Here is a 144179-nt window from a genome sequence, read left to right on the forward strand (position 1 = left end):
TTGCTCTTGAATTCCACCTCGCATTACTGATACTTGGAATTTGGTGAATGTTAATCAAAGAAAAATGACCATTTTCTTCAAAGAATCTAAACTCTCATGTTAAATGGTACAAAAACTTCATGTCATCTCTCCATCCTGAGTTATCGAGGATATCTGCTGTTCCATTAACAAACTGTGATTTAGTTTTTCATAATTCTTCATTAGTTGAGACACAAATGGATATTCGAAGTTTGGAGAAATGGTGCTAGTGCCAAGTTCTTCGTCCATCACCAAATGGAGAATCCTGTCCAGAATGTGATGCTGACAACCGATAAATTGTGGTTTGTTGACTCTGTTATCCAAGAACCTTTATTATAATCTGACAACTCCACTTTTTTTTTTTTCCAGTGTTAATGTAAGTTGTATCAACAATGATCATTTTTATTGCATACCATAAGTTATATTCATCAATAATTTTTGCAGTTCCTTAAGCAATAGTTTCAGCCTTGCCATTTTCCAAACACAACACATCCGATTTTATTTCCGTTCTTTCGTTTTCATGTAGTATTACTTGGTACTCATTTTCATCAGTCTGCTTTCCGTCAAAATATAAAGACCATGTTTTCAACTGTAATTTTTCAATCATTTCCACCTTCAGTGTACCAGCCTCTTTGTTTATTGCCTGGTAAATTGCTGCTTGATATGGAGCTCCAATGTCAATACCATCAAGTGACAATTGTTTACATATTATAGGAGCCTTACTTGTCGATACTCCAGCTGATGTCACGAAGTTAGTTGCAACTTTACTTCTGTTGTGTTTTCTGGTTGGTTGGTGGATGATTAGTCTCATTTTCATCCTTATATTCGCTGTCATCAGATTCAGTGCAATTACCACTAATATTTAGATTTTCTAGAATGTTCTAAACAATGTTAAACAATACTAGAACGTTACAAACTGTTCTAGAAAGCTCAAAACAGTTCTAAAATCTTCTGTGCAAGTCTATGAAGTTATAAAATTCTAAATAAAGATTACGAAATTGATAAAACTTGCATGTGGTAACGTTAAATATATGGCAATCCCTTTTTTGATTTGGGGCTGACCTTTTTTAAAAACTGAAAGGAATAAGGAATTTTTTCTTTGTTTTTAAACAAAAGGTCATCAGTTTATGATACAGACTACGTTTTATTTGAAAAAAAGTCAAAAAGTTATATATATATATATATATATATATATATATATATATATATATATATATATATATATATATATATATATATATATATATATTTCTTACATCTCCGACTCTGGGCAAAGGCTTCAAGGCCTATCACCAAGTCCCAGTAGTCCTCCTTGGGGCCCAGTAGTCCTACTACACCTCCACATGTCACCACTTCGGAGCTAACACCCACTGCCCATACTGAATACATGCTAGGGTTGTCTCATACAGGACTGGTGTACTGGTATTAGCGGGGGTATTTTTACGACATGTCGACGGGTCTTCTGGGAGATCAAAAAAGTCTACTTTTATGAAATTCAAATCCATAAACTGTTCCCTGTCTCAGCCGGATTAATATATATATATATATATATATATATATATATATATATATATATATATATATATATATATATATATATATATATATACGTCTAATATACTATAGCAGTAGCTGTGTGTCTGTTTGTGCGTGTATCTTGGGCAACCGAAACTACACATTCACGTCACACCAAAATTGGCACAAAAATTGCAAAAAAATCGCTGATGTGAAAAAATCTGGTCCCATCACGATTGAAAAACTTTTACTATATTTAATGAGTGATAAAATTTTGACAAAAAAACGCCGCTCCTGGCGCCCGATCGGTTGCCGTGGCCGAGTGGTTAATATCTCCGATTTTCGTGCAGACAACTTGGGTTCCATTCCCGAAGCTACAAATAACATCATCAATTGGTTAGCTGAAGAAAATCCAATTGACAACGTTAGACTAGAACAGCACACAAACGGACCATAATAGGCATGTCCCCTTGATGACCGATAGTGACAACGTTAGACCAGAAAAGCACATAAACGTGACTTGGATTACCTGAAATGATCACAACACTCGTGCGAATTGCGAGGAAACGAGTGAGAAGCTTGAGGAAACGAGTGCAAAGCTTGAGAAAGCAAGCGCGCAGCGCGAAAGCCCGCAGGAGCAAGTGTGAGAGGGCCCGAATGGCCCATTAGCACTTGTATACATCTATATCTATCTATATACATCTGTATCTATCTATATTCATCTGTATCTATTTATATATATCTATATACATTTATATACTGTACATCTGTATCTATCTATATAATCTGTATCTATTTATATATATCTATATACATTTATATCAATCTATATCTACCTATATACATCTATATCTACCTCTATCTATATACATCTGTATCTATTTCTATATCTATCTATCTATATCTTTATACATCTTCATCTATTTCTATATATCTATCTATATATCTTTATACATCTTTATCTATAGTTACCTATATCTATCTGTATCTATCTGTATACATCTATATCCATCTATAGCTATCAATATCTATCTATAACTATCCATATCTATCTATATACATATACCGTATATTTTTATCTATAAACATCAGTATCTTTTTATATCTATCTATCTATCTATATCTACCTATTTCTGTCTATATCTATATATCTATGTATATCTATCAATCTCTCTCTCTCTCTCTCTCTCTCTCTCTCTCTCTCTCTATATATATATATATATATATATATATATATATATATATATATATATATATATATCATCTCACCTCATCAGCCGCTTGAGTGTCCACTGCAGGACCGGCCTATACCGACCGAAGTGGGGACGATAGAGCCAATGTATCTGTACCAAGTGGCTTAGGCTGTCTGGTAGAGATTGTATATAGGGTGAGCGGTGCTTGTAAGTGTAATTGTAGTGTTGGAGTGGCTTTGGATGTGTGTGTAGTCTGTGAACCAAGTGTAATTGGCCCGCGCAAGCCGACTGGATGCAAGCATACTTTATAGCATGCGACACTGGTTCAACCATAGTGCCCCTTATGTCCGCCAAACAGTACGTGGTCAGAAGAACGCTCCCAAAGTTTTTTACCCTGGCGGGGAGCGAACCCTTGTTCTTCAGTGTACGAAAACGCACACTTTACAACTGTACCACAGAGCTTCTCTCTCTCTCTCTCTCTCTCTCTCTCTCTCTCTCTGTCTCTCTATATATATATATATATATATATATATATATATATATCTCTCTCTCTCTCTCTATATATATATATATATATATATATATATATATATATATATAACTCATCCCTGAGTGGCATTACGTGAGCAGTAAAACCCAAACACCGCTTGGATATAGACCTGCACCAGCTCAATCCGAATGGAACGCCTTCATTACTCATTGAACCCCCAGGCACCATAATTTGGTTATATGGTTAACACCCAGCGTAGTAAATTGTTTCCTCGTGTACAGGAAACCATTTGGCTTGTCAATCAGTGTAGAGTCACCCATAGGCAGAAAGAAGAGGAAAGAATGAAGGAAAGAAAGACAGAAGAGGGAGTGTAATCTCACCTGTAGGCAGAAGGAGGAGGAAAGTATGAAGGAAAGAAAGACAGACGAGGAAGGAAGAGGAGAGGGCAGACACCCAAAGCAGCACTACATCGACTGAGTGGATGGTTAGCGTCCCCCTCACACACACACACACACAAATATGAGCTCTATATAATTGCAGTTGTTGCTTTGATAATAATGTTCTTTACTGTCAACAGGACGATCAACTTAATTGTAGAAAACAATCCTCACCCAACCCATTCACCATCACAACCACTAACACCGTCATTAATCATAGTCCAATTACTTTCAAGATTCTCTTGAACGCTCATGGTCGAGATAACTCCTGTATTGTATGCCAACCAACAACAAACTATTTTACATTATTATGTTTTGTTTATGATTTTCCTAAACTAAGGCATGAGATCATAAGGGTGTTAATGTTGTAACCATTAACCGTTAATAGTTAGAGCAAATCTGATATTTAGCTCCATTCCCTGTTAGATGATTTTGAGATTTTATCACTACTCCGCAACAACCAACCTGTCCTTAGATTCACTTTATTTCTCACTGCCGCCTATAGTTAACTATGGTAAAATTATTCTCGTTGAGAAAATGCCGACCTGTGACGCACAGTATGCTCTTATTAACGTAGGTAACGCTACGCTGTTGCAATCCTTCTTCTAACCAAGTACAGTACAGTTATCTCCACTTCTAACGAGTACAGCGGGTGGTGTGCTTGGTGAATTGTGGCACCACTGTGTTTGTTTACATCATAATAATAGTAAATGAATGGGCAGACCCGGCAGAGCTTCCCCTCCGCTACAGTATCTAGTACTCACAGAAACAATGTTGTGTCAAGTCACACTCTGTCTACAAATACAAGTGTTTACCACGTATCTATAGTGGAAGGTAGAGAGAAAAACAAATAGTAATGCCATTGGCTCCTATTGTTTCTCTGACACATGACTGTGAGACGAGGTGGAACGGAGAAGAGGGAGGACAGATGGTGGGGGCGCATGTATCGAAACTTTGTCGTGTTTCGTTCAGAAAGATGAAGGATGTGATTATACAGATGTTCTGAGATAATCTGTAGCTCCGTATGCAATAACGTGTACTGGATGAATGTTGGAGTCTTAAAGTTCGTCATACAATGTGATGAACAACTGTAGATGAGCATAAATGTTAGACGGTGTGATGTCTGGTGTCTCGAAACGTGGTTCACCTGAGACTAATGAGTGTGCGACTCAACTACTGTAACATTTTTGTGGCTGAACCAGGGTAGCCATAAATGATTCATGATTATGCATGTGATACAACGGTCATGCCTTGTTGTGCATCATCCAGTCTGTTTTATTGTGAAGAAAAACAATAATTATGTTCGCAGACCATGGTATAAGTAGATGTCCTGTTGCTTAGGATTACAGCTACTTTGAGTGTTGGACAGCTATTTGCTTGTGCGAAAATGTTGTGCAATCATCATACTGATGGATCACGCGGAAGTAATGACATACTGTATTTGCATAATGAATGCATATATTTTATATACAATTATTGAAATGAGTGCTACGTGTGTCCAGTCCAGAAATGATGTCGCTTTCTTCGATTAGTCTGGATAGTTGTGACACAACATCCACAAAGATTGATCATCGTATATTATACCCTCCTTAATACATTCATACATTAGTTTTCATACACATATTACACATTCAGGGCCTCCTTAGCTCCAGACGCATTATACTATTTAATCGTCTGTCTACACTCACACACTGCTCATCCAGAGGGAGCACTATTCCCATTACCATGCATGTCTGTCCGTTGTTTGCCATTATAACACAAGGTTTTAGTATGTGGCCACGGCTCCACAAAATATATCGGTGGCGTGGTGTTGCTGGGACGGTGTAAAATTGCGTATATCTACATGTGATTGTGCAGGGAGTCTGGTAATACACTTCACCGACTTATTCACACTCATGGCAAGATAGCAGCCAAAGTCGCGGTTTTGGTGGCTATACTGACTGACCATGAACATTCTTTCACCTCCCAGAGTTTGAATGATGTCCTGTTTTCAATCAATAGAAATATTAATACAGTGAACAATGCAATATCATATGTTAAGGAAGGAGTGTTTATGTACCGTGTCATCATACAGGCATATACAGTATAATACAAACTAAGGATAAGCTGGACCTACGGTAGGATAAAGGTTGAGTGCTGCTGGAGCGTCCAAGTAAACGTAACCAACACTGGTGCACCAGCACTTGGATGGTAAAGCCCAACCACCTCGCTTTAGGAAAAATATCCCTGGGTTCTGAAGCTACAACATGTCATCCAGTAGATTTACACAAGACCATTGATATGGCAGCAATCTCGTCGTAGTGATGCGATATGATAAGGAAGTCAGTATTAGGTCTCGTTACCCATTATTCGAGGAAGGGCCAGAATTTGTGTGTGTGTGTGTGTGTGTGTGTGTGTGTGTGTGTGTGTGTGTGTGTGTGTGTGAGAGAGAGAGAGAGAGAGAGAGAGAGAGAGAGAGAGAGAGAGAGAGAGACAGGTCACTCTCTCTTTCCTTATGCCCGTATATATACACGCAATTTTACACCGTCCCAGCAACACCAAGCCACCGATATATTTTGTGGAGCCGTGGCCACATACTAAAACCTTGTGTTATAATGGCAAACAACGGACAGACATGCTTGGTAAAGGAAATATTGCTTCCTCTGGATGCGCAGTGTGTGAGTATAGAAGCACTATTAAATAGTATAATGCGTCTGGAGCTAAGGAGGGCCTGGATGTGTAATAATTGTATGAAGTCTAATGTGTGAATGTTTTAAAGAGAGTGTAATATACGATGATCAATGTTTGTGAATGTTGGGTCAACTATCCAGACTAATGAAATAGCACCTCGAAGAAAGCGACATCATTTTTGGACTGAACACCTCTAACACCGTTATTTTAATGATTTTAATACAAGATATGCATTCATTATGCACATGCAGCATCTCATTACCTTCGTGTGATCCATCAGTATGATGATTGCACAACATTTTCGCACAAGCAAATAGCTGTCCAACACTCAAAGTAGCTGTAATCCTATGCAACAGGACATCTACTTATACCATGGTCTGCGAACATAATTATTGTTTTTCACCACAATAAAACAGACTGGATGATGCACAACAAGGCATGACCGTTGTATCACATGCATAATCATGAATCATTTATGGCTACCCTGGTTCAGCCACAAAAATGTTACAGTAGTTGAGTCGCACACTCATTAGTCTCAGGTGAACCACGTTTCGAGACACCAGACATCACACCGTCTAACATTTATGCTCATCTACAGTTGTTCATCACATTGTATGACGAACTTTAAGACTCCAACATTCATCAAGTACACGTTATTGCATACGGAGCTACAGATTACCTCAGAACATCTGTATAATCACATCTTTCATCTTTCTGAACGAAACACTACAAAGTTTCGATACATGCGCCCCCACCATCTGTCCTCCCTCTTCTCCGTTCCACCTCGCCTCACAATCATGTGTCAGAGAAACAATGGGAGCCAATGGCATTACTATTTGTTTTTCTCTCTATCTTCCACTATAGATACGTGGTAAACACTTGTATTTGTAGACAGAGTGTGACTTGACACAACATTGTTTCTGTGAGTACTAGATACTGTAGCGGAGGGGAAGCTCTGCCGGGTCTGCCCATTCACTTACTATTATTAGGATGTAAACACAGTGGTGCCACAATTCACCAAGCACACCACACGCTGTACTCGTTAGAAGTGGCGGTAACTGTACATATGCCCCATCTCCCTGCACACCTAACCAAGCACATAACGACCCTTACTCCCCCCCCCCTTCTCTATAACACATATACATTATAACATATAAAGGTGAAAGAGAACAATCATCATCATCATCATCATCACAGTCATCTTCTCACCTACCACCACCACCATTATCGTCACCATCATCCTTAACATCTCAATAAACCATCATCATCATCATCATCATCTCGACTGCCACCACCATCCATAATGATCTCAACGAGCGCTACCACTGCCATCATCATCTCAACTATCACCACCACTATCATCATCATCATCTGCCATCACATTCATCATCATCATCATCATCTCGACCACCACCACCATCCATCATCATCTCATCGAACACTGCCACTACCATCATCATCATCATCATCATCATCATCTCAACTATCACCAACACTATCATCATCATCATCATCATAATCATCATCATAATCATCATCATCATCATCATCATCGTCATCATCATCTCACATATCATCATCATCGTCATCATCATCTCACATATCACCAACACTATGATCATCATCATCATCATCATCTCAGCTATTACCAACACTGTCATCATTATCATCATCATCATCATCATCATCATCAACATCTACCACCACCACCATCATCATCATCATCACCATCGTCCTTACCACCACCAACAACAACCAAACCGCCATCATCATCATAATTGCTATCATCATGATCATGATCATCATCATCATCAACATCATCTTCATCCTCATCATCACATCACTAACATCAACATCACCATCGTTGCAACCCTCCATCTGACCAAGGACATACCCACCCTCCTTGACACCTAACCAAGCGCATAACCGCCCTCAACCCCCTCCCCCCTGCATAAACACAGAAACATTAAAACTTAAAAATTTCTGTAGTTTATCCATGGTAAGCACAACCTGATCGCTCCAGATTCCCTGTGCAGGGTACATTGAAATCTTAGTGAAAAAATTATTTTTATTCTCTACCTGAGAAAGTCAGAGGGTGTTATTATTACTGGAATCAAAAGATGTCTGCCTGTAGAGCTGGGCAACAGGGCGGCTGGTCAGGCACAGAGATTTCATTTCTGGGCCAGAACTCAAAGTATTTACTATAGAGTCATGAAATTTCGCATAGATATGTGTCTTACAGTGGACTGGTGCATTTGTTAGGCAGAATGTTGTCTTGAGCAGGTTTTTTTTTTTTTTTTTTTTTTTTTTTTTAATGAAAATGTAAAAATCTCTGGAGATTTCAATGCGACCTGCACAAGGAATCTCATGCACACAGGCTATGTGTCCTCAAGCCGTTCTCCTTATGCACACAATTAAAATAAAATATTCGGGGTGGGTATGAGAACTGTTATAAGTTTGGTCTGGCATGCAGGGAGGCATATGCTTGGTTAGGTGGAGTGTTGCAGCAGCATAGTGGTGCCCATGTTTTTTTTTTTTTAACTTCATTAATTTAAAAAATTACTTAAGACACAGCATTCTACATATCAAAAGGCACCAGTTCACTATAAGACACATAGCCTAATCATGTGAAAATTTCATGACTCTATAGTCATTACTTTCTGAGTTTTGCTCTGGAAACTAAATCTCTACTCCTGTTTATTTTTTCACCATTAAAAAAATAAAAGAACTATTTAAGACACAGTATTCTGCGTATCAAAAGGCACCTGTTCACTATAAAACATTTAACTACGTGAAATTTCATGACTTTATAGTTAATACATTCTGAGATTTGCTCCAGAAGCAGAATCTCTATGCCTGGCCAGCCACCTTGTCAACCAACTGTACAGACAGACACCAGTGATAAAAATGGCCTCCTCTGACTTTGTAAGGTGGAGTGTACCATAATGTGTGTAAATTTCACACTGATCTTCCATGAGTCACAGATGGTGGGTGAGAGGGAGCATACCATTACTGTAGTGACCACAGCCAGTATAAACATCCTTTATTTGGTGATAACATTACCTCTCTCCTGTTGTTGTGGTAGTCCTACAACACGCCTCCTACCACCACCACTAGATATTAGTTTAGTCCCACCCAGCTTTCATGGTCGTATTATAAGTTGTGTTAGAGAATTCGTTGCAATAGTTTATCAGCAATATATATATATATATATATATATATATATATATATATATATATATATATATATATATATATATATATATATATATATAAATATATATATATATATATATATATATATATATATATATATATATATATATATATATATATATAATTATATATATATACTGTGGAGTCATCGTTCGACGTGAGTTTGCGGCTGTCTTCAGAGTCCTCTGCAGTGGGTACGCCATCACCACGACCCAGCGATGCACCCCTAGGTCGCCTGCCAGTGATACTCTAGGACTCTGACAGTGAATAAACAGCAAGAACTTCTCCACTAGACAACACGGGAATTTTGAGTGTTGTGCAGTGAAAAAAACGGTGTGTTGTGTTAAGGATTCAAAGTTGTGAGAGAAAAGACTCAATAGAAAAGAAATTTAACGTAAATAGACTTGTTTGTTTTGGTTTTGGAAAATTAAAAAAAAATGGGAAAAGTTTAAGTGCAACACTAAGTTACAATGGAGCATTATTTGGACAAAAATGAACACTGTGAAGAGAACGGACTTCTGTGTGTTATTGACTAAGTTCAGTGCAAGACTTCAGGAACAGTGTACTGCAAGTGCTTCAGGAAATCGTTCTTACTGTCAGAGTCCGAGGGGAGGCGGTTATTCATCGAGGTGGCCAGGGACTTGCTGTAAGTAGCCAGAATGTTTCATACTGTACTTTTTTCCCTACTATACTTACCTCATTTCACTCTTTAATATCCTTTATTGGTGTGAATAGGGTGTTAGTACCTATGCATGTGCAGAAGGAATGTGTTTTTCTGAGTTAGGCTAGGTTAGGGTCCATAAGTACCAGAATGTTTATTAATGTATGAACATACTTCTAAACCCTCATTTTATGTTTCTTTTGCATTTATTTCAGTCATTTATGCGCGTTATTGGTGTGATTTGGGTCTTAAATAGGTGCTATGCATGTCCAGAGGGAGTTGTATAGGTGTTTCTCTGAGTTAGGGTCCATAAGTACAGGTCCATAAGCTGGGGCCCAATATCCGGACAAAACCAATAACCAGACCTACCTATGGCTCTATTACGTCGGATATTGGAGTGATTACTGTATATATATATATATATATATATATATATATATATATATATATATATATATATATATATATATATATATATATACATACGAATGTATGTGCTGTATGTATACACACACACACACACACACACATATATCTATCTATCTGTATATATATATATGGAACCTCTGTGGTATAGTGGGAAAGTGTGCATATTCGTACACTGAAGAAAGACGGTTTGTGCCCCGCCAGGGTAAGAAACATTGGGAGCATTCTTCTGGCCGCGGACTGCGTGACAGACATCAGGGGTGCTGTGGTTGAACCAGTGTCGCATACTATAAAGTATGCTTGCACCCAGTCGGCTTGCACGGGCTGATTACACTTGGTTCACAGACTACACACACATCCAAAGCCACTACTACACTACAGTTACACTTACAAGCACTTCTCACCCTATATACAGTACAATCTCTGCCAGACAGCCTAAGCCACTTGGCAGAGATACACAAATGTTCGTGGGCCCTTCGGTCCCCTTGCACTTGCTCCTGCAGAGGGCTCTCTCTCTTATGTGCTGTTCTAGTGTAATGTTGTCATTATCGGCCGTCAAGGCGACATAGAAGTCCCATGATGGTCCCTTTATGTGATGTTCTAATCCAATGTTGTCACTTGGATTTTTTGCAGCTAACCAATTGATCGTGTTATTTGCAGCTTCGGGAATGGAACCCAAGTTGTCCGAACACTAGTCTGAAATACACACACAGACAAACGGCTACTGCTAGGCCTATTCTGTAGTATATCTTAGTCCTACCTATGGGCAAAAAATTCTACGTAGATCCTATGATGTGCTTCGGGAGCAGCGTTTTTTGGTCAAAATGTGATCGCTCATTAAATATGGTTAAAGTTTTTCAATCGTGATTGGACCAAGTTTTTCACATCAGCGATTTTTTTTTGCGATTTTTGTGCCAATTTTGGTGCGATTTGAATGTGTAGTTTTGGCTGCCCAAAATACACACACAAACACACACACACACACACACACACACACACACACACACACACACACACACACACACACACACACACGGCTACTGCTATAGTATATTAGATTGGCTGTATCGTCCTCACTTCGGTCGGGATATGCCGGTCCTGCAGTGGACACTCAAACGGTTGATGAGATGATATATATATATATATATCTATATCTATCTATCTATCTATCTATCTATATATATATATATATATATATATATATATATATATATATATATATATATATATATATATATATATATATATATATATATATATATATATATATATATATATATATATATATATATATATATATATATCTATATCTATCTATCTATCTATATATATACTGTATATATATTCACATTATTATGGAGAGTTATATTTTTATTTTTTAATAATTTTCAAACATAATGAACCTATAGGAGGAGTAGACTGTACCACCAGTCGAGCAAGGCAGTACTCCCGAGGTGGATGGAAAGCTGATGACAGGGAGTGCTGGAGCTCCCGTTTCATCAGCCCTCAGGACAAGTTCCTGACCATCCCCCTTTGCTGAACTTTTTCAGTGTCTCAGTTACACAGAGAGTAGGCCAGCATGCTCTCCAGTACAAATTTCTCAAACTATCTACACCAAACTACATGCACAGTACGCACTACACTTCCTTTTCCAAAATTTAAAAATTATTATGGCGTCTCATCACCAAACCTCGGAGTCCCCGGGGGAGGGGACCATATATGCCCCCACCATCCGCCCCTCTCCTGGTGATGACTCGAGGTGCCTGGAACCACTGTCTGACTCTCTTCTTCTTCATTTCTCCAACATTCGCGGCCTTTCTTCTAGCTTTCGCTCTGTTGAGCACCACATCTCCTCCTCTAAACCTCACCTTCTTTTTCTAACGGAGACTCAGCTGTCTGAGGCAACTGACAGCAAACCCTTTTCTGTATCCTCCTACTTTCTCTATACTCATTTCAAAGCCAAAGGTGGCTGTTGTGTATATATACGCAACGACTTATCTTGCTCTCGTGTTCCTGAACTCGATTCTTCTGAATTCTCTACACTCTGGCTTCAGCTTTCCTGTCATTCTCTGACTAAATATATCTGTGCTGTTTACTTATCCCTTAATTCTACTGACTATCAAAAATTCTTCGACTATCTTACTTCTATGATGGAACACATTCTATCCATTTCTCCTTTCCCTGAAATATCCATTCTAAGAGATTTCAATGTTCACCACCACCTTTGGCTCTCCTTTCCTTTCACTGATCCACCTGGTGAACAAGCCTACATCTTTTCTATCCTTAATGACCTAGAGCTGCTTGTACAGCACCCTACCCGTATCCCTGACTGCCTTGGAGAGAGCTCCAACATTCTTGACCTCGTCCTCACAACTAATCCTTCTGCTTACTCTGTTAATCTTTTCTCTCCTTTGGGCTCCTCCGATCACAACCTTATCACCTTAACCTGTCCTATCACTCCGGTATGGCCTGTGGACTCTCCAGGGAAACGTCGTCTGTGCCATTTTGGAGCCGCGGACTGGGAGGCCCTCAGGCAGTACTTCTTTTATTTTCCCTGGAATGATTATTGCTTCCATGGCCGTGAGCCATCTGAGTGTGCCTTGTGCATTACGGAGGTTATTCTCTCGGGCATGGAAACATACATTCCTTTCTCATATCCTTTAACTAAAGCAAGAAAGCCTTGGTTTAATCACGCTTGTTCTAATGCTGTCCGCAACAAGGAGAGGGCCTACAAAAGGTACTGGAGCCAACCCACCCCTGAATCACATTATCTTTATGTTTCTGCCCGGAATCGTGCTAAGTCTGTTCTTCGCTCTGCTAAAAATAATTTCATCCATACTAAATGCTCTCAACTCTCCAACTCGAATTCTTCCTGCTCCTTCTGGCACCTTGCCAAAAACCTTTCTAACAACTTTACCTCATCATCCTTCCCTCCTCTTTTCTACTCTGATGGTTCTGTAGCTATTTCTTCTACTGATAAAGCAGATCTCTTTGCACAGACTTTCTTCTCCAATTCCACCTTAGACGATTCCGGTGCTGTTCCTTCATCACTTCCCCCCTCTGACTTCCTCATAGCTGACATTAAAATGTCTTCAGCTGATGTATTTTCTGCCATCACTGGCCTCAGTACCAACAAGGCATATGGGCCTGATGGGATCCCTCCTGTTGTTCTCAAGAACTGTGCTTCTGTGCTTACACCCTGCCTAGGCAAACTCTTTCGCCTTTGTCTGTCGACTTGTACCTTTCCTTCTTGCTGGAAGTTTGCTCTCATTCAGCCAGCCCCAAAGAAGAGTGACCACTCCCATCCCTCCAACTATCGTCCAATTGCTTTAACGTCCTGTATTTCAAAAGTTTTCGAGTCAATTCTTAATAGAAAATTATTAAAGCATCTTTCCTGTCACAACCTTCTTTCCGATCGTCAGTACGGGTTCCGTCAGGGACGCTCCACTGGCGATCTTCTCACCTACCTTTCAGACTCCTGGTCATCCTCCTTTCGGGACTTTGGCGAAAGCTTTGCCATTGCACTTGACATCTCAAAGGCTTTCGATCAAGTCTGGCATAAATCTTTATTTTCCAAACTGCCTTCCTACAGTTTCTGTCCTTCTATCTGTGCCTTCATTGCTACCTTCCTTTATGGTCGTTCTATAGCCACTGTTGTAGACGGCCATCGTTCTTCTCCTAGATCTATCAACAGTGGTGTTCCTCAGGGCTCTGTCCTATCACCAACTCTTTTCCTTTTATTCATCAATGATCTTCTAAGCTGTACATCTAATACATCTAACCCTATCCACTCATACGCTGATTACTCCACCCTTCACCTTTCCATTCGGTTCTCGCAACGCCCATCTCAACAGTTACTTCAACAAACAAGGGATGAGGCTATGGCACACCTAATGTCTGACTTGGCTCGTATCTCTGACTAGGGTAAATATAATATGGTTATTTTTAATGCATCTAAGACTCAGTTCTTACACCTATCAACCTGACAAAATCTTCCACAGGTATACCCACTAATGTTTAATAATATTCAGCTTAATCCTGCATCATCCTTGAACATGCTTGGGGTTTCATTTACTCGGGACTTATCTTGGAAACATCATATTACATCTCTTGTAAAATCTGCTTCCAAGAGATTGGGTGTGCTAAGCCGACTCCGTTCTTTCTTTACCCCTGCACAGTTGTTGACTCTATACAGAGGTTTTATCCGCCCCTGTGCTGTGTGGAGTACAACTCTCATGTGTGGGGAGGCTCCCCACATAAAGCTCTTCTCAATAGGGTGGAGTCAAAGGCTTTTCGTCTCATTAACTCTCCTCCTCTTACTGACTCCCTTCAACCTTTGCCTCTTTGCCGCACTGTTGCATCTTTATCTCTTTTCTATCGCTACTTTAATGGTCACTGCTCCTCTAAACTGTCTGCTTGTATTCCTCCACCTCTACGACGGGCGCGTAGCACATGTCTGGCAGCAAACTCTCATCCTTTTTCTGTCCAACTCTCTAATGCAAGAGTTAACCATTACTCCCAGTCTTTCATTTTTGCAACAGGTCAGCTGTGGAACTGTCTCCCTCTGTCTGTATTTCCTGCTGCTTATGATCGCCAGTCTCTCAAACGCAGTGTGTCCAGGCATCTCAAAATGATCGGATCTTGAATTTGGCTCTCTATTGTATTTTGTTTTTCTCTTGGAGGGAACTGTTACTGTGGGCTCATGGCCTTTGGTTCCTTCTTCCTCGCATAAAAAAAAATATATATATATATATATATATATATATATATATATATATATATATATATATATTTACCTAGTACTGATAATGTAACAAAAATTTCGCCACCCTACACCTAAGCCTACATTTACAAATAGCTAAGCCTAACTAATATATTTCTTCTAATAAAAAGAGTACCTCCAGCAACAGAACGTCATTGACTACAGATATGTAATGCCTTTCTACATTACACACCAGCATTCATCACCTGTTGACTGTCAGTCTAGGCACGTAACCTAATATATGAAAGACAAACAGAGAAGTCAGGAACTACTCCATATATGTCAGCTGTCGATCCTAAAGGAAACTGATACAAATGGATGGAAAGCATTTACGTATGTATAAAAGTGAAATACCTAGCCCAAGCGGCTACCAGAACAGGCCGTTCACAGAATGGTCCCCTTACTCAACAATGGGTGAACACAAGGGCCTTTGTTATTAAAATCAGAAGGGACAATTTTAGTGTAATGAACTCATGTTCCAATGATAGCATATGGTTGTAGAGTCTCGTTTTATCAAGAATTGAATTTCAAGCTTAATAAGTCAGTATACCGGTAAGCTAAACCTTTGAATGTTTTGAGACATACTCAAAAATAGAGAATACTTAGGGTAGACTACAGAGTAGGCCCTTTTGTATAGCTTCTTTAGGTGAACATATATTTAGCTAGTACGTAATTATTTCTAAGAAAAGACTATAATTTACTATTTTTGTACTTGTAACGTGGACGTGCAAACTCATGCAACCCTGGCTTCACCACCCTTCAAAATCTTTATTTTTCTTTCTTTTCTTGACTGCCACTTGTTAGCTCCCTCATCTGTGTTATCGCACTCTTTCCTGCCGCTCGCGGCTTCATACTCATTCCTCTTGGTCCCTCAGACGGTCGACGACCCTCCCTTGCAGTGTCTCAGTATATTGCCTTCTTTTCACTGAGGTTATAAATGCTCCCTAACTCCTATGTCTCGCTGTAGTAAAGAAATTCCTGTGTCGTGAACAGAGTACCAGAGTTGTTCAAAATACTATATGGTTAGTGATTTCAGTATTACCACTCACTCAGGCTTCCACCATCCACACTCTGCTGAAAAATAAAATCGTCTGGCTCTTAGATGAAATAAAATACTTGATTTCTCCCGACAAAGAAAGGTTTAAAGGTGAGATCATCCATACTCGCGTCCTATTACTCTCAAGTGAATAAAATATTTTGCTGTTATTTGGGAAAAAATATTATGCTATTTTTTCTCTTTCTCTGCCTTTCGTTATTCTTCAAAATATTACTTTTTTCGTTGCCTGTTGTAATTTCAGTCTCTCTCTCTCTCTCTCTCTCTCTCTCTGCTGAACTATTAGAGAGAGAGAGAGAGAGAGAGAGAGAGAGAGAGAGAGAGAGAGAGAGGAGGAGGAGGAGGAGGGATGAAGGAACGAGAGAGGAGGGTAGGACAGGGGACTCTGCAGTTATCTGTGTTCGATTTCCCGATGATTACTTCACATTTGGGGGAGAGATGGCGATGGGGGGAAGGGGAGGAAAGCGAAGTGGTCATACTTAAGACGATAAACGAAGAACGTGGAGAACTGGAATACACGGGGATCACCGGCGCTGGAGAGCGTAGCCTTCAGTCGCTGCCACTGACATGGTTGGGCAGTTGTTCTGCCTGGTTATTCATATGCTCCTCAACTTCTTCCTTAACCCCTAAGAGAGGGATGGTGCACCGCAGGAGTGGGGCAAATGATCAGTTGTCATTGTAAATATATGCAGTATAATACAGCATTTCTACCGGTGATTATGTCACAGGTCCAACTCGTGACATTTGCCACTCTAAGAAAATTTTACTGTATGAAATTTGGTCTCAGGTTACATACAAACATCTCAGGTCGGTCTCACATGGTTCACATAGAATTTTGTATTTGCATATCTCTAGTGTCAGAAAGAAGTACTCTGTTATCAATCGGTGGATTAAGCATCGACATTTACACAGCTTCATCATCAAGTATTGTACTGGTATATATGAATGTAAAGTAATACTAAAATTGCTGTACATAAAGGTAATGATGCCCTGTTAAGGAACATGGGCGAGGAGTTAAAAAAGAAAAATGCTCACCAAAAAAGTGTATTTGAACGGGTTTGAAGGTAGAAGGAGACGTGGCACATCAATGAGGTGATAATGTTAGGGAACTGATAGGAAATCGATCTGTAGCAAGTAAATGTGGATGGTTATGCCAGTTTGGTGGAATCAAGATTCTGAAGCCTGAACGTTGAATGAAAGAGAGTGTGGCCAGTTTACCTAGGAATCTGTTGAGAGTTCTCCCTCTTTTAATGGTCTTGCTCCCTGGATCCTATCTCACCCCATACTTGCGTGGAAAAGACTTTAGGAAGATGTTGATGATGATGAAGATGATGATGATGACGATGATAATGATGATGACGAACATAACTGATTACGAAAATGAATCAGTAAACTTGGCTAATCCATATAGGTAGACAGATGGATAGATAGACAGAAGAAAAGGTATATATATATATATATATATATATATATATATATATATATATATATATATATATATATATATATATATATATATATATATGCCTGATCACCAGGACATTCAGGCTCTCACACACCCATGAACTGCATTGTCACTCATTCACCAAAGCCGCGCTGGAGCCTCTGATTGCACTATTGTCAGCCACCCAGGAGTTACATTTCTACAGTGCCCGACAACCATGGGATCAGTCCAGCTGCACTAGAGAGAGAGAGAGAGAGAGAGAGAGAGAGAGAGAGAGAGAGAGAGTATAAAGGAATACAAAGGAAAGCATACAGCAACAGATCTGTTTGTCGTCTCATGGCTGTTTGGTACACGGAAGGTTATATATAATTAACAGAGGTACTTTGTCAGCTAAAAACAAGGATAGAGAAGGAGGAAGGCTGCCCCTCATCCACCAAACCCCACAGCCGAAGCCTGCAGGAAATAGTGAGAAAGACCACCATGCTGCATAGAAAAGCTGTCGTGGAAACTTCATAAGGAAGACGGAAAGGAAATTTTATTCTACCCTATCCATCTGAAAGGGAGGGTAGCATTAAGTCAGCAATATTTATCCATGTTCTTCAGCAGCTGTATCTTCCAGGCTGTGAAAAATAAATAACATACACCACTGAAATGTGTTATTCAGGAGTGAACATAGCCTCCTTAGTTGGGGGCCAGATGACAGATACTTATCCATACGATTTTTAAAGGTTAGTACTCTATCACAGTTTACTACATTTAAGGGCAATTTGTTCCATATAATTACGTCTCTATTAAAGAAAAAATGCTTAGCTTCATGTGACTTGAATCGTTTGCCAACAATTTTATGCCCATTACTTCTAGTATTGTTTGAGCAATCAACTGTGAGTGTTTATTGATGGCCATACTATCGTGTCTTTTGAATATTTTGAATATTTAATTAAATCTCCTCGTAACCTCAGTTAAGTTAGGGTTGAGAGATTCAGGGCTTGTAAACGTTCCTCGTATGGTTTATTTCTCAATCTAGGTATCATCTTTGTCACCCTTCACTGTACTCTCACAAGTTTTTCCATATCCTTTTAATAATAGGGTGACCAAAACTAAATGCAATATTCCAAGTGCGGGTATACTAAGGAATTATACAATGTGAGGAGAATAATATTAGATTTATATTCAAATGCTCTACCTATGAATCCAGTCAATCTATTTGCTTTTTAACAGCTCCTGTACATTGTTTGCTTGGTTTTAAATCATTTGTTATTTTAACTCCTAAGTCTTTTTCATGGTTTACCCTGTCAAGTTGGACATCATTCATGTTATAACTGTCTCATACATTTGTACATCCAATGTTTAGCACTTCATATTCATTAATTCATTTGCTCCCAGTGTCCTCTATACAGGGCAGAATTGGGCGATTTCAAAATTGAGAAGGGAACAACGGGGTAGGGACCTATGAGCTTCGCGACTATGAGCTGATAGGCAGAGGGTGGTATGCTTAGAGCCCTCTAGCCGAATCCCTTGAGCAGGATTTCTGGATCCTGATGGGTTAATATTGATATCTATTTTCATTCCTTGGACGCAGTGAAACAGTCAATCAAGATCTCTCTGAATTGCCAGCCTCTGCAAAGCTGTATCTGCTTTGTTACCTATTTTATTATTGTTGGCAAATTTTGAAATCTTATAACAAAATCCCTCATCAATATCATATATGTATATTAACCCCGTAACCACGGGGCATCACTTTCATGACACTGGGGCACAATGGATCATACTGTGGGGTGTCACATTTGTGATTCTGTGTTATTTTGAATTCGCCTAGGCTTTCAAGTGGTGAATTGTATCATCTATCAGTATTGCCAGTGTCCAACAATAGTCAGTGCTGCTTATGTCATCTGTACTCCCATCCATTGTTGAAAATTTAGCCATTTTTCCCCGTTCTTGACTCACGTCCCTGACTCCCCTCCATTACCCTCTCCTCTTGCCTGCCCGCCCATGCCATGCTACACAATTCTTCCCTGGATTTTTCTGTTGATTTCATCCATTGAAAGGAGCCCTATGCCCTATTCTTATACAAAATATTATATATAAAAAAGAAATAAAGTAATTGATAGTGCCATACACCTGGAATTGGCTAATTATCACCTGGCAATACCCCACGTGCACTTGTTCGCTAATTTTCCCTGCTTATTTCCCCTTCAAATATGCCGTATGACCTATTCTCGTAATAGAAGTATATATAAGAAAGGAAGGTAGAAGCCTAAGTGATACTTACATTCACCTGGAACTACCTAATTTATTATGTATTGTCTAGATTTCCTACCAATCATTTCATAGAATATAATTAGCAGCTGTCATCACACTGCCACTGTCAACCCTTGGCTGCCCATATACGCCACATCATTCAGTTCAGTGTCGTCTTTTGAGGTGAAACCATGTTGCACTCGCGCACCTCCATTTCCGCCACTTCTGCACCCATTGCAAAGGGCCCTGTGACCTCTACCCTACTAAACCTCATGTGGGAAGTGGTAAAGGACTAAAAGACTCTGCTGTGGAACATGAACTGGCTGAATCATCGATGATAATGATGGATAGTGAATTTGATCTTTCGGGTGAATCGTGTGATGAGCTTGGAGAGGAAATCGTGACAGAAACTTCCAGTACGAGTGCTTCAGTGTCCCAAGTTCGTCCTGGCTCCAAGGGAAAGGAGCCCTTAGTGCAGCAAGGGAAGGAATTTGGGAAGGGAGTGAAGAGGAGGTGGGTTAGCCCCGGAACAATGGCCTCGTGTGACCCAGCCTGCCATGAGTCCCAAGGTGAATCACCTCCCCACTCTCCCAGCCCCACTTCATTAATATCGTCCACCTCTTCAGCAGAAAATTCTCCTGACTCTTCATCGTCGGAGTCCCTACCAGCACCTACAGTGAAGGCAGGCCATAGAGGATAAGGTAAATCCCTTACTCGTCGTAAAAGTAGACTAGCTTCTAGAGTAAGGGCTGCTAGTGGTACACGGCAACCTAGGGTCAGTCAGAGTGACCTTGAAAAGGTATGTATACACTGCCGAATGTTCCGTAACTTTTGGTTACAGAACACGGTTACAGTAACATGTTATGATATGTTTCGAAACAGTTTCCGTGTTCTGTAACCAGCCACAGCAGCTATCACTGGGTGTGCAATAACGTGTAACATGTTCCATAACCTGGCCCCAGATATCAAATGTCATGGTCGTTATTTATTACGTAAATTATTACAAGCAGGTTGGTTGCCCAGGCTACACGAACTTTTGATCCAGAACTTCACAAAGGTGATGACGTGAGTACCTGTTAACCTGTTCTGCCAGTCCCGAGTGATCTTTTACTATGGAGTGGTCCCAGGAAAGAGTACTCCACCTTATTGAATTACTGCATGGTTAACCTTTAATGTGCGATGCAAGTGACACAAATAACAAAAACAGGATAAAGAAAAGAGATGCACTGATGAAAATTGCAGAAATACTAAATTGTACGAATGACGATGTAGAAAAAAAGATTCATAATCTTAAGGGACAATATCATCGTGAAAGAGCCAAAGTAGAAGCCATAAACAGGAGATCAGGAAATGGAACTGACGGCCAAATATCGTCAAAATGATTTGTCTATGACTTCTTGAAGTTCCTTTCGTCATCTAAATCTCCAAGGGAAACCATGGACACTTCGGGCAAAAAGGAGGATGTAAGTAAAACAATCGTTGCTTATTTTGTATTTATTAGCCCTTACATTCATATAAGTATCACAATATACAAACATGTACATACAAAGTACGTGATATCAATGAAAGTTAATAAAGGAACAATAACAATTTACGAAGTCCAGCATTTTCATTTAAGCATATGGCCATGTACAGTATGTGCTCTGTGTCAGTCTGTCCTGCCAGGGCACCTTTCCAGAATCACTACTGAAGTATGTGGTGAACTCTGCCCTGATGTTCCTTGCCTCATCTGAAATGTTCCTGCCAACCCTGTGCAGATCCTCCAGTGCATCACGTACCCCTTCCCGTCTCCATAACCCTGGCAGTATATCACCTGTCTGTACAAACTCGTGGTCGAACGTTCCCAGAGGACAGTATAGGCATTGTGATTCTTGGTTCCTTCTGCAGTAATTGTAGAGATAAATGCAGGTTAATACCACTTTCATAGCTTTACCAGGCTGTAAAGGTATGGATTTCTGAAACACCCTAAATTTTGCACTCATTAAGCCAAACACATTCTCAACAACACGGCGTGCCCGTGACAATCTGTAATTAAATATGCACTGAGATGTTCCCCTATCAAAACTCCCTGGGTAAGGTTTAATTATATGACTTGTTAACGGAAAAGCGTCATCAGCTACCAGAACCGATGGCACAGATTTTACCCTTCCTGGAAGGGGCTGAGCATCTGGCAAATTAAGGTTTCCCATCACAAGATCCCTATAAAATGATGTGTTCCGGAAGACCCCTCCATTTGCTACTCTTCCTTGGCACCCTACGTCAGCGTATATGAAGTTGTAGTGAGCGTCGGCAACTCCTAAAAGTACGATGCTGTACGATCCTTTATAGTTGTAATACAAACTACCACTATTATTGGATGCCACCAAATTTATGTGTTTGCCATCAGTACTTCCTATGCAGTGGGGATAATTCTATTTTGTATCATACCCATCTTGAATAGCAGTCCATTCCTCTTGTGTGTGTGGTACCTGCAAAAATATGTACGTAGGCTATATTCATGTCAAGTACAATCATACATACATAACATGTCAAAATATAATAAAGCATATTATTATTTAAATTTTGATTTGCTTAAGTCTGAATATATGGAAATGTTGTAGGTTAAATTCAGTAATCGCTACAGCATTGTACTCTTAATACAATGGGTATATATGTTTTTTGAAATATTTTTACCGTTGCTTCCGCCGTAAATGGCTCATTGTCACGCTCTTCAAGGGGGAACTGTTTACTAAACGGTTATATACATTCGACATTAATAAAGGAAACTCATGTAAAACCCTGTCGAAGCACACTGTCATTCATTATTCTTTTTAATATCCTTCAGGAGCCTGTGGTACTTGCGCAAGGACATGAAGCTTCTGCAGGCACAACTGGTGAGGAGGACACCGTACAAAATCTCATATACCGTGATATATCTCCAAAACCAGTAGAGCCAAGGACCCGTAAACGGAATTGTGATGCACGACTAGAGGAAGCATATACCATAATGAAAAACCTTTCTGGAAACATGTCTGATAAAGATGATTTTACAGTGTTTGGTGAAAATGTTGCAGTGAAGTTGAGGAAACTTCCAAACATCATTATCGGCTGTGCAGCACATCATTAACAGTGCTCTGTTTGAGGCAGAATTAGGCATGTATGATGATATGACTCGACCTCAAGGACTGGCGCAATATGTGCTACCCAGTTACAAGCGGACAGGACCACCTCAAACAGACCAGTACAAATGCACCATTCTATGGTTCATTCACATCACTTTACAGTGTCCACCGCATCTCTCCCAGCCATCACCTTCCCCTGACTCCTATCCATCATTTTCTACTGCCTCTTCATCATCAGGCTCATTGGACTCTGAACAAGCACATTATTATCGTGATGCATATGATTTATGCCTCCTACAGCCTAAAGAGACTTAGATCACACGTAAACGTAAACATATTTGCTGGAATTAATATAAATCACTTAGACGGAATTCTTCTAGGGGATATTCATTGGAAAGAAGCACATGCAATGAACTCAGGATGCTGCTGAGTTGTTTAGCCAGAGCCAACATATATGTTCTACTAATAACAATTATTGTATTGTTTTTTTATGGGCAATAGGTAGCCTACACTGTACCTCATAATTAAAATGATTACATAACTTATTTCGTTCATTGACCAAATGGTATTACTGGATTGTCCACTCATATACCGTATATGGTTGTTAAATCTTATGGTTTTGTATCACGTGACATGTGCTATGTCAATTATGTCGGGATTTTTGTGTATTAACTGAATCTTGTAAGGAGTTGATGAAAATTAAATGTGCTTTTCAATAGATTGTATTTTGGATAATAATTTCCTTCATTAACTACTACTGCATCTCATTGCCAATCATTATTCATATGTGCGTTCATTACCTAAGGGTAGTAGTGGATTAATCTTATGTAATACATATATGTACGTACGCCAGTTGTTCGCAGTGATAATTGATTCAAGCATTTACAATATATAGACAAACAGCCATGCTGCTAGCCAGAGAGAGAGAGAGAGAGAGAGAGAGAGAGAGAGAGAGAGAATTTGAACGTAGATTTTTAGATAGATATGATGGCCACACAGTATGTTCACACTATTCTTGACAAAGTGTTAAGTTTTTTAATGCTGATTACACCATATTGGTACTAAAAATGAACACGGAACAAGTAAACCTGTCTACTGCACATGCACTTGATAAGAAAATGTGAAGGAAAGTGTGGATAATCATTAGGCCTACTCTTCATAAGTAAGTGATATTTTAAGGCTTTTAATAACTCATCTTAACATAATCTGGTACCGCCTCAATAATTGCTGTGCATACATCAGCAACTATAAAGATTTTCCGTTTGGAGATTCTGAAGAGGTACAGACGTCGGAATAAGTTCGTTTCCTTTTCCGTGGACTAAAGTGTTTGTAACACTGCTCGATGGAGAGGTATCCCCTCCTCCTCCCCTCCTCATAGTCCCACACTCCCACCCAACCCCCCCACTTGTCTCTCCGACCCCATAACCCCACCCGGTACCCACCATACTCTCGCTCACAGCCAGCTAGGGGTTTCTGTACTTCAAGCACCATCTAAATTACGTGTAGTCCGAACAACTAATAAAGGAATAGTACAGTATATATCATAAACCAAGTTAGGAAAAGGTTTACTACACTGTGTGTGTGTGTGTGTGTGTGTGTGCGTGTGTGTGTGTGTGTGAGAGAGAGAGAGAGAGAGAGAGAGAGAGAGAGAGAGAGAGAGAGCAACAGGCGGAGAGGGAGAGCGAGTGGAAAAATGAGAAATGAGAGGGCAGTTACGGAGAAAATAAAAAGGGGAGAGGCAAGGAGAGAACAACGAGAGTTAAGAGACAGAGAGTAAGAAGAAGAGACAGTGAGAGGTGAAATGAGATACAAGCAGTGTGAAAAGGAAAGAGAAAAGGGAGATGTGAATAGAAAGGCAGGGAGACAGGGAAGTAGAAACAAAAGGGGAGACAGCTGAGAGAAAATGGGAATGGAGCAAACACAGACATAGGGATAACAAAAGGAGAAAGTGGGAAAGACAGCTACGGAACGGAATACTGTGAACGATAATGAGAAAAATTAGATAAGAGACAAGGTAACAGGGAGGAGGAAGAAAGTATGTTATTCTGGCAAGGACACAGGGAAAGAACTAAGCCGGATAAGACGAAAGCATTGAGGCTGAGTAGAACGAATGACATTCAAGTAAAAAGGGAGGGAGAAAAACAGAGAAATTAGAGAAATTTGCGGAGAGAATGTAGAGATTATGGGTGGGAACAAAATAGGTTAATTTTTAGGGCAAGAAAGAGGAGGGGAATGGTAAGAAGGGAAGACAAGGGGAGGGAGAGGGAGGGAGGGAGAGGGAAGGAGGAAGAGAGGGAGAGAGAGGGAAGGAGGAAGAGAGGGAAAGACAGTGGGAAGAGCGGAATGAAAGAAGAGATTTCGGGTGACAGGGAGAGACGGAGAGAGGAGAGAGAAAATGGAGCATGCAGTTATTACTAGGGAAAGAAAGCAGTGAAGGAAATGGATTTAGTACAAGAAACGAAACACGAAGAGAGTAGTGGAAGAAAAAAGGTAAGACATGTGACAGATGAAAAAAAGTAAGACAAAGTTGTGACACAGGGAGGGAGAAAGAAGACTGAGGTAAGGAGGGAGTGACAGAGAGGGAGACAGACGAAGGAAAGGAAAGAGAGAGGGAGGAAGGTAGGGACTGAGCAGATAGCTATAAAGAAAGGGGAAGGAGGGAAAAGGAAACTGGGGATGAGACAAAGGATCCAGAGAGAGGGAGGGAGGGGGAGGGGCAGTACACAGACAGGCACAGACAGATAGGTCGACAAATATTCAGAAAGTGTGCATTTGTGAGTTTGTGTGTGTGTGTGTGTGTGTGTGTGTGTGTGTGTGTGTGTGTGTGTGTGTGTGTGCATTCGTCCCTATGTCATTTCTATAACATTGTTCATTTTTTTCACCTGCGTATTTTCCTCTTCTCTGCTTCAGTTTCTCCTCTCACTCACTTTTTTTTTTTTTTTTCATCAGTAATTCTCCTGATCGTTCTCACCATTCCAAGTCTCTCTCTCTCTCTCTCTCTCTCTCTCTAGGAATAAAGAGATTGTTCTCACAATGTATATCTCCTTAATACGGCCACTTCCTGAGTTGCTGTGGAATTTTGGTCGTTAGAAAAATACATACGTCGACTTAAAAAGGGTTCAGGAGACTAAGGTACCAGGTTCGCCTGAGGGCTGTGGGACTTTTTTAGTAGAAACTCGTAGACTACGAGGTCAGCTCATTAAAGTGTTTAAAATCTGAATGGGTTTCACAGTCATTACATAGAAAGTTGCTTACTCTTAACACGGACTCGGCACACAACCATGGTTGGAAGCTGTAAATGAAGAAAATTACCAGCAGAATTACGTGAAGACATTTTCACGTGCAAGATCTGCTCCGCATGGAACTGACTCAACATGGACGTTGTTAACACTACAGTAGAGAAGTTTAAGGGATTCATCGGCAGGATCTCACACTAGAATAAATGTGAACTATATATGCATTCCCAGGCAAACAAGAGGTATCTCCACGGTATGGGCTGCATAGTTATTAAGATCCTAACTTTTCCTTGTAACTCCACTCTGTGTGTGTGTGTGTGTGTGTGTGTGTGTGTGTGTGTTAATGAGGTAACTACTACCGCAACATTTAATCACAGCAGATTTGTTCTCTCTCTCTCTCTCTCTCTCTCTCTCTCTCTCTCGGCGTTTGTGTGTGTGTATGTGTGTGTGTAAAAGACGTGTCTACTTCCGCAACATTTAATCACAACAGATTTATTGTGTGTGTGTGTGTGTGTGTGTGTGTGTGTGTGTGTGTGTGTGTGTGTGTAAAAGAGGTGTCTACTACCGCAACATTTAATTACAGCAGATTTATTTTCTCTTCCTCTGTGTGTGTGTGTGTGTGTGTGTGTGTGTGTGTGTGTGTGTGTTCTTACCTATTTGTTCTTACCTAATTGTATCTTTACAGGAATGAGTCAAGCCCGTACTGTCCCGTGTCTTAAACCATATTTATCGAACATATCCTTAAATTTGTGAATCGTTTTGGCACACACTATTTCATTCGTTAGTGCATTCCATTGATCAATTGCTCTGTTTGGGAAACTGAATTTCCTTACGTCTTTATCACCTCTCTTCTTATGCAATTTTTTGCAGTGTCCTCTTGCTGATGCTTCTCCATATGTTAAGTAATCATTTATGTCTATTTTCTCCTTTCCTGATATGCATTTATATAGCATTATCATGTCACCTCTTTTCCTTCTCTCCTGTAGTGTTGGTAGATTCAGTTTATTTAGTCTTCCTTCGTAGCTTAGGTCGCTTAAGCTTGGTATCCATCTTGTAGCGGCCCTTTGAACTTTTTCAATCTTGTCTATGTGCTTTTTGAGATGAGGACTCCAGACTACTGATGCATATTCCAGGGTTGGTCTAATGAATGATGTTATTATCCTTCTTAGCATGTCTTCATTTATGTATGTGAATGCTATTCTCATATTTGCAAGCAGTGTATACATGTTCCGTACCTTCTCGCTGATGTGGTCAGCCGGAGATAGTCTGATATTGATAATTCTCCTTTGTATTTTTGCATCATCTGCAAACATATTCAGATAGCTTTCATTTCCAGTGTTACTGTTTATATACACTAAAAACATGATTGGTGCCAGCACTGAACCCTGTGGTACTCCACTAGTCACTTCTTTCCATGATGAGTAGTTTCCTCTTAGTACTGTCCTCATTTCTCTTTTTATGAGAAAGTCTTGCATCCAACAAAACAGTTTGCCTCGAATTCCTCCTTGATGGTACAGTTTCCATAAAAGTCTTTGGTGTGGTACTGTGTCAAAAGCTTTCTTGAAATCTAAATAGATACTGTCCACCCATCCTTCCCTTTCCTGTATTGTGTTTGTTACTCTGTCATAGTAGCTCAACAGATTAGTAACACATGATTTTCCTTTTCTGAAACCAAACTGTCTTTCTGTTATCATACTGTGTTCTTCTAGATGATTTACCCAAGCTTTTCTTATAAGTTTTTCTAATACCTTGCTTACAACACTGGTCAATGATACTGGTCGGTAGTTGAGTGGATTTTGTCTATTTCCTTTCTTGAATAAAGGGACAATATTTGCTTTTTTCCAAATATCAGGTAGTTTACCTTGACTCAAGGATTTCTTGAAAATTAAAAATAATGGTTTACATAACTCCTTTGCACATTCTCGTAATACCCAACATGAAATTTCATCAGGACCACTTGCTTTTCCTCTGTCTAATCTACTTAACTCCTCCTGTATTACTTTTTCTGCTATTTGTATATCTGGTAGTATGTGTGGACATGCGTGTTCCACATAGTCCCTCTCAAAATTTTTTTCTTCTGTAAAAACTAATTGGAAATTCTTATTTAGTGCTTCACAAATATCTTTCTCGTGTGTATAAGTGATTCCCTCGTCCGTAATGGATTGTATTATGTCTTTTACTTTAGTTTTGCTTCTGATATAGCTGTAAAACAGCTTTGGTTGATCACTACTTTTATTTATTATATCCTCCTCAAACTGTTTTTGTGCTTCCCTCCTTATTCTTGTATAGTCGTTTCTTGCCTGTTTGTAATTATTATACGCCCTTTCACTATTGTGTCTTCTGTATCTATTCCACAACAAATCTCTTCTTTCTTTTGATTTTTTACATTCTGTATTGAACCATTTCTGTATTTTCTTATCTGCTTCTTTGTGGCGTGGGATGTACTTCTGGACTCCTATTTCATAAAATTCACAAAAATTTTTATATACAGCATTTAAATCTTGTCCTCTAAGCTCATTTTCCCAGTCAACTTCTAAGAAATACTTCTTTAGGTCTTGATAATTTCCCTTTTTATAGTTTAGGCTCATTTTGTAACTATCATTGCTGTTTACTGTCATATGCTATCCTGAAGTTATAATTTAGTACTGCATGATCGCTTTTGCCGAGTGGAGGGTGATATATTAAACTGTCAATATCATTTTCTTGTCTAGTAAATATTAGATCTAGCACTGAAGGTACATCAAGTCCTCTTTTTCTGGTGGTTTCCCTCACATGTTGCGTTAAGAAAAACTCTTGTACGAGATCCAGGAGCTTTTTGTCCCAACAGCTTTCTTGGCTATTTATATCTAGAGTATTCCAATTTATATTTGTATTGAAGTCCCCAGTTAGTATAATTCTTTCCGATTTCTCTTCCATTTTATGTAGCAATGATCTTACACTCTGAATTGTACTCTCTGCCAGGTCCTCATATTCGTCTCTTTCCCATGTGTTTGACCTGGGTGTCATGTACAAATTGGCTACAATTACTTTACCTTCAGATGTGTCGATCTCTACTGCAATCAGTTCTACTTGTGATGGTATATATAGTTTTATTTCCTTGCCTTTTAGATTTTTCTTAGTTAATATTATAATTCCTCCTTCTTTTTTTAAATATCTGTCTCTTCTCCATATATTGTATTCCTCTAAGTTTAATATGTCATTTGATATCCCAGGTATTAATTTTGTTTCAGTTAGGCATATTATTTGTGGTTCATTTTCTCTGACATAGTCATTCATCTCTAGTAATTTAGATACCATTCCATCCACATTTGAGTACATCACCTTTATCATCTTGTTTATATACTTGTCATGACATGGTTCTACTACCTTCCTCCTTTTTCTTCCATCCTGTTTGTGTACCACTTTCGTACCTGCAATCCTATTACTTTGTAAAAAAAAAATTTCTTCTCTTCTGATCTTCCCTCATTTTTTGTTTTTGCTTCCTCCCTTTTCTCTTTCAGTAATTCCAGTTCCTCCTGTGTTAGGCATCTTTTTATCCATACATTTTTTAACTCTTTTTCCTTAAGATTCTTTGCATTTTTTAGTATCTCTTCCACAGTGTTTACACTCTGGAAAGTCACCTTTAGAGGTCTTGTCTTGCTTTTCTCGTATTTTCTTAACCTTTTGTGTTCCTCTATGTCTTTACTACAGATTTCCTCTGATACTTCTTTCAGTAAGCTCATTACATTTGCCATCTCCTTTTTGTCTCTTGTGATCTTGTTTTTAACTTCTTCCTCTTCTATATCAGTGATTACTATTGATTTGTTTATCTCTACTGAATCTCTGACTAACTTTGGATTGTTTTGGATTATTCTTTTCACCTTCTTTTTAATGCTTTTTTCCTCCACCCTTGTTTCTAAGTCTTTCTTTACTTTCACCATTTCAGCATACGTGGTTTCTACATCATTTTTTTTAGCTGTCTGGGTGTGTGTCTGTGTGTGTAAAAGACGTGTCTTCTACCGCAACATTTAATCACAGCAGATTTATTCTCTCTCTCTCTCTCTCTCTCTCTCTCTCTCTCTCTCTCTCTCTCTCTCTCTCTCTCTCACACACACACACACACACACACACACACACACAGTGTAGTAAACCTTTTCCTAACTTGGTTTATGATATATACTGTACTATTCCTTTATTAGTTGTTCGGACTACACGTAATTTAGATGGTGCTTGAAGTACAGAAACCCCTAGCTGGCTGTAAGCGAGGGTATGGAGGGCACCGGGTGGGGTTATGGGGTCGGAGAGACAAGTGGAGAGGTTGGGTGGGAGTGTGGGACTATGAGGAGAGGAGGAGGAGGGGATACCTCTCCGTCGAGCAGTGTTACAAACACGGAAAAGGAAACGGACTTATTCCGACGTCTGTACATCAGGCTTGTAAACGAATCACCAGTAGCAAGATAATGTAATGTCACCAAAAGTATTTCAGTAGGAGTAATTGCTTGACGAAAATTTGTGTCTTTCTTACAAATTTTACATCCCACCAGCGACAGAATGTTCTCAAAATCTTAACAGCTTAGCCTTGTAAAGTTTTTGAATCCTTCTTGGTCAGTTGACAGATCCCTCATAATTTTAGGTCTACCGCATTCACGTCTCTCGATCAGCATTTTTCTCACCCATGTTTTCCTATTACGCTTTTTCTTCGCCAATATGTTCAGTACCACGTAGCATGCACTGGCTAATACCGCCTTCTCCTTCGACATTTTCACGTTAACTGTTCTGTAACCTCATACACCAGTATGGACTATGGGTTGGTTCCAGTATGTTCCTGACAGGATTCCGTAACCTGCAGTAACCTCGCATAACCTTGTTACTGTAACATGTTTCTGTTACGTACGTTACGTAAATTCAGTATATACGTACCTAAACGGCCCAGTCTGCTTCACAGCCACCGTCATCCACCCTCACCCAGCCTACACCGCCACGATAGGGAACCCTGGACGCTTTCGTGTGGATAGAAGGTTCTGATTTCGTCCCTGAACAACTCCAATTTGACAAGAGTTTCTCAGGGATACAGCCTGCCTTCACTCTTGACGAGGATGCTGAGTGTGTGGACTACCTTTTGGCCTTCCTTGATGACGAAGCCATGCAGCACTTATGTGATGAGACCAACAGGTACGAGTCACAACATGATGCAAGTGGTGCAGGCGCAGCGAAAATGCAACAGTGGACCGTGCTTGGAGTGCAGGAACTGTATGTGTTCTTCGCCCTCATGCTTCTCATGCCCCATTCAAAGAAGCATGAGTTGGAAGATTACTGGTCCATGGACCCCTTACTACCCTCACCCGCCTTCAATAAGTACATGGCCAGAGATCGCTTCCGTAACATCATGGGAAACCTGCACTTCACCAACAATGATGTACCTTCCCAGACTGACCCACTCTGGAATACCCGGGAGATTCTGAACAGAATGAAGATAAATTTATGTCATTCTTCCACCCATTTCAGGAGGTTGTCATAGACGAATCCTTGGTTCTGTTCAGAGGATGTCTGAGGTTCGTACAGTACATTCCAAGCAACGTCATCGGTCTGGAATCAAGTTCTTTGTATTGTGCGACTGTAAGACGGGGTACATCCTTGACTTCGTTATCTATTCAGCCAGCACTGTCGATCTGGACAAAACACCCCCCCTTGGCTTCTCAGGCTGTGTAGTGAAAGTGCTGCTTGAAAGGTATTTTGGTGGGAATCATGTGCTGTATACTGACAACTATAATACAGCACCGAAACTTGCTAAATACCTTTCAGAGAATGGCATTGGCTTCTGCGGCACTGTCAAGAGTAATCCTGCCCACTTCCCCAAATTTCCCGAGGCAGGAAATTCGCAGCGAGGAGACGTGCACCTACGCAAGTCTGAGAAGATGCTGGCAATACTGTGGCACGACAAGAGGGTCGTGCACAAGCTCATCACCGTACACAAAGGGGAACTGAAAGACTGTGGGAAGGTCGACAGTAGGACAGGCGAACCTGTGATGAAACCTGATGCTGTCATCGACTACAATATCAACATGCGGCTGGTGGACAAGTCTGACGTGATGATTGGAGAGATCGATTGTCTCAGGAAGAATACAAGGTGGTACAGGAAAGTGTTTCTGCATCTTATTGACATGACGATGCTGAATGCCTTCATCCTGTACAAGATCTGTACAAGATGAAGGTAAAGCTACTCAACTCCTTCTCCCTGAGGTTGTTCGCCAGGACTTGTGTTCAACAGCTGCTTGAGAGGTATGGTAGGGTGACAGCAACAGCTCCAAGGTGCCATTCTGTTAGACTTCCTGACTGACTTGAGCAGAGGGCGTACATGGATCGGCACAGACTGGTGCAAATACCTGCCACAACGAAGAGGAAGGCTGCGATCTGCAGGTGCCAGGTGTGTGCTCATACCACCAGACACACACCTAAGCACAAACGCACCTCTTGCCAGTGTGCTGAGTGCCAGGTTCCCCTCTGCGTAACCTGCTTCTTTGACTACCACAGTCTGAAGCATTTCTAAAACAGTGCAAGTGGAAATGTAAATAATGTGTAAATAATGCGTAAATAGCAAATGAAAGCAATGGATGTAAATATGACTGAACAGTGTAATATAGCTTTATAAGTTACCGCAAGTGACAGTGCATAACATAGTGCAAATAAATAGAAGTGTAAATAATGTAAATAGAATAGAAAATATAAATAGAAATGTAAATAATCAGTAATATAAGAATATGAGTACAAATACTTGGAGTAATGACAGTGAAAGTGAAAGCTTCGCTCTCTACGTAGAGTACTGGACGAGAAAGTGAATGCCTGGAGTGAAAATAAATTACTATTACTGAAGGAAACTTATGGATAAATACTGTAGATATATATAAGTGTAATAAAGTTCTAGGAATTAAAAGTGTGAGTGTGTTTATGAATAATCAATGACAGAAGCTGGTACGATCTCGTAATTTACATTGCTTTCACGGTGTTTTTTTTTTTGGAGTATGGATTCCAAACTACTTGAAAATCATAGAATAGTGTTTCTAGTGATAATATTACGCTGTGGTAATCATATTATGGGGTGTCGGGAAGTGTAAAGTGGAGACTTTGTTACCCAATTTAAGAAGTCTCCACAAGTCCTACGGTAGTCGACGAAGGCTCAACAAACATCCCAAGAGAAAGCTGAAGGTATGTGCCATAGCCATGTTTAATTATAATATTCTAGGACTAATAACTGATTTTTGGCAAATATTTTTTAGAAGTCAGTTGGAGCACGATTATCTCCGCGGGACGTGCAAGGACCGTCTCCGACATACCCGCGGTTAAGGGGTTAATAGTATTAAACACTAGTGGGTATACCTGTGGAAGATTTTGTCGGGTTCATAGGTGTAAAAACTGAGACTTTGATGCATTACAAACAACCAGATTCTTTTCAACCCAGTCAGAGATACGAGCTTTCGGACATTAGGTGTGCCATAGCCTCATCCCTTGTTTGCTGAAGTAACTGCTGAAATGGACGTTGCGGGAACTGAATGGAAAGATGAAAGGGTGGAGTCATCAGCATAATAGTGGATAGGGTTAGATGTACAGCTTAGAAGGTCATTGATGAATAAAAGGAAGAGAGTTGGTGATAGGACAGAGCTCAGAGGAGCACCGCTTTGATAGATCTAGGACAAGGATTGATAGCCGTCTACAACAGCAGCTATAGAACGACCAGAAAGGAAGCTAGAGATGAAGACACAGATAGAAGGATAGAAACCATAAGAGGGCAGTTTGGAAATTAAAGATTTATGCCAGACTCGATCGAAAGCCTTTGAGATGTCAAGTGCAATCCCAAAGCTTTCGCCAAAGTCCCGAAAGGAGGATGACCAGGAGTCTGAAAGATGAGAAGATCGCCAGTGGAGCGTCCCTGTCGGAACCCATACTGACGATCAGAAAGAAGGTTGTGACAGGAAAGATGCTTTAATAATTTTCTATTAAGAATTGACTCGAAAACTTTTGAGATACAGGATGTTAAAGCAATTGGCCGATAGTTAGAGGGTTGGAAATGGTCATCCTTCTTTGGGACGGGCTGAATGAGAGCAAACTTCCAGCAAGAAGGAAAGGTACAAGTTGATAGACAAAGACGAAAGAGTTTGCCTAGGCAGGGTGTAAGCACAGAAGCACAGTTCTTGAGAACAACAGGAGGGACTCCATCAGGCCCATATGCCTTATTAGTATTGAGGTCAGCAATGGCAGAAAATACTTCAGTTACAGAAATTTTAATGTCAGCCATGAGGAAGTCAGAGGGGGGCAGTGATGGAGGAACAGAATCGGAATTGTCTAGGGTGGAATTGGAGGAGAAAGTCTGAGTGAGGAGATCTGTTTTATCAGTAGAAGAAATAGCTACAGAGCCATCAGAGTAGAAAAGAGGAGGGAAGGATGATGAGGTAAAGTTGTTAGAAAGGTTTTTGGCGAGGTGCCAGAAGGAACGGGAAGAATTCGAGTTGGAGAGTTGAGAGCATTTAGTATGGATGAAATTATTTTTAGCAGAGCAAAGAACAGACTTAGCACGATTCCAGGCAGGAACGTATAAAAGATGTGATTCAGGGATGGGTTGGCTCCGGTACCTTTTATAGGCCCTCTCCATGTTGCGGACAGCATTAGAACAAGCGTGATTAAACCATGGCTTTCTTGCATTAGTCAGAGGATATGAGAAAGGAATGTATGCTTCCATGCCCGAGGGAATAACTTCTGTAATGTGCAAGGCACATTCAGATGGCTCCAGGCCATGGAAGCAATAATCGTTCCAGGGAAAATCAAAGAAGTGCTGCCTGAGTGCCTCCCAATCCGTAGCACCAAAGTGCCACAGATGACGTTTCTTTGGAGGGTCACACAGGCCGTATCGGAGTGATAGTACAGGTTAAGGTGATCAGGTTGTGATCGGTGGAGCCCAGCGAAGAGAAAAGATTAACAGTGTAAGCAGAAGGATTAGTAGTAAGGAAGAGGTTAATTATGTTGGAGCTCTCTTCAAGGCTGTCAGGGATACGGGTAGGGTGCTGTACAAGCTGCTCTAGGTCATTAAGCTTAATCCTGCATCTTCCTTGAACATGCTTGGGGTTTCATTTACTCGGGACTTATCTTGGAAACATCATATTACATCTCTTGTAAAATCTGCTTCCAAGAGATTGGGTGTGCTAAGCCGACTCCGTTCCTTCTTTACCCCTGCACAGTTGTTGACTCTATACAGGGGTTTTATCCACACCTGTATGGAGTACAACTCTCATGTGTGGGGAGGCTCCCCACATACATCTCTTCTCAATAGAGTGGAGTCAAAGGCTTTTCTTCTCATTAACTCCCCTCCTCTTACTGACTCCCTTCATCCTCTGTCTCTTCATTGCACTGTTGCATTTTTATCTCTTTTTCTATCGGTACTTCAATGGTCACTGCTCCTCTGAACTGTCTCCATGCATTCCTCCACCTCTACGACGGGCGAGTAGCACCCGTCTAGCAGCAAACTCTCATCCCTCTTCTGTCCAACTCTCTAATGCAAGAGTTAACCGTTACTCCCGATCCTTCATTTATGCAACAGGTAAACTCTGGAACTGTCTCCCTCTGTCTTTCAAACCCAGTGTGTCCAGGCATCTCGAAATGATCGGATCTTGAATTTGGCTCTCTCTTGTATTTTGTTTTTCTCTTGGAAGGAATAACAATTGCGGGCTCACGGTCTTTGGTTCCTTCTTCCTCACATTAAAAAAAAATATAGACTACCCCTGACGGGAGGGGGGACGTACTTCAGGAGGGGACAATGATATATATATATATATATATATATATATATATATATATATATATATATATATATATATATGTGTGTGTGTGTGTGTGTGTGTGTGTGTGTGTGTTAAGTACATGTAATTTTACGGTATTGTAGATCTTTACTGCGGTCAAATTCTAGTCAGGATGGAACTGTCAAAGCACCTGCCTCCTTCGGGGTAGAGTGACGGCTCTTTTAGGTTCTCTCAGAAGCCTTTATGCACGGTCATGGGTTTTAACCGAAGCACACAAAATTTTGCATACTGATAGACGTTCACCCCGGCCACGATTTAGGCAGGGTAGGAATCTCAATGGTTGGAGAGCCCCCAAGGTGGACAACGCCAAAATATTTGTTTGGGCACACGAAATTTTGCAAACTAGTAGACACTCATGTGGACCAATGTTTTTGGAGGGTGAGATTCTCTGATTTCTCCCCTCCAAATAATTAATGCTTTTACCTTACAGTACTGCAGCAGTGGGTGCAGCATTGTTTTATTAAATACAAATTTTCCGTACCATTCAAAGCCCTCGCCGTTAACGGTGATATTTAAGATCATTGACCTACTGAGAATGTGGTATCTCTCCCACACCTAAAATTCATACCAGTAAGTAATTAACACAACGAAATACATGGAAAAGGGACAAAGGAAACAAATATCTGAAAAAGGAACACTCAGAATGCAACACTAAGGGCTGTAGTGTTAAACTATGGGCAAACGTTTACCTTGCCCTACCCGTATATTTTAATAATAACGCACGACACGGAGAGCACATAGAAGAGGATTACCGCAGCTTAGTAGTGGAATCCACATGGAGTCTCATAGCACCCCTTTGCACGCCCCTTCATCACATTATTAATATTATTTCTATTAATTAAAGAAAATATGAAGTAAAAACAAATGAATAAAAAAGTAATCCATACACCAGATAACTGGCGTCCACCATTCATAAAAAATCTGTAACAGTTGGCCTTGAACAGCTGTAGGTAGAAGTTGGGGGGGGGGGGAACTCTGCGGAAGCGAGTTCCAAAGAGATGCAGTTCAGGGAATAAAGGAATTAAGATAGGCACAAGTTCTGCAATATGGTCGTGAAACATTCCAGTTATGAGAGCTACCAGATGCCTGTGTAGCACGAGAGAAGGCATGGAGAGGTGACACAATGGACACAACTTTGAGCCTTTGCCATAAAAGTATCTCTAAAATAATGCAAGGGAGGCAACATTCCTTCATACTTGAAGGGGAGTAGTTCATTTGTAATAGCAGGTTATTATTAATTCCAACAACTTTGTCTTGAATTACGTCTAGTTGTTTTAGTGCAACATCTCCTCATCCTTTCCACAAGGGTGAGCAATATTCTACCTGAGAGAACACATGCCTTATAAATTATAGCTAACTGCTCGCCAGTGAAGAAGTTACGGACTTCAAGTTTCTTTGAGGCGATTTTAACATGTGATCTGACATGAGAGGTCCAGCTGAGGGCATTGTTAAGGGAGACACCAAGAATTTCAATACTTTTGGAGATAGGAATATTAGTAGCATTGAAGGTAATATTCGAATCTGGAAATATCTGTCTATTAGTAAATTGCACTTATTTGGTTTTACTAGCTTTAAATGAGACAAGGGTATTTTGTCTCCATTCAGTGATCTTTTGATGAATCTTGATTTATGGAGATGGCTGACTGAGTTGAGAGTTCACGATATTAAACTTTGTGAATGGGTGTTTGGGTGTGAATGAACTATGAAGTGTTGAGTCACCTGCATATGAATGGATGGGATGGTGGGTGACAGATAAGAGATCATTCATATATATTAGGAATAGGATTGGCACCAGAATTGATCCTTTTGACATGCCGGCTTAGTGAACTGAGTGGAAATTGGAAAATATATATAACATACTTTTTTTTTTCTTTTTCTGTCGCCGAGATAAGAGAAAAGCAGAGGAACAAAAAATTTTAGTCCATAATAATGGAGTTTGGATAGCAGGGAATGGTGCCACACTCTCTCGAAAGCTTCAGAAATATCAAGACCTACTGCGTGAGTTTCTCCATATTGGTCAATTGACTGATGAATGGTATGAGTCAGGAGATTGAGTATATCAATGGTGGATCTTTCGTGGCGAATGCCATATTGTCTTTCACTAATTAAGTTATTGGATTCAAGGTGTTTAACTATGTGATTATTAATTATAATTTCAAAAACTTTACCAAGAGAAGACATGATAGCTATTGGTCTGTAATGATAAAGGTCAGAGGAACTTCCTTTCTTTGGAATTCGGTGGATATTGGCTTCTTTCCATGATTAGGAATGAAAAAGTACGTATGCATAGTCTGAATAATTTAGCTAGAATAGAAGCCAGTTCTTGGGAGGCCTTTCCAAAACAATTGGAGGACTTCCGTCTGGGCTTGGAGCTTTGTTGGTTGGTAAAATGTGTAGGATGGGTTTTTCATATGTGGTCTGTATTTTAAGTGGAACAATTTTGGAAGTGTCAAGTTCAAGTACAGGGATGTTTTGGCTGGCATCTTCTAAGGTAAAATTTGTGGCAAATGTACTGGCAAGGATATTCACTTTACCACGCGGGTCATTTGCAATGTTACCGTCTAAAGATTTTACTGGGGGAAATGGTGATGACTTGTTAAAGCTATTATTGAAAGAATTGAGAGATGAAAAAAATATTCTATTGTCTTTAGGGATGTTAAGTAGTTTTGATGCTTTTGCTTTGAAGAAAGTTTGCTTTAGCTAGATTTATTACTAGACTTTTTAAAGCTATTATTGAAAGAATTGAGAGATGACAAAAATATTCTATTGTCATTAGGGATGTTAAGTAGTTTTGATGCTTTGCTTTGAAGAAAGTTTGCTTTAGCCAGATTTATTACTGCACTTGCATGATTTCTAGCAATTTTGAACTGACAGTGATCCAGGTGTTTCTGACTTTAAAGAGTAATATGCTAATGACTTTTGGACCGTCGCTCTGGAACAGTTGCTATCAAACCGTTTTGGAGAGTCCGATCTTTTACTGAACTGCTGACTTGGTATGAATTAATCGATACCGACTAGTATTAAGTCATTAATGTGGGACTGGATAGAACTGACATCACTAGAGAAGAAAGAGTGTCGTGGAATGTCAGCAAGATAATTTCTAAATCCATCCCTGTTTGCCCTCTCAAAGTACCATCTGGTCACCCCGACAGATTCAGAACAGGGAGGTTTGGGGGAGGCGATTAATGAGGCATTGATGAGATTGTGGTTGGAGGATCCAAGTTGTGACAGCTTTTCTATCCTGGACTGATCTGGATTATTTGTCAGGAATAGATCCAAGAGATGGGCGTTATGGTCAAGATTATCTGGTATTCTGGTTGGTTGCTTTACCAACTGCGTGAAATTAAACGATTCTGCAAACAGCTCGCACTCTAGGCCAGTATTGTCAGTCCTGGCAGAGTGCAGTAAGTGTTCTACATTAGGTACGTTAGAATCGTCCATAATGGCAATTTCAATGCTAAGGGTAAGGTTAAGGTTACTCAACTGTGTGGATATTACAGTAAGTCAAGTACACTGGGTTCTGATGAAGCATTGGGGGAGTGATAGCCTACACAGTTGCATTTGGTAATATTTATATAATTTAATTTATACGGTGAAAACTCAAAATTAGTTGAAGATTAAAACTGCGTCAACTGGAAATTCAGATTTGATATAACAACAAGTGATTCCCTTGTTACGGAAGTTTGTGAATAGATGGTTATCAGGAAAACAAAATGGGGATATTTCGGTAGAGGGAGAACTTTGGGGTTCTCTGAGGAACAGGGCTAGAGGGGATACGGATTATACGAAAATATGAAGTGAATTAAAAATGGTATTGAGACCATGGATATTGGTGAAGAATAAGGCCTGATCTGCACTTCCCCACTGACGAGCATGAACTGAATTTGCAGCAGTCGCTGCCAGCACATTCGTTTGATTGTGACCGGGAGGACCATGCGTTGCCAGCACTGCCGGTGTTGACAATCCGAGATACCACCACTTTACCATTTTTGCTGATATTAACGCAATGGCCATTGCTATGAGGGAATGGAAATAGGAGGTGTGATATCTTACGTGCATGCAGTGTGGTGTAGACAGTTGAAGGTAGGGATATTAAGCGAGTATTCTGGCCTACTTTCTGTGTAGCCTCGTGCAAAGAAAACTATTTGAAATTTGAAGGATCATATGGTGTGTGTGATGGGAATTTTAATAAAAAACATTGTGCAGGGAAAGAAAAAAATGGTTTACTATTTTCATCGTTTTAAAACACTTCTCTGCTTCTCTTGACATGGATAATTTACAATGAGACGAAAACAAAAGATGAGATACTGTATCCACTTCCATTATATTTTTCAATATTTCTACCGAGCTGTTATCAGATACGGTGCATGATATTTTTACATCTAGTTTGATTGGTTCATGAAATGATTCCTACAGACGAATCGTGCACAACCAATTAGTGTGAATTAAGAAGCCTTATGTTTGCATTCGGTAAACTTTTACAAGTTTGCACTATTTCGTTTGGCTTGGCAATATTTTGTGTGTGTGTGTGTGTGTGTGTGTGTGTGTGTGTGTGTGTATTTTGGTGTGATTTGAACGAATTTTACCTTTATTTTCGGTGTTGGTGATTGGTTTTCAAAATCCTCCCCCCCCCCAGTGTCTTAGGGGACTTCTGGGATTTCGGGATTCTGGGTGGAAAAAATGACAAAAACAAGCATATGGGGTACAAATATTGTCAAAATCGGTTTGACCAGCCAAGATGTATTCGTAGAGTTATTTCTGATTACATGAACCCCTTTGAAACTATGTCTGACACCGAATTTTTCCTACAGTACAGGTGCAGATTGACTCAGTCGGATACGTTTGTATGAAACTGCAGAATGTGGTGAATGTTTTTGGTATATCTGGTAGAGCCAGGATTCCGTGGGCTCGAATGATGAGTGAATGGAAGTGTGGCCTATTTGATTTTGGCAAGTTTGTGCTGTCTGGACATTGCTACTCCTCACCCTGCCCTTGGGTGGGAAAGGAGGTCATGATTATGATGATGATGATGATACAGATTCTTCAAAGCCAGTATGCATACTCTTATGCAGAATATACAAGAACAAATACCAGTCTTTAACCCCAGAGTTCCTGTGCGAGGGATTTTGATGGAAGGATGCTAGGCGTACCGCCCTCCTCCTGTTGGCTCATAGTCGCGAAGCTCACAGGTCTCTGCCTCAGGGTTCCCTGCTTTATTTGATTTTGAAACTGCGCAGTTCCGTCCAATATTGGGGACATGGGTCGCAAAGGGGTTAATAATAAAAGAGGTAAGAATTCCTAACATTATGAGAATATATTGCATGTGAATCTTAAAAACTGCCATAAGATTTTTTTTTAATTATCATTTTAAGATATTAAAGTTTGAAATTAATCAGGGCTACCAACTGTTTGCCGTGCCTGCCCACACGAAGGGCTGCACATTCTCATTTTCAAGATTACCACTTATAGTACATTGAAGGTGTGAGCTTCCACTTTGAGCGGGGTGTGGGCAGGGTAACTCCTGCCCTCAGTTTCATGAAACCGACATAAAGCTCTGCAGTTGGTCTAAGGACCAAACATCTGAATTTGGCCCGTGTCCTTGACTTCTGACAGAGTTTCTAGAATTGAATTAATTCATCCTTGCTTAACTCTCAGTCTTTCTACCAAGTTTGATCCAAATCGCATCAGAGCTGCTTGAGGCGACTTTGCTCTGTGACCTTGACCTTTGACCTACTGTTGCCAAAACTGAACCACGTCCTTTTCCACTGACCCTCAATATCCCTTCAACTTATAGGGTCTTACCGTTTACCTTGTCCTGTGACCTCCACTTTTACTTGATTGTTATTACAATCTAACTGCCACTTCCTCGCCTTATCCTGAGCTCCTCTAGTGAATTATGTTTACATCGAATCTGGCTTTGTAAGTTGACAATGCCGTGTGACAACCATTTTACTGTTGTTCTAAAAATAAGAGGATTCCCCCTTGGATTATCCTTTCTCCTTTTACAAAGCTGGGTAAAAGGGGATTAAAATTGGATTATTCGGTTCAGAAGCAGAAAGACAGTAAGATGCACTTAATCAATCCTACAGAAAGACATCCTCCCACACATATATGCATGTTAAGCAAAACTGTCGCAGTTATTTTTAAAAAATAAGGATGAAAAGAAAACAGTGAATGTAATAAAAAGTAGTTAAATTTTGACACATCCTGACTCGGTTAATACAGTATATGAACGAACCGGCCACCTTTGCCGAAAGCATAGCTAGTTTGTCACTGCCTTGTCATAAAAAAAGAACTTTGTAGTTACTCGTAGAGAAGTTATATACATTGGACTTGTGGACGAGCGGTTGTTATACTTGAGTTGTTTAGTAAGTAGATAATCTTGGTTCCCATTTGTCATGCAATGACAGGAGAGGTAAAGAATAGTATGGGACTATTTTTATTTGTCTTGGAAATATTAACAAAGTCTCACACACGAGTGAAGTTAAGTAGAGTCCCGCTAGCTACCTCCTGTATCGCTCTCTCTCTCTCTCTCTCTCTTCTTGCCAATGTTGCTAAGCCCTTCTCCCTACGACCTGCCTGTTCTATGGCTAGCCTCCATCTGAGCTCTCTTTCCTAAATTCTGGTGAAACAGGAGTCGTGTCACGTGTGTTCCCTGTGGTTGGAACGTTCTAGAAGCCTGTGTGTGAGTATGTGTGTATGTGTGTGTATGATCACTAAGCTTTGTTCACCTGGTGTATCGCTGACAAACTAACTGCATCATCTCCTGACTGGCTACTTCGTAATCTGTCGTCAGCTTTTCCTCAGTGTAACTTGCAAGATCATTTCCCATTCCCAGGCTTGCATAGAGCTGTCTATCTGTCTGTTTATCTATCTATCTATTATGATTTGTAAATATAATATGGAGTCCTAACATATGCTCGGTACACGCCACTGGAGGTCCTCCAACAACAATTATCATTGACATATGCTAATCTATTAGTACATAATATTGATTATAATATTGTATACATATAATATTTATAGTAAATAGTGATTATTCAGCAATATTACATTTTAAACAAGTTGTATACATATATGAATAAATGCAATGGTTGTTGTATAACATTTTGTTTGTGCAATGGTAATACTGCTAGGTTATACATTACATATTGAGTTATCCCTTTAGTAATGTCTAATATTGCACCTAACTTGTATGATGATACTGGTAATACAGAATTGTGGTATAGTTGTATGACTTATAACATTGTAGTAGCATTGTGGTAATACATAATTGTAACATTTTATGAATTGTTACAATATATTGTGGTAATGTATAATTGTGTTGGCCTTATAATTGTAGTTACATTTTGTTAATGCAACTGTTACATAAGTGTCTTGGCCTTATAATTGTAGTTAAAGTTACATAAAAGTTACATCTTGTTAATGCAACTGTTACATAATTGTTACATATTGTTTGTAGTTACATAATTGTAGTTAAAGTTACATAAAAGTTACATCTTGTTAATGAAACTGTTACATAATTGGCAAAGTGTAACATAATGCAATCGTTTGTCGTTACATAATTTTTACATATCGTTTGTAGTTACATAATTGTAGTTAAAGTTACATTAAAGTTACATCCTGTTAATGCAACTGTTACATAAATGGTACATATTGTTTGTAGTTACATAATTGTAGCAAGTGTAACATAATGCAATCGTTTGTCGTTACATAATTGTTACATATCGTTTGTAGTTACATAATTGTAGCAAGTGTAACATAATGCAATCGTTTGTTGTTACATAATTATAATATGGAGTTACATAATTGTTACATATCGTTTGTAGTTACATAATTGTAGCAAGTGTAACATAATGCAATCGTTTGTTGTTACATAATTATAATATGGAGTTACATAATTGTTACATATCGTTTGTAGTTACATAATTGTAGCAAGTGTAACATAATGCAATCGTTTGTCGTTACATAATTGTAATAATTGCAGTCCTGACATATGAATCCGGTCATGCTGCGGTCGATGATAGTGATGATGTGCCATGCCACTTGCTTGTGGAGACAACAATTTGCTTTTTTGTTTGTAGTTTATGTGGTATTTTGGCATATGTAGTAACACTTACACTTATTTTCATTTGTTTGTTATGTGATCTTATTCTATTTCTCTCTTTTTTCTTTCTTACATTTTCTTTCTTTCTTTCTTTCTTTTTTTTTTTTTTGGTATGTATTGATTTTCTATAGTTTGTTTTTCTTCGCTTGTGTACGTTTTTTCGGTATTGCTCGAGGTTGCATAATTGCTGGCTAATTTCCTTGGGACCCTTTTTTAAGGTTTAGTTTATATTGCACAGATATTACTGAAAATGATATTTTATAGTCCCCTATTTTATTTTATAAAAAAAAATATATATATATACACTCTATACAGTATTAACTATATACCCTGACTTGTTCTTCATTTGTACATATCGTGGCCAATATATGTGTCAGCACTGTGTGGAAATCATTGTCTTCACGATTGTGTTGAAGATGTTCACTCTTGCTAACGTCATTTGTGTTGGCCATTTTTTTTTTCCTCTAGTTTATCTTGTAACTTAATTTATATGTTTCCACTAGGTAGCTTTAATTAATAAATGTTTAATACAGTTCTGTTAATCGCTCACTGAGTAACTGTGATGGTATATTTTCTTTATCACTTTGTAGATATAATAATGTATAGCTGTATGTATGAAACACGTATTTTATGTAGGTATAAATGGTAACACTCGTTGGTAGTAAATAAATGTTATAATAAATGAATGAATATATACAGTGTAGAATATTTATTGTTGGTGCAAGTATTTAATGATTGAATTATGAAGATAACTGAAGTACGAATATGTATTTAAGTTGTAACTATACAACACGTTTTATATGTTTGTGCAGAAGCTTATTGTCTATCACTGTGTATTGTATAAATGAAGTAACTATGTAACTCACTAATTTTTACCGTGGTGGGAATGGTGTTAGTGATGGTGCAGGTGGTGAGTTGATTGACGTGGCGTCTTTTCAGCAAGCACGCATGATGACGTCGACTTCCCACACTGGTAGCTGGGGTGAGTAAACGAGTAGCGATGAGTAACTTGAGTGAAGATGAGTTGTGAATATGGACTTGGTATTTGCTTCGTCGTCTTGACCTCTTCACTCCTGCGTCAGCGGTGGAGGTTGGGGGACGGTAGTAGAGAGAAGAGGGTGAGGTCTGGTAGTTGTGAGTTATGAGTGGTGTCTCATTCTTCGTTGTTTGTTTTGTTTTTCTTTGTCGATGTTTTCTCGGTCCTTTTCTCTTGTGATTTACTCGTTGTGGGATGAAGACTGCCGCTACTTGTAGGTGCGTGTAGAAGATTATACAGACGACTTGTAGAGTTGTTACTTGTAGTTGATTGTAGATGGTTGTAGTTCGTTGGTTCGTCGTAGAAATTTCAAGATTGTTTGTATCAGTACTTTGTTAAACTACTTGCAAGGCGTCCTGTGACCTCTTCACCTCTACATCAGCGTGATGATCGGGGAGACGGAGGGGGCTAGTAGGAGAGAATACTGTCAAGAGCTGGTTGAGTTGTTGGTTGTGAGAGGTATTTTTTTGTTTTCAATCTTGATATTTTTTAGGAATTCACTGTTGATTCGTAGACGAGGTTCGTATACGTTCGCTGCTACATAGCCATCAGTCATATTTTATTTGCTGATGTAACTTTTGCTGCAGTTATGTTACTGCTCATTCATCAAGGAAACTTTCCTTAGACATTGTGTCTTTCTCACCCTGTGACACTTAACTTCCTACAACTCACTCTCAGTTAAATAATATTATCTGGCGTTAGCTGGACAAGGACACTAGACTTGGCTCAGCCATGAGACGGTTGACATTAACATTCAGGCTCCGTGATTTAATCCTAGCTGAATAACATCGTCTGGTGCTGGAATATTGTTGGATACTAAAATTGTCCCAACGAGGAGAAAGTTGATAAGGACAGAATTAACACTTAGGCTCCTATGGCACATTCTCAGTTGAAGAAAATCGTCTGGCGTCAGCTGGAATTGAATATTGTATTGATGATGCTCTTTCCAAGAGAGGATTGAGAAGGTTCAAACTAACACTCGTCTGTCTCTCTGTCTATTGCCAGATGCCATAATCCCGTAAGGGGTGGCCATTTGACTCTGAGTTATTTGTTTTACTGGGAGGGGCACTAACCCTACACCAACCCACTTGACACGTAGGGAGCACGTATGGTTTGGTTATATGGTTACCACCCAGCGTTGTAAATAGTTTCTTGGCTTACAGGAAACAATTTGGCATGTCACTCAATGTAAAGCCACCTATAAAGGAAAGAAAAGCAATAAGAAGTGACTGGAAAGATGGGAAAAATAGGAAGAGAGGAGTGCAGGCACAGAAAAAGAATAGTAAAGGCTAAAGAAGAAGTAGGCAGCACTATATCGAGTGAATGGATGATGGTCGCCATCACCTACCTACTTCAACTAAATTATCGAGACACAAATCAGATACTTCAATAAGTCTTTGTGTTTTACTCCTACTTGTGAACGGTTCGGTATTAGTGCAACTTGGTATTTTTTTTTTTTCAACATTTAACCCACAAACCTACGTCCACCATCAGAATTACTTATTCTTCTCCAAAGTATGTTTATATTTTAACCTATGACTACTAGATTTCTCAAATGGACAAAATCTTTTCATGCCAGCCTGAATACAATACCCAATTTGCACAAACCATAGCGGATGGTTTAATCGCAGTCCCTTTTCTGCCATACTACCCCGTGTACTTGTGTATTTTTCCCTCTACTAATAAACTTCTTACCTGCATCACAAGGCCGCATTGTTGCTGTGACCTTAGGCTCAGGTAGACATGAACACGTTGGATGGTAGGCTGGCGTTATCTTTCTATCGCAGACCATCACCCGTCTTTCGGAAGTGTGGGAGGAAGTTCACAGACGCTTGTATAGCCGAACTGCAGAGTTGCACAGCTATAAAGTCACTACTACATGAAGGTGGCCACCTCCAGCACCGCATGGCAAGGTGAATGTGCCAAGCATGAGCTTATAATGTTGTTGTTGTTGTTGGATCAAATTCTAAAAATAATCTTCCATTACTTTCAGCCAATAATCCTAAAGCACCAGTTTTCCACAGGGTATACTTTCTTGGCCCCTCCTTAACCCCAACACAGTTTATGCTCATCCCACCCATTTCTTTGTCCCTCACGTCCATTTCTGTACCCCTCTCCAACCTTATTCTGTTCCAGGCAAGACGATTGTATTTAGTTGGGCGAGTATGGGAGCCTGACGGTGTTTCAACTGATACAGTTGACCATCTCGTGGTGGGAACAGCTCTCGTAGGCTTTTTCCAGCTAATCTCAAACAGTATTTTTCAGCCGAGTTAGTCAATGGAGCCTGAGAGTTAAACCATCCTACATTCCACGTCTTCTACCTGCCCTGCGACATCCTTCTTCTCCGATTTATATAGTCAGCACCCCCCTCCATCTCTAATGATCTGGGGCCGGCTAGACTCTTGGACGAAGTTAGTGTCCCTTTTGTCCCTGTTCACCCAGCTGTACAAATGAAGCCTGAAAATAAATTTCACTGTTGCTTGTCATATTTTTGGGGAACATTAGGACATACCAGAATATTGTATTTGTCTTAATAACCCGACCGCATTTGAGTGGAATTAATTATTTTTTTGTTTACTTGAATTTCATTTTTGGTGTTGTTCTGACTCATCTCTCTCCCTAACGGCGTCTTTAACATTCATCCTCCCCTTATCTGCTCAGTTTTCTCTCTTATTAACACTAAGGCTGTTATGACTCGCCTTCAGTTCAATAATATCGTCTGTTGTCACCTAAAACATAATAATATACCGAAGTTGTCTCTATTACCTTGACTTCCCTGCTATTCACCCTCATTGCTTCATAATTTTGTAGCTATGACAGCTTACGAAGAGAGAGAGAGAGAGAGACGAAAGGTAACTTGATTCTGAGTCTCATCACTGTCAGGGTAATTAATGACGTTCATTCATTGTCGATGTGCATCGTGTTGAATAACTGAGAACGTCGTGGAACTTTGACAGCGAAAAACAGTTGCCAGCAGCCACATTAAATTACCGCCAGCCACAACAAATTGCAAGCAGCCACCACACTAAATTACCACCAGCCACACTGAATGACCTGCAGCCACACTAATTTTCCAGCAGCAACACTAAATTACTGACACCCACAAGACATTACAGGGAAAAAGTAAAGTATTGGGAGTGTGCAAGAACCGTGTTGACCAGCTTGTCTGAGTGGTGAATATTAATTTCATTTTACTGACCTTGAACTTCGACTGACTGCTCTTACATAACCCTTAGACTAAATGTTGTTTCTCAGTATATCGTAACTGTTTAAGCCGACTGCCTAGTGACCTTGACCTTTAACCTTTCCCTGTGCCCTTGACCTTTGAATCAACATCAGATAAAAACTTTTTAAGCTTTATCACATGACCATGACCGTTGACCTCTATTAGTGACTGGCTTAATGAAAACAGTTTCTATCCCTTGCAGTTCCAAGTTCCCTCTACGCACAACAGTTTCATCTGCCAACAGCAAGGGAAAAATAAAGATGGATATAAAAAAAAAAAATGAGAGTGTGGATAATCTGAAAACTCCATCTGCAACCTTCACCAGTGGCTTTGGTGCTGTACGTGTAGCCTGATGTTCGTAGACCTTTAAATGGTCAAAATATTCAGTTTTGCGGCTTCTTTCAACCCTACCATGGCCCCACAGCACTTCTTCGTGATTAGCCCAATATTCTAGTGTTAAACTCATGTTACCACTCAAGATTAAGGCAATACAGATGAATATTTTGGAACAGGTTAATGTGGACAGTGTACAGTACGTTATATCAGGAAGGAGGTGCAATGGAAAATGCATGACAGTATGATAAATTGTGAAGTTAGTCTTTTCTCTGTTTAGTCAAAAGTTCAACTTGACTCAACTTGACTCAGCAAGCTTTCAGTATATTGCAGTTATGTATTTTTTTTTTCTCTCTCTCTCTCTCTCTCTCTCTCTTCACACACATACACACACACTCAACCAGGGCTATGTGTAAACGTTGGTATGTGGGCAGTATTTCTGGTCACCTGTTGCTAGATTAATTTTTGTTTATAATTAAATTCGCCAACGACCCCTGGAAATTGACAGCAAACCCAGTGCTTTTAGGCCAGACCTGATCACTCGTAATTACTGGTAATTGTTTAATCTGAACATATGAAGATTACGTGATCAAAAGCATAATTTAGAGTATTCTAATTAAGGGAAATTTCTTATTACTTTCGTGATTATTCAAGAGAATTTTATCAGCCCATTCTTCATACCTGTTTCTTGTTATTATGTCTAGTCTACAGGCGTGTTCTCATATACATATATATAAATATAAATATAGATAGATAGATAGATGATATATAGATAGATAGGTAGGTAAATAGATAAACAGAGGCGGGAGGGGGTCATTCTAAAAGTTCTCAGCTTCGCCCATAAACAAAGAGAGTAGCACAACTCCGGATATGAATGTATACTATGAAGCTTCCTATGATTATATACAAGTACTCAGATATTTGTCTATACAGTATCTGTTTGCAGGTGAGGCCAGTTGAAATTCGATTGACAAAATCCAACAAATGGACAGGAAAAAAGCTCATGCAATGATCAAATATCTGCAAAAATACTGGTATGACCCCCAAGGAAATCCATGGAGACGTACATGGCCAGCACACCTGGTGAGGACACTCATTGCTATAACACCATAAAGAACCGGGTGAGGGAGTGCACCGAAGATGACCCACGGTCGGGACGTCGAGTCATCGACTAGGGACAATCAGTTGGAGGCCATTTCACTGCATGGTCTTGAATGACAGACATTTTTCTGTGCAACAGATATCCGACAAAAGGGGCATCAGTGTTGGCTAAGTGCACACTGTTTTGACTGACATCTTGGGTATGAGCAAGTTGTCTGCAAGACAGGTACCTAGAATGTTAAACCAACCAGAAGCTGACCAGACTGGAAACTTCAGGGACAATTTTGACTCGTATCAAGGCTGATCCAACCAATTTCTTCTGGACAGCTGTGGCCAAGGATGAAACATGGGTTCACCACTTTGAACCTCAATTTAAAAAAAAAAAAAAAAGCAAGCAACTGAAAAACTAAGATTATCAACCTCTCAAAAATACAAGCTTGTGGTTTCTATCGGCATGGTGATGACCTTACTGTTTTGGGCCACTAAGGTAGTTCTCATGACTGACTCTTTGCAACAGCGTCAAACCAGTGATGGTGTCTATTATCCTTTAGAATTGCGACAGCTGAAAAAAATAATCAAAGACGAACGTAGAGGAAAGGTGCGAACAGGCGTTGAGTTGTTCCAAGTCAATGCCGGTGTCCCGATGGAACAAGCGGCAATAGATGAAGCAGCTATCTATGGCTTTAATCTGTTGCATCATGCTCCTTATTCACCCGACATGGATCCGTCTGACTTCTACGTGTTTTCCAAATTAAATCCCACCTGCACGGTCATTGTTTTTGGAGTGATGAAGTTATCCGTACTGTTGAAGTGTAAGTGGAGGATTAAGATGCGACCTTCTTCCGTGACGGGATAGCAATGATCGAACCTCAGTGAACCAAATGCATTGAACTTAGGGAGAATTAAGCTGAGAAATATTACAAGAACAGTCTTCTTCCACTAACGTTTTTATGGGTGAGACCTAAAACTTTCTAAAGTTCCCAAGTATATCTATCTATCTGTCTGTCTGTCTGTCTGTCTGTCTCTCTATATATGTCTGTGTGTGTGTATGTGGATATATATATATATATATATATATATATATATATATATATATATATATATATATTAGGGTGGTCCTTATAAGTTCGTCAAAAATCGATTACTGGAATTCCTCTGCTTGTTCCACTTGTAGTACTTCCACTCAACACAAAAACTGAAAACTGAAAGTTTGACCCCAATCAGCATTCATTTATGGGTCCCTCTCGACTGGCAAAGAGGATTACCTTGACAAAAAACAGCCCTTACTTCACATTATGTGGCAAGAGCAAACACAAAGAGAGAGAAAACTACTTTATTTGTATTTTACTCGACTGAGTAAGCACTAATCACACTACATATGCATGAATCAGCATAGGCGTGCAAGGCATAGGGTCTGTAGTGGAGGCATCATTATATTCGTTGATCTATGATCACTTCCTGAGCAGGGCAGACTTTGTCCGAACAGGGTGACTCAACTCCTTGTTTCTGTCATTTTGAAGAAATTTTCTTCCTTTGCTTTACATGACCATGCCTGTGCTTCATATATCAACACTGATCAGACAAATGTCTTATCTCATTCTGGTGTTCACCTTATACTATGGTACCTACCTAATGCATCCCACTCTATTGATTTTTCCACATACTGGCAGGAAAGTATGAGTAAACCCAAATGGTGAGGATCAGGAGAAAGTGGGATGAAGTGAATGACACGCAGAGTCCAAAAGCCTAGAAGTCCATGAAGCAGAGTGTGGGGTTATAATGACAGGGCGGGCTTCAGTGAGAGGAGTGAAGCAGGTCATCTAATTACTGCCAGAAGAATAAGCCCAAAACGTGTCTTTATATCACAGTAACGTATATTGTTCACTTGGGAAAACTACAACAGTTAACCCCTAAATGGCCACCAGGGTTGAACGAAGTTTTAGCAGAGGCCAGCGGTGTCAATGCAGCGCGACCTGTAAAAAACTGCAAAGAATTTTGGGACGTGAACAAACGTCTGGGACATGTTGACACTGACCTACCCTACCATCTCAAGCACCCAAGCTGTCAGATCAGTGTGTGACAGAGTGATGAGTGGACGTCCAATTCTCACTCCTCTCAAGGCCACCACCCCCTTGCACCCCCACCCTTAGAGGGTGTGCAAGGCCCTTACAAGCCCTGAAATCAGGGCTGAACTCTTCCCCAGTGGTGGGAAGAGTGACGCCAACAAAATGGGCTCGGATGAGAAGTGTCGGAGCAGCCGTGTTGAAATATCTGACAAGGACACAAGCGAGTGACACGAAACACTACCAGAGGTAGATGATGATGACGATGATTGATGACAGTGGCGATGATGCCCCACCTCCTTGTCATCACAAGATTGCTGCGCCCCCTCCTAAGAAAAGAATGTAGCAATGTAATTATTTCCTGTTGCAAAGGAGGAGGAGGAGGAGATGAGCACATTCCAGCAAGATGTATCACAGGTGCAGGAACACCGTGCATGTTCCTCTTCTGGTGCTCCACCATCACCACCACTTCCCTCCACCTCATACACCCTCTCATCATCCCACACTGTTGCATCATGTAATCCAGGACCAGGTCCATCCTCCTCAGCACAGGGAACCACTTCAAACCCTCGGCCTTCACAGCAGGTACGAAAATCTGCCGCAAAACGTCCCTCTCTCAAAAGGCGCTCCAGGAAGCAGTCAGAGGTAAAGGCTTCCCCATCCCGAGTAGCTTATGCATAGACACTGACCACTGACTTCAGACCAAGGACCTTTACGTTTCAAGGCAGTGACTCAGGTGTACGTGACACAACAGGACTAATGGCCGACAGTTCTGTGCTTAGTTTGTTTCTGTTATTCTTTGACGAGCACCTAATGACGCTGATTGCAATGGAGACTAACCACTTTTTCCACCAGACATCAGTTGACAAAGGACAAGAAGGAAGTTACTGGACACGGTTTTGGACAGACGTGACAGTGCCTTCCTTGTACATGCTCATTCAGCTGACAGTGATAATGCCTTTGGTAAAAAAAAAAAAAAAAAAAAAAAAAAAAAAAAAAAACGTGATTGCTGAACGACCGATGTCCTGACACGTGTCGATGTATTCGGCAAACACATGTCTCAGAGCATGTACCAGAACATCCTACGGTTCCTTCATTTCTCAGACAACACTACCACGGACCCTACAGACAGTTTGCGCAATATCAGGCCCGTTTTAGAGAACCTCAAAGGGAAAATAAAATGGTATTTTGGGGCTTTTCAAAAGGTTTTAAACGACGAGTCGGCCATGTTATTTCTTTCAGACAGTACATCCCATTGAAACGCCATCGGTTTGGTCTTAAGATAATTGTACTGCGTGATTGTTATATGGGTGCTGTCTTGGATATGACGATATACACTGGTGCAACGACTGAAATCCACCACAATGATCGTCTTGGCATCTCTGGTGCAGTAGTGAAACAAATGATGGAAGTGTATGAGAGTAGATGTCACATACTCTACACAGATAATTGGTACACCTCGCAAGGACTGGTAATGCACCTGCTCGTCAGGAACATTGGCTCGTGGGGCATAGTACGGTCAAATAGACTCGGCATGCCCGTATTCAGCAAAGAGCAAGAGAGAGGCACTGTGGAGATGCAACCAAGCATTGGTCTTCTTGCCCTGCATTGGCAAGACAAGCGTGATGTGCACATGATATGAACTGTGCACACAGGAGCTCCCGTTGACACATGGAAATTTGATCATGTGACAGGTGAATGCACTCGAAAGCTAGCTGGTTACAGACTACAAATGTAACATGTGCTTGGTTGATAAGAAACTATTTCTTTCCATTTGGTAGACGTGTGCATTCTGAATGCACATCACTACTGTTACCAGAAAATTGGACAGAGGATCTCTATGAAGAAGTTCGTTCATGATTTTGTGCTCAAAATCTTGCAGAAGTACGGTCAACAGTGGTCACGGGGACGTACAAAGGCAGTTCGGGACCAAACGGACAGACTTTCTGCAAAGGAATGATCCTCCGTGCATTTTCTGGAAAAGATGCCGCCACCCAGTGAAGGGCCAGGGCATACATGCCAACGCACCTATGCAGGAGTGCATAGGTGCTTTGCCATGTATGCACAACCACTGACAGGCGGCTGAGAGAGACAAAACTCACCACCTGGCAGTGTCACGGATGTCAGGTACCTTTCTGCCCTCCCTACCTCTCTGAGTACCATTCCATAGTGAAGTGTTGAGTATGGAAGGAAAACTTGTAAACAGTAACAAAATATTGTCAAAGGAACTGTGTATAAAATTAGGATTATGGTTGTGATAAAGTAAATATGACTAAGGAAGTGCGGTAGCATACAATTGAGTTAAATGTAAATTAATTCAAGAAAAGATAGTAAGCTTATTTTCCAGACAGTGACTACTAATCAGAGTTTACTTTTGAAGTGAGAAGGGAGGGTAGAGAGACAGGCATCCTTCTCGCTCACCGGAAGCTCCACAAGTCACAACTTACAACCCAACGAGCTGAAAAACATTTTTTTTTCTTAGGTTTCTTTGGACCATTATTTCTTTCTTCGTACTGTTATCCTCTTATGTTTCTCTTGTATTTGTAGGAGAAATAGTCATATTCAGTGTCTGTTATTATAACAACAATAACGTACAACTTCATCATTCCCTGCAGCTCATTCCAAAGCCAACTGAGCTAATCTCTGGCATTATCCTTTTCTGACTGCAAGAAATTTGCCTAAACACACACAGCCGCACCCGTTATCTCGAAACAGACAAAAAATATAATCTTTTTCCGCCCTTGCGACACACATAATACCGTTCAGAGTACGATCAGAAATCAGTGCAGAGATGTTTAGATTTCTACCTTTAGGTTCACATATTTAGTTCTGATTTTGATAATTTTACATATTTCTTGCTTTGCACAAGGATTTCAGCAACATTTGTCGTGTTCACGTGGTGTATAGATGGGTGGAATACCTTCCCTTCCTTTCCCTCACGCTAATCCTCTCGTGCGAGATGCGAATCGCGGGTTGTATCGAATTTTAGCCGCTCTGGTTCAGCCTGTACACATAAAGGAGGATCCTTGTTTCGTTAGGGTCTAAAAATATCATCTCTCGCCTAACTTGGGACACAAACTAAACCAACCAGAGGACAGAAATATCTCGATATTTGCAGAAACAATAAACATCAAATAATGTGAAAAACATAATTTTATGATACCTCCCATAATATGTACTGATTTTGTCCCTAATACACATATCTAGTTATTTCAATAATTTCAGGACCACTGAATTTTCTGGGGGGTTAAAATATGGATAATTCTTAGCGCGATGTATATTTAGCTCCTCGGCTTAGTTTTCACTGGGGTGTATGCAGTCATATTGCGAAAAAAGTTTCACTTCATTGCGAAGCACAGGATGAGTTTACAAAGCTGTAAATTGCATTGCCAAATGAACCAGACATTTCTCTTGAATTTGGTAAGGAAAAGAAAAATCGAGTTTTGAAATCATAAAAAAATGGTGCCGGGGCTGGCCACTGTTTACCCGTCAGTTTCCGGACCCCTGGCCATTGAGGGGTAAGGCTTCAGGAGGATCCTATTTGAGCCATTACTATGGTATCTCCCAGTTAAACATCTCCAAGTGTGTATTCTCCTATCTATCTATTGCCAGACGCTTAAATCCCGTAAAAGGTGGCCACAAACAAATTGCTTCGATGTCACCCTATCCTCCGCAATTTCGCTGCTGCCCTCCTCGCATCTCCCCCCTCCCCCGTCCTATCAGATATCTCTCTACTCCATCCCTCCATCCCATCCTCTGCCTACCCCTTCCTCTCCCCCCTCCCTCACCTCACCCACATATACTCGCATCGTTAGTCTCTCGCTCTCCATCCTCTCCACATGGCCAAACCATTTCAATGTGTTACTGCTAACGCTTTCTATCACATCCACATCCACACCCCAATGCTCCTTCAAATCCTCATTTGTTCGTCTGCCTCTCCATGTACCTCCACATGCTCCTATCAGATAATTCATTTCCACTGCTCTCAGTCTTGACTTGTGTCCTTCTACACCAAGCTTAGCTTCCATACGTGAGGTGGTGTTACAATATTATCATGCGCAACTTTTTTACGTCCATGCTCACTTCCCTATTTCTTATTACTGCTTTCACAGAAACAGCAACCTTTCTTCCCTCTTGTAACCTTTCAAGCACTTCATCCTCCAAACGTCCATCCATACTCATCACATTACCCAAGTTGTTAGATGCACTCACATTTTCCATTTCCTCATCATCCAACCTCACTGTGTCGTCAGTGACTTCATCTCTCTCAAAGACCACAACTTTACTATATTCATCTTTAGATTCCGTTTCTTACAGACTCTCTCAGACTAACTCACCAAAGCTTCCAGTTCCCCTTCGTTTTCACTTAACAACACAGTATCATCTGCAAAGAGAGCAGGAAGTTTCCAAACGCTGCCCTTTCTCATGAGGGCCACTCCAATATCCACCACCCTACCTCTCATATCTTTTATAACCCCTTCCATATACAGACTCAACAACCATCGATACATGACATCCCTATTTCAATCCAACATTCAGATAGAAAAATTGGCGAAGTTCAACATGTACACACACTGCTACCTTAGCATCCTCATACATTCTCTTCATGGCATTCAACAGCTTCCACTTTACCCCCACTTATTCCTTAATACAGTATTTTCCACATTCCTTTATTTATCCACTCTGTCATAATATGCTTTCTCAAAGTCCATGAAGTCAGCATATAACATCATTCCCCTCTCTAGATATTTTTCCACCAAAAACCTAAGGATGAATATCTGATCTACACAACCTATTCCCTTCCTCCATGTTCTTCTCCAAGTAATTCCATAGTCTGTCAATAAGTATCCTACCATTTACTTTTCCTGTTACACTAAGAAGACAAATGCCCCTATGATTATCACACCTTTTTATCCCCTTCGTCTTCCAGATAAATCCACGAAATCTCCCCTAACCATTTTCATCGACTCTGATGAGGGAAAATAAAAAATACACACAGATCCCGCCAAGCTCCCCTGATCCACGTCTCCAGTTACCCCACACAAAGCAGGAATTATATATCTGCTGGAACGAGGGAGAGAGACAAAAGGAAAAGAAAAATCCTCGAGAGAGCTACCGCAATCAGTGGACACTAAATAGCATAACGTGTCAAGTTCAATGCCATTTGTATTGTATTGCTACTGTCACAAGAGGATGTTATTCATGTCAGAAGTATTTTGAAGTTGAAGAATTATTAGAGCCTGTCGTTCGAATCTCCTTCATAATCAGTTATGCTTTCAAACTTGAACAAAAATTAGCATATGATAGCAAGAGTTAATGAACCTAATCATCGTACTGGACAGATAAAAATGAGACCCGCATTTAACACTAGGTGTAGTCTCCGTATCATTGTCGATAAGGGTAGATGTTACGGGGGTTACCTGACTGATGAACAGGACGGCTCTAAGATTTATATTCTAGCTAACTCCAAACTACTTTATTCAGTCGAGAATGAGCCACAGTTGCATGATTATGTTATTACTGTTCGAGCTACATTCAGACATTTTTAATTCTTTTCAACGACTGTGTTGGAGCCTGTGGATGATAACAAATCCAACGCAGTCTGTATGCACTCGTCAAAACAAAACAGTTCAGCTAACTAAAGTTGTGTACAGAAAAAGATCTAGAAACAATATGGGTCAAGTGATTATAGCCCCATCAACACTCACCAAGGATTATTGTCTGTTTTCAGCCAAACATTTTTAAAAACAATAATCTTTTAGCAATCACATCGTATTACATTAGATTTTCTTCCCGAATGTAGACGATTTTATTGCACTTATGAAAGACTTCTAGTGGTGGAGAGTTACAGAAGACAGTGTTATCTTTTTCTATTCCAGAAATCTATCCTAAGATGAATAATATTACTGAAGATACAATAAGAATAAATATAACTCATCGGATTGAAGATGCCAATGGTAAATCATGGACATGATATTGCCAATCGTTTGATTTTTTCTGATATATATATATATATTGTTACGGAACAGAGAAAGATAATGTACACTTTAAGTGAGAATACTAAAAATCACTACTGTCCCGTAAAGTTCCAGGTTCAAACAAAAGAGTTAGGTAAAATTACAAGTTAAAGTTTAATGCTCAAACTAACAACAAAACATTCAGGACTCATAAGGATAATGTAATGGCAAAAAACAGGTTAAATATATGGTTAACTGCAATAGCCTCTATTAACACGAAATTAGCAAGAGTAAATTTACCTAAGTCAGCCCTGATAAAATGAAAATACACTGGGTAATGCTCAGTTAATGCAAGATAAATTATTACAGATACAAAATATTATTAACCCCTTAACCGCGGGGCGTCACTTTCGTGACGCTTGGGAGCAAGGGATCATACCACGGGGCGTCGCTTTTGTGATTCTGTGTTATTTTGAATTCACCCGGGCTTCCAAGTGGGGGCTTGTATCATCTATCAGTACTGCCAATGTCCAACACTAGTCAGCACTCCTAATCTCATCTGTACTCCCATCCATTGTTGACAATGTAGCCATTTCTCCCCGTTCTTGACTCCCCTCCCTAACCCCCCTCCATTACCCTATCCTCTCGCCTGCCTGGCCGTGCTACGCTAAGTAAATCTTCCCTGGAATTTTTCACTGATTTCATCCATTGAAATAAGCCCTATGTCCTATTCTTATACCAAATAATATATACAAGAAAGAAATAAGGTAAGTGAGAGTGCCAAACACCTGGAATTGGCTAATTATCACCTGACAACACCTCACGTGCACTCGTTCACTAATTTTCGCTGTTTTTTTTCCCTTGAAATATGCCCTATAATCTATTTTCGTAATAAATATACATGTAAGGAGGGAAGGGAGAAGCCTAAGTGATATTTACATTCACCTGGAACTACCTAATTTATAATGTATTGTCTAGATTTCCTGCCAATCATATCAGTGCTAAACAAAGATGTTTCAAGATCTAACATTGGTAGCTCTGAAAATATATCTCCTATGTAGGCCTCTAATCTATTTTCGAAATAAATATACATGTAAGGAGGGAAGGGAGAAACCTAAGTGATATTTACATTCACCTAGAACTACCAAATTTATAATGTATTGTCTAGATTTCCAGCCAATCATATCAGTGCTAGACTTAGCTGTTTCAAGAAGTAATATTGGTAACCCTGAATAACCCCTTAGCAGGCCTCCACGCTAGCCCTCCGTTATCAGGTTACTCTCAACTTCCGAAGTGAGAGTACGTATGTTTCGTCTTGCTGACTTCAGGGACTTTTTCACTCCCATGCAAATGGCCCTGTGACCTTTACCCCCTACTAAACCTCGTGTGGAAAGAGGTAAAGGGCTGACAATTGATAAAAGAGTGACTACGATCTTTCTATTGAGTAAAACAGTGCAAGTGGAATTGTAAATAATGTGTAAATAATGTGTAAACAGCAAGTGAAAGTAATGAATGTAAATATACATGAACAATGGAAAACAGTTTTATAAGTTATTTCAAGTGACAGTGCACAACACAGTGTAAATAAAATAGAAATGTAAATAACGTAAATAAAATAGAGAACGTAAATAGAAATGTAAATGAGTAGTATTATAAGAATACGAGTATATACCCTAGGAGTAATGAAAGTGAAAGTTTCACTCTAGCATGTCTGAATGCTATGAGTTATGAGAGTGAAGATGAAAGTGACATTCACTCTCAATGCCAGTATACAGGACGAGAAAGTGAATGCTACGTATTTTACTGAAAGAAATTGAATCCCTACAGTGACAATAAACTAATACTACTGAAGGAAACTTATGAATAAAGACTGTAGATATATATAAGTGTTATATAGTAATAGAAATATAAAGTGTGAGGGGTTTTATGAATAATAAATGACAGACTACTAAGAGCGAACTAGTGCCAGTGCGACGATCAGACGCGCTCGTAATTTCCATTCCTTTCACAGTGTTTTTTTTTTTTAGTATGGATCCCAAACTTCTTGAAAATTGTAGAATAGTGTTTATAGTGTTTGTATCTGGCTGTGGTAATCATATTACGGGTTGTCGGGAAGTGTAAAGTGGAGACTTCGTTACCCTACTTCAGAGGTCTCCACAAGTCCTACGGTAACTGACGAAGGCTCAACAATCATTCCAGGAGAAAGCTGAAGGTATGTGCCATAAGCATATGTAATTTCATTATTCTAGGACTAATAACTGATTTTTGGCAAATATTTTTTGAGAGTCTGTCGGAGCCCAAATAACCCCGCGGCACACGCAAGTCATTGGTAAACAAGCCCGCGGTGTAGGGGTTCATGATGGGTGACAATAAGAACTTTACATGAACTACAAAAAAAACTCACTAGGCCTACAAATTAACAACATATGCTACACAGTACAAGAAAAAAAATGCAATAACACTTATACTCATATTATACAGCTGCTAGATGGTTGGAGACTTCCTGAGCACTCACAATAATAACTGTACAGGGGAGGACAGAGATGTAAACAAAATGAGGAGTAGATCTAAGTGGCAATGATGCAGAGACTGAGCTCATTATTTAGGGGCCAGCAGAGCTTCGTACAACTTGAAAGAAGGACGCGCAAATGAAGCCATGGGGACAAAGAGTTGACAATCCCGCTCTGAACAACAGAAAGAACGACTTACTCTACTATAACGGTAGAAGGGGGGAGTGAGGTAGAACACGCTCGTGATCAAACAGGCAGCACACTGTACGTTAGAATTACACAATGGATGATGAAATCGTAGGCCATGTAACACCTCCCCACAAAAAAAAAGAAATTTACAAAGGAAATTTCTTATTACTCTAAAACAATCTGTCTTAAGTCTAGATAAGCAATCTGCAGTAACATTTTCTTTCCCCTTGACATGTTGTATGTCTAATGAATACTCCTGAAGAAGTAGACTCCATCTTGTCAATCTTTGATTTTTATCTTTAAACTTACTAAGGAATTTCAGTGGATTGTGATCGGTATAAATGACTATGGGGTCAAAACCAGAACACAAAATTAAAAATGCTGTAAACCCAAAATCAAGGCCAAAAGCTCTTTCTCAATAGTTGAGTAGTTCTTTTGAGGTGGAGTGAACTTCTTACTGTAATAAGATACAGGGTGTTCAATACCCTGATCATCCTCTTGCAGCAAAACAGCCCCAGCTCCTGTATCACTTGCATCAACAGACACCTTAAAAGGCTTAGCAAAATTTGGAGTAGCGAGCACTGGCTGACTTAATAGGATAGCTTTAAGTTTGTTGAAAGAGGATTCACAGTTATCGGTCCAGACAAATTTAACTCCCTTTTTCAGTAGGTCTGTAAGTGGTGATACAAGAATTGAAAAGTTAAGAACAAATCTCCGGTAAAAACCTACCATTCCCAAAAATCTTTGTAGCTCTTTCCTACTTTTAGGTCTGGGAAGATCACTTATAACCTGAACCTTAGCTCCTGGTGGTGCAACATGTCCATCACCAATTACATACCCAAGGTACTGAACTTTAGCTTGACCAAACTCACACTTTGATAAATTAGCTACAAGATTAGCCTGAACCAAACGCTCAAGAAATTTACTGACATGGCATAGGTGATCTTTCCAGTTGTCACTGAAGATTAATACATCATCAATATAAACAACACACCCTGCCAAACCCTCTGTTACAACATTCATGAGCTTCTGAAAAGTGGCTGGTGCATTCTTCATACCATATGGCATTACGGAACATGCAAAAGTCTTTCCTAGTGTTACAAAACATGAGATCTCCCTAGCACGTTCAGTCATAGGTACTTGCCAGTATCCCTTTAACAAATCAAACTTACTTATTTACCTAGCCTTTCCGATCTTGTCTATGCAATCTTCCACGCGAGGGAGAGGGTAAGTGTCTGTTTTGATTATCTGATTAACACGTCTGTAGTCGATGCAAAGCCGCTGTGACCCACCTGGCTTAGGGACTAGAGTGACAGGAGAACTCCACTCGCTCTGACAGGGCTTAATCATCTTGTGGTCCAACAGGTAGCCAAGCTCATTCTGGATGAGAGGAACTTTCACTGGATTCACACGGTAAGGAGGCAGTTTAATTGGCTTTGCGTCTCCAACATCGACATCATGCGTCAACACAGTGGTTCTTCCTGGAGTAGCACGGAACACTTGCGGGTACTCTTGCAGTAATGCCGAAAACTTTTGCCTTTCCTCGGGAGGTAGATGAGAAAGCTTAGTCTGGAGAACATTCATGATATCAGGATTCTTCCCCAAACTATCACTCAGGCTCATACTGCATGGGAGAGTTTCACTTGCAGACTCGGGTGGAACAGCTACTGTGCAGACTGGATTATTTTCGTCCCACCTGTGATATAAATTTAGCATGTTGATGTGACAAAGTTGCTTGTTCTTTCTACGATCTGGTGTGGCGATGACATAGTTGACATCACTGAGTTTCTTCTCCACGAAATAAGGACCACTAAACTTGGCTTGAAGAGGTTGCCCATGCACCGGTAGCAGAATCAAAACCTGATCTCCTGGCTGAAAGTGGCGTAACCTGGACTTCTTATCATACCAAGTCTTCATCTTCTCCTGAGCAGCTTCTAAATTCTCTCTCGCCAGCTGCAAAGCAGTGGACAGCCGTTCTTTGAACTTCATCACATACTCCAGCAGGTTGACGTCATCTTCCTCCGACAGCCAGCATTCCTTGAGTAAATTAAGGGGTCCTCTTGCTTCATGGCCAAACAGTAGTTCAAAGGGTGAGAAGCCCAATGATTCATTTGGAGATTCTCTTGCGGCAAACACAACGAATGGAAGACCTTTATCCCAGTCTTTCTGATGTTCCAAACAGTATATCTTGAGCATCGATTTGAGTGTTTGATGATATCTCTCCAACGCTCCTTGGGTCTGGGGATGGTAAGCTGAAGACGTGATCTGGGTGATGCCCAACTCTTTCAGAGACTGCTTGAAAACATTTGACATGAAATTACTTCCTCGGTCTGACTGTACCTCCTTGGGCAGACCAAACTTTGTGAAGAACCGTAGCATTTCCTTAACCATGTTCTTTGCTGAGATATTTCTAAGTGGAATGGCTTCAGGATAACGAGTAGCCATATCAATCAGGGTCAACACATAAGAAAATCCTGAAGAAGTCTTAGGAAGAGGGCCCACAATATCCACCAACACACGGGTGAAAGGCACCTCAAAAAAAGGAATGGGAACTAGAGGTGCAACCTTTTCGGTCTGATTACACTTCCCCACAACTTGACAGGTGTGACAAGACTTACAATACCAGGAAACATCCCTGAAGATACCTGGCCAGTAGAAGTGTTTCAAAATGCGTGCCACAGTCTTCGTCACTCCAAGGTGTCCTGCCAAACTGGAATCATGAGCCACTCTAATGATATCCTGACTACAAACACGAGGGATGACAACTTGATGTACAACCTCCCATTCACAGTCGGCTGATGCTGTTGGGTGTCTCCATTTTCTCATAAGTACTCCTGACTTTATATAATAACAAGTAGAAGCACCAGCTGACTCTTCCTCATTGCAAGCAGAGTTAGCTTGACCTTTCAACTCAGGGTCAGCAACCTGCAACTCAACCAACTCTTGACGAGACAAATTATCAACACTACGGGGTACTGCCTCATCAGGTGAGTGGTCCAAATTAGCAAGAAAAGTGTCAGCTAGGATAACATCATAATCATCATCATTATCCTCTAAATCACCAGTAACTTTAGACTTAGTTCTAGTGACAGCACATGCAGGGAACACATCAGGGACACCACAATCCTGGGACGCAGCCACTGGCTCACTAGACAACTGAGGAGCTGGACACACTTGACTTCCACCAACATCATTTCCATGTAAGAAAGTTACACCTGACATTGGGAGTGTCCCAACCAACCCAACCATAACGGAACCATTAACAAAACCAGACTCTAAATTCACTCTGCACAGAGGGACAGAGAAGTAATTATTCCCTACACCTTGTAAGATTACAGTTTCATCAGAGGAATTAACATTAGAGCCTAGAACACTGGTCAGCATAAGGGATTGGCAAGCACCTGTATCACGATATATTTTAACTGATTTCCTGTCATTATTGTCCAGAGGACTGACAAAACCATCAGACAGGAAATTAGCACATGAACTCTTGAGAGTGTCACCCACGTTACTGCTCAAAAGAGGAGCTCTATCATTAGAATTTAAGTTACCCCTCAAAGCAGGTTCAGTTAACTCAGTTAAAGAATTCTGGGAACTCTCAAGAGTGGACACTAGACCAATTGACTGAATATTTAAAGACTCCTTTTTGTTCACATCAAGCTGTCTCCTGAAACATTTCTCCGTAGTATGACCAAGCTTACTACAATAAGTACATTTACTTTTCTGAAATCTAGAGGTGGAGCTGGTATTTACTTCCTGAGAAACATCATCTTTATTCTCTTTCCTGTTACCTGTACTCTGAGTAGAGTCAACGTACTTACTCTCAGCTTTCCCTTTTTCTTTAGAATATCTCTTGTGAGTGAGAACATATTCATCAGCTAAAACTGCAGCATCAGACAAATTATCTATTCTTCTCTCATCAAGATATAGGCTTACATCTTTACTAAGACACCTCTTGAAGTCCTCCAGCAAAATCATCTGCTTAAATTTACCAAAATCAGAATCCACATTCTTAGAATTTAACCACTGCACTAACAGATCTTCTTTGATTATTGCATACTCAACATGGGATTGCTTATCTTGCTTGTAAGTTGTCCTAAATTTTACTCTATAGGCTTCAGGAACAAACTCATAGGCCTTAAGAATCAAGCTCTTAACGACATCATAATTATCAGATTGATCCTGAGGCAAAGATGCATAAGTTACTTGAGCTTTACCGGTGAGAACAGTTTGAAGTAGTACTGGCCAATACTTTTTGGGCCAATTAAAACCTGTAGCTACCCTCTCAAACAACTGAAAATACTTTGTTAAATCAGATTCATTAAAAGGAGGGATAAGTTTAACATTTTTAGCCACATCAAAATCATCAGAGCTAGATGATCCAGTTCCACTTTGTTTCATGCTATACTCATGGTCTGCCTGAATCCTAGCAAGTTCAACTTGTGCCTGAGCCTCCTTAGCACGAGACTCCACCTTCTTAGTAGGAGACTCCTGCAGGGCTAGCTGTAACTTAGCTAATTCAATCTGCGTTTGGTCATTTGGAGGAGTTACATTAAACAAGCTTTCATTAATCATGTCAACAATTTGATCTATAGAATGATGAGAGCAACCAGCAATTCCCATTTGTTGAGCAACAAGCTGAAGTTCATTCTTTGTTCTGTTCTCTACATCACACACTGTTTGCACATTTGACACAAAATATTTGGCTTCATCAAGTGTAGTAATAGTAGAGATCATGAATAAATCACAGTCACAAAATATCGAGCAATATCCTTATGATAATATCCTGAATATCCTGGCAGGGTCGCCAAATTTATGTTACGGAACAGAGAAAGAAAATGTACACTTTAAGTGAGAATACTAAAAATCACTACTGTCCCGTAAAGTTCCAGGTTCAAACAAAAGAGTTAGGTAAAAATACAAGTTAAAGTTTAATGCTCAAACTAACAACAAAACATTCAGGACTCATAAGGATAATGTAATGGCAAAAAAACAGGTTAAATATATGGTTAACTGCAATAGCCTTTATTAACACGAAATTAGCAAGAGTAAATTTACCTAAGTCAGCCCTGATAAATTGAAAATACACTGGGTAATGCTCAGTTAATGCAAGATAAATTATTACAGATACAAAATATTATTAATGATGGCTGACATTAAGAACTTTACATGAACTACAAAAAAACCTCACTAGGCCTACAAATTAACAACATATGCTACACAGTACAAGAAAAAAAATGCAATAACACTTATACTCAAATTATACAGCTGCTAGATGGTTGGAGACTTCCTGAGCACTCACAATAATAACTGTACAGGGGAGGACAGAGATGTAAACAAAATGAGGAGTAGATCTAAGTGGCAATGATGCAGAGACTGAGCTCATTATATAGGGGCCAGCAGAGCTTGATACAACTTGAAAGAATGACGTGCAAATGAAGCCATGGGGACAAAGAGTTGACAATCCCGTTCTGAACAACAGAAAGAACGACATACTCTACTATAACGGTAGAAGGGGGGAGTGAGGTAGAACACGCTCGTGATCAAACAGGCAGCACACTGTATGTTAGAAATACACAAAGGATGATGAAATCATAGGCCATGTAACAATATATATATATATATATATATATATATATATATATATATATATATATATATATATATATATATATATATATAATTTCCTGTGGCACCCCACGGGATGCATAGGGTCTCAATGAACTCTCTCCACCAATATTTGTCTCTTGCCATCTCCTTCAGGTCCCACCAACTCTCCTCTCCTGCTTCTTTTTTCATTGTCCTCAACCAGGTTTCCCTCGGCCTACCTCTACCTCTTCTTCCTCTAGCAATCCACTCTGGCACATCCTGTATTAAACAACCTTCTTTTCTATATATGTGCCCCAGCCACTTCCAGCGAGACAGTCTCATATATTCATTAACTGGTTCCACTCTCGTAATATCCCTTACTCTTTCATTTGTAACTCTGTCTTGCCACTTTACCCCAAGAATCCTTCTCAGTATTTTATTCTCAAATCCTAATACTTTCTGATCTGTTGCAATTGTACTGTACCATGACTCATGCCCGTAAATTAAAATGGGTCTAACCATGGACTTGTAAATTTTCACTTTAGTATGTACCGAAAGCATATTATTATTCCAAACAGATTTCAACATTCGAACAACTCGCCAAGTCCTGTCTAATCCTCTCCTCAATTTCATTGTTTAATGATCCATTAGATGATACAATCGTTCCCAGATACTTAAAGTTTTCTACATTCTTCACCACATTATTCCCAATTACACAATCGATTTGGTTCTCCACGTTCATATTAATAATTTCACTTTCCACAATTTATTACCAATCCCACTTTTTCTCCTTCCTCCACCAGACAATCGAGCACCCTCTGCATCTCGTAAATACTTCCGCAAATCAGTACAATATCATCAGCATAGTCCAAATCCATCAGCTTCTTATTTTCTTTCCAGTTAATTCCTGCACCTGTTCTCCTTACAACCTTTTTCATAACATAATCCATAACCAAAACAAACAATAATGGCGAAAGAACTCCTCCTTGAATCACTCCTGACCTAACTTGAAATGGATCACTCAAAGAACCACCCACCATTACCTTACAAAAAGTACCTTCATGCAGGCTTCTAATAATATTTACAAACTTTTCTGGTATACCATAGAATCTCATAATTTTCAACATAGCTCCACGTGAAACACTATCAAACGCCTTTTCAAAATCCACAAAACACATGTTAAGTGGCATTTTCATCTCATTAGCTTGTTGCATCAGATGCCTTACAATAAAAATCTGATCATTACAACCTCGACCCTTTCTAAATCCCGCTTGTTCTAATCTTAAAATTTTATCAATTACTGGCTCTATTCTGTTCAACAAGATTTTGGAAAAGACTTTTGCAACTACAGGTGTCAAAGTTAGCCCCCTCCAATTGGCACACACACTTAAATCTCCCTTTTTGGTATTTTTATAATCACTCCATTTTTCCACTCTTCTGGAATTCCACCATTATCCCAAGCCACATTAAAAAGTTTCAAAAGCGCATTCATCAACTCGTCATTTTCCACCTTAAGCATTTCAGGGAATATTCCATCCTCACCTGGAGCCTTAAAATTCTTTAACTCCTTAATAGATTTTGCTACCTCTTCCAAAGTTATATCCCCTGTTTCTATCTGCAAATCTCTCTCGGCTGGCAAAATGTCCTCTTCAGCTGGGATTGGTCTATTTAGAACAGATTCAAAGTGCTCTTTCCATCTTCCTTTTATATCCAAATCTTTAGTCATCAAATTACCATTTCTATCTCGTACAGGTATTTCCTTCCTTCTCTTTTCAGTCCCAGTTAACTCCTTTATGGCCTGATACGCTGCTCTTGTGCTCTGTCTGTCATTTTTACTTAATTTAATTCTGTCTCTGTCGCCTTTTCATCATATAGTCTCCTCTTATCACGTCTAACGAGTCTTTTTACTTCAGAATGTAAACTCCAGTACTTCAACTACCTGGCCATCAACATGTTGTTCTTCACTTCTTAACTTAGCCTCTTTCCTTTTCTGAATTACATTCCATGTTTCATCTGACATCCACTTTTTCCTTCTCGCTTTTCCCTTTTTCTTAATAGTAACCTTAGCACTCTCATGCAAAACCTCTTTTACCTCTCTCCACATTTGATTAATATCATTGTCTTCAGATTCCATCAAAGTCTGCAGGACTAGAAACTTGTTTCTACATTCGCACCGAAACTTTTCCCTCGTGCTCTCATCACTTCTCAGCTCATCAAAATCATAATTATTACCTCCTGTACAATTACCACTAACGTTTCTCTTAAGTTTTATTTTAATCTTTGACACAACAAGTTGATGATCACTACCTATATCTGCCCCCCTCCTTACGCAAACATCTTGCAAATAACTCGTATGCCTTCTGCTAATTGCAATGTGGTCAATCTGGTTACAATATTTACCACATGGTGAAATCCAAGTAGTGTTATGTATTGTTCTATGCTCATATATATATATATATATATATATATATATATATATATATATATATATATATATATATATATATATATATATATATATATATATATATATATATATACTTTCTTATCGGGCGAAATGAAAAGTGGAATAGCAAAAGAGGCAAAGGAGGATATAGGCTAAAGTGAGATGGAAATGAATTTAAAAAATATGCATTGTAAAGAAAAGCAGCGTAACGGTGTAGGATGAGGCTAGGTCTGGAAAAGGACAGTATTTTAGAAAAAATATCTAAGGTGACAGGGATGGCTAGCTAGGAAAAGGGTGAAAGGAGAGGAAAATAAGACAAGAGAGGAAAAGTGGAAGAAAGAGAGTGAAAGAAGAAGAGGAACTGGACAGGAAAGAAGGAAAAACAGCGATGGCAAGGAGGAGAAACGTTTAAAGAGGAGCAGTACACTGAACCAAAAACGATCTAACATTTCTTCCATTGCTGTTTGTTACAAGGAAGGGTATAACTTTCTAATTCCATGAGTTAAGTACTAGAATAATGAAGGAAGAGAGACAGAAGACTTTAGAAAAGAGATTGGCTGGGGGAAAAGACAAAAAGAGTAAGGGAACAGAGAATAGAAACCAGGAATAGAAACAGGAATAGAAACCAAAAAGGGAAAAATTAACGTAATTGCATAAAACAAATAGTTCGACGAAAGACTATTTTCTAAGTATATTTTCAAAAGTTATCAACGGTAACCTTACCATATCTCACTTAACCTAAGCATCCTAACTTTAGATAACATTGGGAGATAAAAAATAAATCAAGTAAAGACTGAAGGTTGGTTGTGTGGGTGTGAGGAAGGCAGTGCTGTATTAGGTGGTATATTGTGTGAGATGCACAACATCTACAGGGATAGTATGGAAGCACAGGACTACATGGAAAAGGTTTCAATACAGCCACGACTGGCAGGGGAATTTCTTGACTATTACCTATACCCGGATTGTTTTGATAATGGGCTAGTATCAGCGGTTTACGGTTCACTGCCTGGGATGGCCCTGTAGGAACTGTCGCTTGGCTGTGGCTGATGGTTCTACCCGGCTGGACATACTTGGATTGAACAACAACAACAACTGTCTCGCTTGGTGCAGGAGGGGGATGCCTTCACTTGGTGGCCCCGATATAGCTGGGCGCCTTCAATATCAGGTTTTATAAAACTATTTCAGTTCCTTTCCAACCTCTCAAAGGAGGATGGGGAGAGAAGAAGACCATTTTCAACCTGAAATCCTCCTGGTTCAGATTCAGATAAGCCTGGGATCACAAGAACTCTCTCGTTTTCCTGTTACTTCCCATCAGATCAAAGTAAATTAATTAAAGCACTGATACATCAGTTTTATATATATATATATATATATATATATATATATATATATATATATATATATATATATATATATATATATATATATATATATATATATAAGCGATAGGTTATAAGTTCTGTATTGTTGTGGCAGTTCGTTATGTATAACTGACTTTCAAACGGTCGCATAATCAAAGAGTCACACAATCAATGTTTTCCGTCATTTTGGCGGGGTTCTTTCAAAACGTGTCGAAGTGTGCGTCAAGGGCTAATCCATACCTACCGCACTGCTCACACCTGCCGCAGCAAACATCGGAATATTGCATGAAAACATGACCCTAACCGTACATCATCGAGTGTGTAACACTGGCAGTTCACATATAAATGTCAACATTATCGGACGGTTTGCTGGCAGGTCATGTTTGTCAGTATAACTAAATCACACCATTACTAATGAATTTTCGCTGCAGTGCAAATTACATTTGAAATTATTAAAGTTGTCCTCTGGTATCTGGCTACATTAAAGTTGAGCATCTGGTTAAGCAGACTCGCCACAGAATATTGACATGCATCTGCAACTTGAGTATTTTACTTAATACATGTTTTTAAGAAACATTCCTTAATCTTACCCAAGCATATGTAAACCAACATGTTAATCGGGACTATTTCTTTTCTAAATCTATAATAATAGACATCCATTGATTAACTTCTTTTGATATTTTGGTATAGCCTCCAAATTTACCATAATCATTATTCCCTAAAATATTGCTTAGTAATCTCAAATACTTTTCCAATGGTTTCACTATACTCATCTCTGTATGTCCTATACTCACTGATCTGTTTCCGTCTCACACAGTAGCCACATTTGGGGCCCTTCCTGGATATAAACTAGCCAATGCTGGCCAAATTCTTGGGGAAGACTGAGACAGCAAAAATTGATTGTCTGCCTTAACGACCCTCATGTTCTCGACATGTTATACTGGTCGCCGGTAATGAATGCTTCGATGCAGCGATCTGATGCTGCCTGGATTCACAACCATAGGTAGACTGGATTAACACTAATGACTATCCTGCTCGGTATTGGAGGCATGTATAGGAAATACCTACTAATGAATTATATGCTAAAGAAAAGATGAAGCAGTAATGATATGGGTGTAATGACAACCTACAGTCAAACAACCATCACTCTTTCTGCAACAGTCTGATATCCTTCAGTCTATATAATGCAGGGGGGTATGAAAATATGTTACCGGTATTAAACAAACATAAATTAGTGGGTATGCTAGAACTCTTTTCGATGCTGAACAAATTAGAAATATGAAATAATTCTGAAAGATTGCAACACAGGTTATTTTGTTATTTTATTCTTTGTTTATTAGGGTTATATCATTTTTGTCTTATTCTAAAGGAGAATGTGGTTTAGGGTTCTTCTGTTGTCTTTTTTCCACAAATGCATGAACAACAGGCAGCAAAGTCTAGCAAAATGTTCAGGAATATTGAAGTTGAAATGATATATTTTCTACTTCAAAGAGTGAACGAGGTTCAGAATTTCTCCAGGATGGAGAAGACGGAGAAGGAGGAGGAGGAGGAGAAGTATGTTGTTTTCAGAGAACACACATTCCGGGAGTGCCAAAGAAAAAAAAAACATGGTCATAGAACTAGAACCTTGTCTTTGGCATAGTGGGACCACCAATGGCCACCAATTTGAGTGAGGATTGGCACCCCAGGGACCATGGCAATACCTGTATACACGGCTGTTTTTTTTTTTTTTCTTGAAAAAATAAGTGTTGCACAGTGGTACACCTCAAACCAGACCAAGTTTTAGGTGGAGTGTGAACCCTTTTTCCCGAAGGGGATGATCCCTGGTGGGGGTACACTAGTCTTTTCTAAGAACTGGAAACCATGCACAGTGTAGACCTGCACCAACTGCAAGGAAGACAGTGCCATAAAGTATGGTCTCTTTTACAATCAAGGAAAGTGAAATTTGGCACACGGTACACCTTGAATCAGACCAGGACCCCCGAGAGCTTCTCCACATGGGCAGTCAGGTCCAGGGGGTCTCCGGCTGTGAAGTGGGGCTTCAGAGCCGTGTTCCATTGTTTGTAGTGCATTTTGAGCGAATCGGACCTTTATTTTTATCAGAAATTACGAGTTTTGTTGAAGAGAACCCATGAACCATATCAAAATGACATGGTTCCTTAAAAAAACAAAAAACAAAAAAAGTACCAGTAACTGACTGTGTATCCACCTTACAACCTTGCTATAATGGAAATCATCCGCGTCTATTCTTGATCCTTACCAACACACTGTATTTCCCAAAAATAAATTTTCTTGCAACTCTGTCCTCATGAGATCTGTTTGGCTGAAACCTATACATTATACTCGTAATCTTAATTATCTCGAATTTACGTTTTTTTGCGAATGAAAATGTTTGGAAAATATATTTCTAGAATAATTATTAAAACGATCAAACTTGTGATGATTTCCATATTATCAGTTCCAGTTCATACCCAGTTCAAACAAAATATAAATTCAGTTCCAGTTCAAATCAAACTCTGACACTAAAAAAATTTAATTCCCATTTCATATCCTCTTTAGTTCACATTTTAATTCCCTTATTATAATTACACACACACACACACACACACACACACACACACACACACACACACACACACACACACACACACACACACACACAGCACAGTTTAATTTATTTACCCATTATCACGTGAATGTAATTATACAAAATCTTTATCTTTATTGTCTTTAATGAATGAAATTGTATTATATTGTAAGGTGGGTTATAAATACTAAATGGTTTAACTAATAATTGTTTATAAGGTATAGCTTTTTGCAATATGGATATGCTAAGAAAATGATCACAAATGGCCATCCGTATGCTAGTAGCCTACCTGTACTTTGTTTTGTTGTTTCCATTACATACAGTAAATTTTTGACAGAGTTTATTCCATATACATTATGTCCATGAAGAAAAGCAGTTTATGCTAAGCAATTTTTAAAAAGTAACTTGTCATAGCACTTTAGATACTTGAAGCAACTACTTTGTACATATGTGTTCCTAGAACTTCTGAACATCTACTTTCATGTGCTAAGATGAAACATTCAGAACATACTCCACAGACTTCCTTATACAAAGTGCCTATCTATTGCCAGACGCCTCCACCCCGCCCTGTCCCTCGCCATTTCACTGACCTGCTCCCAACTCACACCCCCCTCTCTCATATACTTCTCCACCCCATCCCTCCATCTCATCCTCGGCCTCCCCCTCCCTCTCCCCCCCCTCCATCTCACTCACATACACTCTCCTCGTCAGTCTTTCACCCTCCATCCTCTCCACATGGCCAAACCACCTCGGTGTATTCCTCCTAACGCTTCCTATCACATCTACATCCACACCACAACGCTCCTTTATATTCTCATTTGTCAGCCTGTCCCTCCATGTGACTCCACAGGCTCCTCTAAATAACTCATTTCCACTACTCTCACTCTTGACTTGTGTCCTTCCAACAACGTCCAAGCTTCACTTCCATACGTTAGAGTTGGTATCACAATACTGTCATGTAGTAACTTTTTCACTTCCATACTCACTGCCCTGTCTCTTATCACTGATTTCAAGGAACCAGGAACCTTTCTTCCCTGCTGTACCCTTTCAAGCACTTCAAGCACTTCACCCTCCAAACCTCCATCCTTACTGATCACACTACCCAAGTACTTAAACGTACTCACATTTTCCAATTCCTCACCATCCAACCTCGCTGTACCTTCACTGACTTCATCTCTCTCAAAGACCATCACTTTACTCTTCCCTACATTCACCTTTAAATTCCGTTTCTTACACACTCTCCCAAACTCATCCACCAAACCCTGCAGCTCCCCTTCGTCTTCATTCAACAACACAGTATCATTTGCAAACAACAGTATGGGGAGTTTCCAAACACTACCCTCTCTCACCAGGGCCACTCCAACATCCACTACCCTACCTTGTACCTTTTTTATTACCCCATCCATGTACAGATTGAACAACCATGGAGACATGACACATCCCTGTTTCAACCCAACCTTCAAAGAGAAAAATTCACTCAGTTCACCATCCACACGCACTGCAGCCTTAGCACCATCATACATACTCTTCACAGCATTCAACAACTTCCCATCTACTCCACCATATATTCTTAATACTTTCCTCAATCCTTGTCTATCCACCCTGTCATATGCTTTCTCCAAATCTATGAAAGCTTCATACAACTTCTTTCCCTTCTTTATAAACTTTTCCACTAAAGATCTAAGAATGATTATCTGATCTACACAACCTCTTCCCTTCCTAAAGCCTTCTGTACTTCTCCAACTAATTCCTCTGTTCTTTCTCTAACTCCGTCAATAAGTATCCTACCATACACTTTTCCTATTATACTAAGAAGACAAATGCCCCTATGAATACTACACACTTCTTTTTCCCTTTTTCCTTTGTACAAGGGAATAATTATACCTGACTTCCAATCCTCCGAGACTCTACCTTCCTCCCAGGCCAATCTGCACATCTTCCACATCCATTCTACTACTATCTCTCCCCCACGCTTTAGCATTTCACCACACACTCCATCAACTCCTAAATTACCCCACACCATACTGGGAAAGAAAAAGACTGATGCCCCTCTACGCCAGCCGAGTTTGAATTTTCTTTTTTCGGGCTAAATGGGTTTAATACATCAGTATAGGATCCCTGGCACAAATAAGAGTAATTACTAAAGCCAGATAGTTGGTTGAATCGAGTCAGGGTGGTGCCATTCTACCTCTGCAATCTTCGAGGTTACTGAGAAAACAGAGCATCTGTGAGCTTGTGAGCCGATTTTAGATTTTTTTGTGGGTAAATGGGGTTAATACAACAATATAATATCCCTGGCACTAATATAAATAATCACCAAAGCCAGAAGGTAGTGTTACGTCCTCACCCCACACTGCCACAGGCTCCAACAGCAGTAGTTCAGTATAGGAAGGACTATGCCCAGTGAGTTGTTCTTCCTATGGTCAGCCTTAAGGTGTACAGTACACAAGATCAGCTGAGGCACAAATAAATACTGGCTCCTAAAAGTTCAGTCTTTATTTTCCAAATAATTCCACATAAGGCTTTTGCAACTTCTCTTTCCTATTCTCACAAGCACTGGAGGTATACGCACTTTACTAACTGCTATTGCATTTAATACTTGACAACACTTTACTGTTAGTACACTTAATGCTTGCCAAACACTTTACTTATTACACAAGTACCGAAAATAATCTTCACTGACAGTAATTAAGCTTAATGCCTGTCACAAATTTCATTAACAGCACTGCACTTCTGAAAACCGACTGCACATCCCTCAAACTATCTTGAAACCCGACTAAACTTCACTTAAACTGACCTGAAACCCGACTAAAACTCAAAATAGTCTTTACCCATCCTTATATAAGCTTGCATTTTACTAGAAACGTCTACATTCTACGAGAACAACAGTTGCCAACTGGGAGATATGAAAGCTTGCCAGAGTTGTCTTACATTACATAACACTGTAAATCATTTACCATACGAACTTAAACTACATATTTTAACAAGCAATCACTTAAATACAACATTATAGAGAAAAAGGGCACAAAAATTAATGCATAACTTACGAAATAACTACGCTCACAAACAGCAGGCAAACTGGCAACTCTGACTTGTACCGGAACTAGCTACCATAAACTCCAGGAAACGTTGAGAAAAATATCGGCTACCTAACTGGCAAATCTCACTTCTTAACACTACCCCCTCCCTAGTTCTTTGTCGTCCTGACAAAACTACACAGTAGGCTATATACAAACACAATTAATCCTAGTGAAACATCTAACTATACCCAAAAGAATCCTTCAACTTATCAGGTCTTCTTCCATGCCGCTTCTGACGACGTCCTTGCTCCTCCACACAGTCCATTCCTCCAGGAAGGTGTTGGTCCTCTTCTTGATTTGCTTCTTCTCTTGGGAAACTGTCACCATCCTCTTGCACTTCAGCCCCTTGGTCCTCCTCAACATCCTCGGCTGTGGCTGAACACGATTCCTCGGAGATGTCCCAGCTGTACTCTCCTGGCCCATGGTACTGTCACAGACAGTTAATGTGTACCACCTTTGGGCGAGATTTCCTGCCTCCCTGAATCCGATACGTTACGTCTGATTGGCGGTCCAACACAGTGTAAGGCCTGTCCCATGGGCTTTGCAGTTTCGGTGACTATCCCTTTTTTCGCTGAGGATTGTATAACCAAACTTGGTCACCATCGTTGAAGCTCACCTCACTTGCCTTGGCATCATACTTGCACTTCATCATCTCTCCTGAAAACTTCAGGGCTTCTCTCACTTGATGATATACCTCAGCCAGCCTTTCCTGAAGATGCTTTACATAGCTGGAGATGTCTGTAGGCAGCTCTTCACCAGGTAGTCTTCCCATTAACAAGTTAGCGGGTAAGCGTAACTCGTGGCCTAACATCAGTTTTGCAGGAGTGTAGCCGGTAGACTAGTGGGATGCAATCCAATATGCCATCAGCAATGCAGGTAACTTCTGGTCCCATTCTCTTTGTCCATCAGTGCAGTACTTGGCCAGTTCTTGTCCCAGGGTCCAGTTGAATTTCTCCACCATCCCATTTGACTGTGGCCTTAATGGGTTGTTGTGGTCTTCTTGATGCCCAATAACTTGCAGCACTCACGGAACACAGCAGACTAGAAGTTTCTACCCTGGTCTGAATGTAGGTCATGTGGCATCCCAAAACGACAGAAAAACTGATCAACCAACACCTGCGCAACAGTCGCAGCCTCTTGATCGGGGATGGCAAAGGCTTCTTGCCACTTTGTGAAGTACTCCATGGTGACACATATGTACTGGTTTCCTCTCTCAGTGAGTGGCAAAGGTTCAGCAATGTCCACCGCAACTCTTTCCATCGGTGCACCCACTTGGTACAGCTGGAGAGGGGGGAAACCACGTTTCTTGGGTCCCCTCATGGCACAGCATACATCACAGGCCCGACACAACTCTTCAACATCCTGACGCTTGCCAATCCAGTAGAACCTCTGTTGCAGCCAGCTTAGAGTTTTCTTCACTCCCAGGTGCCCACTAGTGATCTGGTTATGGGACTCATCCAAGATCTTGGACCTCATCTTCTTCGGAACCACCAGTTGCCAATGCTTGCTGAGGCCATCGGGTGTCTCCCGCTGAAGCTCCAGTAGTCCGTTGTTCAGATGAAGAAGGTCCCATTGACTCCAGTAACTCTTGGTATCAGGGCTTAACTTGGAAACTTCTTCCCAAGATGGTCGCACTGCACTGTACTCCGCTGCAGCCACCCTAGCACCGGTTGTAAATCTGCATCCTCCATCTGCATCCTCTTCAGGTCTTCATCTAACGCTGGCCCTGTCACAACAGTACAGTAGCATTTCTTCCTATGATTCCCATTCCCACTACACTCCTTGCTGTCTGTTCTTCTGTCTTCTCGCACACTATTCATCAAGGTTCTCCTGCATTTCTTCAGTGGTGGATCTTCTGCAGCCTTCTTCTTATCATCCCAACCATTCTGATCCGCATGTAACTCAAACTGTGCATGGTAAGCTTCCCAAGAGACTCTACCATCAAATTCTTGAGGTATCTTTTTAATTGGACTCCCATTATAGCCATGCATTTCACTGGTTTTGGGCCTAAAAACTGGGGCATCATCATTAAGTCCAGGACTTGAATCTCCAGTATTCTGATTATTCAACCCTGCAATGCCATCTTCAGATACCCGTGATCCGCCAAGATTCACCATACACTATCCACTCCTTTCATATGCCCCCCACACACCAACCTGAGGCTCTACAGCCTCGATTTTCTCACAAACCATTTCCACATGGTCGACTACATGCTTCAACTGGCTACGTACAGTTGGAGAAATTCCGCGCGGGACACCGCGTAGAAGGCAGCAGGAGCGGCAAATAATTTGATCTGGTAACAGTGTTGGGGGTAAAGGAGGGGTAGGAACGCGGTAGGTGAGGGATTGGGGGGTAGTGGGGGTAGCTGTGTGGTCGGAGGGGTGGGACGTGAGGGATGGGGGATAGTGGGAGTAGCTGTGTCTTGGGAGGGATGGGAGTAGGGATAATGTAGTGTCGGGGAGATGCTTAGTAGCCATTTAATGTCGTAACATAATTTGCTTTGAATTAAAATGAATGTGTTTTTATGACAGAGGAACACAGGAAGTAGCAACAAGCTGTAAAGTGATGTTTATTGCATGATGAAAAATGGTCAGTCCAGTGGTCATGCAAGGCTGATATAAACACACAGACATCACCAACACGTAACCTTGACTCGCCCCCCTTCGGTATCTATAACATCCTGATTGTAACTAGACTAATATCACACATTTGCCTCAGATGCGTCTTAGAAAAGTTGCTCATACATTCTTAATTGTAAAGTAGAAATGCAGTGTATGAAAAAAAAAAAAAAAAAGTATATATAATACTCCATTTATTTGTTGTTTCAGTCAATCTTTAGTATATTTTACCCCAAAAGGCATTAAAGTATGTCAGATATTAAGACAAATAAATCTTTGTTAGCTATCATTGTGGATTTGATATATTTCCTAAATTGTATGCACATGCTGTCTGGTTGTCACAAACTAATTTAAGCATAAACCAGACCTAGACCTATTCAGGTCAATTAATTGCTTCTGCCTGTGTGTGTTTTGTGCAGTGTATAATACTGGGTCTCTCGCTGTCTAACTCTCTTATTTTATCTCACAGAGACTCATAATTAGGCTTAGGATAATCATGCATTTGAATATGTGGACATGCAATTGCATATTCTAGCCATTTATGAGCGTATTTTTTTTTTTGTGAAGAAGAAGGAACCAAAGGCAATGCGCCCGCAAAACTGTTCCCTCCAAGAGAAAAACAAAATACAAGAGAGAGCCAATTTCAAGATCCATTCATTTCGAGATCCCTGGACACACTGCGTTTGAAAGACTGGAGATCATAGGAAGCAGGAAATACAGACAGAGGGAGACAGTTCCAGAGTTGACTTGTTGCATAAATGAAGGACTGGAAGTAACTGCTAACTCTTGCATTACAGAGTTTGACAGAAAAGGGGTGAGAGTTTGCTGCCAGACGGGTGCTACGCGCCCGTTGTAAAAGTGGAGGAATGCATGCAGAGAGTTCAGAAGAACAGTGACCATTTAAGTAGCGATAGAAAAGAGATAAAGATGCAACATTGCGGTGAAGAGACAGAGGTTGAAGGGAGTCAGTAAGAGGGGAGAGTTAATGAGACGAAAAGCCTTTGACTCCACCCTATTGAGAAGAGCTGTATGTGGGGAACCTCCCCACACATGAGAGTTGTATTCCACACAGGGGCGGATAAAACCCCTGTATAGAGTCAACAATTGTGCAGGGGCAAAGAAGGAATGGAGTCGGCTTGGCACACCCAATCGCTTGGAAGCAGATTTTACAAGAGATGTAATATGATCTTTCCAAGACAAGTCCCGAGCAAATGAAACCCCAAGCATATTCAAGGATGATGCAGGATTAAGTTGAGCATTATTAAACATAAGTGGGTATACCTGTAGAAGATTTTGTCGGGTTGACAGGTGCCAAAACTGAGTCTTTGATGCATTAAAAAACAACCAGATTATTTTTACCCCAGTCAGAGATACGAGCCAAGTCAGACATTAGGTGTGCCATAGCCTCATCCCTCGCCTGTTGAAGTAACTGCTGAGATGGACGTTGTGCGAATCGAATGGAAAGATGAAGGGTGGAGTCATCAGCGTATGAGTGGATAGGGTTAGATGTACAGCTTAGAAAGTCATTGATGAATAAAAGGAAGAGAGTTGGTGATAGGACAGAACCCTGAGGAACACCACTGTTAAAAGATCTAGGAGAAGAACGATAGCCGTCTACAACAGCGGCTATAGAACGACCAGAAAGGAAGCTAGAGATGAAGACACTGATAGAAGGATAGAAACCGTAAGAGGGCAGTTTGGAAATTAAAGATTTATGCCAGACTCGATCGAAAGCCTTTGAGATGTCAAGTGCAATGGCAAAGCTGTCCCCAAAGTCCCGAAAGGAGGATGACCAGGAGTCTGAAAGGTAGGTGAGAAGATCGCCTGTGGAGCGTCCCTGACGGAACCCATATTGACGATCAGAAAGAAGGTTGTGATAGGAAAGATGCTTTAAAAATTTTCTATTAAGAACAGACTCAAAAACTTTTGAGATACAGGATGTTAAAGCAATTGGACGATAGTTAGAGGGTTAGGAATGGTCACCCTTCTTTGGGACTGGCTGAATGAGAACAAACTTCCAGCAAGAAGGAAAGGTACGAGATGACAGACAAAGGCGAAAGAGTTTGCCTAGGCAGGGTGTAAGCACAGAAGCACAGTTCTTGAAAACAACAGGAGGGACTCCATCAAGCTCATATGCCTTATTAGTACTGAGGCCAGCAATGGCAGAAATACATCAGCTGAAGAAATTTTAATGTTAGCCATGAGGAAGTCAGAGGGGGGAAGTGATGGAGGAACAGCACCGGAATCGTCTAAGGTGGAATTGGAGGAGAAAGTCTGAGCAAAGAGATCTGCTTTATCAGTAGAAGAAATAGCTACAGAGCCACAGAGTAGAAAAGAGGAGGGAAGGATGATGAGGTAAATTTGTTAGAAAGTTTTTTGATGAGGTGCCAGAAAGAACAGGAAGAGTTCGAGTTAGAGAGCTGAGAGCATTTTGTACGGATGAAATTATTTTTAGCAGAGCAAAGAACAGACTTAGCACGATTCCAGGCAGAAATGTATAAAAGATGTGATTCAGGGGTGGGTTGGCTCCGGTACCTTTTATAGGCCCTCTCCTTGTTGTGGACAGCATTAGAACAAGCGTGATTAAACCTAGGCTTTCGTGCATTAGTCAAAGGATATGAGAAAGGAATGTATGCTTCCATGCCCGAGAGAATGACCTCCGTAATGCACAAGGCACACCCAGATGGCTCCCGGCCATGGAAGCAATAATCGTTCCAGGGAAAATCAAAGTAGTACTGCCTGAGGGCCTCCCAATCCGCAGCTCCAAAGTGCCACAGACGAGGTTTTTCTGGAGGGTCTGCAGGCTGTACCGGAGCGATAGGACAGGTTAAGGTGATAAGGTTGTGATCGGAGGAGCCCAACGGAGAGAAAAGATTAACAGTGTAAGCAGAAGGATTAGTTGTAAGGAAGAGATCAAGTATGTTGGGGCTCTCTCCAAGGCGGTCAGGGATACAGGTAGGGTGCTGTACAAGCTGCTCTAGGTCATTAAGGATAGAAAAGGTGTAGGCTTGTTCACCAGGTGGATCAGTGAAAGGAGAGGAGAGCCAAAGATGGTGGTGAACATTGAAATCTCCTAGAATGGAGATTTCAGAGAAAGGGGAAATAGATAGAATGTGTTCCTTCGTAGAAGTAAGACAGTCAAAGAATTTTTGATAGTCAGTAGAATTAGGAGATAAGTAAACAGCACAGATATATTTAGTCAGAGAATGACAGGAAAGCCGAAGCCAGAGTGTAGAGAATTCAGAAGAATTGAGTTCAGGAACACGAGAGCAAGATAAGTTGTTACGTATATATACTCAACATTCACCTTTGGCTTTGAAATGAGTATAGAGAAAGTAGGAGGATACAGAAAAGGGTTTGCTGTCAGTTGCCTCAGACAGCTGAGTCTCAGTTAGGAAAAGAAGGTGAGGTTTAGAGAAGGAGAGGTGGTGCTCAACAGAGCGAAAGTTAGAGGAAAGGCCACGAATGTTGCAGAAATGAAGGAGAAGAGAGTCAGACAGTGGTTCCAGGCACCTTGAGTCGTCACTGGGAGAGGGGCTGAAGGTGGGGTGCATTTATGGTCCCCCCCCCCTTGGGAACTCCGAGGCTATGTCATTCGACGCCATTTTTTTGATAATTTTGAATAGGAAGTGTGGTGTGTACTGTACATGTAGTTTGGTGTTGAAAGTTGGAGAAAATTGTATTGGAGAGAATGCTGGTCTACTCTCTGTGTTACTGAGACACTGAAAAAGTTCAGCAAAGGGGGATGGTCGGACCTAGTCCCGAGGGCTGATGAAACGGGAGCTCCAGCTCTCCCTGTCATCAGCTTTCCATCCATTTGTTTATTTATACGGCATATTCTTTGAAATTTCCTGGGTATTATAATAACTTCTTCAACCTGTAATAATATTTAATGTCATAATATCCATCAGATCATAGTGAATCATACGAATATACTGCTTAATTGGCTGTGGTTGGGAAGGCCATCTCATTCAGCTGCTGTCAGTAGACAGCAGCTGAATGAGATGGATTCGTATATCACCACTTGACTCACCACAATCTGAGACGCATGCACTGCCTGTCACAAATATATATATATTAATCTCTCTCTCTCTCTCTCTCTCTCTCTCTCTCTCTCTCTCTCTCTCTCTCTAATATTATATAGTCGTTGTCTTAGTCGTTGGTGGGGTCGGCTGCTCTTACATGTTATCATCAGTAACTTCTGTCCATTGCGTTCTCTTCCTCCATGCCTAACTGCCTTATTTCTTTCTCAATTCCATCTCTCCACCTAATCCTTTGTCTTCCCCTCGTTCTTCTCCCGTCCACCTGACTCCTCCATGCCACCTTCACAGAATCAACTTCCTTCATCCTGGTCACATGGCCATACCACCTCAAACGTGCCTCTCTTGCTTTCTCCGCAACTGACACAACACCTGCCTCTGCTCTGACGTCATCGTTCCTCCTCCTTTCTCTCTGTGTCACTCGTATCAGCCATCGCAGCATTCTCACCTCTGTCCTCTCCAGCTATTTCTCTTTATTCTTCCTCAATGCCTAGGCTTCTGCGCCATTCAGTGATATACTCGTAATGGCAACTTTTGGAAGATGGTTTCAGGTCATTCCTCCACCTACCTCACACACCCCTAAGGAGGGCACGTTCCCCAGTTTGGAAAGCACTGGTTTACAAGAACACTGCCAGCCGAGTGCCAACCCAACATAGTCATTGGTATCGACACATTCTATCAGTGACGTTTTTTGCTCTTGGTTCAGTTAATAATATTTGTTTATCCAGACAAATGTTAGAATGCGAGTACTAGATTGATGCATGAAGTTTATCAGAAACTCAGTAGAATAGAATAGTTGGGTTGAGAAACACTTCTTGTTTAAATGTAATGGGACAAATAAGTCCTTCCTTCTACCTAATTCCCAGAAAGAATTATTATTCAGCTATATTCTCCCCAACTGTGAGTTGTATGAGACAATAAGTATGTGATATTATCTCTTAGTGTGTGTGTGGAAGGAGTAGGCGGAGAGGAGAACTGCCTGCCAATGCGTTTGGGTGTGTGTAATTCACCGGGTCGGTCAGGATAACGTGATTGGCGTGATCGTCAGCTCATTACCCTGCAGGAAGAGAGCTAAAAGTTCTATAGTCCGATCTAGGGCAAGGCTGTGACCTTCACACACGCACACAATCATTCCCTCCCTCAAGAGGAACAGTAACCTCCCATTTCGTTAGTGAAACTTTTCGCACCTGATCCGGCGCGAACCCCCGTCCTACTAATTGGCAGGCGAAAGCATTACAACTACGCCAGGTGTGTGTGTGTGTGTGTGTGTGTGTGTGTACGTTGGTTAGAACAATTGTGTGGAAGGGGCGACAGCTACTGCTAGCATATTTGTAGATATAACATTACGAAAATTTCATAAAACGTTAGGTGCATGCACGACTTGTGGCAATGCAAGTCTTACATAGTGCTGGTAATATTGTGTGAGTGTCGTGTGTATTTTGTCAAATATATCACCGTCTTTCATAGTGACATTATGTCTGTATTCACTTTAGATGACAACTGAAAAATAGACTGATTGTATCTTATTCCTGCCAACCGAAAGGTTACCAGTGTGACTGTAGGTAAGGTAATCTACTGCGTGTGTCAGAGAGAGAGAGAGAGGGAGAGAGATTATGCACGTTTAATACTCGTATAATCACACACGCATGCACGTAAGCATAAAGTTATATAGGCCTATTAAGATATGAAGGATTGGCCGCAAGAAAGTGTTGACTGGAGTATGCTGATATTTATAGTCTGTTATGAAGGCTAGGCTCATCCATCCTTAAGCAGGGTAAGTGCCTATATGACTGTGAAAGGATAACAAATTACGCCCTCAGTGTAAAGGATGTATTTTCCTTATTCTGCCAGCGTTCGGTCGTAAGATAACAGTAGTTGACTTATACAAATACGCAATGGACTATTACAGGATGTTAGATTCGATATTCAATACAAGTTGCAATGAAAGTTACGTTATGTTAAGCAACTTGCATGAGAAGCATCTGAAATCAGTTCTAAATATTTGTAAATGATCGGTCAACAATAGAAAGCTTTCCGATGAGGGGGCGGAATGACGAGGCGAAGGATAAGGTTATTGGCGATATTTGTTTGCTTATTTTTTATTTTTTTTTATGAATGAAGGAAGGAAAAACAAAGGAAAAAAAAATAAGTCCATGTGCCTAAAGGCATCCTCCATTCATAAAATACTTATAACAATTGGATTTAAAATCGAGATGATTAAATGCATGTGGGAAGCAAATCCCAGGAAGTGAATTCCAGAGAGTAGTAGTTCTGGGGATAAATGAATTTTGATAAGCAGAGGTTCTGCATTGTGGGGGAGAGAGTGTGAATTCATGGGCGCTCCCAGCTGCCCGAGTACTTTGGGAGAAAATGTGAAGGGGAGGCACAGTTGAAGGCAGTTCGTTAGAGCACTTAAGGTAAAAATATCGATAAAATAGTGCTAAAGAAGCAACAACTCTACGTACTGATAACAAAGGAAGGTCCTGCGTTATGGCAGGATTATTAATTAATTTAATGGCTTTATTTTGAATTTTGTCCAACTGCCTCAATGCAACCGCTCCACATCCACTCCACAGTGGTGAACAGTATTCGATCTGAGAACGCACATGACTTTTGTATATTGTGGCCATCTGCTCGTCGGTGAAGAACTCACGACCTCTGTACATAAGTCCCAGTTTTTTAGAAGTATTTTAGCAAGGGATTTAACATAAGCTGTCCAGCTTAGGTTGGGGTTTAGAGTAACACCTAGGATATCAATTGTTGTGGATATGGGAATAATGACATCATATAAAATTATGTGTGAGTCTGAGGGATTCTTTCTATTGGAGAAATTAATGTATTTAGTTTTCTGAGCATTAAATGAGACCAGATTTTTTTCCCCACTGATTAATTTTAGAAAGGTCCTGGTTCAGAGAAATTGCTATGTTTATTTGGGAATTTATAATATCAAATTGTGTAATGGAGGTACTAAATGTGAAAGAACTATGAAGGGTCGAGTCATCAGCATAAGACTGTATTGGGTTATGCGTGACAGATAGGAGGTCATTTATATGAATGAGAAAGAGGGTTGGCGCCAAAACTGATCCCTGAGGTACGCCAGCATTTATGGAATGAAACTGAGAATAAATTCCATCTACCATGACCTGTATTTTTCTACTATGAAGGTAAGAAGAAATTAGAGGAACCAGTGATGCAAGGCCATAATATGACATCTTAGACAATAAGGCCTGGTGCCATACTCTGTAAAATGCTTTTGAAATATCAAGTGCTACTGTGTGTGTTTCATCATGTTGGTCTTTTGTTTTGTTAATCTGATGGGTAAGAAGGCAAAGAATATCTACAGTTGAACGTTCCTGTCTAAATTCATAATGCCGATCATTGATCAATTTATTGATTTCTAGATGTTTGACTATGTGTTTGTTAATTAGTGTCTCAAAAACTTTATCAAGAACGGAAGTTATTGCAATTGGTCTATATTTTGATGGATCAGAAGTTGTCCCGTTTTTAGGAACAGGATGGATATTTGCTTCTTTCCATGGGGCTGGAAAAATTGAGGTACGGATGCATAAGCAGAAAAATTTTGCCAATACCGGAGCCAACACTGAGGAGAAATTTTTAAGTACTATTGAAGGAATTTCATCTGGACCAGTGGCTTTGTCTGCTGATAGAACTTATTCCATCAAATACTGCACCATCATTAGCAGCTTGTTGCCAAACCTAATAGAAAAGTCATATTGGAATGATTGTCCACGCAGACTTTGTTGACGCAATTAATGGCTACTTAACCTCTCCCTAACACTCACCTGCTCCCACCACCATCTCTCCTGTCCCCCATCACTCACCTTCCCCGCAACTGCCACCCCCTGCTTCACCCCCAGCACTATTACCAGATCATTTCTGTCTGTAGCTGCTGCTGCCATCTACACAGTGTCCCACGCGGATATTTCTCCAACTGTACATGCTGTCTGCACTTCATCACAATTCCCTCACTAATTTTCAGCTGATTGTCCCCATGATGTTTGCACTCCGTCACTGTTCCTCACTAATTGTTTTCAGCTGGTCATCTACATGCTATTTCCACTCCATCACATTATTGCTTAACTCATACTTCTGCTGCTCTAGCTTGGCAACTACTTCCTCCTTAAGCTGTTGCTGTTCTTCCTTCATATCCCCCATGAAAGCATCTAGCTGTCCTTGCACCCTCGGTTATAATTCTTATTGTTGCTCCTCTGATGCCTCTTAAGGGTGTGGACATTGAATTTTTAAGTGATAATGAAAATCTTAATTAATTTGCATGAAATTTTGATGGGTTATAGCTAAGGTATATACTTATGTGTGCAGAATATTTGAAGATGATATATGTAAAAGGAAAAAAAAGAAAAATTAAAACTTGTGAAATCCATAAGAAAAATAGGCTAACTTTGAGTGACTAAAGCTCTAAAACGAATGAACATAACGATTTTTTAAAATTACTGGCAATGAGAATAATCATTTCCAAATAAATTTTAGGTTTTGTTTCGCTCAAAATTGCTTTTCATGATTAGTTAAAAAAATATAATCACCAACAATTTTCACAACGCTTCAAAAAATTTGTATTTACTTGTATAAAATATATATATATTTCACGAATGAAGAAAAACTTGCTTTAATCTTATAGGAAATTTAATGACAGACAAAAAAAAAAAAAGTCAATAGCATAAAAACTGATGATACAATATCAACGTAAAGGAGAGAAACCTTATTTTGAGAAATGGGCTGATTTGTTTGTGACATCAGAATGCACCAGCGGCGTACTCCAGGTCCCGTCTTATCTTCTTATTCCTCATCTTTCTTCTGTATGGAGAGTCCATCTTTATGTCCTTTTGTTTTAGATGCTTTTCCATTGACAATGTGGACTCGATGCCAAGTATACCTGCTAAATTACTTTCAGTGTAGCCCACATTGTAGTCGCACACTGCTGTTGCGACAGCAAAATCAGTCATCTTCTTTGAGGCATTTCGGTGTTTGGGGCATATTCTCCAAATTCGTGAATGGAGATGCTCATTACGATTTTGTGTAATGCCCTGTAGACACCGAGACATCAGTTCGTCAGATGTGAGTCGCTCATACACCGCTTTTACTTGTTGTAGTTGTGCCTCTTCCAGACGAAAATAGATCTTCATTTCTGTGTGGGATGGCGGTTCCTCTCCATGGGCTATGCTCTTGTTGTAGAAGCACCATGACTTCTCACCCGTGGCACATTTGTGATGTTGTGGATTTTCATCTGTAGAAGTGCAGTGATAAAAGGTTGACATGATTTCATCCCGCATTTCTGCTGCACTTGTGCCCACCTTCCGGTTCAGGCTCACCTGGAAATAGTGCTGCAGGTGATCAATAACTGTCTTAGTCAACTTATGTCTTCCTCCCACTGTTCCTTCCTTTTTCTGTTTACCTCCTCGGGTCTTTTTCAAGCCACGAAGGGCAGTGCCAAGTCTTTTTGCAACATGATTTACGCACTCAGCTTTCATGACTTTTTGTTCTTCATCGTATAGACCTACACCTCCATTCATATCACACACTGCACGGTAAGCAGAGCTGTCACCATCTGACACAAATGTTTTGTACATCATTTTATGGTTCTTAGATCTACCCCACATTTCCACAGCTTCTGCTGCCTCCATTCCCCCTGAAGAGCCTTCATAATTAGCATCACAGTCATGTTCATCCAACCAGAACACATACTCTGTCTCAGTGATCTTTTTATTTTGTAAAGCCTTTTCCTTAGCAATGCACATCTGACACAGTTTAGAGCTCACTTCATAATCCAAAATAAGTCCTGTTTCTACATCAATAACAGCACCAACGCCATAGTTTGACTTGAACCCACGCTTGTGCCATGAACCATCAAAAGTCGTGCTGACTGGTAACATATCATCCACTAGATCAGCATCCTCTTTCTGTGTGTAGTGTTCATATACAGCACGCCTGCTTCTTTCCAGAACACTTGTTGCGTGCTTTATAGCATTCATGGTGATATACTTAGCATATCGAATGTACTGTATGTATTCTTTGTGAAATGTTTGAGACTAAGAAAAGAAATAAGTTTATCTGCTCCAACAAAACCAACACCGAGCAACATCACACAGTAAACCAGCAACAAGGTAAGTGGATGATAATTCTTTTCTTTCACTTTTGCAGACTTTAGTGTATCCTTTATTACATGTCCACAAGCACACTTCACACAAATGTACGTATCTATCTGGTGATGTGTAAACTTCACAGCAACCTTGTTATCTGCACAAGAGGGACACAACATGGTCTCCACTATTTCTTGAATGATCTTCTCTTCAAATATGACACGGACTTTTTCAACTCCAGCAGGCTTTTCTGTCTGCTCAGCTACTAAAGATTTCCTTATTTCGGCACTTGTTTTGCGACGGGAGGTTGAGGGAGCAACAGGTGTCGGGTCGCTTGCTTCTAATTTCCGTTTCTTTGCTGCCGCTACCGATGCTTTTGTCGCAAGTTCTGCGGCCTTGCGACGTATAGTAACGTATTTCTTTGATCTCGGCATATTGCACAAGCTTCACAATCCAATATAAAGGGAATAAGAGCCGAGAGAAAGCCACAGAAGCAGCGAACGTCCCGCCTACTCCAGCCACGTGCACACCATCAAGGCCTTGACATTTCCCCTCATTACCCATGCCCGCAGGCAAACTGAGCTCTGGCCTTCACATTACCACTGCCCAATGAGAAGGATTGCAAGGTACCTCTTGTTCATGAACTTCCAAACAACGTAAAAAATTCGGGAAAAAAAGCTACAAATAAACCATCAAACATGGGTGACCATCGACAACATTTTTAAAGGGCCAAGGGTAAACAGACCACGGCCCCAGCCCTTTAAAAAATAAAAAAGAAAAATATTTAGAAGTGGCATATCGCTTTCAAACTTTCAGAGAGTGCTGCCAGATCATCCCCTAATTTTTCAGTGTGTTTAACTCAAGTTCGTAATGACATCGATTTTTCGCTCAAAGTTGCTCATATTGTTCTTTTGGTTCTTCAGCTGGTGCCTCTAGTTGTTCCCTCTGTGGCTTCAACTGTACCCATTGTACCTGTAACTGTTCTTTGAGTCCTTTAGTTTTTTCTTTGAGTTCTTTAGTATGTGCCTGCATTAGTTCTTTGAGTTCGTTCCTGAACTCTTTCTGTTCTTTGATTTGGGCCTGAAATTGTTCTATAAGTTCTTTAGGTTGTGCCTGTATTAGCTCTATGATTGTCGCCAGGGAAATTTACTCCTCCTGCCCAGCTCGAGACCTTGTCTTCACACATTCTGTTTCCATTTCGAAGGTTAAACTCACTGCAGCCCTAAATAATCCCACTCCTGACACCAGTGTTACGTCCTCACCCCACACTGCCACAGGCTCCAACAGCAGTAGTTCAGTATAGGAAGGACGTTTCCCAGTGAATTGTTCTTCCTACGGTCAGCCTTAAGGTGTAGAGTACACAAGATCAGCTGAGGCACAAATAAACACTGGCTCCTAAAAGTTCACTGTCATTGTTTTCCAGATAATTCCACTTAAGGCTTTCCAACTTCTCTTTGCTATTCTCACAGGCACTGGAGCTATATGAACTTTACTAACTGTGTTACATAGCCTATGATTTCATTATCCTTTGTGTAATTTTAACGCACAGTATGCTGCATGTTTGATCACGAGCGTGTTCTGCCTCAGTCCCCCCTTCTACCGTTATAGTAGAGTAAGTCGTCCTTTCTGTTGTTCAGAGCAGGATTGTCAACTCTTTGTCCCCATGGCTTCATTTGCGCGTCTTTCTTACAAGTTGTATCAAGCTCTGCCGGCCCCTATATAATGAGCTCAGTCTCTACATTAATTGCCACTTAGATCTACTCCTCATTTTGTTCACATCTCTGTCCTCCCCTGTACAGTTATTATTGTGAGTGCTCAGGAAGTCTCCAACCATCTAGCAGCTGTGTAATTTGAGTATAAGTGTTATTGCATTTTTTTCTTGTACTGTGTAGCATAAGGTTAATTCTTGGGCCTAGTGAGGTTTTTGTAATTCAAGTAAGGTTCTTATTGTCAGCCATCATTAATAATAGTTTGTATCTGTAATAATTGATCTTGCATTAACTGAGCATTACCCAGTGTATTTTCATTTTATCAGTGCTGACTTAGATAAATTTACTCTTGCTAATTTCGTGTTAATAGAGGCTATTGCAGTTAACCATATATTTAACCTGTTTTTTACCATTACATTATCCTTATGAGTCCTGAATGTTTTGTTGTTAGTTTGAGCATTAAACTTTAACTTGTAATTTTACCTAACTCTTTTGTTTTGAACCTGGAACTTTACGGGACAGTAGTGATTTTTTTAGTATTCTCACTTGGAGTGTACATTATCTTTCTCTGTTCCGTAACATAAATTTGGCGACCTCTTATCAGGATATTCAGGATATTATCGTAAGGATATTGCTTGATATTTTGTGACTGTGATTTATTCATGATGTCTACTATTACTACACTTGATGAAGCCAAAGATTTTTTGTCAAATGTGCAAACAGTGTGTGATGTAGAAAACAGAACAAAGAATGAACTTAAGCTTGTTGCTCAGCAATTGGGAATTGCAGTTCACACTCATCATTCTAAAGATCAAATTGTTGGCATGATTAATAAAAGCTTGTTTAATGTAACTCCTCCAAATGAGCAAACGCAGATTGAATTAGCTAAGTTACAGCTAGCCCTGAAGGAGGCTCGTGTTAAGGAGGCTGAATTTCAAGCACGTGCTAAGGAGGCTGAGTCTCAGGCTCGTATTCAGGAGGCTGAATTTCAGGCAAATGCTCGTATTCAAGAGGCACAGGTCCAGGCTCAGGCACAAATTGAAATTGCTAGGATTCAGGCAGACCATGAGTATCGCATGAAACAAGGTGGAACTGGATCATCTAGCTCTGATGATTTTGATGTGGCTAAAAATGTTAAACTTGTCCCTCCTTTTAATGAATCTGATTTAACAAAGTATTTTCAGTTGTTTGAGAGGGTAGCTACAGGTTTTAATTGGCCCAAAGAGTATTGGCCAGTACTCCTTCAAACTGTTCTCACCGGTAAAGCTAAAGTAACTTATGCATCTTTGCCTCAGGATCAATCTGATAATTATGATGCAGTTAAGAGATTGAATCTTAAGGCCTATGAGCTTGTTCCTGAAGCCTATAGAGTAAAATTTAGGACAACTTATAAGCAAGATAAGCAATCCCATGTTGAGAATGCAAAAATGAAAGAAGATCTGTTAGAGCAGTGGTTAAATTCTAAGAATGTGGATTCAGATTTTGGTAAATTTAAGCAGATGATTTTGCTGGAAGACTTCAAGAGGTGTGTTAATAAAGATGTAAGCCTATATCTTGATGAGAGAAGAATAGATAATTTGTCTGATGCTGCAGTTTTAGCTGATGAATATGTTCTCACTCACAAGAGATATTCTAAAGAAAAAGGGAAAGCTGAGAGTAAGTACGTTGCCTCTACTCAGAGTACGGGTAACAGGAAAGAGAATAAAGATGATGTTTCTCAGGAAGTAAATACCAGCTCCACCTCTAGATTTCAGAAAAGTAAATGTACTTATTGTAGTAAGCTTGGTCATACTACGGAGAAATGTTTCAGGAGACAGCGTGATGTGAACAAAAAGGAGTCTTTAAATATTCAGTCAATTGGTCTAGTGTCCACCCTTGAGAGTTCCCAGAATTCTTTAACTGAGTTAACTGAACCTGCTTTGAGGGGTAACTTAAATTCTTATGATGGAGCTCCTCTTTTGAGCAGTAACGTGGGTGACACTCTCAAGAGTTCATGTGCTAATTTCCTGTCTGATGGTTTTGTCAGTCCTCTGGACAATAATGACAGGAAATCAGTTAAAATATATCGTGATACAGATGCTTGCCAATCCCTTATGCTGACCAGTGTTCTAGGCTCTAATGTTAATTCCTCTGATGAAACTGTAATCTTACAAGGTGTAGAGAATAATTACTTCTCTGTCCCTCTGTGCAGAGTGAATTTAGAGTCTGGTTTTGTTAATGGTTCCGTTATGGTTGGGTTGGTTGAGACACTCCCAATGTCAGGTGTAACTTTCTTACTTGGAAATGATATTGGTGGAAGTCAAGTGTGTCCAGCTCCTCAGTTGTCTAGTGAGCCAGTGGCTACGACCCAGGATTGTGATGTCCCTGATGTGTTCCCTGCATGTGCTGTCACTAAGGCTAAGTCTAAAGTTACTGGTGATTTAGAGGATAATGATGATGATGATGATGTTATCCTAGCTGACACTTTTCTTGCTAATTTGGACCACTCACCAAATGAGGCAGTACCCCGTAGTGTTGATAATTTGTCTCGTCAAGAGTTGGTTGAGTTGCAGGTTGCTGACCCTGAGTTGAAAGGTCTTGCTAACTCTGCTTGCAGTGAGGAAGAGTCAGCTGGTGCTTCTACTTGATATTATATAAAGTCAGGAGTACTTATGGGGAAGTGGAGACCCCCAGCAGCATCAGCCGACTGTGAATGGGAGGTTGTACATCAAGTTGTCATCCCTCGTGTTTGTAGGCAGGATATCATTAGAGTGGCTCATGATTCCAGTTTGGCAGGACACCTTGGAGTGAGGAAGACTGTGGCACGCATTTTGAAACACTTCTACTGGCCAGGTATCTTCAGGGATGTTTCCTGGTTTTGTAAGTCTTGTCACACCTGTCAAGTTGTGGGGAAGTGTAATCAGACCGAAAAGGTTGCACCTCTAGTTCCCATTCCTCCTTTTGAGGCGCCATTCACCCGTGTGTTGGTGGATATTGTGGGCCCTCTTCCTAAGACTTCTTCAGGATTTTCTTATGTGTTGACCCTGATTGATATGGCTACTCGTTATCCTGAAGCCATTCCACTTAGAAATATTTCAGCAAAGAACGTGGTTAAGGAAATGCTGGGGTTCTTCACAAAGTTTGGTCTGCCCAAGGAGGTACAGTCAGAACGGGGAAGTAATTTCATGTCAAATGTTTTCAAGCAGTCTCTGAAAGAGTTGGGCATCACCCAGATCACGTCTTCAGCTTACCATCCCCAGACCCAAGGAGCGTTGGAGAGATATCATCAAACACTCAAATCGATGCTCAAGAAATACTGTTTGGAACATCAGAAAGACTGGGACAAAGGTCTTCCATTCGTTGTATTTGCCGCAAGAGAATCTCCAAATGAATCACTGGGCTTCTCACCTTTTGAACTACTGTTTGGCCATGAAGTAAGAGGACCCCTTAAGCTACTCAAGGAATGCTGGCTGTGGAGGAAGATGACATCAACCTGCTGGAGTATGTGATGAAGTTCAAAGAACGGCTGTCCACTGCTTTACAGCTGGCGAGAGAGAATTTAGGAGCTGCTCAGGAGAAGATGAAGACTTGGTATGATAAGAAGTCCAGGTTACGCCACTTTCAGCCAGGAGATCAGGTTTTGATTCTGCTACCGGTTCATGGGCAACCTCTTCAAGCCAAGTTTAGTGGTCCTTATTTCGTGGAGAAGAAACTCAGTCAGGTCAACTATGTCATCGCCACACCGGATCGTAGAAAGAACAAGCAACTTTGTCACATCAACATGCTAAAGTTATATCACAGGCGGGACGAAAATAATCCAGTCTGCACTGTAGCTGTTCCACCCGAGTCTGCAAGTGAAGCTCTCCCTTGCAGAATCAGCCTGAGTGATAGTTTGGGGAAGAATCCTGATATCATGAATGATCTCCAGACTAAGCTTTCTCATCTACCTCCCGAGGAAAGGCAGGAGTTTTCGGCATTACTGCAGGAGTACCCGCAAGTGTTCCGTGCCACTCCAGGAAGAACTACTGTGTTGATGCATGATGTCGATGTTGGAGACGCAAAGCCAATTAAACTGCCTCCTTACCGTGTGAACCCAGTGAAAGTTCCTCTCATCCAGAAGGAGCTTGGCTACCTGTTGGACCACAAGATGATTGAGCCCTGTCAGAGCGAGTGGAGTTCTCCTGTCACTCTAGTCCCTAAGCCAGGTGGGTCACAGCGGCTTTGCATCGACTACAGACGTGTTAATCAGATAACCAAAACAGACACTTACCCTCTCCCTCGCGTGGAAGATTGCATAGACAAGATCGGAAAGGCTAGGTACATAAGTAAGTTTGATTTGTTAAAGGGATACTGGCAAGTACCTATGACTGAACGTGCTAGGGAGATCTCATGTTTTGTAACACTAGGAAAGACTTTTGCATGTTTTGTAATGCCATATGGTATGAAGAATGCACCAGCCACATTTCAGAAGCTCATGAATGTTGTAACAGAGGGTTTGGCAGGGTGTGTTGTTTATATTGATGATGTATTAATCTTCAGTGACAACTGGAAAGATCACCAATGCCATGTCAGTAAATTTCTTGAGCGTTTGGTTCAGGCTAATCTTGTAGCTAATTTATCAAAGTGTGAGTTTGGTCAAGCTAAAGTTCAGTACCTTGGGTACGTAATTGGTGATGGACATGTTGCACCACCAGCAGCTAAGGTTCAGGTTATAAGTGATCTTCCCAGACCTAAAAGTAGGAAAGAGCTACAAAGATTTTTGGGAATGGTAGGTTATTACCGGAGATTTGTTCTTAACTTTTCAATTCTTGTATCACCACTTACAGACCTACTGAAAAAGGGAGTTAAATTTGTCTGGACCGATAACTGTGAATCCTCTTTCAACAAACTTAAAGCTATCCTATTAAGTCAGCCAGTGCTCGCTACTCCAAATTTTGCTAAGCCTTTTAAGATGGCTGTTGTTGCAAGTGATACAGGAGCTGGGGCTGTTTTGCTGCAAGACGATGATCAGGGTATTGAACACCCTGTATCTTATTACAGTAAGTTCACTCCACCTCAAAAGAACTACTCAACTATTGAGAAAGAGCTTTTGACCTTGATTTTGGGTTTACAGCATTTTTCATTTTATTTGTGTTCTGGTTTTGACCCCATAGTCATTTATACCGATCATAACCCACTGAAATTCCTTAGTAAGTTTAAAGATAAAAGTCAGAGATTGACAAGATGGAGTCTACTTCTTCAGGAGTATTCATTAGACATACAACATGTCAAGGGGAAAGAAAATGTTATTGCAGATTGCTTATCTAGACTTTAGACAGATTGTTTTAGAGTAATAAGAAATTTCCTTTGTAAATTTCTTTTTCTTTGTGGGGAGGTGTTACATAGCCTATGATTTCATCATCCTTTGTGTAATTTTAACGCACAGTTTGCTGCATGTTTGATCACGAGCGTGTTCTGCCTCAGTCCCCCCTTCTACCATTATAGTAGAGTAAGTCGTCCTTTCTGTTGTTCAGAGCAGGATTGTCAACTCTTTGTCCCCATGGCTTCATTTGCGCGTCCTTCTTACAAGTTGTATCAAGCTCTGCCGTCCCCTATATAATGAGTTCAGTCTCTGCATCATTGCCGCTTAGATCTACTCCTCATTTTGTTCACATCTCTGTCCTCCCCTGTACAGTTATTATTGTGAGTGCTCAGGAAGTCTCCAACCATCTAGCAGCTGTGTAATTTGAGTATAAGTGTTACTGCATTTTTTTCTTGTACTGTGTAGCATAAGGTTAATTCTTGGGCCTAGTGAGGTTTTTGTAATTCATGTAAGGTTCATATTGTCAGCCATCATTAATAATAGTTTGTATCTGTAATAATTTATCTTGCATTAACTGAGCATTACCCAGTGTATTTTCATTTTATCAGGGCTGACTTACATAAATTTACTCCTGCTAATTTCATGTTAATAGAGGCTATTGCAGTTAACCATATATTTAACCTGTTTTTTGCCATTACATTATCCTTATGAGTCCTGGATGTTTTGTTGTTAGTTTGAGCATTAAACTTTAACTTGTAATTTTACCTAACTCTTCTGTTTTGAACCTGGAACTTTACGGGACAGTAGTGATTTTTTTAGTATTCTCACTTGGAGTGTACATTATCTTTCTCTGTTCCGTAACAATTGCTATTACACTTAATGTTTGACAACACTTTACTGTTAGAACACTTAATGCTTGCCAACACTTCACTTGTTACACAAGTACCGAAAATATTCTTCACTGACAGTAATTACACTTAATGCCTGCCAGCAACTCTTCATAAACTTCACTAACAGCACTGCATTTCTGAAAACCGACTGCACTTCCCTCAAACTGTCCTGAAACCCGACTAAACTTCACTTAAACTGACCTGAAATCTGATTAAAACTCAAAATAGTCTCTACCCATCCTTACATAAGCTTGCATTTTACTAGAAACGTCTACATTCTACGAGAACAACAGTTGCCAACTGGGAGATATGAAAGCTTGCCAGAGTTGTCTTCCATTACATAACACTGTAAATCATTTCCCGTACGAACTTAAACTACATAATTTAACAAGCAAACACTGAAATAAAACATTATCTAGAAAAAGGGCACAAAAATTAATGCATAACTTATGAATAACTACACTCGCAAACAGCAGGCAAATTGGCAACTCTGACTCATACTGGAACTAGCTACCATAGACTCCAGGAAACATCGAGAAAAATCTCGGCTAGCTACCTGGCAAATATCACTTCTTAACAGTAGGTTGAATCAAGTCAGGTTGGTGCCATTTGACCTCTGAAATCTTCAAGGTTACAGACAGAGCAGAGTAGCTGTGAGCTTGCTAAGACTCACTTGCCTCTCGTGATCCTAAATCAGTGTTGTAAGCATTTGTCTGAAGCTAGGAAGATACGATATTGCCTTCCATTTTACTTTGGTTGCTTGCAGTGACTTCTCAGTGCTTCAGGACGTAGATCTACGTCACCAGCGTTTTTGCAGTGGATGTAGATCTACGTCACTAGCATGATACAGGTTAGGAAGATTCTGACCAACCCATCCTTAATAACCTTTACTAGCCCCTAAATGGCCATTGGTGACAAATGATGCTTTACTGGAGCATGGCCAATGCTGTTGACACAGTGCGATCTTTAAAAAACTGCAAACAATTTTGGGAAGAGAACGACAGTCTGAGATATGTTGACACAGACCTGCTCTGCCCTCCAAACCATTCAGGTGGTCAGTACATCTCGTGAATCAGTCATTAATGGATGTCCATCTTTTGCTTCCCTCAAGTGTTAGTGCAAGTAAGAATAAGAAACCAATTAAGTCAGAAAAGAAAGTGTGGTTCCCAGACAGAGACTGCTTATCAGTGTTTGCTTTTGACCTGGGAAGGGAGGGGAGAGAGATAAACATCCCTTGCATGCTCGATCACTCTCCCTACTCTACAACCCACAAGCCTACAAGTGTGAAAGGTAAGTTGTTTTCCTTTACTCATTTACTTGTATCATTATTTCTTTTATCGTATTGTTTGTATTTACAGGAATAATATTCATACTTCATGTTTATTGTACTTGCAACTACAACTTACAACAACACCATCCCTTACCCTTCCTTCCCAAGCATCTTATTTTTTTTTCTGTCGCAAGGGTTGTCGCTGCACAGCTGCACCCTTATCTTTCTCATCTGTTTCCTACTACTTTTTCTATACGTATAATACTACCCAGAGTAAAAAAAAAAAAATCCATACAGAAATACACATTATAAACATAAAATAAGGGGAATTATTCGTAATTATGTTATTTTTATTTAAATGAACATATACTGTGTACTGAATTTGGTCATATTGCATATTTTTTTGTTCTGCACAAGCATTTCAGGAACACATGAGGTGTTCTTGTGGTGAATATATGGATGTAAACCTTTCCCTTCCCTTCACACTAATTCCTTCATGGTAGGTGCTATCTCGGATCGTATCGAATCTTGGCGGCGATGTTTCAGTCTATACACACACTGCAGTACCCATTATACTGAAACAGACTAAATAGTGCATCCTTCTCTCTCTTTCCACACGAATTATACCACCATGAGAAAAAAAAAAATACATACAGGAATAAATACTATAAACATAAAAAAGAAGGAAAACATTCTTAATCTTGAAACTTTTATTTATAAGTACACATTTTATGTAGTGGATTTGTTCATTTTGCACATTTCTCGCTTTGCACTATCATTTCAACAACAAATGGGGTGTTCTTTTTTTGAATATATATATATATATATATATATATATATATATATATATATATATATATATATATATATATATATATAGATAGATAGATAGATAGATAGATAGATATAGATAGATAGATAGATATTATAGCTATTACTGCCAGGAATCGGTCCAGTGTATGGCTGCTGTTTCAGCCCAGTGTCGGAAAACAAGTTTTATTTATATATCGGCCCAACACAGGTTTTACATCAATTGGCCCAATATAAACAGAATATTATAGCCAGGAATCGGTCCAATATATGGCTGTCGTTTTCTCTTAGTTCCGTTATATACCAATGCTGGCCCGTCATTTCAGTGTTTGCTGGGTTGTTTAGATAACTCTTTCAATAATTTAGTTAATCCATCAGTACACAGAAAGTGATATGCTTCCCAGTATTTAAAAGAAGCTCGTATAATGACCACTGACAGTACATCAGTTGGCTATTGCATGCTTACTTACATTTCCTACTGTATAGACTGGCGGCAGAAACTGTGTGCAAACTGGTAAGTTTTGTTTCGTTTTATGGTTTTATCTGTTTTTAATTTGCTCTCTGGTGTTAATTGTTACTTCCGTTTTCTATAAAGACAGCATTTACTTCCGTAGGTATAGCTGTCCGATGCGTACATTTGCCTTTAATCATTATCATACACCTGCACAGCCGTGACATTATGTAGTCAGAGTGCTTTCATCAGTCACACGCAACTAAGGCTACATTTACATACGCTTATATATTCCTGCAAATTTAATCAAACAAAAAAGTACTACAGTGATGAGTGCCATATTCTTTAAATTGCTAGGCGTATACTGCGCATTATATGGTGTACCAGGAAACCAGATTATTATACAATGATACTGACGCAGGATTCTTTTAGAGAACAGCAAATTAGGACTAATGAGAAAAAAGATTAATGAAAAGAACGTCAAATAAAGAAACAGGCCAGTGCAAAACTCACTTTCTTTAAATTTTTTTTACTCATTAATTTCGACTCGTACAGATGAACAATTCCTTATTCAGTTAACTGGTTGGCGTGTTATTACGGCACACGCTGAAGTTCGACCTGGCTTTTTAACCCCTTAACCGCGGGTATTGTTTTGGTCTGACTGTCCTCTCCCGCGGGGGTTTCAGCCAAATGTAAACAAACCTTTAAACCTTAATAACTCTGCACAGAATAAAGCTAGAGAAAAAAATAAGGTACCATTAGAAAGTACAAACCTTCAGCTTTCCATTGATGTAGGTTTCATGACTTCGTTGACTTTCACAGGACGGGGAGAGCCGTTAGAAGTGAGGGGTGTGAAATAACTATTTTACGCCCCACACACCAGTACCAAATGCCAACTACTCTCTCATAATAGTAATATAAACATATATGAACACTGTACATACGATAAACACCTACTCTGTGTTCACTGAGGTAGGTAAAAGGCACTTCCCTGCGGCTGCGCCCGCTCTTCACTGCGGCTGCGCCTCACTTCACTGCGGCGGCACCCGTTCACTGACGTTTCCTGTGATCTTTTCATTCTTTCTAACTTCTAATATTATTTTACATATAATATGGGCAATGTACATTATATTTACAATGCACTTATTACTATATTGCGTCACTGGCGCATCACAGAATTACATAAGTGCCGCAGAATTCCACAAGTGCCGCAGATTCTCTTATTACAATATCACTTATTATACTGGCCAATATTTCCTTTATTTTCTAGGCAAAATATCCCTTATTACTACATTATCCATTATACAATTATTGGCAAAGCACGTCACTGTCGCATCACTATATATCACTGTCACTTTCAGTATTTACTCAGAGAGTGGTACTCGGCAAAGCACGGAGTTACACATAGAGCGACTTGGCATTCAAGGCACTGGTGTGTGCTCATTTTTCTCGTCGTAGGCCTTCGTGTGGTGGTTGAACATACTCTGCAGCGGCCCAGTGACAACCTGCCGCCTGCTTTAGGAGGCAATTTCACAAGCTGGTGCCGGCTCATGTAATTGCGGCACTCAAGACGGTCAGGTTGTGTGTCAGAGTGTTGCCTCGGGATTAATGCCGTCACCTGACCAAATCGTTCAAGTAGCTGCTGCACGACAGTCTTGGAAAACTGTCTCAGTGATGGTTGCCTTATGCCCCCGACTTGTGTCTTGTAAAGAATGAAGGCATTGAGCATGCACATATCGAGCATGTGCAGGCAAGCCTTCCTGTACCATCGGGTGTTTCTCCTGAGACAGTCTATTTCGCCAGTCATCATATCAGACTTATCAACGAGTCTCATATTTACATTATAATCAATGACGGCATCAGGCTTCATGATTGGCTCTCCCGTCCTGTAGCTGACCTTCCCAGTTCTCTTCATTTCCCCCTTGTGGATGGTGCTGATCATATTGACAACCTTCTTGTCATGCCACCTGATCGCAAGAAGCTTGTCTGACTTCTTCAGGTGAACATCTCCCATGGATGATGATGATGCTTCGGGGAAACTAGGCCACTCTTTCCTATAGCTCCGTACAGTGCCAACAGTGCCAATGCCGTGTTCAGCAAGGTATTTGGAGAGTTTCGGTGCTGTGTAATAATTGTCTGTGTACAGCACATGATTACCACCAAAATACCTCTCCATCAGCACTTTTACAACGGAGCCAGAGAAGCCTTGTGGGTCTTTCCTGTTCACATCCATTGTGCTAGCCGAGTAAATGACAAAATCCATTATATACCCCGTCTCACAGTCACACAGCACAAAGAACTTTATCCCAAAGCGGTGGCGTTTGCTGGGGATGTACTGCCTGAATTTGAGACGTCCTCTGAACAATACCAGGGACTCGTCTATGACGACTTTCTGCATAGGCCTGAAAAATCGCATAAATCTATCCCTAATCTTGTTGAGGAAATCCCTCACTTTCCACAAAGGGTCAGTTTGGGACGGGTTGTCATTATCAGCGAAGTGCAGGTATCCAAGCAGCTGTCGGAACCGATCCCGTGACATATACTTCCCGAATATGGGGATAGTAGTTATGTCATCCACGAGCCAGTACTCCTCCAACTCATGTCTCTTTATATGGGGCATCAAAAACATGAGTGCAAAAAAAACATAGAGCTCTCTGATCCCGACAGGCAACCACGACACTTGCTTTGGCGAGCCAATAGGTCCCAGCCCTTGTGCTGCACACTGAGTTGCATACCTATTGGTCTCATCGCTGACATGCTGCACAATTTCATCATCAAGGAAGGCCAGGAAGTAATCAACAAACTCATCACCTGCGTTGCATGGGAAGGCAGGCTGTATTCCAGCATTTGTCATATCAAACGGTGGATTGTGTGGCTGGAAATCTCCACCGTCAGTCCAAACAAATGCATCAACTTGCCTTGTGCATGGTTCAGTGGCAGGGGCAGGTTGCATTCCACTCGTTTCCCCGTGAGAAGGAGCTGATGTAGAGGCAATGGGTGAGGGAGGAGGTGAGGCAGGAGGCAAGCGGGAGGTGGGTGAGGCAGGAGGCAAGCGGGAGGTGGGTGAGGCAGGAGGCAACGGGGAGGGGGGTGAGTGCGGGGGCGGTGAGTGGGGGGGTGGCGCGGGTGAGGGAACTGAGCGGGGGGCAGGCGGGGGGGTTTCTGACCTGGTGCGTGGTGAAACTTGACCCTTTCTACCCCGCTTATCACCTCGCTTATCGCCCAGCTTTGCCCTGCCACGCATCCCCTTTGTTCTAGGCCTGCCTGCACGGCCTGCACGGCCTGCCTTCCCTCGCTTTGCAGGCTTTGGTAATTCGTACTCCTCAGATGATGTAGACTGAGGAGAGGGCACGACAGATGATGATGATGATGATGTGAGGGCAATTGGGCTAGGGGAACGGGAAATTGATGGGAAATGCGTACTAGGGACTGGTGTGGGAGACGTGAGCCTGCGCTTCACTCCCTTCCCACGTGCAATACCATATTTGCCCATAGGAGCCTTTCCTTTCCCAGAGTAAGTGGGGGGTGGTGGGGGGGAATCAACACGATCACTTTCATCACTGTCACTATCAATGGAAAATGGTTCACCACCAATCACTGCCAAATCATCACTGCTTGCTGTGAGTGTGTCACTTTCACTGCCACAATCAAGAGTAGTACTTACTGTTTTGTCCAGCTCAGTTCTAATTTCAGGAGTGCTCAACCCCTTCTGCCTCGCCGTCGGCAGTTCCTTTACCGGTGTAGAGGTAGAGGGAACACTAGCACTAAACATTGTAGAGGAGGAAGCGAGCGACGATGAGTCGGGACGGAGCGCCATTATCACGCACAGAGCTGGACAGATACTGACTGACGCGGGTCAGGGCAGGGGTGGGGGGGGTCCCCTCGGGGTTGGAGGAGGGAGGTGTGGGATGGCTGGCGTGAAAGAACTCGACAGCTACTCTTGCGTGAGAATATTTGCGCGCCGGGAAAACGCGCGGTGTTCAAAATATTCACGATCATTCCAGAATGCCACCCGCGGTTTGGTCCAGTTTTGTCGCCGTCATTCTGGAATGACACCCGCGGTTAAGGGGTTAATTCCCCCAATCTAATGACGTTTTATATCACATTCTTGCTATCTGAAAATGACTGTCTTTTTGGGAGAGATTTTTTTTTTTTTTCATTTGTTGAATATAGACTTCATTACCTCCATCAGAAAGGAATTCAACGACCCTGGTAAAGCGAATAAGATCACTCGGAGGTATGGTACTAATAACAGACTAAACAAATTATTTAGTGAAGAGGTTATACCAATGAATACTGTACTACAAACATTTCTGAGTGGCTGACATACTGAAAAACAGTTTGGCATAACCTACTTTTTTTTTCATCACTCCAAACCAATAATCACTCAATATCAACACCTTGACTACGTGTTTTTTCTGATCAGAGGTGTACTTGCGCAAGCTGTATGCTGTACTATGATGCGTTTAGCCAATAAACCTAAGATTACCAAATGATCAAACTGGGTCTTTGTATCAACACTGGAAGTGATTTAACATATATCTACAGATGCACAGATGTACGTCACACCCAAAACAACATAAGCTGAAAAGTATGCCATGTTTCGTCTGTGTGCCAGTTTCGGTGACACTTGGCCTGTACATTAGCAGGTAGGTCAGTGTAGGCGCAGATACGCATTCAAAAAGCACATTTTGGTGTAAATATATACAATCTTGGATTAATGAAATATATCTGTAAAGTTTTACGCCCCTGTAAGGCTATCAGTGAAAAAGAAAAAAAAAAAAACGCACAGAGAGAGAGAGAGAGAGAGAGAGAGAGAGAGAGAGAGAGAGAGAGAGAGAGAGAGATTCGCTTCATTGGCAACAGTCATTTGTATTAATCCTCCACCTGACAAAGTCAGAGGAGGATATTGTTATCACTGGTGTCCGTCCATAGGGTTGGACAACTGGGTAACTGGCCAGGTGTAGAAATTTCATTTTCGGAGCAAATCCCAAAAAGTCTTGAAATGTCATATATTCATGTGTCACATAGTGAGCTGATGCCTTCTGATAGATAGAATGTTGTGTCTTGAGTAGTTTTCTTTAAATAATGAAAAAGTACAGTAAAATGGCATTGAGTTTTCGTTTCCGGACCGAAAATCAGAAAGTATTAACTATAGAGTCATGAAATTTTAACATGGTTATATGTCTTTTAGTGAACTGGTGCCTCTTGATGAGTAGAATGCTGCGCTGATGATGATGGTGGTGGTAGTGATGATGGTGGTGGTGGTGATGATGATGACTGATGACGTATGTAAGAGTACTGAACTATTGACAATGCAGCCTTTGTTACATTAGGGTTTGAAAGTGCGATTATTGAGTAATTAACTAGGTGCTTTGGCCTCAAAACCACGCCTGCCGTAAATGTGGCCTTAGAAAAATACGGCATTCCTGTGGAAGAATTATTTTTCCTGACGCTGAATAGGCTAATAAAATATATCTTTGGTATAACTATGATTTCCGTAGTGCTGCCTATAAGGAAGTGCATTTCAAACTGCATAGAAGCCACCTTACCACAAATTCGTGTGCGCTTGTGGAATGATTGTAACAATGAAGATGCCAGCTTATATAATATTATTCCCCATCAGAACTGCTGTTAAAGTTTAACATCAGCGATGCATTATATACGGTAATTCCAAAATATAAATTTGTATCCACGAGTAGAATACTTAACAAGGAAACAAAATATATCTACATCTGTTAGATTACATATGTGGATTATACCATTTCATCAGAGTTCCCACTAGGCTACACAGTAACTTGAACTGTCACACATTGTGTGTTCGTTTTAAGCGCACACAGATATGAGAAATTTACTAAATAAAAATCTCACCCCTTAAGTGTGCTTGCCTGAACAATTGGTTCCCATTTTTAGAAATTAATAGACTAAAAAAAATAAAAACCTAGCGAGGGTTTTTTGATGCAATATTCTGTCGCTCAGTGCAATAAATAAGGCCCGTAAATATGTAAATATTATTATTGGAAATGCAAACGGGTATAATATAAGTTCAAATTATTGTAAGTGCTGAAATATATTCTAAGTCAAAATATTCCTAGCGTGTGTATAGAGATGCGATATCCTGACGCTCAGTGGAATGAATAAGGCCCGTAGTTATGAAAGTAGAAGTCAACAAGTGGGAAAGTGTGTAATATATGTGAAGAATTTGTATGTAAGTGTTTGAGTATTATGTTGGTCGAAACATTCATTGCGAGGGTATTTTCATGCGATATTCTGACGCTCACTTGAATAAATAATGCCAATAACTATGTATAGTGCAGTATAGGGGTGTAAACGTGTGTAATATTAGTGGGAAAGTATAACTGGAGTGAAAAAATAAAGTAGAAGATGAAACACGAGTGTTTGAGATTGTGCTTGCTACGTGAATATGCGCTAGCATTTTGCTAAATGCCCTCGTAATGAATGTAAATAATTGAAAACATAAGTGGTGGAGGAAAGGTTCTATGTAAAGGAAAAAATAATGGGAAAGTGATAAAACAATTGGGTATGTTGAAATACGAGTCATAGCGAGTGTGCTTACTAAGCCGATGTGCGCTATACTTATGCTGCATGTCATCGTAATGAATGAAAACATCTGAAGCCATTTACAAACAGTAAAAATAGGTAAAATGTCAATGAAACAGAAGTATACAAGTAGAGAAAATTATATGTTGATTGATACAAGAAACTTAGCACATTGCATGTTACCACTCGGACCTAACTCGCTATGCTCGCGCGAAGGTACAATGCTTATTTTTCATATATAAGTGTTTGAAATTCATTATATTGTTACTCTTATTGTTTATTAGTTCAAATTCAATAAATGTAGAGGTGTTGTTTGTTGTTTCTCCCAATATTTCCTACCACAGAAAACGTGAGTGCCTCACATGTCAATGATAAAATTCGATACCTGGCGCGGGGGACTTCATCTGTTCCGACCACTTATGGACCACGGTAAGCACTTTCTTGGTGATTTTTGTTTCTCAACCATGGTGGAAGTTTTAGCCAAAATTTTTTTTTTCCAAAATAGCTCGGGATTGGGGGATATCGGAGGTGCGGAAAACCTCGGGACGTGACGGGTTAATTTCCCATTCTTTTCTGCTTGTGGGATCTCTAGAAAACCTGTGCAGTATCTTACCCATAATTGTGAGGCTAGAGCATCCCCAGGCTGTACAGTGTACCATCTCTTTGTCAAATATAGATATACAGCAGGTGATATGGCCATAGAAAGTGTAGCATCCCCCTTCATCTCTATGCTTTCCTATGGCAGTCAGGGAAGTCAGGATGTGAGGTGATGATGCAATATGGCGCCCATATGTCACGTGACCGTTCTCGGCCAATCACAGGTGACTACACAAGGTGAGATCTGAAACAGAGTTGGCCGAACTCTTCCTACCTTTGAAAGAAGTGAAGTCAATGAATGTACGGTCATAAGAAAAACTATCGTTACCTCATGAATGTTCGATGCGAAACGAATGTTAGCTGGGCTATGTAGGTGGGTCCTTGCTGTTTGCCCCTTCCCTATCTACTGTAGTGTTGCCATATCACAATCCCATTACAAGAGTTGGAATAATGAGCAAGAATGAGCCATATGGCGGGGAAATATATATGTTGTTTGGATATTCGTCTCAGCAGTGCTGAGACACGGGCAAACAGTGAGCCTGACAGTGGTGCACCTGCAGCGCACAAGCTGAATTTAACGAGGAGGGGGGTAGTCCCTAACTGTTTGTAGTAAAATTTTAAAAGGTGTTCTGGCCACAATGCCAGCAGCGTCAGTATAATCACTGCCCGATTGGGCAAAGCCAGCTGCGGGACGAGATCTGAGATGAGCTGTGGCAGGGCAGTGAAGTATGTAATGGATGAGAGGCGTATCCGACCTCTCTAAGCAATGAGCACACGGATCTGTTGCCGCATTTTTAATCTGCTTATAGCATGGGAATCCCATTCGTAATCTTCTAAGTCGCACTAAAAGATAGTTTGGCAGGCCTGGGGGAGGCACCAAAGGAGAGTATGATGTGGCTGTGGCATACCAAGTCGCAGATGTGGAACCTTCAGCGACGCAAAGCTGGTGCTCCTCCCGAGACAGCCTACCTATTTTTGCAGTCAAAGTGCGACGGACATGTGATGGGCCGGGGAGAAGTGGGAACGTGATCTCTGGCAGAGAGCAGGCGGAGCGTGCAGCGACATCAGCTGTTTCGTTCCCAGTGATCCCCACATGTCCTGGGAGCCAATGAAGAGTGATAATGGCTCCTCTCTGGACAAGGAGGGTTGCAAATGTATGGATGGCCGTTATGAGAAATATATTGTCTTGCAGTGAGAATGAGAGCAACCTCTGCAGAGAAGAAAGGGAGTCTGTATGAACAACGATGTGTTGGTAATGATGATGGTGAGCATGTCGCAACGCACCCAGAATTGCTGCGAGCTCTGCCTGAAATGCAGATACACCAGGGGAGAGGCGCCATGATTCAACTGTCCTTCCAAGGACGAAAGCGGACCCAGCAGAGCCATCAGGGTGGACCGACCCATCTGTAAAGTAAGTGGCTGAGCCCGGGGAGTGCAGAGCAGCCACCTGACTGAGACCCTCTTGTCGCAGGATGGCAGGGATAGAGAAGCGAGGTTTTGCCTCCGTTGGAGTGAGAATGTGGAATGGAGGTGGCCTCCATGGCGGTGGGTGTTGAAACCCAGGAAATGGGGAATCAGGGCCTTGGCAGAGACAAGGCGCGACTTCCAGGTTTTGGATAAGAGCCGCTGTGGTTCGGGCCCAGTCGCATTGGGGAAGCGGCTCAGGTGGTCGTCATAGTAGTCGTAGGAGCAGGGCAGAGACTGGCAGTTCTGGTCGGCGCTGCACTAACTGGTGAGTGATAAGTGTCACTCGTAGTGCTATTCAGTGCGCCAGCGACGGCAAACCACTCTCCATCCGTAAGTTAGTGATCCGGGTCCAATGTGGAGCACCCAGCATGATTCATAGAGCATCATTCTGGATGACTTCCAGCGATCTGGAGATTGGCGGTGTGAGGCCAGACAAGCAGATTGCTCCGTAGTCCACAAGAGAGCAGATCGCGTGGATGTAAAAAGTGCGGAGGACTGCATATGATGCCCCCAGACTCTGTTTTGAAAGGTGTCGGAGGGCAGCCATGCGAGTTAAGGCACGCTCCCTCAGATACCGGACGTGGCTGCCAAAGGTGAGGCCCCCGTCAAACCAGACCCCCAGATACTGGTGCGAAGTGACCACGGTGAGCTGGTGGCCTCCGAGCAGCACCGGGAAGTCAGGGGGACTGAGACCAAAGGGCAGACATTTGGTCTTTGTAAGATTTATTTTGAGCCCTAGCTCATTGCATTTTTCATGCAGGCAGGAGAGGGCAGAATATGCCTGCGAAAAACAGTCCCTGCTGGTAAAAATGAGGGCTAGGTCATCTGCATAGCACAGTAGTGTTATGCCAGGCCCATAGTCAATGGTTAAAAGCCCCTCCATCAAGATGTTAAACAAGAGCGGGCTTATGACACTTCCCTGAGGGGTGCCATTGTCATGGTGAGAAAAAAGGAAGAGATGCCCCTGAAATCGGACTCCCGCTGATCGAGCAGTGAAAAAATCCTTGATCCAGGATAGTAACCTGCCTCCCACACCCCTGGCTGCAAGAGCCACCAAGATAACCGTTGGGTTCGCTAGTTCAAACGCCCTCTCAAGGTCGAGGAAGACGGCCATTCCCTTTCCTCCCCTCAGCTCCCCAAGGAATGATGCGAGGCAGTGGGTGGTACTCCTGCCAGGGTGAAAAACATAAATCCTTGGGTGCAGTGGTCCCAGCCACCAAGCAAGGCGAGCCCGCACAACCCTCTCAGCCGTCTTGGCACCACAGCTGAGGAGGGAGATGGGGCGCATGGCGGCAGGATCACGAGGTTTCGGAATCGGGTGGATAACAGCCGTCTTCCACGACCTCGGAAGACGCCCCTCAGACCACGATAGGTTGAGCAGGTCAAGTAGACGTGCTCTACCATAATCTCCGGCATTTGATAGGACAGAGTATGTGAGGCCGTCAAGCCCCGGCGCAGTGTCCTCTCTGAGCAGCGCTTTATGGAGCCCCCCACTGGTGATCAGATAGTCAGCAGGGTCAGGCCTATCACATGCTGCCTGAATTGCTGTAGTGCGAGAGGCGGACAGCTGTTCCTGTAGGGCTCTGATAGACTGCGGGAGATTAGACGAGGCAGAGCAGTCGGCGAAGTGCTGAGCAAGACGGCTGGCCTCAGCGGCAGGGTCAGGATGAGATGGAGGACGGGGAGGACATGGATCGGAGATGGACTTGATTCTTCTCCACATCTCGCGGAGAGTGGAGTGAGAATCCAACGTCCGACACCATCCGATCCACGTCTCCTCCTTAAGGCGGCGTTTCTCCGAAGCCACATGGCGTGTCACTGCAACCAAGTACCGACGGTGAGGAGATGTACAGCGCCGCCGGTACTGCCTGCGAGCCGCATTGAGTCTCCTGTTCAATTCCTTGACCCTGTCGCAGTAGATCCAGCTGTCTCGGTAGCACCTCGCCGAGCGTCGCTGCACGGGGATGGCAAGAGAGGCAGCTTGCGCAAAAATGCGTGCTACCTGATCTGCCTGGCTATCGAGATCCGAGGCAGGAGGGGATGTCTCAAAGGCCATTGTGAGAGCACGAGCGAAGGCAGTCCAGTTCGCCCTGCGTAGGTCCCACCGTGGTGGTGGAGGTGGGGGTGGCGGGAGGGGAGCGAGAGGCAGGTTAACTCTGAGAGCGAAGTGATCACTCGCAAGGTGGGGGTGGAATGACCATGACGTCAGACCCGCAAGTGGTGTTGAGACAAGGGAGAGATCGAGGCGACCTCCCCCAATATGGGTGGGTTCTGTCACATCATTGAGTAGGGAGACACCACCCATCTCCTCCAGAACCAAAGAGATGTGCCGTCCTGCTTCATTGGACTGAAGAGGCGAAGATAGAAGGGTGTGGTGGGCATTGAAGTCGCCCCCTATATACATGACTCCCCTAGCAGCTTGGGAGAACAAATCTCCCAACTCTAGCGTGCCCCTCTGGCTCCGGTATATGTTATATACCGTTAGAGGCGACTCAGCCAGGTGGAGAACCACGCCCTGGACCTCCACATCAGGTCCACAGAAAGGAGGGGGCTCACAATCCGTGCACGCAATGCGGTCCTGAACCAGAACGGCACATCCCCGTGTGACGCCACGAACGTACGGGAGGAGATGGGTGGTGTAACCCGTGAGACGAAATGTGAAACTGTCTGGGAGCAGGGTCTCCTGCAGTAATATGATATGGGGGCGGTCCCTCTCAGCCGCCTCCTGCAAGAGCGGGAGCTTGCTCCGTGCTCCTAGGCAGTTCCACTAGAGGATTCTGAGGGAGGTGTCGTCCTGCCGTCCGGAGAGAGACATAGACGAACCTCCTCCATCGTCTGGGTTGGGGTTGACAGTTGTATCTGGCATTGGGGAGGATCTGTCTGGAGGCCAAGAGCCCTTCGCTCTTCCTCTATGGCTGCTCTGGCTGGTGTGAGCCCCGGAGTCATGTTGTCTGACATGCAAGGGTGAGGCAGATGAAGCTGGGTGGGTAGCGGTTCCTCCATGGTTGTCTGTGTGGGAGATGATGCTGGAGGTGTCAGGGCAGAAGGGCAAGGGTGTTCTTTTGCCTCTACCACTCGGTCTACCATGACGTTGACGGCCTGTACAAGTGGCGCCGTTTCCAGAGGCCTGCCGAGGATCGTCCCCAGCATCTGAGCCAGGCTTCTGGCAATTTCTGTGCCCAGCATTCGCAGTTCCTCTCTGGTGAACACTATGAGAGGAGAGTCCGTGTTGTGAGGCATTGGTGGAGTAGACTCCTCGACTATCTTCTGGACTTTGGGTGGAGGAGGGTGATGGATCTCCGCGGTCGTCGTGTGACGAGTGAGAGCAGGTTGAAGTGGCGGAAACGCTCTCTCGTCTAGTACTGGGGGTGCAGTCGCTGCTGGATGACGTTACTGCCCCCAAACGAAAGTTCCCGGAGGTGCCGGATTGTTGCTGCTCGCCTGCTTCTCCCTCACCCAGGCAGCTTGGAATTCTCGGCCACGATCGACCAGAGCAATTCTGGTTGGACAGCTGGGGTGCCACACATGGTGTTTCCCCGAGCAGTTGGGGCAGCGGGTGGAGACAGGCTCCTTGGCCTTGAATTTTACTAGGCATCTCTCCGTTTCGTGTGGGCCACTGCACATCCCACAGATCACAGGCCGGTTGCAATTGGCTCTGTGGTGCCCGTATCGCTGGCACCTGTAGCAGCGGAGTGGCTCGGGGGTGAAGGGGCGGAGGTGGTACTCTCCCCAGTTCCCCAGGTCGATAACAGGGATCAGAGGACCCTGCAGGGTGACGATAACCTGCCGAGTCTCCTCCCTGGTCCGCGCTTTCTGGCAGCGGGTTGCCTCTTCGACCTGAGGGTGCTGGAGGAGTATCTCCACCGGCATCCGCAAAGGATAGCCCATCACGACTGCTTTGGAATTCTGCTGCCCAGGTGTCAGCTCTATTATTTTGACAGGAGAGGCCTCGTCCTGTGCTGTCGCCCTTAACAGATCGTATGCTCCCTCGTCTTTTGGGACCAAGACTGAGCTGCCGTCTTTCCCAATGACACTGGAGCATCGCAGCCCTGGCAGGTGGCGTTCCAGTGTGGCTACAGCATCGTAGCTTGTTGCGTACCCCTCTTGCACAGGCACGCGGAACGCTGGGTAGGAAGAGCGAGGTGGAGGGCGCACAGCTACCGACACGGAGGGATGCCTCCATGGCACCGAAGTCCTGGATGCAGGAGGAGGGGCGTTTCCCTGCGGCACTCGTCGTGGTTTACGCACCACAGGGATGAAACCGTCATCATCAGGAGAGTTGATGGATGTAGCAGAAGTGGCAGCTCCATCAGGGGGAGTAGCAGTAGTGGGTGCTGCTGCAGTACTCTCTCTCTTGTTTGCAGCCATGGCAGCAGGTGGTGGCACCTTGGCAGTGGTAGGCGCCTGAGGGCACGGGCGCACAGATGGAGTAGCGATTGCATGGGCGCTGTCAAGAGGCTGAGTTTTAGCTCTGGGGGCAGGAGGAGCCGAGGAGTCGTCCTCCATTCCTTCATGCACACGTGCAACCTTGGTTGCACGTGCACGTGCTGCAGTGGAAGTGGGGCCTGAAGCAGCTGGCCGTGCACAGGGAGCAGTCCCCTTAAGCATTGGAGAGGGAGGGGAAGCAGAGGCGTCGCCAGACGTCGACGAGTGGGAGCTGGCGTCTGAGAGGCGCCGCTCCCGCTTCGCACCTGGCCTGGAAGCAGGCTGAGTAAGCCCCTTCTTTTCAACCTCAGGGGAAACTGCTTTTGCAGAGGTCTCGCCAGACGTCGACGAGCTAGAGCTGCCGTCAGAAGGACGGGGCCCTCGCTTCGCGCCTGGCACAGTAGCAGGGCGGGAAGGCCTCTGCTTGGGAGGCAAACGTACCAGCCCTGTAGGCCTAGGGGACCGGATCCCATTCATAGTCCCTGGGACTGACAGATATTCACTGACACCACTCACACAGTCACACACGCAATTACACCAACACTCACTCTTAATACAAAAACAATAAATACAAAAAGTGGCCTAGTTCCCTACAGTGACAGGCAATCTATGCTCCCCGCCCTCTAAAGGGCGACGTGGGAGGCCCTGCCACTGCCCCTTTCGGGACTTCCCTAATCTACCAGAGCCGCCCTCACTGCCTCCTTTAACCAGGCCCTAATGGCCCCCCCTCATGGAAGTGCCCTAACGGCACCCCTTCAGGGTTTGGCGTCGTACTACAGTGAGGGACACTAACGGCAGGCAAAAAAAAAAAAAAAGAAAAAAAAAAAAAAAACAGTCACAAACACACACGCACTCCCACTCACACCCAGGCAATCTGAGACGAAGTCCCAGAAAAACCTGGAAAACAGCAAAAAATCTTTCTCAGTGCCAAAGACTAAGTCTCAACACTGCCAAAACTGAGAAAAATGCTCGAAAATCGCCACGAGTAAATGAAACCGAGTTCAGATCTCGGGACAAATCGGCCTGACCTCCTCACTAGACAACGTCTGAGCTAGGAGTGGAAATATATAGGATGTCTTTGAGTTACCTGGAGCACCCGGCCAGCGATTAATAATGAAACTGGGCATGTTTATTATTTTCCTTCTATTCAACACTTATCTATAGAATACAACAAATAAGTTATTTTGAAGGGTATTAATTCTATAGGCATCGACTTTTTCTTTTTAATCATAGTCTAGCAGAGATGCAGGAGTTCATTTGTTTGCTTTAGATGGGTGGTTAAATGCTTCAGATTGATGCTTCAGACGTCTAGAGGCTGTTTTGGATGCAGGGGGTGGGTATACAAAATATTAAAACAATGAGACTGAACATGTACCGGTATTATTATTTTCCTTCTACTCAACACTTATTATATGTAGAAAGCAATACATATCATTGTTACATTGAAATTTACTAACTTGGGTTGTATTGGCTGAAGTACTAGCATATGTCTGGCATGGATGCACATACTCATTGCCCTTCTGCATGTGTTTTGCAGACTTTACACCAGTCTGTTTTTTTTTTTTTTTTATTTAATGAATTCGGTGCCGGATAATAAAACATATTGCCTCTATGCACAGAGGCCAAATTATCTAATTAGTTTTTATTCCCTCTAGCACAAATTCTAATATCTGTGTCTAACATAACCGACATTGACGGGTTTGCGGTAGAAACTTTCCTGCCCCGTCATTCCACAAACACTTCGTCGTTGTGTCGTAGTGCATAGCTCTGAAGGGTAGCGATAGTTTTTCTTATGACTGTGCAATGAGGTCGGATGAGGAGGAAATGGAAAACTTGAGTGCGTATAAGTACTTGGATGGTGTGATGAGTAAGGATGGAAGTTTAGAGGGTGAAGTACTTGAAAGGGTACAACAAGAAAGAAAAGTTGCTGGTTCCTTGAAAGCAGTAATAAGAAACAGGGAAGTGAGCATGAAAATGAAAAAGCTACTACATGACAGTACTGTGCGGTGATAGCAGTTCTAATGTATGGGAGTAAAGCTTGGACCTTGTTGGAGGGACAGAAGTCAAGAGTGAGAGCAGTGGAAATGAGTTCTATGAGAGGAATATGTGGAGTCACATGGAGAGACAGACTGACAAATGAGGAAGTAAAGGAGCATTGTGGTGTGGATATGGATGTGATAGGAAGTGTTAGGAGAAACACACTGAGGTAGTTTGGCCATATGGAGAGGATGGAGGGTGAGAGACTGACAAGGAGAGTGTATGTGAGTGAGGTGGAGGGATAGAAAGGGAGGAGGAGGCCAAGGATGAGATGGAGGGATGGAGTGGAGAGGTATATGAGAGAGGGGGGTTGAGCTGGGAGCAGGGCAATGAAATGGCAGGAGATAGGGCTACATAGAGGTGATTTGTTTGTGTTGACCTATTACGGGATTAAGGCGTCTGGCAATAGACAGATGGATAGATACTTTTGACAACAACGTTTGGAAAGTAACGGTAAGTAACGGTAAGATTTGTGTAAATAAAAAAAAAATCTTGCAAAAACTGCAAGGACTTGAAGGTCGTTGACATATGAAAGTTTTTTGTCAGACAATAGGACATAAACTACACTGTACGTATTATTACAAGTTATTCATCTGTTTAATGTCAGAATTAACCAACATCCTTTGTCATTCACTGTGCAACAGGTACACTCTGATAATATTCTGCAGTCTGAATTTCTCTCTGTCCATAAACTCCATCCTTTTAACCCCTTACCGAGCAGTTGACTATACATGAGCACTGAAATGTGCGTCCAAAATGGCACCTAGAGCCGCCCGGTGTGTGAGTATGCCGTGACGTCAAGCACACCCAGGCAATCAGGAGGTTCAGACTACGTCACATACCATGAAGTCACAGCGTTCTCCACTACAGGATTGGCCCAGAGTGCATTAAACATCAGTCTTCTCCCAGATCTTGTAAAGTCTGGATGTTTGCCCTTAGTTCTTCCAACGCCCACAAGCCTACCTCTCTTCATAATGTCCGTAAGTTGATGAAATGTCTACATGATACAGTTTAGTTGCACTATAAACTGATGCAAGTGAAATTTATGTGCAATTTGTGGAAAGTGGTGTAATATTTGTGTGAAAATAGCAATGCTCAAATATAGACATTCGCCTATCTTGTAGGCGACCAGTGTTACAGCAGAAGGCCCCATATATGGACATATGCCTGAATGCCATACAACTAGTGTTAATGAAGAAGACCCTATATATAGACATATGCCCGATCATATTATAAGCATTATTTGTGGTGGTTGTCTATGTGTAACTCATTATAACTCTGATAAATGGTACCCAATGATGCTTAGCTTGTGGTCACTTGTACTCACAACATTTTCATGTGAGAGAGACTCCAGGCCCAACTGATGTGCCCCCTGCCACCAAGAGGAAGTGTGTCAGGTCTCCACTTCTGGTGGTGGATGGACTATCGTCTGAGGATGGGGACGAGAACAAGGAAGAAAAGGAGTCAGCAGTCCACAAGATCCAAAGGGAAGGGGCCAAAGTCCAAGAAGGCACCTACCAGACCTACAACCTGGAAGAAAGTGGACATCACCTATCCAGCCCTGCCCACCTTTGATCACCCTGCCCCCAACTATGTGAAGACTCCACAACACTACTTCTTCACCTTCTTCAGCACGCAGATGATCAAGCACATCTCATGTACCAGACCAACCTGTATGCCACCCAAAAGGATATCAACACCACCTTCTCCACCACCAGTGATGAAGTTGTAAATTGTGGCTCTGCTATTGTACATGGGTGTCATTGGAGCTCCATCACTGGAAGACTATTGATATATTAGACTCAGGGTCCCTCAAGTGGCTAAAGTGATGTTGTTGAAGAGATTTCGACTTCTGAGAAGGACATTGCATTTCAGTGATAACTAACAAATACCTGACACCATTGATCGCTTCTTCAAGATCCAGCCCCCCTTCAGCTTCATCGACACAGCCTTTCATAGTGTGCCACAAACCCCCAAGCAGTCCATCAACGACGTAATGGTGGGCTACAGGGGTAAGACTGCAGGGAACCAGAGGCAGTACATCAAGAACAAGCCAGACAAATGGGGGTTCAGGCTCTTCTCCAGTGCCTTCGAGGATGGGCTTGTCCATGGTATGGTACTTTACCAAGGCAAGACGACCCTGCAGAGCCACGGTGTCCCCCTGACCCCTGAACAAAAAGCCCTCGGAATCACCAGCCAGATAGTATCTGTCCTGGTCAGCACCATCACCACGTCCTCAACCACTACCATCATTGCAGACAACTTCTTTACCAGCTTTGAGCTTGCGGGGTATCTGCAGGGGAAGGACTGCAGGTACAAAGGAAATGCGAGGGACAACAGGATTGGCAAGCCTCCTCTGAAGTTAGTGAAAGAAATGGAGAAAAAGAGTGTCCCTTGTGGTGCCTACGACTATGTTCCAAGTGACGATGGTATCCTTGTCCTCTGGTGGAAGGATAATAAGATCGTTACCATGCTGTCGACTGACCTGGAGGTGGAGACAGTGACCAGAATCCAGAGATACTGCAACAAGACAAAGAAGAAGGAGGAATTTCCCTGCCCAAATGTAGTATAGAGCTACAATGCCAACACAGGGGAAATAGACAAGAGTGACATGTTGGTCCATCTGTACAAAACCCCCATGAAGTCCAAAAGGTGGTACAGTTGGAGAAATTTCCGCGTGGGACACTGTGTAGATGGCAGCAGCAGCGACAGACAGAAATGATCTGGTAACAGTGCTGGGGGTGAAGCAGGGGGGTGGGAGTTGCGGGGAAGGTGAGTGATGGGGGAGAGGAGGGATGGTTGTTGTGCGGATTCGTGTGTGTTAGGAAGAGGTTAAGTAGCCATTAACTGTGTCAACAAAATCTGCGTGGATAATCATTCCAGTACGACTTTTCTATTAATAATAAAAGGTAGTGGCAACAAGCCGCTAATGATGGTTCAGTATTTGATGGAATATGTTCAGTATCTAAGGAAACTGGTAACGCCAATACGTTACCTTATCTTTCGCCTCCGTCATTCCGTCCCCTCACCGGAAAGCTTTCTATTGTTGACCGAGAATTTACAGAAAATGATTTCAGCTGCTTCTCGTGCAAGCTGCGTGACAAAGATACTCAAGCTTTCATTGCAACTTGTACTGAATATCGAATCTAACATCCTGTAATAGTCCATTTTATATCTATATATGTCAACTACTGTTAACATAACTTAAGACTGAACACTGGCAGAATAAGGAAAATACATCCTTTAGACTGACAGCGTAATTTGTTATCCTTTCACAGTCATATAGGCACTTACCCTGCTTACGGATGGATGAGCCTGGCCTTCATACCAGACTATAAATCTAAGCATACTCCAGTCAACACTTTCTTAGGGTCAATCCCTCATATCTTAATTTAATAGGCCTATACAACTTTATGCTTCTATGCATGCGTGTGTGATTATACGAGTATTAAACATGCATAATCTCTCTCTCTCTCTCTCTCTCTCTCTCTCTCTCTCTTTCTCCCTAAAACACACGCAGTAGATTACCTTACATACAGTCACATTGGTAACCTTTCTGTTGGCAGGAATAAGATACAATCAGTCTATTTTTCAGTTGTCATTTAAAGTGAATAGACATAATGTAGTTATGAAAGATGGTGATATATTTGACAAAATACACACGACACTCACACAAAATTACCAGCACTATGTAAGACTTGCATTGGTACAGATTGTGCATGCACCTAACATTTTACGAAATTTTCGTAATGTAATATCTACAAATGTGCTAGCAGTAGCGGTCGACCTGTCCACACAATTGTTCTAACCAGCCTACACACACACACACACACACACACACACACACACACACACAAAACCAACTGGCGTAGTGGTAATGCTTTACCAACTAGTTGGACGGGGGTTCGCGCCGGATCGGGTACGAAAAGTTTCACGAACTAAGTGGGAGGTTACTGTTCCTCCTGAGGGAGGGAATGGTTGTGTGCGTGTGTGAAGGTCACAGCCTTACCCTAGATCGGACTATATGAGCTCTCAGCTCTCATCCTGGAGGGTAATGGGCTGACGATCACGCCAGTCACGTTATCCTGACCGACCCGATGAATTACACACACACCCAAACGCATTAAAATGTGGCAGGCAGTTCTGCTCTCAGCCCACTCTTTCCACACACACTGCTTATTGTCTCATACAACTAACAGTTGAGGAGAATATTGCTGAATAATAATTCTTTCAGTGAATTCGGTAGAAGGAAGGACTTATTTTGTCCCATTACAGTTAAACAAGAAGTGTTTCTCAACCCAACTATTGAGCTGATAAACGTCATGCATCAGTCCATTACTTCACGTTCTAACATTTGTTAGGATAAACAAATATTATTAACTGAGCCAAAAACAAAAAACGCCACTGATAGAATGTGTCAGTACCAATGACTATGTTGGGTTAGCACTCGGTTGGCAATGTTCTTTAAACCAGTGCTTTCCAAACTGAGGAACGCGCTTCCCTTTGGGGTGTGTGAGGTAGATGGAAGAATGACCTGAAACCATCTTCAAAAAGCTGCTGTTACGAATATATTGCTGAATAATGCAGAAGCCTAGGAGTTGGGAAGAATGAAGAGAAACAACTGGTGAGGACAGAGATGAGGATGCTGCGATGGCTAATGGGAGTGTCACTGAGAAAAAGGAGGAGGAATGATGACATCAGAGCAGAGGCAGGACTTGTGTCAGTTGTGGAGAGGGCAAGAGAGGCACGTTTGAGGTGGTATGGGCATGTGATCAGGATGGAGGAAGTTGATCCTGTGAAGGTGGCATGGAGGAGTCAGGTGGAAGAGAGAAGAACAAGGGGAAGATAAAAGTTTAGGTGGAGAGATGAAACTGAGAAAGAAATGAGGCAGTTAGGCCTGGAGGAAGAGAACGCAGCGAACAGAACTTACTGACGACAACATATAAGAGCTGCCGACCCCACAAGGGACTAAGGCAAAGATTTTATATATATATATATATATATATATATATATATATATATATATATATATATATATATATATATATATATATATATGCAGTAGAGAGAGAGAGAGAGAGAGAGAGAGAGATTAGTCACAGGCCATGCGTGAGTCTCAGATTCTGGTGGGTCAAGTGGTTATACACGAATGCATCTCATTCAGCTGCTGTCTATTGACCATCAAGTCACCGCCATCCCAACCACAGCCAATTAAGCAAAATACTCATGTAATTCACTATGATCTGATGGATATTATGACTTTAAATAATATTACAGGTTGAAGAAGTTATTATAATACCCAGGAAATTTCAATGAATATACCGTATAAATATACAAAAAGTAGGACTATGCACTTACGCTTATAAATGGCTAGAATATGCATTTGCATATGCACATATGCAAATGCATGATTATCCTAAGCCTATTTATAAGTCTCTGTGAGATAAACTGAGAGAGTTAGACAGCGAGAGACCCGGTATTATACTCTGCACAACACACACACGCAGACGATACTGATTGACCTGTAAAGGTCTTGGTCTGGTTTATGCTTAAATTAATTTGTGACAAGCAGCCCGCATGTGCTTACGATTTAGGAAATATATCAAATTCACATTGACCGCTAACAAAGATGATTTTGTCTTAAAATCTAATATACTTTAATGCCTTCGGGGGTAATAAATACTAATGGCTGAGTGAAACAACGAAGAAATGGAAAATTATGTATATACGTTTTTTCATTTACTGCATAATTATCTACGTTACAATTAAGAATGTTTGAGCAATTTTTCTGAGACATATCTGAGGTAAACGTCTGATATTAGTCTATGTTACAATCAGGATATTATAGATACCGAAGGGGGGCGAGTCAAGGTTACGTGTTGGTGATGTCTGTGTGTTTATATCAGCCTTGCATGACCACTGGACTGACCATTTTTCATCATGCAATAAACATCACTTTACAGCTTGTTGCTGCTTCGTGTGTTCCCCTATCATAAAAACATATTCATTTTAAATCAAAGCAAATGATGTTACGACATTAAATGGCTACTAAGCCTCTCCCCAACACTCCGCTACCCCCACTCCCACCCCTCCCACCACCCCACTACCCCTCAGTTCCTCACATAGTCCGCACGTCCCACCCCTCCCTTACCCCCAACACTGTTACCAGATCAAATTATTTGCCGCTCATGCTGCCTTGTAAGCGATGTCCCGCGCGGAAATTTCTCCAACTGTACATGAGGCTGTTTGCCTACAATGCTGACCTCTGCATCACCAATGCTTGGGTGCAGTACTGCCGGGACTGCAAGGCACTGAACGAAAATGGGATGTCACTGAAGGACTTCCGGGCTGAAGTGTTTTATTCAGCCTGCTGCAAGAAGCCCTCAGTACTTCGACCCCTGAGAAGCTCAGTGGCATCCCCAGGCCCCAGCAACAGTGTGGCCCTCCCCCCCAGCCATCTGGGGACACCGCAGCCACCAACTAGACACTAAAGTGCACTTCAACAACACGCTATTTCATGTCCTCATCTATGTTACATGACAGAGCAGCAAGCTCTGCCGTAAAAAAGGGAATACCATACTCTCCAACTTCCTATGCAGGGTGTGCAAGGTGCGCCTGTGCCTCAGTGGGGAAAGAAACTGTTTCCTGCAGTACAATGAGACTGTTGGCTAAAGTATAAATACAAGGAAGAGCCATTTTTTTGCCAGTTTTAGTAGCAAATAAAGTTTCACAAAAATAGTCAAAATTTATTTTTTTTAAAACTGTTTTTAACAACATTGTATTTTTATATTATAGTAAACGTTGCTCTGTTATTTTATTTCTTTATTTATCCAATATTATAATTTTTACCATGTTGCCATTTTCGACCATAAACTTCATTAACTGTGATTTACAGTGTAAATATCATTTTTTCGGAAAAAAAAATCACAGGAGTAAAAAGGACTTAGAAATGGATGAATTAACAAGGTCTAGGATTAAAAAAAAAAGAATTTCCAATTATTTTGATGGGTGCCTGGTAAAAGGTTGTGATATGGGTTCAAGCTTTTCGAAGTCAGTGAGTTGTTAATTTGACTCTGTCTTGTTCGGGTTTCCATTAAAGAATAACTTTTTTATTGGTCTCCAGCATTTTCTTCCTTGTGTGTATACAAATGAAACCATGTAATACTGTGTTAAAAAATACAAATGGGACAAAAGCACGAGGCGAATGCAATATTAATACTATTAATTCCTTTGACAATTTATGCCACTTAGAAGTCCAGTACGAAGGCTTTATGAAAGAAAAAAAAAACAATTACTACTTCAAGCATAATATATTGTGGTATAGAAAAGAGTCCCAAAAATATACAGAAATGCTGAAGAGCGGGAGTGACTGTCAAAACGTCAGGCCAAAACGCAACAGGAAAAATTGATCAAACTACAGTTTACATAAGCACCGTTCCGCCCACTGCAGGAACTTCAGTACAAGCAAGCTTATTTTTTCGTGCAAATTTTTAAAAGTAACATTTTAAGGTATTTCTCACCACTTCAGCAATAAGCTGTCAATGTTTGTCCTGTCTGTTTACTAACATTTGCTATATATTATAAACCCCTTCCTTACAATGACTTGAATTACATATTTTCTTGCTGCTATCGAACATCATTATTCAGCTTTGGCATGAGTGTTGGAACTAATGGACTTAAAAATAGCCTTCAATATCATCCCAGAGTTTAATAATACTTATTGTTGATATTCCATGACGTATTCGTTTACTGAATCAGGGGATGAAGTAAAAATAATATGTCTGTTAAACTTGTAATTCGTTAGTCGCCTTTTGGTCCCTGCTGGTCTGCCGGGCATATTTTCCATGAGGAAAATTAATAGGTCGAGGCGATGGAAAAACGAAATGGAACAGAAAATAACAGCGTCAACTTGACGTAGAGGAAACCATTGAGTTCCATAACATAACTACACATGCTCACTGCCCTGACCTATTTTATTTTGTCATCATCCGATTTTTATTTTTTATTCAAGTGAGAGAAACAAATGAAGATCCAACAATTTTGTTTGAAGTAATTTTTAATATTGAAAAATCATCTGGATGCAAAAGTTAAGTGATATGGGTTCAGCCTTTTCGAATTGAGTGAGCCTTTAATTTTACTTTCTTTTGTTTGAGTTTCCTGGAATGAATAAAATTTTTATTGGCTTTAAAGGATTTTGTTCCTAGTGTGTGTGTGTGTGGGGGGGGGATAATCTGGCCGCACTATGGGGTGGCACTACCACTCTGCAGCCAGGTAGTGTTAGGAAGAATTCTGCCACCGTATTCCCTGTGCGTCGTAAAATCCAACTAAAAGGGGCGGGATAAGGGAACAAGGGAGCCCCCTCCTCTATTTTTTAGGTCCTACAATGAGACAGCGAAGGGATGGGGGATTGAGTTATCGCCGTGCCCTGAAGACTGGGTCTATAAATCTTCGTGGATATTGTACGATTGAGGCTAAAAGGTAAGAGAATGGGAGAATGTTTGTAGGAGCATGCGATATTTCAACGTGAGTTGTGGGTATTTGTGAGTGCCTATGGGCCTGGTAGTGAAAGGGATGTAGAAGAGAGGGAATCTTTCTGGAATGATGTTGATGAGTGTCTGCAGAGTGTTGGAGCAAATGTGAATGTGGTAATGATGGGAGACCTGAATGCTAGAGTGGGAAATGTACCAGCTGAAGGTGTTGCAGGTATGCATGGTGTGCCTGGAAGAAACGTAAATAGGGAACAAATGATAGGGAGGTGTGTTGAGCGGAAGATGGTGACTGGAAACACCTTATTTGAGAATCATAAGTATACATGGGTGAGGCAAGAGGGTGGAAGGGTTGTTGCCAGATCATTGATGGACTATGTGGGTGTGTCCAGGAATGTAAGAGGAAGATTGTTGGATGTGAGAGTTTTGAGAAGGGAGGGTGGAGGTATGTCTGACCACTATCTGGTGAAGGGAAAGTTGAAAGTTGGTATGGGGTGGGTGAGAGCTAGAAGAGGTAGGTCTGGGAGGGATATTTTGAAAGTGAGTGAGTTGGATAAAAGAGAAATAATGATTATCAGAAGAAGTTCAATGATGATTGGAATGCAGTGAAAGATCAGGAAAATGGCCGTGTGGAGGGGGAATGGCAGTTATTTAAGAGTACTGTGGTGGGGCATGGGTAAGAGGTCTGCGATGTGAGACGAGTAGGTGGTGGTGTAAGAAGGGAAGTGAATGGTGGTGCAAGGAAGTAAGTATAGCTTTGGCTGAGAAGAGACGTGCATATGAAGTATGGCTGCACAGGAAGAATGAGGTGTCATATGAGAGATATAAGGAAAAGAGGAATAGGACGAGAATGGCTGTACGTGATGCTAAAGTGGCAGCAGATGAGAGGTGTGGTAGGCGGTTGATAGAATTTTCAACAAAATAAGAAAATGTTTTGGAAGGAGGAGAAAAGGGTGCAAAAGGAGGAGTCTGGGAAGGAAGAGCAAGTAAAGTCAGAGGATGGAAGGATGTTAATTGAGATGGATGCAGTAAGGAAGTGATAGACAGAGTATTTTGAAACATTGTTAAGATGCGAATGTGTGTGTGTGTGTGTGTGTGTGTGTGTGTGTGTGTGTGTGTGTGTGTGTGTGTGTGTGTGTGTGTGTGTGTGTGTGTGTGTGTGTGTGTGTGTGTGTGTGTGTGTTGATGAGTCAATTGGAAGTGTCTCGTCCTGTCTGGGCTAATCTCCTTCTTTGGGGGAAGCAACCTAGGTATATGGATGGATGGTTAAATGTAGAGGAGGAAAGGGAGGCTGAGATCGTGGCAGATGGAAGCGTATAAGAAATGAATGTGTTGTGAGAGTTGAATGATTCTTTGATCACGTTGGAGGAAGTGTAGGAGGCAGTAAAGGAGATGGATGCAGGAAAAGCTGAAGGTATGGATGGGTGTGCAGTGGAATGCCAGAAAGGTGGTGAAGCGACTATGTTGAGTGGTTATTAAGATTTCTGAGTGTGGGTTTTGTGTGCGGTATTCTGCTAGGTAAGACGCTGGAAGGAATGAAAAAAGTGCTTAGATGTCGTTCGGTTAGAATGGATGTAAAGAGAAGGCTGTATGAGGGTGTTGTGGTACTGACTGCGTTATACGGGGCTGAAACATGGAAAATGCGTGTAGCAGCGAGGAAAAGTTTGAATGTAATGGTGATGAGGTGTCTGAGGAGTATGTGTGGAGTGACACGTATGGATAGAGTGAGAAATGAAGTGCGAAGGAGAACTGGAGTTGTTCGGGAGATGGCTGGTAGAGTTGAGCAGAGGGTGTTGCGATGGTTTGGGCATATGGAGAGAATGGAAAATGAGCGATTGCTGAAAAAGATAACTAGATCTGATGTGAGAGGTGTAAGGCTGGGAGGGAGACCACGAATAGGATGGATGGACAGTGTGAAGAGAGCACTGGATGCGAGAGGGATGTCTGTAGATCAAGGAAGAGTGGCTGTGCGTGACAGAAATAAATGGAGAGAAATTGTGAATGAATAAATGATGACGCAGCCCTGAGGGGATATTCTCCCGGATTTGGTCTGCTGTCAGGCCCTGCTGCGGATATCACTGATTGCACTGCAGTTGACCCTTGTGCAGTGTGATGCGGTGAGGATTTGTCCCTTCTCCCCTTTGGGGCTAAGATGTGAATGAATGTGTTTGTATGGATGAGTAAATTGGGAGTGTGTCGTCCTGTCTCGGCTACCTCCCTTTCCTCGGGGGAAGCAGCCTAAGTAAATCGAAAGATAGATTCTGCCATTCTGTCGAATGACTGGGAAAGTGCTTGTGTGGTCCCGTTGTATAAAGGTAAGGGTGATAAGTACGAATGTACTAGCTTAAGGGGTATAAGTCTATTCAGTGTTATAGGTAAGGTGTATGGCAGAGTGTTAATTAGGAGACTTAGAAAGGGTACAGAAGGAGTGATTGGTGATGACCACTGTGGTTTTAGGAGAAGTAGGGGATGCGTGGATCAGGTGTTTGCTGTGAGACAGGAATGTGTTAAGTATATATTTAGCGAAAGGTAAGGATGTGCTTTGAGCATTCATGGATTTCGAGAATGCGTATGGCAGAAATGATATGGAGGCTTTGTAGACTGTTTTGAGATTGTATGAGTTTGATGGTAGGTTGCTGAAATGAGTGAAAAGTATTTATCTAAAGAGTGGAGCATGTGTATAGTGTGAAATACTGTAAGCGATTGGTTTCCTGTGAGACTGGGACTGCGGCAGGGATGTGTGATGTCACCCTGGTTGTTTAATATTTATATGGATGGTGTAAGAGAGGTGAATGCAAGAGTGTTAGGTGGAGGTTTGAGTCTGGTGAATGCTGATGGTAGAGAGTGGAATCTGAATTAGCTGCTGTTTGCAGATGACACTGCACTGGTGCCTGTTTAGTAGGAGAGATTGAGAGAGTTGGTATAGGAATGTGCAAGGTGTGTGAAAGGAGAAAATTGAGAGTAAATGAGAATAAGAGTATAGTGATGAAGTGTATGAGGTTGGTAGATGGTAGAAGGATAAATATAGGTCTGAATGGTGAGTTGCTTGAGGAGGTAAAGTAATTTAGGTATTTAGGGTCACATGTTGCTGTGGATCGAAGAATGGATGTAGAAGTGAAGTTCAGAATGGATGAAGTAGGGAAGGTCCTGGGAAGAAAGAAGAACATGTTTAGATGTCGGTCGCTTAGAACGAATGTAAAGAGAAGGCTGTATGAGTGTAGTGGTATCGACTGCATTATATGGGGCTGAAACAAGGAATACTCTGAGGAGTATGTGTGGAATGATGCATATGTATCGAGTGAGAAATTATGAAGCGTGAAGGAGAACTGGAGGTAAGCGAGAGATGGCTGATCGAGTTGAACAGAGAGTGTTGCGATGCTTTGGGCCTATGAAGAGAATGGATGAAGAGCGACTGGTGAAAAAGATAACTGGGTCAGATGTGAGAGGAGTAAGGCTGAGAGGAAGACCACGAATAGGATGAATGGACAGTGAGATGAGAGCGTTAGCTGCGAGAGGGAAGTCTGTTGAGCAAGGAAGAGTGGCTGCGTGAGATATAAATGACTGAAGAGAAAATGTGAATGAATAAATGGTGACGTGATCCTGAGGGGATATTCTCCCGCACTTGGTCTGATCAGCTGATCAGGACAGATGTGGGTAAGGGGATGGATCCATTATGATGTGGCAAGGGTAAACTAGCTCTACTGTCGGGCCTTGCTGCGGATGTCGCTGATTGTGCTGCACAGTTGACCCTCGTGTTATGTGGTGCAGTCAGGATCTGTCCCTTCTCCCTTTGGGGCTAAGATGCGTTAAAAGTGTGTGTGTGGATGAGTAAATCGGAAATGTGACGTCCTGTCTCGGCTACCTCCCTTTCTCTGGGGGAAGCAGCCTACGTATAAAGATAGACAGTGTATACAAATAATGCCATACATCATTATGGTTAAAAATATATATGGGACAAACGTATGACGATGCAGAATAATACTGTTAATTCCTTTGACATTTTATGGCACTAAGGAATAAAGCACGAAAGGATTTACAACAAGAAAAATATATCGTGGTGTTGAAAGGCATATGAAAAATGAGTCTTAGCAATATACAGAAATGTTGAAGCAAGAGCAAGAGCATCAGTCAAAATGTCAAATCGAAACGCAAGTGGACATTTTGATGACTTTCAGTTTACATAAGCCCACTGGAGGAACTTCAATACAAGCAAGCCTGTTTTTTCATGCAAATTATTAAAAATAACATTTTACGGTATTTCTCATCACTTCAGCAATAAGCTAACAGTGTTTTTCTTAACTGTTTGCTACAGTTGTACAAGAAAATAACATTTGCTACATATATATATATATATATATATATATATATATATATATATATATATATATATATATATATATATATATATACACCTTCATTGCAATGACCTCTAAGTCCTTTAATCCATAGTTTGTTGCTACCACTGAACACTATTATTCAACTTGGGCGTGAATGTTCGAAATGATGGAGTTCAATAAAGCCTTCAACATCATCCCAAAGTTTAATAAAACTTTCTTAAATATACGCCATCAAAGTTAGACTGTCGATACTCCATGACGTATTCATTTACGGAAGCAATGGATGAAGTAAAAAAATATACAGTATATATATATATATATATATATATATATATATATATATATATATATATATACTGTATGTTAAACATATAGTACGTTAGTCGCCTTATGGTCCCTACTGGTCTGCCAGGATTATTTTCCATCAGTACAATTAATAGGTTGAGGAGAAGGAAACACGAAAAGGGACAGAAAATAACAAATAGTTGACCTGACGAGCAGGAGACCATTAAATTACACACTATTATAACTTCATATACTTGTTCACTACCCTGGTCTGAGTTAAATTTTTTGTTATCATCTGATTTTTTAATTAAGGTCAGAGAAGCAAATAAGGATCCGAAGATTTTGTTGGAAGTAAATTCTCGCATCGGACGTATAATTATATAATGTATATTTTTTTGAAATAATGGAAAATCATCCGCATTAATAAAAAATGCAGTTTAAAATACGCCACTGTGTTGAACGAGATTTGAATATTTTTGTGGCAGTGGAGGTCCATACTTCTGTATTTCTGAAGGTGTGGTCACTTGAAACTGTATACTTAGTTATATAATTACTTTAGTCATTTCGTTATCAAAACAACTCCAGCCTTCTATTCTATCAACACCAAGCAAGTTTACTCAGACGAAAGTGAGTCACAGGAGCCTCCCAGGGTCGGAACAACTCGAGCGTTCTAGTGCAGCTAACTCTGGACAATTAAATTCATCTTGTTTCTTTTGTTTCTGTAGATCATTCATAGGTTAACCCATTCCTCCCAAGGAAAGCATGCTATACTGCATTCTTGCTATCTCCATCCGATTACAGACTTCACCAACTGTAGAGGTAAGATACAGTCTTCATTATAACCTTCACGAACTTTACAGGTATGGTACAGCCTTCATTATAACCTTCACTAAGTTTACAGGTATGGTACAGCCATCATTATAAGCTTCATCAACTGTACAGGTAAGATACAGCCTTCATTATAACCTTCACCAACTGTACAGGTATGATACAGCCTTCATTATAACCTTCACCAACTGTACAGGTAAGATACAGCCTTCATTATAACCTTCACCAACTGTACAGGTAAGATACAGCCTTCATTATAACCTTCACCAACTGTACAGGTAAGATACAGCCTTCATTATAACCTTCACCAACTGTACAGGTAAGATATAGCCTTCATTATAACCTTCACCAACTGTACAGGTAAGATACAGCCTTCATTATAACCCTCACCACAGGAGAGCTGCCTTTACTCTGAATTATAGCGTCTGGAGGTGGTCTATCAGAGATAAGAAGACGTCATCGGGCTGAAGGGATTAAAACTCATCGATATTTCCCGGATGTTTCCAATCAGACGAGAAACCATAAACGTCGACTATTTTGCCAAATAGCAGTGTTATGGCATGACAAATGGTTTACTTTTGCCGCCTCATTCCTCATATTCTCCCCCTCACGTGGTGCTTGGAAACGATATCATATTAATTCTACTAACAAGCGACTTGCTCTTGATCTGAAAACTGTTGTGATCAACGACATATTTTGCTGTAACGTATGGTTTCTTTGTTCTTTATATTACCATGGTGACGGAGACGGTGTTGTACCAGGAATCATAGTCGCCTCTAATGTATTGTTTTATTTACTCTGCTCTTTGCATGGTGGTGGTGACAATGGTGTAACAGGAATCATGTTCGCCTGGCAAGGGTGAGGTTTCGAATTCGATTCCTGGCCTGACAGCGGGTTCTTTAGACACGGTATTCTTTCCCACAGTCTGTTCACACCGGAAAATGAAATAGGGACCTATATTTAAATCAGCTTGCCTGATCATACTGTGGAGGAACAAACAACAAATTCTTGTCACACACAAACACAGTGTCAACTATCTCACATGCGACCCATCTCTTCCCCTCACACCCCTTCCCAACTCCACCTAAGGCATCGTGGAAAGGTTTTCCTAGCTGTATCTTTCCCTAATGGAAACATAAAGTCCTGCACTAGGATAATGAACGATTCCACATTCTTCTTCTTTATTATCTTTATAAATGAACCCTTTCAAAGAGATTACACAGGTCTGCAACATTAAAGTCATTAAAAATTATTTTAGTTCTATTGGAGTTATGAACACAATAAAAACACATTTAGAAAGTTTTCATCACATAACATTTTAATTAAAAAAATAAAGATGAAATTTAATTATAACCAGTATAGCAGTTTTTATAATTTTCAACTAATCTATACAGTATTGTTCTCACTTAATTCAAAACATTTATGTAAAGGGTACAACACTGTATTTTACACGACTCACATAAAACTTCTCTAGCCTGTACCTTCTGATATATATATATATATATATATATATATATATATATATTTTTTTGCACCAAAACTTCATTTGGTGGCCAGTCGTTTGTACACTTATTCTTGTGCGTCCCTGTGAATAATCCAACAGTAGTCCGCCATCATACTGACATCCCAACGTCCCTGGCACCTTTCTCCACATCCTTGAAATATTGTTGTTAACTTTCACCTGGTTCTTCACTCACCACTCTGAGATTTTCGAGGAAAAACCCGATTTCGAATTCAGAAAGTGAACTTTGAGACTAATGTTGAAACCCGCCTCTTAAACTTGACCAACAAGCTTTTCACAATTTCCTTGTTTGGATCCCTATTGTTACCAATAATCCGAAAAATTTCTTCTCTGAATGATTCCCAAGCCTCTCTCGTTCCAGGTCGTTCATTGCACCTCAAACTGCATCAGGAAGAAGTATTCTAATACCAAGTCCAGTATCTGGGGAAGGCTGTGGCAGAATCGGAAGAGAGGCGGTCTGGAGTCCTAATGGACCCAAGTTCAAATCCCAGCTGGGGCAGGGAACGGGTTTAAAGATTTGAATTTCTTAAAAAGCAGACTTTTCTGATCTACCATATGTAAGGTGACCAGATTTATTGGAGGTAAAAGAGGGACGTGCGCGTGCGTGCGTGTGTGTTTGTGTGTGTGTATATATATATATATATATATATATATATATATATATACAGTATACTTATTTGAGTGACAGAGACCGCTTGGGCTGCACCTCACCCTGAGGCTGCTAATCAAACACTAACGTCTCATACGAACTCCAAACATACCGACCGTACGGTATTGTGAATGGGCCGACCAAAGTTACCAGCTAGTGAGTATTACAGATTTTATATTAATAATTCGGTATTTCATTTGGTTAAGATTATGCATATTTTTTCTAATTCATCCTAATTTCATAAAAGGTCATGTTATATCTAATGCAATAGAAATTTACCAAAAGCAGGACATTTAAGATAATTTGATAAAAAATCGGGACATTCTTGTCACAATAAAAAAAAGCTGGACAAACGTCTAAAAAGCGGGACTGTCCCGCCTAAAAGCGGGACTCTGGTCACCTTAATTCCATATGACCCGCCGACATGTCATAAAAGTACCCTCGCTAATACCAGTACACCAGTCCTGTATGAGACAGCCCTAGCTTGTATTCGGTATGGATAGTGGGTGTCAGCGCCGAAGTGGTGACATGTGGAGTTATGTAGGAGGACTACTGGGCCCCAAGGAGGACTACTGGGACTTGGTAATAGGCCCTGAAGTCTTTGCCCAGAGTCGGACACTTAAAAAAAAAATAAAATGCCCTCTTTCAATTTAGCTTTACGGAAACCAGGAAACTTTTGGCACAGGTATTGTACATTAAACAGGCTCCATCTTTTGATTGAGTTTGACAATATGAAGCGGTGGTAGCAGCACTTTATCTGGATTCTCCAAGCTAAGTCTGATGATGTTTTTGACACCAAGTTGTAGATTTTTTCTATTTTGCCATTTCTTCTGAAATCAGCCTAAATCCTTGGCTCTGATGTTCCACTCACAGAGAATACATGGGAATTTTATACACCCTGATTGCTGATACTAGTAAGATACGCAGAACTTTCAGGTGCCCAAATATGAACTAGCGGAGTTCATTGTAACTAATTTTCTCGAGAAGATTTACCACAATCTGGTACTTATTTTTTTTTTTTAAGTGCATAGAATGAGCAACAAATGTTGATGCAAATTTATTACCAGTTTGAAGATGAACCCTTTGCAGAGATCTTTCAAATAAGTTTACTAATAGTGTCCATTCTTTTGCATTACAATCTCTGCCAAGTTTTTGCACAAGCTACTTACGTCACTGCAATAAATCAAGGATTCACCTTTCATATAATATGGTGCAAACAATTTCTGTATTTCGGCACCAAGAGAAAGTTGTGTCTTGTTGTAATAATTCTTTATCATTTAATCGGGACCCCAAGAGCTCTGCAGCATCTCTGGGGAGATGGATGTCTCTTTTTAAATCATTAAGTTCATCCTCACATAATGGATGTGGGTCAATGCTTGAACACTTTTAGACAAATTCTTCATCGTCTACTGCAGAACTTTCTTCCTCTGAGTGATTTTCTAAATAATCAAGACTATCAGGTGGAGTAGGGGTTGGTTAGGTCAGGTCCATGTGGCACAGGTCTTATTGCTGATAGAAGATTAGGATAAACAATTTCTTTCTAATTCTTTTGGTTGTGTCCTTAAATTGTGCAGCGACAATAATAACAATCGTTTCCATGATTTTTGAGTTCCCTTCATACCGGAATTCCAAAAACAAGAGCGTTCTTTTTACCTTTCGTCCACTGTCTTCTTCCCGCAACACGAAGAGCAGGCACTGTGAAGGACCCACTTTTTGTCCTGGTCGTCAAGTTTTGTTCTAGAGGAAGAGTAATAAACTTTTTAAATAAATGTTTTGCGTCTGTGTGTGTGTGTGTGTGTGTGTGTGTGTGTGTGTGTGTGTGTGTGTGTGTGTGTGTGTGTGTGTGTGTTTTTTCACTACAAAATTTCCACAAAATGTAGCAAAAGAGATGAGGACTATTCAAACAATCTCTAGACCATAATATCATCCTTAACAGTATAATAGATTTTTAAGCTATCTGTAAATAAAAATAAATCAATAAATATCATTACTTCTTCAATAAAACACCACTTTTTAAAATAAATATCTTTGTGTCAGAGATAAAGAAATTCTCCATTGAAAGTAATGTACAAGCCCACTAGTCAACTGAGTCACACTGAGATATGTTTGTTGCACTCCTATACTGGTATGACTCATCACTGTGTTGTGTTCCATCTATATTCTGGCTTATTATCAAATAAATTAGCTGTGTTTTATACATGGATCTCAGTATTGGAAAATACTAACATCGAATATATTATCATTGCAATAAAATATCCGTATGTAAATAACTGTATAGTGCGAACTGAAGAAAAACTGTAATTGAAAACAGAAAAGTGTTTTCTGAAAAAAAATTATGTAATGAGGGAAAATGGTTTTCATTTTTGAATTCAGTGCCTATAAATATATAAAAATCACATGAAATAACCAAAACAATTTCTAAACTGCATACCTTTGTTACGTGGTGTGTATATATATATATATATATATATATATATATATATATATATATATATATATATATATATATATATATATTGTTACATAGCCTATGATTTCATCATCCTTTGTGTAATTTTAACGCACAGTTGCTGCATGTTTGATCACGAGCGTGTTCTGCCTCAGTCCCCCCCTTCTACCGTTATAGTAGAGTAAGTCGTTCTCTCTGTTGTCCAGAGCGGGATTGTGAACTCTATTTCCCCATGGCTTTCATTTGCGCGTCCTCTTACAAGTTGTATCAGGCTCTGCCGGCCCCTATATAATGAGCTCAGTCTCTGCATCATTGCCACTTAGATCTGCTCCTCATTTTGTTCACATCTCTGTCCTCCCCTGTACAGATATTATTATTGTGTGTGCTCAAGAAATCTCCAACCATCTAGCAGCTGTGTATAATTTGAGTATAACTGTTGTTGCATTTTTTCTTGTACTGTGTAGCATAAGTTTGATTTGTGGGCCTAGTGAGGTTTTTGTAATTCATGTAGGGTTCTTTATGTCAGTCATTTTTGATAATAGTTTGTATCTGTAATTATTTATCTGGCATTCACTGAGTATTATCTGGTATCTCATTTTATCAGGGCTGACTTAGATAAAATTTACTCTTGCTAATTTCGTGTTAATAGAGGCTATTGCAGTTAACCATATATTTAACCTGTTTTTTGCCATTACATTATCCTTATGAGTCCTGAATGTTTTGTTGTTAATTTAAGCATTAAACTTTAACTTGTAATTTTACCTAACTCTTTTGTTTTGAACCTGGAACTTTACGGGACAGTAGTGACTCTTCGTATTCTCACTTAAAGTGTACATTATCTTTCTCTGTTCCGTAACATAAATTTGGCGACCTCATATCAGGATATTCAGGATATTATCATAAGGATATTGTTTGATATTTTGTGACTGTGATATATTCATGATGGCTACTATTTCTACACTTGATGAAGCCAGGGATTTTTTGTCAAATGTGCAAACAGTGTGTGATATAGAAAACAGAACAAAGAATGAACTTAAGATTGTTGCTCAACAATTGGGATTTGTTGTTCGCTCTCATCAGTCTAAAGATCAGATTGTTGCCATGATTAATGAAAGCTTGTTTAATGTAACTCCTCCAAATGAGCAAACGCAGATTGAATTAGCTAAGTTACAGCTAGCCCTGCAGGAGGCTAAGGCTAAGGAGGCTGAATTTCAGGCAAAAGCTAAGGAGGCTGAGGCACAAGTTGAAATTGCTAGGATTCAGGCAGACCATGAGTATCGCATGAAACAAGGTGGAACTGGATCATCTTGCTCTGATGATTTTGATGTGGCTAAAAATGTTAAACTTGTCCCTCCTTTTAATGAATCTGATTTAACAAAGTATTTTCAGTTGTTTGAGAGGGTAGCTACAGGTTTTAATTGGCCTAAGGAGTATTGGCCAGTACTCCTTCAAACTGTTCTCACCGGTAAAGCTCAAGTAACTTATGCATCTTTGCCTCAGGATCAGTCTGATAATTATGATGTAGTTAAGAGCTTGATTCTTAAGGCCTATGAGCTTGTTCCTGAAGCCTATAGAGTAAAATTTAGGACAACTTTACAAGCAAGATAAGCAATCCCATGTTGAGTATGCAAAAATCAAAGAAGATTTGTTAGAGCAGTGGTTAAATTCTAAGAATGTGGATTCTGATTTTGGTAAATTTAAGCAGATGATTTTGCTGGAGGATTTCAAAAGGTGTATTAGTAAAGATGTAAGCCTATATCTTGATGAGAAAAGAATAGATAATTTGTCTGATGCTGCAGTTTTAGCTGATGAGTATGTTCTCACTCACAAGAGATATTCTAGAGTAAAAGGGAAAGCTGAGAGTAAGTACGTTGCCTCTACTCAGAGTACAGGTAACAGGAAAGAGAATAAGGATGATGTTTCTCAGGAAGTAAATACCAGCTTCACCTCTAGATTTCAGAAAAGTAAATGTACTTATTGTAGTAAGCTTGGTCATACTACGGAGAGATGTTTCAGGAGACAGCGTGATGTGAACAAAAGGAGTCTTTAAATATTCAGTCAATTGGTCTAGTGTCCACTCTTGAGAGTTCCCAGAATTCTTTAACTGAGTTAACTGAACCTGCTTTGAGGGGTAACTTAAATTCTCATGATGGAGCTCCTCTTTTGAGCAGTAACGTGGGTGACACTCTCAAGAGTTCATGTGCTAATTTCCTGTCTGATGGTTTTGTCAGTCCTCTGGACAGTAATGACAGGAAATCAGTTAAAATATATCGTGATACAGGTGCTTGCCAATCCCTTATGCTGACCAGTGTTCTAGGCTCTAATTTTAATTCCTCTGATGAAACTGTAATCTTACAAGGTGTAGGGAATAATTACTTCTCTGTTCCTCTGTGCAGAGTGAATTTAGAGTCTGGTTTTGTTAATGGTTCTGTTATGGTTGGGTTGGTTGAGACACTCCCAATGTCAGGTGTAACTTTCTTACTTGGAAATGATATTGGTGGAAGTCAAGTGTGTCCGGCTCCTCAGTTGTCTAGTGAGCCAGTGGCTGTGTCCCAGGATTGTGGTGTCCCTGATGTGTTCCCTGCATGTGCTGTCACTAGGGCTAAGTCTAAAGTTACTGGTGATTTAGAGGATAATGATGATGATGATGTTATCCTAGCTGACACTTTTCTTGCTAATTTGGACCACTCACCAGATGAGGCAGTACCCCGTAGTGTTGATAATTTGTCTCGTCAAGAGTTGGTTGAGTTGCAGGTTGCTGACCCTGAGTTGAAAGGTCTAGCTAACTCTGCTTACAGTGAAGAAGAGTCAGCCGGTGCTTCTACTTGTTATTATGTAAAGTCAGGAGTACTTATGAGGAAGTGGGGACCCCCAACAGCATCAGCCGACTGTGAATGGGAGGTTGTACATCGGGTTGTCATCCCTCGTGTTTGTGGGCAGGATGTCATTGGAGTGGCTCGTGATTCCAGTTTGGCAGGACACCTTGGAGTGAGGAAGACTGTGGCACGCATTTTGAAACACTTCTACTGGCCAGGTATCTTCAGGGATGTTTCCTGGTGTTGTAAGTCTTGTCACACCTGTCAAGTTGTGGGGAAGTGTGATCAGGCCGAAAAGGTTGCACCTCTAGTTCCCATTCCTCCTTTTGAGGCGCCTTTCACCCGTGTGTTGGTGGATATTGTGGGCCCTCTTCCTAAGACTTCTTCAGGATTTTCTTATGTGTTGACCATGATTGACATGGCTACTCGTTATCCTGAAGCCATTCCACTTAGAAACATCTCAGCAAAGAACGTGGTTAAGGAAATGCTGGGGTTCTTCACAAAGTTTGGTCTGCCTAAGGAGGTACAGTCAGACCGGGGAAGTAATTTCATGTCAAATGTTTTCAAGCAGTCTCTGAAAGAGTTGGGCATCACCCAGCTCACGTCTTCAGCTTACCATCCCCAGACCCAAGGAGCGTTGGAGAGATATCATCAAACACTCAAATCGATGCTCAAGAAATACTGTTTGGAACATCAGAAAGACTGGGATAAAGGTCTTCCATTCGTTGTGTTTGCTGCAAGAGAATCTCCAAACGAATCACTGGGCTTGTCACCTTTTGAACTACTGTTTGGCCATGAAGTAAGAGGACCCCTTAAGTACTCAAGGAATGCTGGCTGTCGGAGGAAGATGACGTCAACCTGCTGGAGTATGTGATGAAGTTCAAAGAACGGCTGTCCACTGCTTTACAGCTGGCGAGAGAGAATTTAGGAGCTGCTGAGGAGAAGATGAAGACTTGGTATGACAAGAAGTCCAGGTTACGCCACTTTCAGCCAGGAGATCAGGTTTTGATTCTGCTACCAGTTCATGGGCAACCTCTTCAAGCCAAGTTTAGTGGCCCTTATTTCGTGGAGAAGAAACTCAGTGATGTCAACTATGTCATCGCCACACCAGATCGTAGAAAGAGCAAGCAACTATGTCACATCAACATGCTAAAGTTATATCACAAGCGGGATGAAAATAATCCAGTCTGCACTGTAGCTGTTCCACCCGAGTCTGCAAGTGAAGCTCTCCCATGCAGTATGAGCCTGAGTGATAGTTTGGGGAAGAATCCTGATATCATGAATGATCTCCAGACTAAGCTTTCTCATCTACCTCCCAAGGAAAGGCAGGAGTTTTCGGCATTACTGCAGGAGTACCCGCAAGTGTTCCGTGCCACTCCAGGAAGAACTACTGTGTTGTTGCATGATGTCGATGTTGGAGACGCAAAGCCAATTAAACTGCCTCCTTACCGTGTGAACCCAGTGAAAGTTCCTCTTATCCAGCAGGAGCTTGGCTACCTGTTGGACCACAAGATGATTGAGCCCTGTCAGAGCGAGTGGAGTTCTCCTGTCACTCTGGTCCCTAAGCCAGGTGGGTCACAGAGGCTTTGCATCGACTACAGACGTGTTAATCAGATAACTAAAACAGACACTTACCCTCTCCCTCGTGTGGAAGATTGCATAGACAAGATCGGAAAGGCTAGGTACATAAGTAAGTTTGATTTGTTAAAGGGATACTGGCAAGTACCTATGACTGAACGTGCTAGGGAGATCTCATGTTTTGTAACATTACGAAAGACATTTGCATGTTCTGTAATCCATGTACAGATTGTTTTAGAGTAATAAGAAATTTCCTTTGTAAATTTCTTTTTTCTTTGTGGGGAGGTGTTACATAGCCTATGATTTCATCATCCTTTGTGTAATTTTAACGCACAGTTGCTGCATGTTTGATCACGAGCGTGTTCTGCCTCAGTCCCCCCCTTCTACCGTTATAGTAGAGTAAGTCGTTCTCTCTGTTGTCCAGAGCGGGATTGTGAACTCTATTTCCCCATGGCTTTCATTTGCGCGTCCTCTTACAAGTTGTATCAGGCTCTGCCGGCCCCTATATAATGAGCTCAGTCTCTGCATCATTGCCACTTAGATCTGCTCCTCATTTTGTTCACATCTCTGTCCTCCCCTGTACAGATATTATTATTGTGTGTGCTCAAGAAATCTCCAACCATCTAGCAGCTGTGTGTAATTTGAGTATAACTGTTGTTGCATTTTTTCTTGTACTGTGTAGCATAAGTTTGATTTGTGGGCCTAGTGAGGTTTTTGTAATTCATGTAGGGTTCTTTATGTCAGTCATTTTTGATAATAGTTTGTATCTGTAATTATTTATCTGGCATTCACTGAGTATTATCTGGTATCTCATTTTATCAGGGCTGACTTAGATAAAATTTACTCTTGCTAATTTCGTGTTAATAGAGGCTATTGCAGTTAACCATATATTTAACCTGTTTTTTGCCATTACATTATCCTTATGAGTCCTGAATGTTTTGTTGTTAATTTAAGCATTAAACTTTAACTTGTAATTTTACCTAACTCTTTTGTTTTGAACCTGGAACTTTACGGGACAGTAGTGACTCTTCGTATTCTCACTTAAAGTGTACATTATCTTTCTCTGTTCCGTAACAATATATATATATATATATATATATATATATATATATATATATATATATATATATATATATATATATATATATATATTATTTATTTATTTGTTTTCCCTCCAGATTAAGTAAACTTGAGGAAGGCTTCCTTTTCTGAACACTGTATCTCCTTTTGGTTAAAAGTTTTTTTTTTATGCCGTATAGAATTTCTCCTGAAGGTAGTAAAGGGAAAAAAGTAATTTGAATGAACTGCTTAACTTTCTCCAGTTTTCCTAGAAATGAGTTGTAGTTCCCTCCATGTGCATATTACCCTCAGCTGTCTACTTCCCTTAACCTCTTGCACACACACACACACACACACACACACACACACACACACACACACAAAACATGACCATTATTGTTCCTGTCTTTGATACAACTGTGAGATACGTGTTGATGTGCTAGGCAGTTAAGGGAAACTGTAGCCAAAATTACAATACTGAGAGACATTTGCTTAGAATTATGTTATCTGCACTTATGTGGAGAAGGTATACAATAGCAATATATCTAAATAAGGAAGCAGTGTACTGGGGTTGGATTCATTAACAAACAATAGATCAGCTCCCTATCGTAACTCAGATTTTGATTTGCATGAGGAAGAAGAACCATGAGAAGATTTTCCCTCTTCTTCTCTTGTCCTTCCTGCAGATATTCCTAACTACTGTGTTTCGTCTCGTAAAAGAGGCTGGTCTTCGTTCAATGAACAGAAGAACTATAGGGCTGTAAATTCTCCCTCTTCTTCCTTCTACAAGAAATCGTTAAAATTATTTCGAACAAGAAATGTTAATATACCATAGTTAATTGTTTCTGTACTAATTCTTGGATGATAATGTAATGCAAGGTTAACTGAAAAACAAAATTTTAGGATTCTTGATGAATACTGGATAAAAGAGAATGAATATAAGGATAACTAAGTTCAAAATAGTAGTCATACTAAAGCAATCCGTAAAGGGACGTGATGGAGTGGTGTTTCGCCTACTAAGTCTTCATATAAAATTCAGAGGCTTGATGTCACATGTTCATGTGTATGTAGCTCTCCTAATGAGTATATTAAACAATAATTACTCACGGACTCCGTCTTGACCCTTTGTTGGGAAAGGATGTGGCAGTGTGGGGGGTGGAGGGATGGGACAAGCTGGAGGAGGCAAGGGAGGTGGCGCGTAACACCAGTAGTAATTAAAGACGTCCATTACCCAGACGGCAAGAGCTCCTCCTGAGATACGTGTTAAAGCAACATAAACCGAAATGACCCGAGATAATCTCTCTCTCTCTCTCTCTCTCTCTCTCTCTCTCTCTCATGCGAGCAGATGTTTGTTGCTTAGTCATCATGACTCTGACGCTGCCACAATGTCATGTGTTGGCAGTGGCCGACTGCCTCTTGCCAATTCTGTTGAGGAGACAGTTTTATTTGTGCACATCTTAGTCATGACACTGGGTAACACACAAAGGAAACTCTCTTAACTTTCCCTGAAAGATTTTATGACAGACAGAGATTTAATAGACTCCAGGGGTCAAACGCAACTCTCTCCCAGTAAAACATCCAGTAGTAATATGGAGTAATTAAGAATAACCTCAAATCCTGACGGTAAATCAATGGGCCTACATTTCATATTTTTGTGGCAATGAGGTCAAGAACTTGCGTTTTTACAGCTCTGTCTACCGTCAAATCCAGTAACTTATCAACTGTCTGCCATCTGTCGCCAAGCCCGTCAGTCACCGAGCCTGTTTGTCATCGAACCTGTCTGTCATCTATAGCCCGTCTACCACCAAGCCTGTCTGTCATTAAGCCTGTCTGTCACCTAACGTGCCTGTCACCAAGCCTGCCTCCCACCGAGCATGCTCAGCTTCTCATTCCAACTATAATCCTGCTGACTGTCAAACCTCCAGTGATCCAGTGACCTGGAACTCCCCCCATTCACCTCCAACCAGGTATCAATACCAACTCACGCCACACCCAACACCATATGTTGTATAAATGGTTGGTGAGTTAGAACCATTCATTAAAAAGCTTCTGCTATCTTCGGACCAATCACTGGTCAACAGCCAAAATGGTCCTGACTTATTCTCACCTGTTTCTAACTAATTTGTTGTCCCCCATTTCTAAACTGATCCTAAAATATGGCTATCACGTAGCCTTCACGTACTTCATCATAAGTGAGGGAAAAATCCATTATACATGCCAGTTCGTCAAATGTGTCAATAATTATATATGTTACAGAAATAATATACTTAGTCTTTAATTAATATCATATACTTAACACAAACAGATATACTCGTATATACAAAACATTATTACATGACCTTTGCACATTAGAAGTGCCTCTGCATTTTGCGTTTGTAAGAGCAATTACTCTCACGCTGTAAAGTCCAACAATAGTCGCTCATCATGTTTGGATTGAATCGGCCTTGATATCGGCTCTCCATTATGACAATTTTGTGGTGAAACCTTTCTCCACGTTCATCACTGATATTATTAAGATTAAATAGAAAGAAGTCCAAATAAGAATGGAGGAAATTTATCTTGAGCGACATACGAGCACCGAGTGCATAGTAACTCTTCAACATCTTATCCACAAGCTCCTCATAATTCAATGCTCGAAAATTTCGTAGGTAATTCTTGGTAAGATCCATGAATCTCTCCATAGCAGCCCTTCCTAGCACAGATAAGCTCATTACAAAATCTTGATCGTTGAGTATAAGACGATTTTGAAGGACTATTGAAAACAACTGCCTTTACTTTGGCCTCAGATACAGTGTCTTGGAACTTCGTTAGCATGCAGTGGAAGCCAGCACCATCTTGGTCCATGGCCTTCACAAAGTTCTTCATAAAAGTTTAAAATGAAATGAAGGCAAGAATACCTTCTCAGGGTCAACAAGAGGTTTGCTAAGACAGTTGAACCTTTCAGTCATATCATTCGGTCACGCTGGGTATTCCTTTTGTGTGTAATGCTTAGCGTCTGCTCTACTGTCCCATGAACAGAGAAAACCCATGTGCTTTGTGTAACCTTTGTTAAAGTTTTGAAGCAAGCAGATCACTTTCAGGCCCCCAAAGATGCTCCACTGATGTGTTTTGTACCCAGTAGCGGTTAACAGAGTAGTAATATTTTCATAACTTCCATTCATTCCACAGGCATGCGCAACTGGAACAGAAGGAAGCTCAATTCCGTTATGGAGAAGGACTGCCTTCGGTGCATTCTTCCTAGACTCTATGAACAACCGCCATTTTCCTTTCTGATAAGGACGAGACTTACAAAGGAATTGTATTAATCATGCAACATGATTACAGTAACAAAGCATGTCATCCATCTTTAGTACATTGAGAGCTTTTCATGTCTATGATGAAAGGTGGTGGTACAAACTCCACCTTGTAGCATGTTCCATTGCTTGAGTTGAGATCCAGGGAAATTATTTTTCTCCTTGGGGGAGTTAAGGTTTATTATAAGGCTCTACTTGACTGATGAGGTGTCGCTCCATGCTCCCATATCTTCTTGAATGACAGTATCCACGCAACACTCCTCTTCACCAGATTCTGATTCACTTGTGGTACTTAATGGAGGATCTGGAACTGGAAGCTCAGGGCCATGGGGTGCTTGCCTTAGAGAAGATACGTAAGGATACCAGATCTTGGAGCGAGTTTTCACTGAATTCCCTTTCGTGTTAGTGAGGCAAAAGTAGCAGTCAGGACAGTGATAATTTGGTTTGAGCCAAATTATTGGCACAGAGAAAGCAATACCTGATGGCCGTTTCATGTGGTTTACACCAATCTTGCATGCAGTATGGGAAGCCCACTTCTTGTTTTGATTACCATCGTGACATTTGAAGTAATGTTTGTAAGCACTTCTAACATTCCTCGTAATTGGTCTCTTCAGGCTTTCAGGCCTAAAGAACCTGCAGATGTAGCAGAAAGAGTCTGATACATTCATGCCAACACTGATTAAGGCACTGTAACAGTAAAGAAAAGCTGAAATGGAATAATAGCAAATATAAGCTTACCACTGCATACATTGGTGTAAAAAAGAGAAATCATCTGCTTGATGGTGGGAAAATTTTACCGACCTTCGGCTGTGGCTAATGCACTTTGAGATGCTAAATATCATGTGATTCAGGTACTTAACTGAAACTGACATAACCGCCACAATTACTACCTGAATGCAACTTTAGAAGGTATATCTATCTCTATGACTGGAATAGAATCGGATTGTCCAGCACACGAGCAGATTTTCCTATGGTATAATGGTTCTCGAAAACTGGATGTGCTGGCGAAAATTGGATATCAACGACTTGCTGCCGCAAAATGATCAAGTGAGAGAGAGCTGGACACGTGAACAAAGATTAAAACTCATCAAGAGGCAAAAGTGGCAACATCTCACCAAGGCTCAATGTGAAGACCTGTCACAGTTAATACTCAGTCATGACCCACTTTTCATCCTTGACAAGAAGGAGTTAGGATCCATCAGCGGCCCTCCCGCACACATTAAGGTGACTGATCTCCAGCCCAGTCGTGGACCAATGTACTGTTATAATGAACAGGCCAAACAGATCATTTCTGACTTGCTGAAAGACATAGAGGACCGGGAGATCATAGAACGATCAACAGCAGCTTGGTTGTCGCCTACAGTGCTCGTGAATAAACCTGACGGTAGTAAACGGATGTGTTTAGACTACCGGCACGTCAACAAACATCTCGCCCTTCCTCGGTTGGAAGAATTAGTTGAACAAGCAGCCGGTCATCAATACTATATCACCCTTGATATGCGAGAAGCTTACGTCCAAACCATGCTAGATGAAGAGAGCCGTGGCCTCACTACTTTTAGCGATGGAGTTATTTTGTATAGATTCAGACTGCTCCCATCTGGACTTAATTGTTCCTCAGCGATCTTTTCCAGGCAGATGGCTTCAGTACTGGCACCACTCCTACAGATAGGATGGGTCAGAAATTATTTAGATGACTTGATTCTTTGGGCTCCAGACTTTCCTACTTTACTAGATCGCCTGAGGCAACTTTTCCAATTACATACTGAAAATTGGGTAAAGTTGAATCTTAGTAAGTGTACATTTGATCTTAAAGAGATTACCTTTCTGGGTTACAAAATCTCAGCAGACGGAAGTATTCCTGACCCTAAGAAAGTGGACGTGATCGCAAAGATGAAAGCACCCACTACAGTGAAGGAAGTATGTTATTTCCTTGGCATGCACGGATTGTATAGAAAACATATCCCCTCTCTTGCTAAAATTGCTGTATCCCTCACCAACCTAAAATTTCGAGTAACATTTATCTGGATTGACAAATGCCAGAAATCCTTTTTAACATCTAAAGACTTGTCTCATGAATGGCCCTGTCTTAGTTAGAGCTCAGGTAGAACAACCATTCATTCTCACTACAGATGCTAGTAACACTCATGATGGCGGAGTCCTGAGCCAGATTCAATCAGACGGTACCAACAAACTGATCAGGTATTTCTCTAAAGAGTTGAAACCCTAGAGACTCTCTATTCAGCGACAGATAAAGAAGCGTTAGCAGTGGTCCTTACATGTCGTAATTTTCATCACTAGCTTTGGGGTACCAGTTTCACGGTGATCACAGATCATCAACCTCTTGCCAATATTTTCAAAAGAAAGATTAAGTCCCAGTGGATGAATCGATGGATCGTGGAAATGCGAGAGTACAATTATGATGTGCAATATCTGAAGGACAAGTATAATTTTGTAGCCGATTATTTGTCACGTCCACTTATAGTAGTAGTTCGCCCACCTGAAGCCACATGGCTCGGGTTAAATCAGCAACAGATAAAAGCCAAGCAAAGAGAGGAACCTGTGTGGGAAGAACTAGTGCGATATCTCGAAGATGGAGTAGTTCCAACCAAACGACTGCCCAAAGCTACTTTAGATCAGTTTGCCCTCGTAGATGAGGTGCTATATTATGTGAGAGAGAAGGCAGATGGAAGCCTACATTACAGTCTCATAGTCCCTCGCGCTTTAGTTAAAACAAG

The sequence above is a fragment of the Coenobita brevimanus genome, chromosome 35, assembly GCF_032717465.1.
Source record: "Coenobita brevimanus isolate Jiangsu-jjx chromosome 35, ASM3271746v2, whole genome shotgun sequence".
Taxonomy (NCBI): domain Eukaryota; kingdom Metazoa; phylum Arthropoda; class Malacostraca; order Decapoda; family Coenobitidae; genus Coenobita; species Coenobita brevimanus.